General features: G+C 34.1%; 8 protein-coding genes, 4 long non-coding RNA genes, 1 other non-coding gene and 4 pseudogenes across 29 annotated transcripts; 9 read left to right on the forward strand and 8 right to left on the reverse strand.

Moving 5' to 3' along the window:
• Window positions 7,749-9,015, forward strand: LOC104724139. Of its 2 annotated transcripts, none has more exons than XR_002034110.1 (5): window positions 7,749-7,854; window positions 7,959-8,011; window positions 8,094-8,171; window positions 8,243-8,325; window positions 8,731-9,015. It is a non-coding gene; the product is annotated as an uncharacterized LOC104724139 (long non-coding RNA). The 2 variants fall into 2 exon arrangements; XR_757529.2 differs by having other exon boundaries at window positions 8,094-8,162.
• On the reverse strand, window positions 28,490-31,007 carry LOC104724140 (serine/threonine-protein kinase CDL1-like). Its single transcript, XM_010442587.1, has 6 exons — window positions 30,223-31,007; window positions 29,759-30,016; window positions 29,481-29,659; window positions 29,308-29,387; window positions 29,065-29,212; window positions 28,490-28,929 (listed from the first exon to the last, which is right to left on the reverse strand). Exons 1-6 carry the CDS (start codon window positions 30,845-30,847, stop codon window positions 28,576-28,578), a joined length of 1,644 nt encoding a protein of 547 aa, XP_010440889.1. The 5' UTR covers window positions 30,848-31,007; the 3' UTR covers window positions 28,490-28,575.
• Window positions 32,175-33,819, forward strand: LOC104724141. Of its 5 annotated transcripts, none has more exons than XR_757531.2 (7): window positions 32,175-32,306; window positions 32,386-32,669; window positions 32,791-32,851; window positions 32,959-33,124; window positions 33,234-33,258; window positions 33,379-33,453; window positions 33,627-33,819. It is a non-coding gene; the product is annotated as an uncharacterized LOC104724141 (long non-coding RNA). The 5 variants fall into 5 exon arrangements; XR_757533.2 differs by having other exon boundaries at window positions 32,179-32,306; window positions 32,650-32,669; window positions 33,627-33,818; XR_757530.2 differs by having other exon boundaries at window positions 32,386-32,851.
• Window positions 36,204-36,945, reverse strand: LOC104724142. Its single transcript, XR_757535.2, has 2 exons — window positions 36,651-36,945; window positions 36,204-36,474 (listed from the first exon to the last, which is right to left on the reverse strand). It is a non-coding gene; the product is annotated as an uncharacterized LOC104724142 (long non-coding RNA).
• On the reverse strand, window positions 49,041-49,114 carry TRNAN-GUU. Its single transcript has one exon. It is a non-coding gene; the product is annotated as a tRNA-Asn (tRNA).
• On the forward strand, window positions 58,149-60,267 carry LOC104724143 (putative aquaporin NIP4-1). Its single transcript, XM_010442588.1, has 5 exons — window positions 58,149-58,290; window positions 58,395-58,591; window positions 59,004-59,201; window positions 59,768-59,829; window positions 60,033-60,267. Exons 1-5 carry the CDS (start codon window positions 58,254-58,256, stop codon window positions 60,265-60,267), a joined length of 729 nt encoding a protein of 242 aa, XP_010440890.1. The 5' UTR covers window positions 58,149-58,253.
• On the forward strand, window positions 60,996-62,333 carry LOC104728267 (annotated as a pseudogene).
• LOC104724144 (5-oxoprolinase) lies at window positions 65,780-70,445 on the reverse strand. 2 transcript variants are annotated; one of them, XM_010442590.2, is made up of 3 exons: window positions 70,333-70,445; window positions 66,657-70,154; window positions 65,780-66,394 (listed from the first exon to the last, which is right to left on the reverse strand). In XM_010442590.2, exons 2-3 carry the CDS (start codon window positions 70,145-70,147, stop codon window positions 66,082-66,084), a joined length of 3,804 nt encoding a protein of 1,267 aa, XP_010440892.1. In that variant the 5' UTR covers window positions 70,148-70,154; window positions 70,333-70,445; the 3' UTR covers window positions 65,780-66,081. The 2 variants fall into 2 exon arrangements, with proteins under 2 accessions (XP_010440892.1, XP_010440891.1); XM_010442589.2 differs by having other exon boundaries at window positions 66,657-70,158.
• On the reverse strand, window positions 71,380-72,498 carry LOC104724145 (uncharacterized protein At1g66480-like). Its single transcript, XM_010442592.1, has 2 exons — window positions 71,914-72,498; window positions 71,380-71,433 (listed from the first exon to the last, which is right to left on the reverse strand). Exons 1-2 carry the CDS (start codon window positions 72,496-72,498, stop codon window positions 71,380-71,382), a joined length of 639 nt encoding a protein of 212 aa, XP_010440894.1.
• On the reverse strand, window positions 84,576-88,837 carry LOC104724146. Of its 11 annotated transcripts, none has more exons than XR_757540.2 (12): window positions 88,585-88,837; window positions 88,149-88,516; window positions 87,852-87,996; window positions 87,634-87,756; window positions 87,345-87,538; window positions 87,146-87,247; window positions 86,924-87,055; window positions 86,732-86,829; window positions 86,524-86,621; window positions 86,236-86,436; window positions 85,177-86,133; window positions 84,576-84,774 (listed from the first exon to the last, which is right to left on the reverse strand). It is a non-coding gene; the product is annotated as an uncharacterized LOC104724146 (long non-coding RNA). The 11 variants fall into 11 exon arrangements; XR_757537.2 differs by having other exon boundaries at window positions 85,177-85,284; window positions 85,391-86,133; window positions 86,524-86,829; window positions 88,585-88,836; XR_757539.2 differs by having other exon boundaries at window positions 86,524-86,829; window positions 88,149-88,507.
• LOC104724147 (pyridoxal kinase) lies at window positions 92,500-95,929 on the forward strand. The gene is made up of 13 exons (XM_010442593.2): window positions 92,500-92,630; window positions 92,744-92,840; window positions 93,258-93,351; window positions 93,479-93,583; window positions 93,755-93,838; window positions 94,036-94,109; window positions 94,297-94,361; window positions 94,652-94,715; window positions 94,867-94,932; window positions 95,026-95,082; window positions 95,332-95,376; window positions 95,474-95,527; window positions 95,609-95,929. Exons 1-13 carry the CDS (start codon window positions 92,548-92,550, stop codon window positions 95,747-95,749), a joined length of 1,029 nt encoding a protein of 342 aa, XP_010440895.1. The 5' UTR covers window positions 92,500-92,547; the 3' UTR covers window positions 95,750-95,929.
• Window positions 96,925-97,932, reverse strand: LOC104724148. The gene is made up of 4 exons (XM_010442594.1): window positions 97,903-97,932; window positions 97,730-97,805; window positions 97,028-97,637; window positions 96,925-96,949 (listed from the first exon to the last, which is right to left on the reverse strand). Exons 1-4 carry the CDS (start codon window positions 97,930-97,932, stop codon window positions 96,925-96,927), a joined length of 741 nt encoding a protein of 246 aa, XP_010440896.1.
• On the reverse strand, window positions 108,337-109,431 carry LOC104728268 (E3 ubiquitin-protein ligase SINA-like 7). Its single transcript, XM_010447273.2, has 2 exons — window positions 109,188-109,431; window positions 108,337-109,036 (listed from the first exon to the last, which is right to left on the reverse strand). Exons 1-2 carry the CDS (start codon window positions 109,386-109,388, stop codon window positions 108,371-108,373), a joined length of 867 nt encoding a protein of 288 aa, XP_010445575.1. The 5' UTR covers window positions 109,389-109,431; the 3' UTR covers window positions 108,337-108,370.
• On the forward strand, window positions 110,673-111,572 carry LOC104728269 (annotated as a pseudogene).
• On the forward strand, window positions 112,251-114,856 carry LOC104724149 (annotated as a pseudogene).
• Window positions 115,644-118,691, forward strand: LOC104724150. Its single transcript, XM_010442596.2, has 7 exons — window positions 115,644-115,841; window positions 115,932-116,198; window positions 116,894-117,109; window positions 117,209-117,338; window positions 117,569-117,672; window positions 117,879-118,174; window positions 118,286-118,691. The coding sequence occupies exons 1-6, from the start codon at window positions 115,644-115,646 to the stop codon at window positions 118,038-118,040; spliced, it is 1,077 nt and encodes a 358-aa protein (XP_010440898.2). The 3' UTR covers window positions 118,041-118,174; window positions 118,286-118,691.
• Window positions 131,705-141,845, forward strand: LOC109127330 (annotated as a pseudogene).

Genomic DNA, 144,179 nt, shown 5'->3' on the forward strand with positions numbered 1-144,179 from the left:
TATTGAATATCCTTTAACAAAAATATATATATATATATATCCGTTATTTAATATTTCGGAAGTACCTGACTTTTTTGTATACTATATAATAGATATATATATGATTTTTTGGTTATAGACTTATGACATTCATGATTTAGGTGTATCATAATATACATGTTAATTTGATTTTTGGTAATTAGGGATAATCTGCATTTGGTTAATTATAGTAACATATAAAATCAATTATAGGTAACATTTAAAAGATAAGGAAATCTTTCAACCTAATTAAAACAAACATATGTGATTTTTCTTTCACTTTTATTTGATTTTATATTTAAATTATTATATAATATATTTAGTTAATAAAATTTATGATTTTTTTCTGCATATGATGTTATTTAAACTTTTTTAAACAGACATATATTGCTCAACTAATGAATAAAAAAATGTATAAAATGTCTCAACCACAATATATTCAATTACTCATAATATAATAACTCGCTTTTTAAAAACCAAATTACAAAATTATGTCTTATAATGACATTCAAGTCATGAGGTAGAATATACATTGTTGAAATAACTTCATGTACATAAAGTCATAAACTAATACAACATATTAAAATTTTATTGTAAAATAGAAAATATACAAAATTTTGTATAAAATAAAATTTAACCAGTGATATAATAAAGGTACTTATCTAGAATCATTAACAATATAAAACTTACAAAATAAGTATTTTTTTTCAAGTCATCATATTTAGCATATCATTTTATTGCATAATATTTTATCCAAAAAAGCTTTTAAAAAACAATCACATAAATTTTATTTTGTATAAAAATTACAATATAAATAAAATGAATTTCAACTCATGCTATAGCACGGGTCTTAATCTAGTATATATAGTATGGAAATAAATAATCAGATTTAGACTAATCTGTCAATATGAAAAATACTTAGGTTCACTCCTAGGGTGAACCTTCTAATTCACTTCTTCATTATCAACCAATCAGAATCTTCTATACATTATCTTGTTTAGAAAAAATCAAAATTAAATTAAAAAGCAATACATATTAAGGAAACAAATTCTGTATAATTTTTTTTAAAGAAAGTTAAATATTGGGTTGGTTTAGATTTTACAATTAGAATGAAATGATGTATCGGTTTGGATTGACAAATAAGATGATTAGGGTTTAGATTTTACAATTCAAACAAAATTATATGTCGGTTTGGGTTTACAAATGAAGTGGTTAGGGTTTAGATTTTACAATTAAAACGAAATTATATGTCGGTTTGGGTTTACAGATGAAGTGGTTAGGGTTTAGATTTTATAATTAAAACAAAATTATATATCGGTTTGGGTTTACAAATGAGATGGTTAAAGTTTAGATTTTACAATTAGAACGAAATTATATATCGGTTTGAGTTTATAAATAAGCGGTTTAAGTTTTTAATTTTATAATAATGTATACAGATTTTGTTATCTTATTTTATAAGGAAGTGAATAAATAGATTCTTAAATATATTATGACATGTTAGATTCTTATTGACTAAACTAAGGAGAAGTGAACAAAAGACCTTATGAGTGAACCCAAAAATTATCCGCCAGATAAATATTTCTAGATCGATGATGCCGCACTTGTTTATAGCTTAACTAATGGTATGATCACTGCACCTTGTTGATGACTTAATTAATATTATGCATATAACTAATTGTGCATATAACTACGTCTAGCTAGAATCTCCGAGTATTATATGTTTGACTTTTAATGTCACCAAAATCGACTCTTGACTCACGTGACTACACCGTCGATCTAGATAACCATTTTTACTCAATGCAACTTTATAGACAATACTCGATGCCACTTTACAGACTATAGACACTATTTAGAGTCGTTTTAAATGTTATAGTCATCATGATCAGTTATTAAAATTGCCTTTGTATTTTCCAGAAAATTGCGCTAGTAAATAGCTGGGAAATATATGAAGGAAAAGATACAAATGGAACAAAAATACCGAAGTGCCCGATCTGGTACATAAGGAAGAACTTAAAGATGAATATTCTGCGCAATAAATCCGACATATTGTATTAGCGTACGTATTTTCAGGATCGTTCGATGAGAATAATTCTTACATCGTCAAAGGATCGTACAAATGTAAATCATGTAAAATTGTGCACATCTCATTGAACAAGACAGTGGTGGAGATCAAAAGGAAAGAGGTCAGAAACCAAAGGAATTCGGTTCGGTTCAGATGTTTTTGATCTTTTTGTTAATCCTGGTTTTGACACCGGTTTGGCAATGGCTTTGGTTTTGTTATTAGACCAAATGTTCTCTTGATTTAAAGTTATAATTAAACCAGTTTTTTTTTCCTTTCTTTTTGAAGTCAAATTGTATAGCACTATTTACAGTATCACTATAATATCAAACTTTTAAGTTACATGATATTTCCACACCTTAGCAAAACTATGTTGTTTTTAGATTAATCTCTTTGAAAAAATACAATTTTTTATCTTTTATTTTAATTTTTATTTATTTTTAAAATATGATATGACATCACATATTGTTGTAATTTGATTGGTTGATCAAGCATTGAATTAAAGAATTTTTCTTAAAATACCTCAGCACCAATTTATCACTTGCACCAAAAAGACTAATCTTGATATTCTCCTTGAGATTTAGAAGATCTGAAGCTCATTGAAGGTTGAGAAGCCACCGACGTAAACCTCAATTTTTTTTTTTGCTGCACGATTTTTCTTTGTCACCTAATTTCGAAACAAAGACAATGAATTATATTTAAGTATGATCACACATTTGCGTAGTCAATATGAAAGTTGTAAAGTGCAACAAAGCATCATAAAGTTTTTTTTTCTTTTTTCTTTCTGCAACTACTTCAAAAGATTATTTTTCTTTATAAACTATTATTATATATATCAGAAACATAGAGACTAAAATGAGGCCTAAAGCGAAATACAACTGAGGCCCTATTTTGTTTTGTAAAATTATTTTCATAAAGCCATAATTTAGTTTCAACTTGAAAAGTTATTGTTTAATAATCTAAGTTTAGTACTAATTAGTAACGTCTACAGTAGCGGAGCTAGGAATTCAATTCATCAGGGTCAAAATATAATTTAAGAGGTCAATTGTGTTATTAATTTTTTTATAGGGGTCAATTCTGCTATTTTATCAGAGTCAATTTGATTTTTTTCCTAAAAATTCAACTAAATTTAAAATTTCACTAGGGTCAATTGACCCACATGCTTCTACCCTAGCTCCGCCCATGAATGTCTATGTACCTTTTATGCTAAAAGTCTCTAAAATAGGCAAATGGTAATAATGTCTATGTCCTAAGTTTAAGATAATGATGTCTATGTTTAGTACTAATTAGTAATGTCTATGTGCCTGTATGTAAAGATAATTAATACTCTCTCCGTTTCAAAATATAGGATGTTTTTGTGAAACACGCATATTAAGAAATAATTACTTTTAAAAATTTAAACTAATCATAAACAAGTCTGCATAATATAAAATATAAATTTAATATAAATGTTATATAGAAAGTTGGAAACATCCTATATTATAAAACAAAAATAATTCTCTAAACATCCTATATTATGAAACGGAGGGAGTAATGTCTATGTCCTGCCATAAGTCTCTAATGGATCCTATGGGGCCTTCTTTATATAATTATAATATATCTAACCTATCGAGATAACCACAAACCCGTTTTTTTTTTTTTTTTTTTGGCTCAACATCAACTTTTCATTATCCAAAATGATACAACCAAATCAAAGGCACATTACATTCACCTCTATAGACTTGGACCAAAACAAATGCAATGATTGATCAAGTACAACCCTGGAACACTAGGCGGATCCAACACTACCTAACCGAGAATCATTGCATTTTTTAACCACAACGAGATAAATAACACACCACGACTCGGTGTGAAATCATCTCTTAAACCACCCACTACAAGAAAACATGGATTTGCCGACTACAAAAACAATCACTAAACAGTCGCAAACTACTTAGTTACGACTGATTGGCGACTGACATACGTAGTCACTAAACAGTGCGTCGCTAAAATAATCAGTTCTCAAACAGTCGACACGGAGCTACTAATTGGCGACTGATAATTGTGGTCGTTCTTCCCTCGCCAAACAGTCGCTAAAGTTGCGACTGAATTTGCAACGCTTTAGCGACTGATCTGGTTACTCATTTGCGATTGTTTTGGTAACTGTTTTGTGTACGTTTCGGTGACTGTTTTACGACTGTTTAATTATCATGTTTTTAAAAAAATTCTAGTAAAAACAAATTATGTGATTTTGTAATACCAAAACTGATTATGAAAACTATAACTAAAACATAACAAACATGAAATTAAACAAACACATAAGTTTCATTTTACATCCAACATCGTAGTTGTAGAAAACATCCAAACATAACAAGATTACAAGTCACAAATATTACAAAAGTTTTCATAATCATAAAGGAAGGAGAGATAGTGAAGGAACCTAACTTTGAACATCAAAAAGGTTTAGGTCATTGGTTTGAGACTCGAGGAAGGCGACATAGTTTGGGTTAGTCTTGAGGAAGCTCACCAAGCGTGAGATCTCAGCTTGTTGCTCAGATGCAACCCATAAAGCCTCAGCTGCAACCCGTGAAGCCTCTGCGTCACGCTCTGCTTGTAGAGCTGCTTGTTGCTCTATTTTGCGGTTTGCTTCTTCAAGCTGTTGTTGCAGGCTTGTGATAGCAGAAGAGCTTCCGGAAAACTTCCACTTCCTGTTGATGTAACTTCCTAGGCTTCCAACCCCAAAGTATGTTCCTCTATCGTTTATGAAAGTAGACTGCATAACAAAACAGAGAAAAAGTTAACATCATTACTTACCAATGAAAAACTTAAGTAATGATGCATATTAGAAAGAAGCAACATTACCTGAAGAAAGAGCTCATCATCCTCCTCGTGAGATAGCTCCGATCGACGTGATGTACCATCAGCTTGGTCGTCATTGTCCAGAGCAGCCAACTTAGCTTCCCTTTTTTGCTTATATGCCTCATGAACTGCTTCCACTTTCTTATCCACAAAAGTCCCATCTTTTTTGGTATGAGTCCTGATGAAAACTTCAGGAATAGTTGGTGGTCTTCCCAATTCCACTTCCTGAAAAGTTAGACAATGAAAAGGTTAGATAATGAACCATCTTATGTAACTTATTAAACAATGAAAAGGATAACTCACCATCTCGTGTTCGATTTGTAAGAAAGACTTTGGCCCTGATACATGCTTATGAGGGCCAAGACCATTACGGTCAAACATTCGAGCTGCTGAAGTGGTTGCACTCTTTGCCATGGCTTCTTCTGTGTTCCAATAGTCACACATTTCTTTCCAAATAGTTTTCTCAATCCAACTCGGTTTTGCTTGATCTCGCTGAGCTGCTGCCTTGGAAACCATGTCTTTCATACGGGTTTGACAAATGGTATAGAACCTTTGTTGAACCACACCGGTTAGTGAAGGATCCCAGGTGTGTGTTTTTTACAAAAGAAGACTAGTGTTAGTGATAAAAAAACCAAAAATAAAGCTATAAATACAGAAATCAAATTGAAAGGAGTAGAAGTTTACCGCGAATTCCAAGAAGTAGTTTTCTCTTCTTGCAGTAGGAACACAACCCCAACTGTAAAATGGACCATCAAACTTGTTTGTAAACAATTTTGTAATCTTCCGGGTAAGTGATGACTTGTCTTTACCAAACCTTCAAACACAAACACACAAACAAATCAAAAGTAAAATTCTAATCGAAACCTTCAAACATAAACAAACCTAAGAATTCTAATCAATCTAAAATAAACCTCCAAACACAAACAAACCTAAAAATTCTAATCAATCCAAGTATAATTCTAATTAATCTAATCAACTAAAAATCCTAATCTTACCAAGTGGTTCCAGGCTCTAATGAGGGAGAGAGGACAGTGGTATACAACTCACGGCCCGGTTGGACAAGCATGTCATGCAAATAAGCGAGTACATCAGCTGGGAGATTTGATTGCCTTACACTATCATCCTCAGAATCAGCTTCTTCCTCATGTGAGTTTTGCGCTTGAGAACTGTGATGCAATGCAGAAGCTGCTCGAGGTTGACCAGGTTGAGAAGAGGGTGGTCGATGATTTGAGACGTGAGGAGACTGTCGAGGTAGATTCGAGACTTGAGGAGACTGTCGATGATGATTTGTGACTGACGGTTGAGGAGACTATTGATGATGATTCGTGACTGACGGTTGAGGAGACTCTCGAAGTTGACTCGAGAATTCTGGTGGATTCGTCGCGGAGGCGAGAGGTTGAGGAAAAGGACGCCTGATTGGAGCTTCGCTGGCAGGAAATGTTTCAGGAAAGCTCCTCGAGTTCTGGAACAGATTCGTCGGAGGTGGATAGTCTCAGTAAGAAGATGTAGGTCTCGCTGGAGGCTGGAGGATTGGGACAGGAATTCCCTGAGAATCAGTGTCTGGATCTCCCTCTTTCGCCAGCGTGAAGGCATATTGGCTGGGAAGAGTAGCGGGTCTTCGACTCGCCGTTTGTGAGGTTCCAGAGGTTCGATTCGAGGGGTTTCTTCTTCCTCCTCCTCTTTTTTTTACTCCAGCCATCAAGGGTTTACGGTTTCGTTGAGTGAGAGGAATTTAGATCTAGGGTTTTGAGGTTTCGCCGTTTCGTCTCGAAGAAGAAGAAAGAATTGAGAAAAGAAATGTTGGATTAGGGTTTGTTCGGGGAAGAAAGGGAATAAGAAATGGGTTTTCGTGTTTTGTTACGGCCCAAATTTTGTTAAGGCCCAAATTAATTAAAGCAGTCGTTAAATAGTAGCTCTATAGTCGCAATTTTTTAGCGACTGTCAAACTGGTCTCCAAATTAGTCGCAGATTGGCGACGACACTGCGACATTATGCATCAGTCTCCAATTAGCGTCTACTAGGTGACTGTTTTATTATAGTAGCCATTTAGTAGCAAAACAATCGCAATTCAGTCGCTAAATTTAGTGCATGTGTTTTTAGTCGCAAGTTGCAGTCGGCAATTCCATGTCTTCTTGTAGTGACCTAAATAAACCCTATGATACGAAAACAACTACCAACACAGAAAAAGTCCAAATCCTATACTGAAGAACAGATAAAATCCAAGCTATTAGAACCTATGATATGCAAGTAGAGCTTGTCCCAATAGCATAAACACCCAGATGCGCAATATCAGAAGAACTTGGTTTCTCCGGCTTTCATTGTTTCGGTCCTAAGCCAAAAACGAACATAACGTCTGATTGACCCGACCAAGAGATGCGAAGCAAAACTAGCAAGAATAGAGGCTCCTCCGAACTAACCCCAACACAACCAGAATGCTAAACACCAAAAACTAAGAATTGGAGCACATATTAGCATAGCTTCACCTCACAGTGCATTTTCGGATTGACCACATCGCTCTTCCTTGTTGCCTCACTTCTTGGCCGGACTGAAACCAGAAGGTTGACGAAGCTCTCGAGAAACGCCGGCTTTGAGGAAGACCTCAAATCTCAGATGAATGCTTTTGCTTTTGTGTTTGCTGTTTATATTGCCAGCTATTAAAAAGAAATACTATATTATTTTTAATCGTGAAAAATGCAGAATCGTTAGATTAAAATATATGATGAATCAACGGTCGATCCATATACAAAAGTAACCGTTAAAGAAACGCGTTATGTCGGCGATATGCCGATATACATACTTACATATCGATACCGGGGTTAAAGAAACGCTTAAATTTTTCTTTTCTCCCAATTTTTTTTCTCGCTTCTGGGGTTTTCGCATGAAGAATGCTTCGATTCGACGACTGCTGAGGAGATTCACGTTGAGTAATCTTATGATTAGTATGTATTTCAATCTGTATCGCTAATTTGTTTTCAGGATTTGTATAAATTTTTGTGTAATTGTTCTTATATTGATTTAGGGTTTTGATTTTGATATGATTCAGGCACGAAATCATGACAATCGACTGGGCTTCTTCTTCTTCCTCGTGGTGATTTGGTAAGGTTTCTTCCTCCGATCCTCTGTGTGTGTGTGTTTTTTTAGGGTTTCTGAATTTTCTAATCGTTCTTGTGTTCTACAGATCTGTTCGGTTAATTCAAGCACAAGACTATTTCAATCGGCTAGGATTCTTCTCCGTCGTGATTATTTGGTAATTAAGGTTCATTCCTCTGATCCTCTCTTGGTGTTTTTAGGGTTTTCAAATTGACTAATTGTTCTTATGTTGTACAGATCTAGGGTTTGTTTGTTCTGTTTGGTTTGATTCGGCACGAAACTATTTTAATCGGCGGCTTGGTTTCTTCTTCCTCCTCATGGTTAGATTTCTTCCTCTGAACCTCGCTTCGTGTGTAATTTGTTTTTGTGCCAATTGATTTGATTCTGTACTACTACGGAGCTTATTGAACTGTTTTTTATTCAAATGTTTTATTCACTTAGTGAGAACTCTATTCTTTAGCAGGGATTATTATATGGCTTTGATTGCGTTGTATCATCACTAAGAGAGTTAATGTTTTACAGAGACGAACTTGTCCATTGTGTATGGTCATGTAATTCTGATTATAGAGATGACACTAAATCAGGTTCTTTGAACTATGATACAATGATTTGTAAAGCACGTAATGGGGCTAACAAGCTTAGCTCTCTGTTTGAAGAAAAGGCATTTTTCAGTCACTAGGATTTGTCTCGTTTTCATTTTTGATTTATCTATCATGTTCTTGCAGGTTTTGAGACCGCAAGTGGAGGAGTCAAGATGAGAGATGAGCACTAAGGTACCAGTTGTTCCTACTCCTTTTCTTAGTTTGTGAGTTTGAAACTGTTCAACTCCAGTTTCACGTGTACAAGGTAAATTCCTTTCTTTTTTTATTTTCTTTTGTTATTTTTTTTGTGTTTTCAAGTTTTTGAGGACTGAAATCAAATGGGGTACAATTGATCAGTCCACTTCTGTTCGGATTTATTGTTTTTATTTTATTTAAGCAATTGACTTTTGTATCATTCTGATTTTAGAATCAAGATTTTTGTTTTTTGTTTTTGTGTTCTTGGTTACTTGGTCTGCGGATTCTTGGTTTTTGTTTTTGTGTTCTTGGTTACTCCTTTGGTTTTTCACTTTAATAAACTCATATCCGTTTTTGGTTTTAGTTACTTGGTCTGCGGATTCTTAGTTTTGGGGCTTTTAAGTTTTGATGTTTGTTTTTGTTTTCTTTTTAAACCCAAAATAGATCATTGACAGACATTAATCTAATAGTGTTCTGTCAGATTCTATTTTGGGAACATTGTCCCGAGCAAAATCGTGGATCGTGGACTGTTGGCTTGGTAGTGCATGCATGTTGGGAATTGGAAAAGAGGTTGCATTTTGTTGGATTATCCAACGGCTAAATAAGTCTTGAGAAAAAAGACATAAACCAAAGAGTTCTCAAAGTTTGGTACCCTCGGCTGGTAAAAACCATAAGACATGAAGAAAGAACCAAAGAGTTCTCAAAGTTTGGTACCCTCGGCAGGTAAAAACCATAAGACATGAATGACATAATAGAACCAAAGAGTTCTCAAAGTTTGGTACCCACGGCTGGTAAAAACCATAAGACATGAAGAAAGAACCAAAGAGTTCTCAAAGTTTGGTACCCTCGGCTGATAAAAACCATAAGACATGAATGACTGACCTTGCGGCTTAATGATTCCTAAGACAAAGACATAAAAGAACCAAAGAGTTCTGAAAACCATAAGACAAAGGAGTCAAAAGACATTGGAAGGGTAGTGCATGCATGTAAGGAAATGAGTTGCGATATGCTGGATTGAGCGGACTGAAGAAATCTTAAGACAAGATTGTGACTTGTTCGATGGTAAAAATGACCAGAACTTGGACCAACGTACGACTTAAAGAAGTTTAGCCCTACGAGGTAAGTATATACATTCAAATAAAATGAAGACTAACAAATTCTTTTTTCTTTTCCTTTCAGGTATGTGCTTCTCAAGTTACGGTGTTCAGATTGTCAAGACTTTTGATAGGTATATATTCTTTCAAACCTTTTTATTTTTGTTTAACTGCTTTCCAAACTTGTTTGTAATTAGTATATGAAAATCACAAGTGAAAGACACATACATCATCCTGAACTCCAAAGTGGTAGTTTCTGGTGCTTTTATCAACTCTTAATGATGACGCAGTTGGGAACATATTCCAATTCGAGAGACTAGGTATTATTTTCAGTTTGAAAATCATAAAAATTGCTTGCGTTTCTAGATGAGCACATTGTGTATTTTAATTTTACTATTCTTTATGTCTCAGTGCTTGTGTATCATAAGCTCTCTTATTCTATATAGTGGATGTAGAGTCTCTCGTAGATTAACTTATGTAGATTGTGTTTGTGTTCCTTGAACCTTGAAAGTATTTTTTTGCCTTATGCTCTAAAACTTTGGTGATTGTTTTAAACATGTGAATGACATCCTAGGATTTTTCATCATCCACTGAGTAAAGGTTGATTTTACTTTGGCTTTTAAAACATTATATTGTGTGTTGAAAATACTTAATATCTCTGTTTTGGTGTTTGTATGTATAAATAACTTTTTTCATTTAATGAAATAGATGCATCTTGGGATCTCCTGTAGTTACTTATTTTTAAATGTCTGTGATAGTACTGCACATTATGGTAATAATATTATTGAATCTCGAATGTCTTTGTTTTGCGTTATGCTCTAAACCCTTGGTGATTGTTCTAAGCATGTGAAACTGGAATTCTGCATTTACTATATCTATACACTAACTGAATTATGGTAATAATATTAATCTTGAATGTCTTTGTTTTGCGTTATGCTCTAAACCCTTGGTGATTGTTGTAAGCATGTGAAATCACATTATGGAATTCTGCATTATACTCTAATGAATACTGTGTTAGATTCTATAATTTATACCCCTTGGCTTGAGTGTTTACTATATCTATACACTAACTGAAAATGTCAGAAATTCTCTTGTTTTACGAAATAGATGAACATAGTTGAGACTCGTGCAGATTATGATAGTATTTTTGTTAAATCATGAATGGATTTGTTTCGTGTTATGTTCTCAATCCTTGTTGATCGGTACAAACATGTGAACTGACATTCTCAAAATTTTCATCATACACTTGTATGATTATTATGTTAGTTTTTACCACTTGTTGTACTCTCTGCCTTAATCTTTTTACAACACAAGTGCCTATCTTTTGGTCTCTTAGTCTTTGCGTTTGGAAATCTATCGAATTATATGGTGTATTTAGTTAGAATGCAATGTGTATTTCTTTATTCTGTTATGTGCCTTTTGTTTTAATCACACTTTTCTTTATGATTGATGTCAAAATTCAGTTGTAGCCTTTCGTATACATCTATTCCATTTTTACCATTCAATTTATTTTTGTTGTTGTTGTTGTTGTTGTTTGTTTGTGTTAAACGCACAACTTGAATTTCAATGTTAGTTTTGTTGAAAATCATAGTTTCTGGATGGTCATGAACATACATAAAATATAATTTTTTAGCTTTGTTGTGTTAGATTATAAAATAACTATACGGTCATGAACACGGTCATGAATACGGTCATGAACACCGTTCTTGCATTTTTGGTTGGAAAAAGGATGATATATTATTTTGCGTTTCGAAATAGTTAGTGTGGTAAATTATACCAAATTAAAGATATACTATCAATTTTTATGATTGGTTATGAGGATGTACTTCAAATTTTAATCGTTTGTTTAATGCTTGGTATTTTATATGATTAAGCGTATAACTTGAGGTTGAACACTACTGATACCACCAGATATAAGTTAGATATTTAAAGAAACTTGTATTCATACTAGGAGTGGGTATTTTGTTTTGGAAGTTATCGTATTCCATTAGAAGATGGAACCGAAAACATAATGAGTTTTTTACAAAAATAAATTAAAGAGAAAATAGTCTACTTTTTCCACACGAACTTATAAAATTGTATAAATTTATATCTGTAGATTAAACATAAAATCAGGATGATACTATAAATTCCAAAATCTATATGTTGAACTCTCTACTTGAAAACTCAAACATAAGGTACCCCAAAACACTTAGAACACTATATAGTTTTTTTTTTCGAATTATATATTACATATTACTATTATATATTGGACAGGTGACTTGTGCTTTATAGGATAAAAGATTCTGAATATTTAATTTAAAGGATTATTCTGGATATTTAATTTAATAGAAATTCTCATAAATAATTAACTACCACTAAAATAGTTTTTTTCTAAAATTACCATTGTTAATTTAATTTTTCAAAAATAATATTATATTTTTCCAAAAAATACCTTAAAACTGAAACTTAACTTTTAACATTCAAAACTAAATCCTTAATCCTACGTATTGAACCCAAACCCTGAAAACTATACCATAAATCCATAATAGTCAACCCAAACCCAAAAAATCAAGTTTTGTGTTTGTGATATTTGTAGAAAAATAATACTTTCATGGTAATTTTTTTTAAATAACTAATAATAGTTTTTTTTTTGGGAAAATAACCTGAAATTGTGGTACTTTAAAGATTCCTCATAATGGGCTTCAAATTCTTTATTAAATTAAATATTTTAACTAATTAATCATTTACTACCTCTGTTTCACATAAAGAGTCATTCTAGAGTTTTTTTGTTTCATAAAGACTGTCAATTTATATTTCCAATGTGGTTTTTTACATCAATTTTCTAATTTACCATTAATCTAAAGCTCTTTTTATTAAATTTAAATGATAAACTAGTCACTAGATAAGGGTATATGTATAATTCAATTTTTTTTTTAATTTGTGTGCATTGTGTCAAAATGACACTTTTTATGAAACAGAATAGTATTTTGGTTATAAAGTTTAAATTCTTGTTTTTTGTATGAATATTAAATTTTATTCATCAAATTGACTCCCTTTTTTATACAACTGAAATTCGTAATTAATTTTTAAATTACTTATTGTATTAAAATTAATCATTATCTTATCTTCTTCTTGAGTAAATCAAAACAAATCTAGAAAAATATTATCGATCCATTGCTAGGCCTATTTATTGTTAAACAAACTTATTAGGTTTGGGTAGTTCGATCCAAACCAATAAGATCCTACACTTGTATGTCTAAAAACCTAAAAAATAAACCTACCACAACTTAAAATCACATTCCAAAATTCAGAAGAGAACCAAATAAACTAGAAATAATAAAAAAAACAAGGAATAGATTAATAAACTTATTAAAGGAAAATCCCAACCATACACGAACACCGGCTGACCGAGGTTGTGGAAATTTTCTATTTCCGATAAGTAGATTCCATCTTCCCTAGCTTCCCATACATTTCCATTGTCAACTTTAAACACTTGGTGATGCTTGAAGTTAGGTCCTTGCCATAGATGACACCAGAAGAACTCCTCATAATCACAATCAACCAGCAAATTGTAGGATCCTGTTGGATGCACCCTATGGTATCACATATCTTGGTCCGTGGATTTGCAATGGACTATGAGATCGTTTTTCTTGTGAAGTAAGTTTCTGATCCATGTTGATTGTGGGTATGAGTATGATAATGCTGTGTTACTCATCGTGGTAAGGCCAAATGCGAAAACAAAAAGGAGAAACGATAGACGATTCTCTGTTTGTTTAACTAGTGATATAGAATGTTGGAAGGTTTAGTTTTATTCTCACTATTTATTTATAATATTAAACTAGTCGTCATAGTCCCAAAGGTAATAAACAATAACTAACTTTAGGGTTATGACTTATCTGAGAACTGAGTTGCAATTTTTTTTAGTCTAGTCCTTGAGCCTTAATAGCAAATTTATTTTATTGTTAGTTTATTTTTTTCTCGACCATAGTAAATTGTTGAGGCAAAAATCAGTTAGTGTAATTTTCTTCTCGATAAAATAATTCCTTATATTTATTTTTACATGCATATATATACAAATATTTGAGTTGGTTAACTCGGATATATATTAGAATCCTATTTGATTTAAGATCCGCAACGAGCACAAAGTCATTATATGGTTTTTGTTTAGCTTTTTTCTTTTATAAAACTAAAATTTGTTTTATTAAGATTTACTATTTTTTCTTCTTTTCATACTCACCCGATCTAAACGAACCTTTATTCTAGGTTAGGTTAGTTCGATCCAAAACCAACAAAATCCAATACTTGTATGTTGGAAAAACTAACGCAAACTCTCCAAGTTCACGTGGGAGAAGACAACTTAAAATCAAATTCCAAACTTCATAAGAGAATCAAAACTAGCTAGATAAAATAAAACAAAAATAATAAGGAGACTAATAAGCATAAAGAGATACAAGTGCTAGATCCGAACGAGGAAGCTCTTGACAAGGTCAAAGGAACATCCCAACCATACAAGAACACAGGTTGACCGAGATTTCCGTAATCTTCTATCTGCGATAAGTAGATTCCGTCTTCCCTAGCTTCCCACATGTTCCTATTGTCAACTGCAAACACTTGGTGATGTTTGAACTTAGGTCCTTGCCATAGATGACACCAAAAAAACTCGTCTTCATCAGCATCAACAAGCATATGGTAGGATCCTGTTGGATGTGTAGAGAATGTATCACATAGTATTAAGGGTATTCATGTAATTTAGTAATCCCTAGTTAGTCTTTGTGTATCTCATTATATATATATATATATATGTGTAATCACTCAATCAATAGTAATTAACATTCTCATCATACATGGTATCGGAGCATCGATACTAAGACCTAAACAAATTTTTCTTTTTCTTCCGCTGCTATGTCTGCTCCTAACGATAATTCCCCTGCTCCCCAAATGACCGACGTGATTCCAATAGGGATGTCAAAATGGGTTAAAACCTATGGGTTTACCCTGTTTGTCTATTATTTTAACGGGTATGAGTTAAGTTTTTATACCCATATAAATAAATGGGTTTTGATGGGTTCGTCCAACGGGTTCGTGGGTTTATCGGGGTAAACCCATTAGGATTATGGGTAACCAATGGGTTAATCGAGAAAAAACAAAAATAATATGTATAATATATATATGTATATATTAATATGTGAAATATCTTTTTCTTACAAGTAATTTATGTAAAATATCTAAAATAAATGTTAAGTTTTCTTCTTTGGTAAAAACAAAAAAAAGTAAATAATAATTTATATGTAAATGATCTAAAGTAAATGTGAAGTTTTTCTTTTTTTGCTGAAAATTAAAATGGAAAAATATATATATATATATATGTAAATGATCTAAAAATAAATGTTAAGCGTTTATTCTTTCGTTCATGTATTACTAATTTTTTTTCCGGCAAAGGTTCATGTATTACTATTATAAATAGGAGCTGTCATTCTCTCTTTCCTTCATAAGTTGCTTCTTGTATCTCATTCTTCTTGCTTTTTTACTTTCTTATTCATTCTTGTCATCTGATTCCGAATTCGAAAGCATGTCAACGTCTTCGTTTAAGGGTATGTAATTGCAATATTACTAGATTATAATTAATAATATTTGTGCCTATACATGCATGTTAATCTGTTATGATGTATGTAAAAACAAAATAGACTGGCTAATGGCTTCCTGTGTTCATCCTTGTATTGGAACCGATAGATTATATTATAACTTCATATTTAATCCCATGCATGTTTTTTTATCTGAACTAAACCCATGCCGTGCTAATAACTTTGACTAATATATATATATATATTTTTTAGACAGATAATATGGATGATTGGGAGTCAAACGTGGCTGACGAAGAAGAGATGATGATGGATGAGAATGATGATATTGATCTAACCAACGAGCCATCATTAGGTGATGAAGCTGGAGGTGAGCCGCAAGAAAAATCTCGTAAACCAAGGAAAAAAACTTCAAAAATGTGGAAACACTTTACACATATTGGAAAAGGTGCCGATGACAAGAATCGAGTTCAGTGTAACTATTGTGGTGATAAACTTGTGTTTGAATCTACCACAGGAGCATCTCCTATGAAGCGTCATCATCTGAGATGCATTAAGAAGGCAAAATATCGGAATATAGCTGATGTACTAACTGATGCAGATGGAAAGACTAGGAAATTGAAGATTGATCAAAGTGTTGTTCGGGAGAAGTTCAGTAGGGTTATAATTCGACATGATCTTCCTTTTGCTGTTGTTGAGTATGAAGAGCTGAGAGGGTTTTTTCAGTATCTAAATCCAGATTACAACTACTACACTAGAAACACAGCAGCGATGGACGTTGTTAAAACTTGGGGGAGTGAGAAGAATAAGCTGAAGATAGAGTTGGAAAGGATTCAGAGTAGGATATGTTTAACTTCAGATTGTTGGACAGCAATTTCTGGTGAAGGTTATATATCTTTGACAGCCCATTACGTTGATGAAAACTGGACTTTGAATAACAAGATCTTGTCATTTTGTGACATACCTCCTCCACACATCGGCGATGCTTTGGCTACTAAAATCCATGATTGTCTCAAAGAGTGGGAAATTGAAGAAAAGATATTCACTCTTACTCTAGATAATGCTTCAGCGAATGACACAATGCAAGAGATACTAAAAGAGCGGCTTAATTTGGATGACAACTTGTTATGTGGAGGTGAATTCTTCCATGTTCGATGTTGTGCGCACATTCTAAATCTTATTGTGCAAGATGGACTAAAGATTATTAGTAGTGTTTTAACCAAGATCAGAGATAGTGTCAAGTATGTCAAAGCTTCAAAATCAAGAGGGATTATGTTCGAGCAATGCGTAGAAGGTGGCAACGGGGTAGTTTTGTCTCTGGATGTTCAGACTAGATGGAACTCAACTTTTTTGATGCTCGAGAAAGCTTTAAAATATCAACGAGCTTTTAATAGATTTCGGGTGGTTGATAAAAGCTACAAGAGTTGTCCATCGAATGAAGAATGGGCAAGAGCATCAAAAATATGTGACATTTTGAAGCCATTCTACAAGATTACCACACTAATGTCAGGTACAAGCTACTCTACATCTAATCTCTATTTTGGGCATGTGTGGAAGATTGAGCGTTTGCTGAAAGAGAATGAAACAAACGGTGATGAGCTTATCAAAGCGATGGCTTGTAGAATGCGGATTAAGTTCGATAAGTATTGGGAACAATACAGTGTTATACTTGCAATGGGTGCTGTTCTTGATCCTAGAATGAAGTTTAAGCTCTTGACCCGTCTTTACGATGAGCTCGATCCAAGTACTTGTCAAGCAAAGGTAAATTATTTGAGAGATAAAATGACTACGTTGTTTGGCGAATACATGTGCAAGTTTCCGATGCCCACGAACTCTGCAACGACATCTTCTTCTCATCATCATTCCACTGAACGTGGTAGAGAACAATTTGATGACATAAGTTTTAATATTCATAGTTTTTTTATTAATAATTTATTAGTCATATGATAACATGTTTGACGTTGGCATAATGTAGGACTTGTTTGATTTGGATGATGCTCCTAATGTTTCGGATGAGGGAAAGTCACTCTTGGATATTTACTTGGATGAACCAAAATTAGAGATGAAGAATTTTCCTGACATGTGTGTTTTGGATTACTGGAAAGATAATAGTAATCGATTTGGTGCTTTATCACGTATGGCATTGGATGTGCTCAGTATTCCTATTACTACAGTAGCTTCAGAATCATCTTTCAGTATTGGTTCTCGTGTTCTTAACAAATACCGGAGTCGACTTCTTCCTAAGCATGTTCAAGCCTTACTTTGCACTAGATCTTGGTTATTTGGTTTTACAGGTGATGAAAAAGGTAAATTTTTCATATACAGAGAGAAAAATTATTGTTATAATTTTATTATTATAGCCAAGTTTCTAATATTTGATTATTTGTCCCAAATAATTTGTAGAAAATGAAGCGGAAGATGAAGAATGAAGACTATGAAGTTAAAGAATCGGACTGGATCATCTAAAGAAGATTCAAGTGTTTTTTTTTTAATTAAGAATGGTTTTTATTTAAATTAAAGAATGGTTTTTTTATTTTGGTTTTATGGATTTTTGGCTTTAGAATTTTATGATGTTTTTTCTATTTTAATATCTAGATATTATTATTTTAAGATTGAAAATTTTGGTTGGTTTTATAATTCTATTTTATATAATATGTTATGTATTGAATATTAATTATTTAATTTTATTTTATTTATATATGGGTAACCCATATAATCCATTTAGCCATTGGGTTTTCTATTATTGGGCTTGGGTATATAAATTCAACCCATTACAATAAATGGATCAGATTGAACCCGCCAACGAAAGTCTCATACCCACGTGGGTATGGGTCGGGTCGGGTCGGGTTACCCATTTTGACACCCTAGATTCCAATCACCAGCTCTCATCTCCTCAATGTCAACATGACTAATGTCACCAAACTGACGGACACCAACTTTTTAATGTGGAAGTTGCAGGTCAAAACTCTTGTCGCTGGTTATGGTCTTATTGGCCATCTTGATGGTTCCACTGCCAAACCTCCTTTGATGATCACCACCAATGGTGTTGATGCTCCAAATCCAGCCTTTGGACTGTGGCAACAACACGATCAGTTACTCTACAGTGTCTTACTTGGCTTGGTCTCTCTTTGCGTTCAAACCACTCTCTCTCAGACCACCACCGCTGCTGAAATCTGGACCACTCTTGCCGAGATCTATGCCAAACCAAGCCTGGTCACATTCGTCAGTTGAAGGATCAACTTAAGGTCTCAACCAAAGGTAACAATACCATTGATGAATATATTCGCAGCCTTACCACCAAGTTTGATACGCTTGCAAGCTTGGAAGCCCATGTCCTCCATGATGACAAGATTGAACAGATTCTTGATGGTTTGCCAGAAGAATACCGTTCCATTGTTGATCAGGTTACCAGCCGAGATGTCTCGCCCTCCATTGCGTATGTCCATGAGCGTCTCCTCAATCATGAAGCCAAACTTCTCGCTAAAGCTGCTTCTCTTGTCCTTCCAATCACCGCCAATGTTGCTACTCATCGCGACAATCAATCTCCTCGCTTCAACAACACTGCACGAAACAATAACAAGGTCAGCAACAATAACACTTCTCCTTCGATGTGGCAGCCTAATCACAACAATACACACAGACGTAACTTTCGTCCCTACCTTGGCAAGTGTCAATTCTGTAATGTTCAAGGTCATTCAGCAAGGAGGTGTCCTCAACTCCAACATCGCAACAATGGTTATATGTCGTCGTCTACCAGTCCGTTCACGCCGTGGCAGCCTCGCGCCAATCTCGCTATTGGAGGTTCGTATGGTCGTGATCCATGGGTCATGGACAGTGGGGCGACACACTACATGACCCACGATCTTGGCAATCTCTCTATTCATCAACCTTACACTGGTGGTGACGATGTGATCATCGGCGATGGTTCTCCTCTTACAATTCAGCAAACTGGTTCCACTTTATTACCCTCTCTCTCCCGAGATATAAGATTGCATAAAGTTCTTTATGTCCCTGATCTTCATAAGAACCTCATCTCAGTTTACCGTCTTTGTAACGCTAATCAAGTGTCGGTTGCATTTTTCCCTGCTCATTTTCAGGTGAAGGATCTTCGTTCGGGGGCACTTCTTCTTCAAGGCAAAACCAGGAATGAATTGTATGAATGGCCAGTCATGTCACCACCGCCTACGGCTCTCATTGCTTCTTCGAGTTCTAAGACAACGTTAGCTTCGTGGCATTCAAGACTTGGTCATCCCTCTCCACCCATTTTAAATTCCCTTATCTCAGCTTTCAAACTTCCTGTTGCTACTTCTGCTTCGACATCTTTATTTTGTTCTGATTGCCACATTAATAAGAGTCACAAACTATCTTTTGCTCAAACCTCTATTGTCTCTACAAAACCACTTCAGTATTTGTTTTCTGATGTGTGGACTTCCCCTGTTCAGGCCCGGCCCTTCACCCATTCTGATGAAACATTCGTATTGGACCTCAACATTTCGAAGCCTATTTTACAGGAATTTTTTTTCAAAAAAAATAATAATAAGGCCTCAAAACCCCCCCAAAACTAGTAAAAAGGCCTCATCATTTTTTAAAATGTCCAATAATAAGCTCCAAAAAAATCCAAAAATTAGTTAAAAGGCTACATAATTTAAAAAATATTACATAATTAATAAAATAGATTTTAAAATTAGAAAAAAATATCAAAATTAGCAAAAAAAAGTTTCCATAATTAGCAAAAAGTCTCAAAATCAAAAAAGTTAATAAATAAAAATTTGTGAAGGTCCCATATAGTTAGCAAAACAAATATCAGCTAATATTATTTTTTAAAAAGAAAAAAACCTTAAACTTTTTTCTTTTTTCGTATTGGGCCTCGGATTTCACCGGACCGGCACTGCCCCTGTTACAGCTGTTGAAAATTCCAAATACTATCTTATATTCGTAGATCATTTCACTAGATACACCTGGTTTTATCCTCTTAAACACAAATCTCAGGTCAAAGAAATTTTTATTACCTTCAAAGCTTTGGTTGAAAACCACTTTAACACTCGGATAATCACCCTATATTCTGACAACGGTGGTGAATATCTCGCCTTGCGGTCCTATCTTCAAAGTTGTGGTATTTCTCATTTTACGTCGCCTGTGCACACACCTGAACACAATGGCATTTCCGAGAGAAAGCGTCGACACATTGTGGAAACTGGCTTGTCCCTTCTCTCCCAAGCGTCTCTTCCAAGACTTATTGGCCATATGCTCTTGCGACTGCAGTCCTTGCTCAACAAACGCCGTACTATAAACTCTTTGGTGTGGCTCCGAATTATCAGAAGCTTCAAATTTTTGGTTGTGAGTGTTATCCATGGTTGCGTCCGTACAACAAACATAAGCTTGAAGATCGATCCAAAGCTTGTGTCTTTGTAGGTTATTCTCTTACACAGAGTGCCTACTTATGTCTTCATGTCTCCACTGGCCGGCTCTTTGTTTCACGCCATGTTCAATTTAATGAATCTCGGTTTCCGTTTCACGATCGGGTTTCACCGTCGTCGCCGTCACTTGTGTCCTCAGCTAACCCTTCAATGGCCACTTGGATTCCGGTTTCTCCTGCAACTGTGCCCGCCCCCAGCGAGGTTCTTCACCAGCCACGTCTCACCGTTGCTCCGCCGGAATCTTCAGTTCAGGTATTACGTTCTATCCCTAATCCGACATTACTCTCTTCTTTCCCTATCACTCAAAGGCCCACTGGCGAAGCCCAATTACAATCCACAACCTCGACCCCTTTACCTACCAATGAAAGGCCCACTGGCTCAGCCCATCAAACTACATCAGCTTCAGCCACCATCCAAAGGCCCATTGGCTCGACACACTTACGTGATTGCCTTCATCTGTTGCCCTCTCCTGCATCATCCTCGTCGGTCTCTGTTACGCCGACGTCTTTGTCTTCTGCATCCGGTAGTCCTCACCCACTGAGTCCTACCTCCTCACCTCGCTCTACACCGTTACCTGACCCCCCATCACCACCTATTCCGGTCCCCCTTCCAAATCCTCCTTTAAATCAAAATCCACAAAAAAATCAAAATCTGCCTCCTGTTACGCATCCTATGATGACAAGAAGCAAGAATCACATCCACAAAACCAACACAAAGTATAGTCTCGCCATTACTCACCGCAAAGCGTTTGCTCCAGAACCGCGTAACTATAACCATGCCATAAGTGATGCTCGTTGGCGCAATGCAATGTCAACTGAATATGATGGTCAACTGGTTAACCGAACGTGGGATTTAGTTCCCCGGTTACCTACACAGAACGTTGTTGGGTGTCGGTGGGTTTACAAAACAAAAATTTTACCGTCCGGTGAACTCGACAAATACAAGGCACGTCTCGTAGCTAAAGGCTTTCACCAAGAGTATGGACTGGATTATAAAGAAACGTTTAGTCCGGTTGTCAAAGCAGTCACGATTCGTACGGTGCTTGGTCACGCAGAGAGTAATCACTGCCCTATTCGACAACTTGATGTTAATCAAGCTTTTCTGCAAGGTACACTCGAGGAAGAAGTTTATATGGATCAACCCACGGGATTTGTTGACAAAGACAGGCATGATCATGTGTGTAGGCTCCGCAAGGCCATCTATGGCCTCAAACAAGCCCCTCGCTCTTGGTATATGGAACTTCGTAGCTTTCTTCTTCAATCAGGTTTTCAAAAAAGTTATGCGGATGCTTCACTATTTGTATACAGCCATGGTTCCATTCTTCTTTATATGTTGGTCTATGTTGATGACATCATTATCACTGGCAACAATACTGCAGCCGTTACAAGTATGATTGACTTCCTCGCTGCTCGTTTTTCTTTGAAAGATCAAGGTGACATCAACTACTTTCTTGGCATTGAGGTCACTCGCACTAAATGTGGCCTTCACCTAATGCAACGAAAGTATATTACCGATTTGCTTCATAAGACAATATGATGGAATCGAAGAGTGTCTCTACACCGATGGCTGCCTCACCAAAGTTGCTTCTCCATTCTGGTACTCCTTTAAGTGATCCTTCTCAATTCCGAATGGTAGTAGGCAGTCTTCAGTATCTAGCTTTCACAAGGCCAGACATCTCCTACGCTGTTAACAGACTATCACAGTTCATGCACCGCCCAACCAGTGATCACTGGCAAGCGGCCAAAAGATTCCTCCGTTATCTCGCTGGAACCATAACCCATGGTGTTCTCCTACCCTCCAACAATGCTCCTGTCCTCCGTGCCTTCTCTGACGCAGATTGGGCTGGTGTACAGATGATTAATTATGTTTCCACCAATGCGTATGTCATCTATCTTGGAGATCAAGCAGTCTCCTGGTCCTCAAAGAAACAACATGGTGTTGCTCGTTCCTCCACTGAAGCCGAATATAGAGCTATTACCAATGCTTCTACAGAGATTAGGTGGATTTGTAACCTACTCAGTGAACTGCGCATCCACATTCCCACCGCACCTGTTGTATATTGTGACAATGTTGGTGCCACCTATTTGAGTGCCAACCCAGTTTTTCATTCCCGGATGAAGCATATTGCTTTAGACTATCATTTTGTTCGTGGTCAGGTACAGTCTGGTGCTCTGAAAGTCTCCCATGTTTCGACTAAGGATCAACTTGCTGATGCCTTAACCAAACCACTACCGCGAAAGTCGTTTCTTCATGCTTGTTCCAAGATTGGAGTCACCAAGGTCCCTCCATCTTGAGAGGGTGTGTAAAGAATGTATCACATAGTATTAAGGGTATTCATGTAATTTAGTAATCCCTAGTTAGTCTCTGTGTATCTCACTATATATATCTGTAATCACTCAATCAATAGTAATTAACATTCTCATCATACAGGATGCACCCTATGGTATCCCATATCTCGGTTCGTGGATTTGCAATGGACAATGAGATCGTTCTTTTCATGAAGTTGGTTTCTGATCCACACGGAATTTGAGTCTGATAAGGCTGTGTTACTCATCATTGTAAGGCCAAAAGCGAAAACAAAAAGGAGAAACGATAGACGATTCATCGATATCATCTCCTTGTGTTGAACGATTTAATTTGATAAAAGGTTCACCTCTGTCTATTTATAATATAAGTACGTACTATAGTCATAGTCTCAAAGGTAATATATAAAAGACAACCATTTAGGGTTAATTATGAGACTGAGAAATTGCAATTTTTTAGAACTTATTAATATTTCAATTACGTGGTCACAAAAATTCAAAAGGTAGAGGATAATTACAGTCAGCCATAACAAGTTATCAAATTTCTCAAGAAAAAAAAGCCTAAAAAATATTGAAAACGGAAATTACATCGGAGAATCGGTTTTCTATCTATAACCAAACCAAAAATTAAATAATAAACCGGTTTTCTCCATAGTGTCAACGGGAAACCAAAAAAGAAAAAAAAACGAAACCAGCGTACACACATATCGGTAATCCAGAAACTATGAATTAAAATGATCCATTTTAATATTATCCTACAGGTACTATAATATTAAAAAACGTTTAAGACATCTCTCTTGAATATTGCCAATAAAGATGCTCTAAGTATCGATCATACCCCCCAAAATATTGTGTTTTTCTTGCTTGAGTGTGTTCTTGGCTCTAGTCCTTCATTGCCTTTCAAGATTGAGTCAAACTCCTCAATATCTGATCTTTAGGCTCCTCATTGATCACTGTGAAGAAAGATGCCACATTGAAAAGATGGGAAGAGACTTTTAGTAATATGTAAATGGGCTTTTACGATTAATATAGGCTCTCACGCCTTCGGCTCACACCATTTTTGCCTAACCTCTTTTTCCTCACAAAATATGCTTCACAGATTTCACTTGTGGCGATCCAACCACAGTTGAGCTTCAAGAGAAAATTTTCCGTACATCATTTGTGAAGGATGCCAATGGGGAAAAAAAAACCGTATGGAAAATATTCTCCAGCAACAATCTTTTCAATCCACGAGTATGTTTTGCTGAATCGTTTGTTAATATGATAGATCGACGTTTGAAACACCATCCCAATAGGCCAATATACGTGACCACATTATTAAGACAATAGAACTTGTGGCTGACAAGGTAATATCGAGAATATCACACACCAATCTAAGGTAAACGCTGCGCACTGATAAGCCACATAGAGTGTATATACGAAGGAAGAAAAAAGCTTGAGGCACACGTGCAAGAAGGAGGTTTGCACGTGTTAGTCAATTTCCATATAAAAGATTGTGAATTTACTGTTAGACGGTTATGTTAGTTGTGTAAAACAGAGTTGTATGAGACTTTGAGGGAGATGGTAATGTCTAGCTGCGTCTAGAGACCTCTCTGGTTACAATTGTATTGTTACGTTTACAGATAATAAAGAAGAAGTGTTCCTTTTCTTATCACGCACCCATAAAACAACTACTAAAATCTGCCTATACTTTCCTTAGTTAATACAACACGTCCGTAAATTTTAAAATTTTATTTCTATATAGACACACATTTTTCATTTGTTGAATTTGGAAATATTACTAATCTAAGAAAGAAAAAAAAAATCATCATTTAGGGCGCAAATTAAGAAAATAAAGTCTCCAAGTTCACTTGGTAAAATTTTCCAACACAACTAAAAGTATCAAATTCCCAAAATTCATAAAAGAAAATAAATTTTGTAAACAAAACTAGATAAAATAAAACAAAAACAGGGAAGTGACTAATAAGCTTAAAGAGATACAACTCAATCCCAATGAGAAAACACAAAAGTACAAACAATAATTATTAGGACTAGGATAGTATCCGCGCTACCCCGAAATTGTTTTATATTTTGTTTTAATTTTTATTATTTTTGGATAATTTTATATGTGTTTGTAACTAAAATTAACAATCACCAGACGATTGATTACGGCGGTTGGGTCTGTTCTATGCGGTACATAATAAGAAGAATTGTCCCTTGCCATTGATGAATCCACCTTATGATCGAAAAATAATTTTGTTTACGAATCTACAAGTTTTATATCTCTCTTGATGATTTGATTCTATTTGATTTATATCTTTACTATATTCTTCAGTTCGAAAAATTGTGAGAAAAGATTTACGTTTTATGAATATTATAAGGTTTTTTTTCTCATTCTACTGCAATAATTCGAGTTCAACCGAATCAGTCTACATAGAAGAAATCACAGACCTGACATCTCGTTTTCTCTCATTTTTATATTGACGAGATCAAAGCCTCACTCATGACATCCCTACATGATACCTCACTTCTCCTATTCCAGTCAAGGAGATTTTGTGTCCTAGGCTCCTAGCCGTTTCTCTCTTTTGATAAGACGGAGTCAACAAAACACCAATGACGATGGCTTCAACTAAAACGACGGTAAACGACAACAAAAAAACTTTGGCTCGATCTCTTTACTCTCATGAACGAGAGATGACAATGTGTTTGCTTTTTGGGTGCCTGCGATTTCTGCTAAGGTTGTTGTGTGCTCGTGATGCTCAGTTTGCTTTTTTTTTTTGTTAACATGGTGAAAGAACGAAACAGAGAAATTAGTGGAACTGATATATTTTCAATTCTATTAAAACTCTCTTTTATTCTATTAAAGGGTTGCAAAATGTAATTGTTAGAATTTACAAAAAAGATTTGAAAGTCTTGAGAATGCTTTTAAATCTATCGTATATGGCTTTGATTGGAACAATTGTTAGTAGAGCATAAACATTATGCAGCATGAGCAGTATGTTGCATAACCTGTATGCTATTATTTCATTGTTGCTAATGAAATAATTTAAAATATTTATTTTGAAAAACAAATTAAAACATCTTATAAGCATAATATCAAATGAAATAATAACTTATATATATTAAAATAAATGAAAAAATAATACAAAAAATAGTTTGTAAGCATAAAAAAATATAAAACCTAATCTCAAAGCTATTAATAACTAATGTCGAGCAGCCCAAATACTTTCTACAATATTGTTTCGGATCCTATTCATATATGCATCTCCTGTAGGTTCATAACGTGTGTTTTCGTTTTCGGGTACGTCATCTGAATCAAAAGGATTCAATGTTTGTTCTTCCATCCTTTCGTACTATTCAAAATCATCATCAATAATGCTTGATGAACGTATAAAATTATGAAGAGCCATGGTTGCTACAACAATTTTGCACTGTGTTTGAAGACTATACCGCGCCTCATTTTTAAGTATTCGCCACTTTGCCTTCCACACACCAAAAATACGTTCAATCACTGAATGCAAAGATGAATGTCGTTTGTTAAACAGCTCGCTTGCAGAATTGATGAATGTCATTTATAGTAAACTCTCCGTGATTGATGAGGGTAAAATTGTATTTTAATAACTTTAAAACCATTATGCTTGGGAAATGCTTCGTTTATGAGTATTGAGCTATGGAGCATTTAAAAGCCTTTTATGCTTCTTTATGCTTTCTAAACAAAACGTGATTGGCCTTATAAAATATATATGCTCACTTATGATATATACTACCAATCAAGGCCATGTATTCAAATATATTCAATCAGATTCTATTAAATTCTTTCATCCAATTATTTTAAACCCATTTATTTTAAAAACTAAGCCCAACAAAATAAGATCAAGTTTAAGAGAAAAAATGACATAGAAAAAAAGAGACTTATTATAGGTTGAGACATGTTGAGTTGTATTATTTAAAATATTTTTATTGGCTAATGATTTTACTGAGATGTCAAGTTGAAAAGAGCCTAAAATGCTGAATTGTGAGATAAGGAGAGCAACAGATTCTAGTATTATTGTATTGATTAATACACGATTATTGTTAGTCAGCCGATACACCAAATGGAGTTTTATGTGAAGAAAAACAAAAATTGAAAACAAGACTAAATGCTATAAAACGAGTAATATTGATTTTAGCCATACCACGAGCTTAAAACTAATGATGAAATGAGACCTTTAAACTTGTGTCATCCATTGTTGGACGAACTTTATTTTAAGTTCGGATAATTCGATCGGAAATTAACAAAGCCCGAACTTGCATGTTGAATCGTAATAAATTAATCTAAGAAAACAAAATCCAAGTTCACTTGGGAGATATCGAGGGTAAAAAAATTCCAGCAGAACTAAAAATCAAATTTCAAAACATTCATAAAAGAATATGAATTTTATAAACTAAAACTAGATAAAACAAAACAAAAACAAGTAGGTGATTAATAAGCTTATAGAGAGACAACTCGATCCCAACGAGGAAGCTCTTGATGAGGTCAAAGGAACATCCCAACCAAACAAGAACACAGGCTGACCGAGATTTCCATATTCTCTAGCTTCCCATACGTAGATTCCGTCTTCTCTAGCTTCCCATACGTTTTTATAGTCAACTGTAAACACTTGGTGATGCTTGAAATTAGGTCCTTGCCATAGATGACACCAAAACAACCCATCATCCATATTGTAACGCAAATTGTAGGATCCTGTTGGAAGCACCCTGTGGTATCCCATATCTTGTTTGGTGGATTTGCAATGGACTATGAGATCGTTCTTTTCATGAAGTTTGTTCCTGATCCACACGGAATTTGAGTATGATAAGGCTATGTTACTCATCATGGTAAGGTCAAAGGCGAAAACAAAAAGGAGAAACGATAAACGATTCATCTTTGTATATATGAAAAACACTAATGGTCGATCGATTTTGCAGAATATATGTTACAATACAAGGCTTAGTTTCTTCTTCTATTTATAATAAAAATACTAGTCATAGTCGCTAACGTCGTACTAGGTTTAGGAATTAGGATCCACAAAGTTAAAGTGAACTGAAAACAATAATTATTAGGATTAAATTAACTACTAGTAAATTTATAAGATACACGATAACAAAAAACGCACTTATCCTTCAGTTATCAAATAAATAACAATTATCTTTGTTTTTATGGATTTCTCAAAAAAAAAAAAAGCTCAAAAATATTGAAAACGGAAAACGAAAACCGGAGAATCGGTTTTGTCACCATAACCAAACCGGAAAAATAAAAACCTAAACCGGTTTTCTCCACAGTTGGAAACAAACAAAAAAAAAACGAAACCAAATGTACACACAGCAAAACAAATCACTGATTCAGAAACTAACAACTCTGTTTCAAACTTTTCATAAATACCCTATTTACACACTTTTAATCCATCTCTTTGATATCTTTTCATCGGCCGTACACATGATCATCATCTTCAAGCTCTGTTACTCCGAGCATCGCAAGATCAAGATGACATTTCATCTCGGATTTGGTCTGTTGCAGCTGTGTATAAGTGTCAATCATACCCGCAATATTTGTATTTTTCCCGCTTGAATGTGTTTTTGGTTCTAATCCTTCTTCACCTTTCAAGATTGAGACAATCTCTTCCATACCAGGTCTTCGGGACTCTTCATTGATCACACAAGCCGCTGCAGCACGGATCATCCGCTCCATCTCAACCGAGTTTTTTCTTGTACATTTTAGTCTTGGATCAAGCAGCTCCTCTATGGATTCTATCCCTCTTTGCAACAACGGTTTTGCCTATAAAGGATTTCAAAAAAGAGCTAAGTAAGTCTTTTTCCAAAACAATCCTAAATTTACTTGACGCAAACCCGATAAGATCACAAATTCAATACTAGTAGTAGTAGTAGTTAACAAGGGAATGATGTGACATACCCAAACAACCAAGTTTTCTTGACCAGATGTTCTTCTGGCTTCGATTGGTTTCCGACCAGTTATAAGCTCAAGCAACACAACCCCAAAGGCGTAAACATCGGTCTTGTCAGATATCTTACCATGCTGGAAATACTCAGGAGCCAGATAGCTGCAAGAAATACTTTTGTTAGCTGATTAGATCATTAAGAATTAGGCCTTAAAGGAGGAAAAAAAACAACTCATGGCAAAGGTTTCGATCTATACCCGAATGTGCCTTTCACGGTTTTGCAGAGAAAAGGAACAGAAGGTGCAGCTGTCCAAGTAGCTAACCCGAAATCACACAACTGAACAAACAAAAAACATCAAAACCATTATTGGTTTGCTCACCAATCATCAAGTATATCATTTCATTTTGTGGAAAAAACTTTTATCTTTACCTTTGGTATCTTCTTTGAGGAAAGAAGAATATTGGAAGGTTTGATATCTCTGTGAACAACACATTGCTCTGTTCCATTATGCAAATAAGCAATGGCATCAGCGATACCTAACGCGACCTTGTACCTTGCTGACCAAGGTAAACTAAAAGCGGCTTTAATCCCTTTCATCTTTTTCTTATCTATAAGAAACAGAACATCAAAATCTGTCAGTCTTTAAAGAAGAGGTTAAAACATTCTCTGAACTATAAACACAAAGGAAGATAAAAGGTTTCTCTTACCGTGTAAATAGTGTTCGAGGCTACCACCAGAGACATACTTGTAAACCAAGAATAGACCTTCTTCAGGATCTATACAGAATCCAAGAAGAGGCACAATGTTGGAGCTATGAAGAGAACTTGCAATCATCAACTCTCTGCAAAAAGATTTAGGAGACTCTTTGTCTTCCTTATCAAGTCTCTTGATTGCTAAAGCCGTTCCCCAAATTCCGATTTTGCCTCTAAACACATAGCTACAAGCTCCTCTTCCCAACACTCTCCCTATAAAACAAACCATTGAATCAAAAATGTTAAACTATTTTCCATTTTGGGACGGTTGACCCGATCCGACCCAAACCCGGTATTTACCAAACAAATAGCTAAAACCTACCAAAAATTTCTCAAATTTGTACCCAAATTACATGTACCAAACAAAGAGGTTTGAAAATTTAACCTTTAATTACTAATTTTAGGGTCTTTTTTTTTACCTTTAGAGAAATTACGAGTAGCTGCAACGATTTCACCGTAGCTAAACCGAACCAAAGTATTAGCGACCGGAGAGATACTCTTCTCAAGCGACCTAGCTCTCGTCCACCTCAAATCATCAGTAGCATTACCAGTAGTCTCCGTAACACCATTCTCCAAATTCACCATCAGAACCGTCGTGGAACCACCGGAAACAGACAGATTCCGACAAGAAGACGAAGCAGACAGAGACGGCGCTTCACCTTTCAGCTTCTCTAGCTCAATCTGTGAACAAAGACTGAACCTAAACGACGAGTGAACTGAGTGTGGATCAGGATTCATATTCTCCGGGGCTGTTTCCGCTAAAAGCCAAGCCTTGTTGTTCTCTCCTCCTCCTCCTCCTCCGCCTCCATTTTTGTTGTTGCTGCCGGAGTTTTCGGTTGAGGTTGATCCAGTTACAGGAGGAAGGAAACAAGCTAAACCCAGATCAAAGATCATATTTTTCAAACGGGTTTTGATTCCTTTCTTGTCATTGTTGTCTCCATCAAGATCTGATGATGATGAAGAAGAAGTGAGAATTGGTATGTTCACTGAGCTTGTAGTTTCTGGGGTTTTCGGATGAACTGAGGCTCCCTCATAAAAACCCATTTTTATCTCTCTCTCTCTCTCAGTGAACAGATCTAGAGAAAGAAAAAAAAAACACAATTACCAAGAAAAAAGCAAAATTTTGATTCTCTCTTTTGAAAAAAATGATTCTTTTTGAAGAGCTTTGCTTGATGGAAGAGAAAGAGAGAATATATATTTTATTTTTAGGTATATAAATGGGAAAATGAAGAAGAAGAAGATTAATTAAGTTAATTAATATATGATTAGTGGTGGAAGGTGGAAGCAAATTTTAATTTTGTATTACCGTTAAGTTGTTGTTGCGATCTTGAGCAAGAAAAAACAGGAGAGAGAGGGGGAAAATAATTAGGTATGATTAATGATTTTTTTAAAATAGTAATAATTGAGAGTTTTAAAATAATTGAGAGCGTTACAAAAAAAATGTAAAAATAATTGAGAGCGTTACAAAACCAATCAAACAAGTGTTTTTACGTAGAAAAATATAAATGATTTAAAATATGTTTTTTTTAGGGTCATATGGGTAAAGGCTGTTTAGCTCATCTTCAAAGGGGACAAGAACAGAGCCCACGAGGTTATGGTTCTCGGAAATAATGGAGGAGTGAGAGAGAAAGAGAGAATATTTAAAAATTTCACAAGTGTTACTATCGAAATAAAATTTTTTAAAAATTCACAAATGTTACTACATTTAGTTTTTATTCTCTTGTGTTTTAATTCGTACATGTGGCGAAATGTAGACATATGTAGGTAAAAACTTTTACATGGTGTTCGGTGGCCCGGGATATATGTTTTTACATGGTGTTCATGATTATGTTTTTTTTTGGGGTCATTTAAATACACTAAAATAAAATATGAACCTTCTTGTTCAACAACTATGAAACTATATATATTAAGAAAGAATTTATACATGGTGAGGAAAAAAATCATTTTTTGGTATATATAACACTAAACTATGCTAATTGAATTTACTAGATATGTAAGAAATTCAAAGAGAATGAAGAAGACAAAAAAAAAAGTTATGGTAAGTGATATTTCATGCTGTGAAGAAGAGTGAGATTTACAACTTTTTTTTTGTTTTTTGCTCGTTTATATCACTAGTAAAAATCTGTCATATAGTTACGAGAAATTGATACAAAGCCATTTATAACAAATATTGGCTACACGTAGTTACAAATTAGTCACAAATTAGTAGATAATTTATTTTGTGGTAAATTTGTGAGTTTCTGTCCGAAAATAATTACAAACAGATACAGCTTAGATTTTAAGCTAATTTACTACAAACTAGGAGACAAAATATTTTGTAGCACTTGACTAATCATAAACAATTGTAGTTTAATATTCTTTAAAAAATTGAAATTGTAATGGACTGTCTTATCGTTTAATAGAGCCATCACCATTCATTTCCAACTCGCCCCGGAACTATCCCCGACTGGATCTGTTCCTCTCTTCGCCCTTCCAGTGTCCTCTCTCTCGCCGAACTATCACTGTAAGTTCTCTTCTTCGTTCTCATTCTCAGATTCAATTTGAATGTCTCACTTATCAATGTTGTTTGGTTTCCTAATTAGGTTGAATTTGTGTTGGTTTCGGTGAGTTGGGTATATATTCCAGTTTGATGAAGCTTAAATCATCAGAAATAGGAAAATCTTTATGGTTACACTTTCGATTGTTGTTTGATGGCTAGCTAATTTTCTCACTAATCAATGTCTTGTGGAAAGTTTTATGAAAGAATCAGATTATTTTCTTTGCCGTTAAAGTCCATGTGCTTCTCTCTATGTAGTTAGTTCATATATCAATGGATAATTGGTTGTTTTTCTTGTTTCTGGATCCAGATATGAGATTACTCTTAGAGGTAAGTGTGTCATTCTACTTTTTTTCTCGGCTTTGAGAGTTCATCAGATGTATGTGTCTGTCTTACAATGTTAATCCCTTGCCTTCTTATTGTGCTATTTTATTTCTTTTTAATTGCCTAGTGCTGTTCACGGCATTGCTTCTCCTCCAGTATGAGTGTCTCCGGTGCTGCAGTTGGTTCAGGTTATTAGCTGCATCTCCACAGTGTCTCCGGTGTTCTTTACTCAGGATTTTCATTTTTTTAGTGGTTTCCTTTTTCTTTGATTGTCTTAACAGTTGTTGTATTGTAGGAATCATTGAATAGACCGCGCTGTAAAGCCATCCACTTAATTGAGATTGATACAAGTGTTGATTGTGATACATTTATTCCCCTTGTTGACACTTCTGCATATCAACCTTGGTGTCTTAAAAAACGATAGGACAGGGACTGGCACATTATCTAAATTCGGCTCTGAGGTGACTTACTACCTCTTAATATGTATCTAAATGTCTTATCCTGGTTTGCTTCTTAAGGGTAATTAATCTCCATATCTTTGGATCCACATATGAAATTCAACTTACGCAGGAATTTTCCACTTCTGACGACTAAGGTATGCTCACCTGTACAATGACTTAAAACATTTTCTTTGTCTTCTCTACCTTACAATGGCGGTTTAGCTTGATGGACTCTCTATTTAAGTTTAATGTTTTTGGGCTGTAAATGGTTTCAGGTGCTTCTATATGGAGGACAAGTGGTTTCTTGGAGAAATTAAAGGAGAGAGCAGTTGCTTTATATGAGCACCAAGGTAAATCCATTTTGTATGATTGAAGATTGATGATGATGACTCCATTTTTCCTCTTACTCTGTTTCTTTTTTTTCCAGCATGTATCATATCATTTGTAAATTGTGCTTTTAGAGTAGAAAAATGAACAAGTGTCAACTTCCATTAATGTTTTGTGTTCACTATGTTTCATATAGGCGCAACTAAAACCACCCAAGGCCATCAGGAGAGGTTTACCTGTCTGCTTTCCACAACTATGTTTCAAAAGCACAAATCTAGCTGAGATTCAAGACTGCTGCAGGGAAGGATAGCGTGTTCATCTACTTTTTTTTATTATTATGTTTTTTTAGGAGTATCACTACAGTTTTTAAGAGTATTCTTATTTTTTCAATTATGTTTTTAATTTTATTTTGTAATACAGTTTTTAAAAATGATGGTTTCATAATAATAAATATAGTAGTTTTATTTTAATATCATTTCATTTCAAAAGTAAAACATTATTCATAATTTATAAATAATTAATAAAAATAAAAATATTTATATAAATACAATTCAACAATAGTCATGAATTTGTTAGAGAGAGCTAGTAGCATGCATGTTATATCTATTTGTTACATCTTTGTTTGTTATTTTTTTGTAGCTAATTGTTACGAATTTTTCTAACTCAATGTGTAGCAAATTGCGATAGATTTTTGTCACAACCAGTCGCGATTTGCTACTAATTATCTTGTATCAAATTGGTAGCAAATTACTACAATTAGTGAGAGATAGAAAATATGCTACAGACCAAATAATTACTAAATTATTTTGTGGTAAATTAGTAACAAATATTTTTTTGCTACCGAAAAATGGGTTATACCTACAAATAAAATTGTAACTATACACAACTATTCTTCTAGTGTATGGACAATTTTATATAATTATCTGTAACATAGTGACAATTGGTTCTACCATAAACTGTTCATTATATAACAAAGCTTAATCTTGCAACACTCATCATTGGAGATCTAGCCACACTGATATTTTTTTTTTTTTCCAATGTACGTACCATTTTGTTGTTTAGTTAACCAAAACATACTAAGAGTTATATTGTGCTAATGACGTGTTATATAATATACTAATGCAATAATAACTAAGAGTACTTGCAAAACATTCCTTGGCTGGGATATTTAAATGTTTTAAGAAATGTGAATTACAATACAATGTTTTCATTCTTATTCATAGGTGAAACTTATAAAGATTTTAGAATTTGTCACTATGTTGAATAGTGGCAGGTACGTACGTAGGTCCACCACAACGTATTCAATGAAAATGTCACATCTCATATCGCTATCACATTGTGTCCATTTTTCTTTGATAAAAGAAATAGCGTTCAAGAGATAGTCATCATTATCGCAGTTTTGAAGCATATGTCAAATATATATATATATATATATATATTCTTTTTGTATAAAACGTAAAATTTATTCTGAAAAAATAAGATTTAAACTTTTTTACATCAATATTTTATGTTTTAAAAAAGATTAAAGAGATTAAATAGACTAAGAGACCGAAGCATATGTTATATACAAAGCTGCATGAAATCGGGAGCGGATATGTAGAAGCAGGAGCGGGAGAGTTTGGAAGTGTGGGAGCGAGTTTTTTTTTTTAAATTTAGGAAGCAGATACGAGTTGGAAACATATACATGTCAAATATATATATATATATATATATATATATATATATATATCATAAAATACCAAACATAACATCATTACTATAAAAGATTATATTACAATCATGAAAAAAATAAATATTAAAATCTACTATTTAGACTTTATAGAACATAGTAGTCGAATAATATAGAAAAGATTATTATAGTATAGTGGCAAGTAACAATTTGAAGTAGTGTGAGGTCCGCGGTTCAAATCCTACAAGACATGAAACTAACTTTTTCTTAAATACAAGAGGTAAATTTGTAATTTCATCGAAGAGTCTTCTTCCTCCCCTAGCCCTAAGCGCCGTTCTCTGCATTTTTTCCAAGTTTTTTCCCGATCATTAGTTCATTACTAAGTCCAACAACGCTTCCTAACTACTCTCTGCACGCTTCCACTCGGAATCTTACGATTCCAAAACGATTCTAAAAAGCTTTTGTTAGGAATCGCGATTCCGGACGATTCCACTCCCGTTTCTGATTTTGGAGCGGGAATCAACACATCTCTGACGATTCCATGTAGCGTAAGTTATATACTATATAGCACAATCAGATATTCCAGGGACACACCAAAGGTACATCTTGAGAGAACGATATATTTTGTGCATAATATGTTTAACGTAAGTCTTTGTGTTTGTGGCGAGTGTGTTTACAAATTATCATGTGATAATGATGTGTTTCACTACAAGAAATCATGTCATTTGTGACTCCAAATATCGTCCCAGAATAGCTGCAAATATGTTATATATGACTACTTTGCGACTATTTGAGATGATCGTTAAAAATTGGTCGTAACTTTTCTTGGTCCCAAAATAGTCGCAAAATATCGACTACTATGTGACCTCATTTTAGAGTCCTAAATTTGCGACTATGTTAAGACTCTAAAATGTAGTCATATATTAGAGACTAATTAGTGATGTTTATCACTAATTAGTGACGTATATCTGTAGTGAGTTTTTTGTGATTCAAAATAGAGACTAAGTTTTGACGGTATTTAAAGTTGCATATTAGTGACGTTTTTGCGACGAACCACAGAAGAAAAAACAAAAAAAAATGATTTTTATATATAAAAGAAAAGAAAATCAAAAATAATTTTATTTGTAATTATCATTACAAACCGAAAATACAATGCATATATTTATCTGACTATATCTATATATTAGCATCAACGACCGGAGCGATGGAGAACAAAACGGTGGTAGTGGCTGGTAGTGGCCGGAGACGTAGATACGACGACTAGAGTGTCGGTGATGCGACGCTGGAGAATTTGAGATGTAACGGTTGTCCTCCATTTCCAGTATCACCTATGTCGTCGTTCTTGATACTGATTCTTCAGATCTACCGATGAAATCTAAAATACAAACCAAAGAGATAATTAAAACACATAGGAATTCCCTAGATGTATCTCAGTAAAAATGTATTGGGAAACTAGATCTGAATAGCAAAACCATTACAAGCTCTAATCTCAAGCAAATACACATACATATAAGTAGATTGAAAAGGATATTGGGAGAGAAAGAGACAAACTTGTTTCTGTTTTCACCATCTTCACCGACGCAGTTGCCGTACTTTATATGGTAATCGGCTAGAGGCAGCGTTTGGCTCTGCCCATGAAGACTTTAGTATCATCTGAGTTTTTTGTAACGATTTGATTTTTCGAGTTTCTCGATTTCACTTGACGAAGAGGAGAAGGGGGATAAACCTAGAGAAAAGAAAGGAGGAGAGAAAGAAGAAAGGAAACAAACAAAATTGATTTACTAGATATGATGAAGAGAAGAGAAGGAAAAACAAAGATGATTTTTGCCCATTGTATTATATCTATCAACGGTAGATGGCACACCAAAAGACAATTCTTGCCATTTAAGATCAGCCAATGAGATGTTTTAATATAGAGGAGTTTCTAAAAAGAGGCAAAGTAGTTTAAGACTCTTTAAAACTCTTTTGTGACTATAGATAAAATTCGGCAAAACATAATTAGTTTTTCTTTTAGGTTGCATAATAGTCGGTAAAGAGTCACTTATTTATGACTATTTGCTGACTAAGTATATCTGTTGTAAATGTACGACTCTTTTGCATCTGTTGTCATGATAGTCGTTAAATAGTCTCAAAATAGTAATAAAAGCGTCATAAATATTTGCAACCACAAAAAAAGTCACAAAAGATAGTATCAAAATGCATGTATTCTTGTAGTGTTTGTTTCTATAGAAAGTGGTATATATGTTTTTATATGGTGGCACCTAAACTTTTTTACAATGCGGCTTATAACAAAAGTAAAATTTGATGTTATTTGCAAAATAAATGGCTTATAACAGCACAAAAAGTTCGTATAGTATATATAGAAGAAAAAAAATCATGGAGTTTAGATAGATGAGAACATGTACACACCCCTTCAACTTTTCATAATAAATGAACGAAGAATTTAGGAGATAGATTTAGATAAAAGCTAAGTCCAAGGTATGGATTAATGTAACTGATTACCTAATAAATCAATTGGTGATGGTACGTGGTCAAAGATTCTTGATACCATAGTCTAGAAATTAATTCTTCAATTTTTATCAAACCACATGTGTCCACATAGAACTAGCAAACATATATAATATTTGAAGTAAGTAGTTTTCAGAGACCATAAGATATTACATTAAAATTTAATATTAATATGACCATCCTAATTAACTTATAAAACTAAAATATGAACACCAACATTTATCTTGACACCCACATCCTAACTTAATTTTTTTTTCTGAGGTTTATTGGCAGGTTGATTTGTAAATATCTAAAAGCTAGTGTTGTCTATATGGTTTGTTTAATTATGCATATATATGATATTATACAATTCAAATGGATGTGTTCTTTTTTTTTTGGGTGAATTTCTAATGGATGTGATTGTAACAAAAAGGTTTAAACAGAATTTAGATAATTCCATATTTCTACAATATAAAATAAAAGAAAAAGATAGTCCATGAGAACGTTTAAAATATTCAACAGATTTAGTAAAATAAAAACATTCGAAAGTAAATAATTTTTAACCAACCAACACTCTTTAATTCAAATTCACTAATAATCTATTAAGAGTAAATATTCCATTTTTTTTTGCTGTTCAATTCAGATTTGATTGTAGATACTAATTAGTGCAATAAATATTGTCACAAGAAAAGAATGGTCCTAACATGAGCTCATTTAAAGGATAATATTTACTTATTAGAGAGGAATGTTCTCTGGAACCGACGAGTCATATGACTACAACGTCTCTTACTCAGTCTACTCGTTCAACCAAGTAAACGATATATAATATAAGACGAGTCATATAAATATTTGAGTTAGAAATACTTTTCATTAAAACAATTATAAACTTTTGATAAATTGCAAGAAAAATTATGAAACTTCGCAAACGCGAAAACTAAACGAAACGGAGAATTGTGAGATGGATAAAGTCTGGGAGAGCATATAAAGACCAAAACATAAACTCAAGTCAAAACTATAATCTACCACACAATGGCCCATTGAAGAACCTTTTATTTTTTTAATTATTATTGTTATTATTGATAGTTCGTAGGTTTTGATCATTATTGTTATTAACGGTGGCCTAACTAGTAAACTAGCCATACCATGAGTCGTGTAGGTAAACTAACGAGAGGATGTGGTGTGTAGATAGATCGATTCCAAGATGTGATGATGTGATAATGAGAGAGGTCCAAAAGTAGGTGGACCGGTACGGTGTTGGTTCGTTCAACTTACCACCGGTGTCGGTTTGGTCATATTTTCCCTTTTGAGATAGCATCATTGACACCAATGATGATAATCATCATGATCAACTTCAACTTGGATTAGTTTTTATTTGCATGTATACAACACATCCCGTGCGTACGTGTAAGTCCGTACCATTTTGTAATTATATTTCGGAAGAAGAGTTACGTCATTCCTATATAAATAAAAAAGAAAGAAGAAAACATGATGTTTATATATATAGAGGGTTAGTTTAGTGTTGACCCATGCGGTTAACTAACTACCATTTTGCTAGTATTTAATGAATCGTCTAACAAATATTGTAATATCCACATTGTTAAAAAGACTTAGCTAAATTGAAAGGCCAAACATAAAAATAGTTTGTGTTTAGGACATGTAGTGTTTTCGATGATTTTTTTTTTGGTAGGTCGCAGGGGACTAAGATCCCCTACAATTTATTAAAAAAAGTAATGTCTACAAACAAATTTGCCATGAGATCGCAGTCCCATTACAATCCTCTAACAACATCAAACTTAAATCAAGCGGACAATCATCCAAATAATGTAAACCAAATGGTAATAAAAACGCATAGTTGCCTAATTCATCTACAAGACGATTAGTCTCTCTATACACGTGTGAGATTCGAACTGTCCAGTTCTTTGCAAGGAAGCCATAGCATAAGCGCACTAGGAACGACAATGGATGAGAATCACTTATCCCTGTCTGAAAAAAACCAACAACTACTTTAGAGTCCACCTCTAACTCCACAAAACTCATCTGACACTCCCATGCCAAAACCAGGCCATAATAAACCCTCCATAATTCTGCTAATGGTGCCGAACATATACCAATATGCAAAGCAAAACCACGACACCATTCACCAGTACTATTCCGCAAAACTCCTCCTACAGTAGCCAAACCTGGATTACCTCTAGATGCCCCATCCGTGTAGATCTTACCCCATCGTTCCCTTGGTCGAACCCAGGAGATCAACCTCTCCAACCTGCCAGACTCCTTCCCAACTTCCCTTATCTTTTGATTTGCCTGGTAGACCTCCTTAGTAAGGTCTCGTAAAAACCTCACTCTATCACAACACTTACCCACAACACCAAAGACATTCCCACATCTCCACTTCCAACCCCACCAAACCGCCACTACAAATATTATAGACCATGGGGTACCTCCGACAACAGATTGATTCCCCAAATTTTCATAAATCCACTCAAGTAAAGTTTGTGCAAAGAAAACATCTCTTTGCTGTCTCAACACTAACATGCTCCAAACTCCAGACATGGCAGGACAATCACGCAATATGTGGAGAATCATCTCATCACCGCTTTTACACACTTGACACAGGCCATTATCAGATAAATGACGCCGATTGCGCTCCATATTTGTCATTAGGATCTGATGAACACCCTGCCAAAGAAACAATCTCACTCTCTCTGGAACTGTAACCCGCCATATACGAGCAAAAAACGCACTCAAGTCTGGTCGTTGTGTACTATCTCTGCTTAAGGCAAAATATGCAGATTGAACCATGAATCTCCCATCCGAGCTCTCCCCCCAAGAAAACCTATCAAAAGCACCTGTAATAGTATCAACCACAACTGCTGCAAGGCGAAGGCCAATATCTGCATAAACATAGGCAAGATATTTTCCAGACGCCAACCCATTGCACTTCTCCAACCAATTTTAGATAAGAGTGCTTTATTCATGTCACGAGCAGACCAAATACGCAAACCTCCATCCCTCTTTGGTTTACAAACCCTGTCCCAAGCAAGTAAATGTTGCTTCTTCTTCTCAGTAGTACTCCCCCACAAGAAGGATCTAGATATCTTATCCAATGCATCCAGAGATGCTTTCGGTAAAGCGATGGTACTCATAGTATGAACAGGGATGGAGGATAAGACAACCTTAGAAAAAGTCATCCTGCGTGCCAGAATTAACACACGACCCCTCCAACCAGATAAGCGAGAAGCCACTCTGTCTAGAACTTTACCAAAAGTTGCTTTATTTATTCTCTTCTGTAAAACAGGCATGCCAAAATATTTCCCAAAGTCACGTGTGGAGCTTATTCCACTCGCCTCACTAATCAGCATTGTCGTATCACGGTGTACATTGTCAGAGAAAAATATCTTCGATTTCTCTAAACTGACCTTTTGTCCCGAAGCATAGCATAACCTCTCCAAAACCCTCTGTATGACACGAACCTGAGTCACCGATGCTTCAGCAAAGAGAATCAAGTAATATGCAAACAACATATGAGAGATTTTAGGCTTCCCATGTGAAATACTAATAGGTTTCCACTCTCCAGATCTAACTGCTATCTCAATTTGGTTGCACAACCGCTCCATAAAAAGCACAAAGAGATAAGGAGACAAGGGATCTCCTTGTCTCAACCCTCTTGATGGTGTGAAAGCCTATGACTTCTCCCCATTCCACTAAACAATAGATGTACTTTTGACACATTGCATAATCCATTTTATCCAAACATCCGGGAAACGAGCTGCATGAAGCGTTTCGTCCACAAAAACCCATCGGATACGGTTATAGGCTTTCTCTAAGTCGAGTTTTAACAACATCCACCATTTCCTACCCTTCTTTCGTCTAATAGAGTGGACTGTTTCCTGCACAACTACAATGTTATCAGCACTAAATTTCCCAGGGATAAAATTTAATTGTGCTGGTTTGATAAGTTGTGGCATCACCTCCTTTAACCGCATAACCACAGCCTTTGTGATCGTTTTAAATAAAACGTTACATAAGCTAATAGGTCTAAACTGGAAAATCTTCTCCGGTTTGTCCACTTTAGCAATTAACGCTACCAACACATCATTCATGCCACCGGGAAGTAAACCAGTCTCAAAAAACTGCAAGACAAACCTGGACACTGAGTCACCCACCGTCTCCCAACAGTCCTGATAAAAGACAAGTTGGAAACCATCTGGTCTAGAAGCCTTAAAAAGACCCATACTGCTTATTAATTTCTCTACATCAGCCCTGACAAACAGTTTCTTCAGACTCTACAGCTCTGTCCGGGATAATACAGTGAAACCAGCCGAAGGTAACACCTCCACAACCTCTTCCACATCTTGCATTGAGTAGAGTCGCTTATAATAATTCACTGCTAGAACCTCTAACTCCTTGGAATCCAAAATCCAGGTCCCTGTGTCATCCCTCAACATTTCAACCTGATTCCTTCTCCTTTGAATGATTGTCGAGGTGTGAAAGTAACTAGTATTACGATCACCCAACATGAACCACTTCTCTCTAGATTTTTGGAACCAAAGTAGCTCTTTTTTTTCCAGGACTACCTCAAACTCTTTCAACAAACTCTCCTCTTGATCCAAGAGGACATCTGTTTGATGCACATCTAACAAATCCTGGACAGTCTGAATCTATGCCACTAGTTTATCTTTCCGCTGTTGTACATTCCCAAAGACCTCTTTATTCCATCGTTTGAGTTGTACTCGCAAGCCATTGAGCGCCTCTGCAGTAGACAAATCATTATTCCAGGAGTTTTGTAATAACTCCTTGAAACCTGGATGGCTTAGCCAGACTGCCTCAAAGCGAAAAGGTCGCCTAATCGGGTCACTTTTCACCTCCGGACGCAACTGAATGTAAAGAGGTGCATGGTCTGATGATAAGAAAGGTAAGTGAGTAACCGAGGCCTCCTGCCATTTCAATCTAGAATGAGGACAGCAAAGAACCTATCCAACCGTTTGGCAACAAAAGTGCTCTCTACACGTCCTATTTTCCAGGTAAATCGATTCCCTTTAAACCCTATATCAATGAGAGCTAACTCATTGATCCATTCACCAAAAGACAAAGAATCCTAAGATAGTTGTTCGTTACCTCCGGTACGTTCATCAGCTCTGACAATGGTGTTAAAATCACCACCAACAATGACTGGTTCTGTATTCCCCTGAATAATATCCTTCAGCTGACCCCAAAGACCACTCCGCCGAGTGACAGTTGGGGCCGCGTAAACTGCAATCAAATACACCACCTCTAACCCATCCACAATCCTAACATGAATGTACTGATCCGATGAATTAACAACCATCACAACTCATATTCCCGATCGCCAAAGCAGCCACAAACCACCACTTTGTCCCACTGCATCAACCCGAAACACATTCTTAAATCCCAAATTCTTACATATCCGTTGTGCTCTATCTCCCCCCTCCCCCCACGTGAGTCTCGACCACCACAACCATATCCGACTTCCACTTCTTCAAAAGATAACGCAAGGATCTCCAAAAAGTGGGTTTGTTAGCCCCCCGGCAATTCCACATTAAGCAATTCATTATCCTTCTGTTCCAAACTATCCACATCTGAATTGTCGGGGCAACTTGTTAAGCATCCCTAACCACCGCCTCCTCCGCCGGAGGAACAATCTGCATACCATCTTCCCTATCCCCCGAAACCACTGCCATGTCCGAATTGAAAATTACCACTTCATCACCCCAGATGTGACAACCTTCTCCGATACCAGACCCATCGTCTGTTCCGTGACAAAAGCTCCTCCATATCGACCAACTTGCCATGATTACGTTCTCATTCGTGTACCCGTTCCGAAAAAGTAAGCAAATCTTGATGCGGGCCAAAAATCAAGCCTCGTGAAGGTTTAGTGGGCTTAAACCGAGACTTAGGCCCAATAAGTTTTGGCCAATTATTCTCACCAGTTTTAACAGGCTCAGCCCGTTTCTCCTGGAAAACCCCTTTAAAACCATCTTTTTTATTCTCCAAATTCCCTCCAAACATCTTCTTCGTTCCTTGCGCAAACTTCTTACCTTTTCTCGATGATTCTTGAATCATCGCATTTTCCATATCCTCCTCTCTACCTTGACCAACCTCCTTTTCTCCCACAGATACCGTATATATCCCTAACCCACCAAATCTGTTAGAAATAGCAATATTCTCGAAAACCTTATTAATCGGGATCTCCCGAGATTGACAATCATGATTACCACCCGTGTTCACCTTAGGTAAGTTTTCCTTATTTGCCACCAGCCCAGATTTTCGTCCCCCCCCCTGACCAATAACCGTGAAACCGTCATCCACCGAGGTCTTACCACTCGACGCAGGGATCACCGGTGGTGACACATCGACCAATTCCCAATCTCTAATCGCGTGGGGACAATTATGTACCAAATGACCATAAATCCCACACCTTGAGAAAATAGGGGACAATCCTTCATATGAAACAAAGTATTGTTCACCATTGACCATCACCGTCCCCTTCAAAAGTTTTTTCAAATTCACCTATACACAACCTCTCGCAAATCGAGCCCTCTCAAAATTCAAAGTAGTCAGATCCACCTTAACTGGATTACCAGGGCCTTCAGCAACTGCCATTAAAATAGATCTATGGTAAAAGTGCACCAGTAAGTTAGACAAGCGAATCCACACCGGAGTAATAGTTATTTCATCCCGCAACGGATCAAAAGTAGGAGACCAGGCTTGCGTTAAGAGGTAGCTACCACACATTCTCCAAGGACCTCCCGTCAATGCTGCCATGTACTCAGCCTCCACATCAAAGCGGATCATAAAGTATTTACGAGGAAGATCCAACACTGACATCGCACCCATTGGCTTCCATATTTCCCTAAGCCGCTTAGTCAACACTGAAACCGAAACATGAAGCCCTAACACCTTCACAATCATACAGTTTTTCCACAAACTATACATTGCCTCTAAAACCTCATTGCCAATCGTAATCACCGGCTCACCATCCTCTCCATTCGGAAAAGCCAGACTCACCCTCTCCTTCACCAAAGCATCATCCAGAACATCTTCTGGATGGGGCATCCCACCAGAATTGCTCCCTGTCAAAGTTCTTACCCACGCCTTATGACCATCCGGTGGATCACCTGGAGGTCGATCTATAATTCCCGCATCGAACATAGTCTCATCAAGATCACCCGTGGTCAAAACCCTAGCCACACCCTCTCGAGTCGCCATCCTTATCAAATCTAATGATGGTTTTATTTAATTATAGACACTCAACGAATATTTTTTAAATGAAATTCTAAATCAAGATCCGTAGGCAGGAACGAAGCAAACGAAAACTTACCACGACCGCCGTACAATGATATGACTCCCACAAATGGTGAAATGATCCAAAATTAATTATAATAGATGAATATCCATGCTATGCGCGGGCTTATTGCTTACTTTTTTAAAATGACTTTTTTATTAATTTTTTTTTTAATGTAGAGTTTATCTTTGTTTTTTTTTAATTGTGGAAATCTTGAAAAATATAATTTGATGTTAATGCTTTAAATTTCACATACGTTTTCTCATTTTGTAATCGAATTATTAGATGCATACATGAACAACTTTATTTTAAACATTCTACAATTCTTGTCTAAAACTTTTTAAAAATATATTTTAAATGAAAATTTGATCTAAGGATGCATATTTTGTAACAAATAGTTTTTTTGGTTGAATGAAGTTTACATTCATTCAAAAAAAAACCTTAAGTATTTAGATATATTCATATTTAAGCTTCTCAACTGAATAATATGAAACAGTAACATTTTTTTTTATCAAGAATTGCAGTTTGACTACCTCTTTATTAGATATAGTTAAGATAGACATTTTCCCTTTTATGTTAGCTTGTCAATTTCTTGAATATAATTCTCGAATTTGAACTTTAATAAAAATTTCATTCAGTTTTCTTTTTGACAACTTCTAAATATTAGAATATGAACAGTCATGAATTTAATAAACTATCTTCCTCTTTGTCTCTATATTTTTCTAAACCAATATTCTATAATTTTATTCAACTATCTTTCATTTGATAGTTCAAAACCCTAGTCTTCTTTATATATAAAATTTTACTTCTTTAGGGACAAACTTTCATGAATTTCTTTACAATATTAACCAATATCTCTATCGCTGATGCAACCCTTCAAACTATTGACAAAATGGTAACGCCTAAACCATATGCCCATACATTTATAGTTTACGCCAAGAGGAAGAAGTGACTCTTTGATTCACTTCCGATGCCCTTTATCTTTTGGTGATGCATTTATTTTTTTGGAAATATTGAAAATGTTTGTTACATTAAAAAAAAAAAAGACATGAAAGATGTTTCATATTCTTTTGAAATTAGATATTTTTACTCTTAATGAATATTAATAGGTGGTTATCTCTTCATTGCTGACATGTCACTCAAATGGAGAGAATTAGTTATTTTTCGTAGTATAGATTAAGAAAAACATTTATGCCGATTTTTTGTTGACAGTATAAAGTATAAACTATGTATGGAGAGTTTACTATCTTTATTATATAAAGAAAGATTAAATATCAAAATTACGAAACCTTTCAAGATTGTTAGATTATCTTCCAAAAGTATGCTAACCTAATCTTTTATATTTTAAGGTAGAGATAAGAATATACACACATAAATTTCTATATTGTATGTGAATAAAAAAAAAAATATATATATATATATATATATATATATATATATATATTCTAAAATGTGAAATTATTAGATTGTAGATTGTAATAATTCGACGCAGGCATGCATGAACGTGAGACAGAGAGGGAGAAACATATCAAAGTCCATTTATAATTTTATATACATGTTTCTGTTTGGTGCTAACAGTACATCTTCATTATTTCATATAAATATTTTATAATGTGTTGAGATGTCCTTTTCTCTTTCCTTTTATAAATATAGCACAGTTGTTCTTTGTTAAAACTTAAAAGAGTACTTTGTTAATTATCGTTTCCATATGACTAAAAATATTATTTTAGTATTTTGATATGTTGTCGTGTTTCTTGCTATTTCTCTAATACCTTTTTATTTTTTTTTGGTTTTACCTTTTTGCTTTGAAACAGACCAAGATTATGTAGTTTTTCCACACACAAAAAAAGAGTAAGGTTATATAGCTAAGCCCTTTCATTAACAAGTTTAGATCGAGTTTATTATAACTTCTTATATTTTTTTATTATATAAACTATTATGGACTATGGTTATATAGTTATTTCTATTATGGCGAAGGTTAATGAAATCATGGGGTAAATATATGTTTTATTCACTTGGACTACGACCCAACAATATACACAACCGAGATCAATTAAAAACTACCATATTCAATAATGATCGAAATCTTCCTTACTAATAAAATAGGATAAAATTGTGAAAGAGTAAATGCTTTTTTTTACTACCATATCTTCAAAGAGTAAATACTTATTCATTTACTAACAAAATTGTGAAAGCAAATTGTTTCGTCTAGTTCCCCTATTATTTATGTCTTGTTTATACGTAAAGAAGGCCAAACTCAGTAATTACTTCTAAACTATATGAAAAAGTTTTAAATAGTCGTCGCCTTACTTCTACAAAATATTATTGTAAATAGTATGGTATCAAGGTAATAATATTAAAATGTAACAAGATTATTGGAACTATATATATCTCCTACTATCTCAGCAAATCGGAATATTCGAGACCGGCAGCACCGTGCACGGAGGAGCATGTGACAGATTTTATGTACAAGTAATCAGTTCAATTTTGTTTCATATGATGTCCCCAAAGGGAAAAGGGACCATATCATTTAAACCTAACTACAAAATTTGTATGAGTAAAGGAAGAGTGTCTTTTTTCTTTTTCTTTTTTTCTTTTGTGCAAGACTTAAATGACATGAGTTAAGACGTATAACAACAAGTAACAACTGATCCACCCGTTAATTAAACTAGATATCTAGACATAAACTTATTAGATTTGCGAAAAACAATGTCTCTTGTAACAGATGAATGAATAATGTAAACGATTCAAAATAAACTACTACATCCTTAACGTACATATATGTATACACAATTTTTTTTGTTTGTAATCATAAATTCATAATATATTTGTTATCATCATAATATAGAAAGTTTAATACAGAGGCCAACTAGTCGATAAGGATATTTTTCAATAAAATTTATTTGTTTATTCATTAGGGTAGTTATATTATTCGATTAACAGAACATGAGAGGAGACCAACATCACATGGTGCATTAATTGTCTAACTATTATTTTTCAATCAAGATTCGGCTAAAGCATACTCCTCGACCAAATGGATTTTTAGAAATCAAATTTTCAGTACATATAATCATGGCACTAGCTATATAAACAATATCAAATGCTTTTTGGCCAATGGCCAGGTAACAACATTAATGTTCGTTCACATGGTAAAATGATTTGAACAGATCACAGCGCCCATGTAATTCTTATAATCACCACTTAGGATTAATAATGTACATGACTTTGAATTATCTTGCATGTGCATTGGATTACATATATCTTATATATGATAAAAGGGTAATTTTCTAAATTTTTTATCTGTAAAAAATAAAACGAAATTGTATCTTTCGATGATAGCTAGAAAAGTCAAACTTACTGAATCTAAAGGGAAAATTTATAATATAGAAACAAAAAGCAAAGGATGCCAAAAACAACATGAAAGAAAACAAAAAGCTACATTTATTTTTGTTATGCCAAAATGGATTCATTAGTACGTTTGATAAAATAAAATAAAAAACACTATATACTCGAAATAAAAAATAATACTGTATAGAAGTAGACTATTGTTTCGTCTTTTTCAATTTAAAGGCTTATGATGATCACCTATACTTATGTTACTACAATCTAATTAATGTATGTTATCGTGAGTTGGTGACTATGCTTTGATTGTGATGCTAAGAGCCACAAGTTAGTGACCTTCAAATCTGTTCACATTAATTTATGATAACTACTACTTAACCAACCTAAACATAATTTCCCCACATTTTAATTATTTCTAACGATGATTAGACGTAGCATTGTTGTTTCAATACTAGCATTGAATCATATTTTGGTTTTAAACAGAAAACTTTATCACTTAAATATTATGTTTCTGTGCCCAACGGAAATTTTTAAAAAAAAAAAATCCATTGTTCCGTTAGAGAATGGACCAACGTTGTCATTCGCGCAGTATACATCAATAAATTATAAAAAGGCAGAATTATCTATATATTCATTTGACTAGTAAAATGGTGTCACATTTTACAAANAAAAAAAAAAAAAAGGAACATATGCAATACTGATACACATTTTCGGTACACCTCGCGGGCCTATAATATGCTGTGTATAACATGAATCAGAGTATGGGCTCCTTAAGGCCCAATATCGTTGAAAGAGCAAAAATAAAACGCTAGAAGGAGGGGTCGAACCTCCGACCTTGTGGTTAACAGCCACACGCTCTAACCAACTGAGCTATTCCAGCTTATTGTTGTAATATCAAACATATATAATATATTTAACAATATTCCTGTGATTAAGGCAGGGTTATTAAATCCCAGAAGCTGCAACACAAGAACAAACTCTGTCAAAGTGTCAAGTACGTAATGTGGTTAAAGGAAATATTTTTGGCTCTATAATTTGAGCAAAAATTAGAAACTGTTGTGTGTCGGCCTAGTTGTGTGATTATGTGGTTCTGAATATCAACACAACACTGTATGATGGTAAGAGTTGGGCCTAACTAAACCTACAAATGTTTATAGATTTTATGGTGAATTTTATTCCAAAGTTTTTATATGCGTAGTTTGAATCAAATTTTTAACGATGCATGGGTCTAACCTATGGAAAGAATATATATCGATACCTATAACACTAAATGATGCACTGGGGAAAATTGAGAGATGGAAGATTCAGTTAGGATAACACCCAATGTGAGAAGGTTAAGAAAGTACAAACTATGCTTAATTATGGATAATGGATATAGTTGTCTAGATGAAGCGGTAATGAAAAGAACGTAAGAGCATCCAAGAGGAGGAGAACAAATCAAAACCTAATTCTATTAAGATGCATCCAAGAGAAGGAGAACAAATCAAAACCTAATTCTATTAAGATGCATCCAAACTCTAACATTAGTTTTTGTGGTGAGTCATACTTAAAAGTTTGTAGACTTTGGTTTGAACTCAAAGCTTATTTGAATGGTAGTGTAATTAAAATACCGTTAATGAAACGATGTTGTTTTAGTTGGTTAGACAGTTAGACTCGTTTGTGTAAAAATTAGTCGTTTTACCATTACAAGAAAACAGTCCATTTCAGAGGAAAGATACCGTCGATGTTTCATCGGAAAAGGGCGTTTCTAACGGGTTTCCAAGTAAAAATAGACCTCAGAAATGACTGGTCGGAAATTTAATATTTGTCGAAAATCCGTCAAAAATTTCAGATGGATTTTAGACGACAACATATTTTCCAAGGGTGTTCCGAGAAACGAGTATTTCCGAGGCACTTCCAAGAGTTTCAAACTTTCCCAGGATTTACCAAGTGATCAAATTTTCGACCGGATTTCTGAGGACTCTAATTCCAAGGGATTTCCAAGAGTATTAAAAGTTTGATGGATTTCCGAGGACTCTATTTCAAAGGGAATTCCAGACGTATCAAGTTCGATGGATGCTTGAGAGAAAAAAATTGTGAGGACTTGCGAGAGTTTTTCTGAGGACTTTCAGAGGACGACGTTAGTTCTAATATATATATATAATACGAAAATATAATTTTGAAATTAAAAATTCTTAAATTATTACGAAATAGTTTATATGAAATTTAACCAAATCATCCAAAAACTAATATATCAAATTTATCCAAAAATATACAATAATTTTATATATACAAAAATAAAATGAAATATATAGTAAAACATAAAAACAAATCAAAGAGCGGAAGGCGGTGGGAACTGTACGGGATATTGAGATGCTATGAAAGCTTAAAGTTGGGAGAGTGTAGCATGGGTCTCGGCATTCTGTTCCTTAATGGTGATATTTTCTTGCTTCAACTCCTCCACCGTCGCATCTTTGTCTTTTATGATGCGGTTAAGATCTTCAGCTTGTTGAACATGTTCATTGTCTTGGGGAAATACAGAAGAGACACTCTCGGCTTTTGATGGAAGATTTCCTAAACCGGCTCTCCGTTCCTTGACTAAAGGAATTTCCTATGTAATAATTACTGAAGATTAGTATTTAACAGTTTTAAATAAATAAAAAATGTAAATAAATAATATTCATAAATACATACGTCAATACACATTCGGTTTATCTCCTCACAAGGTATATCAATTATAGACGATGCGTCATCTTGTGAGAGTTGGGTGAGCCGTTCTATTTTTCAAATCTTAATCTTCTCGATCCGCTCTTCAATAACCACATCTTGGATTTGTCCCGTTTTTTTGCTTGTGTGGGTGGATTCCATCACCGTTAACCAATCCGGCACAACTCCTCCGGCCTCAATTGCCTACACTTCAACAAAGATATAAATCTAAATAACATATAAAATGTTTTTCAAAAGTAACTGTGATAAAAGTTTACCATTTTCCTTTCATGTCTTTTAAAGGACATGGAGCCAGCATTGCGGGTCGCCATTCCCTTTCCACCATGTTCGCTCCTATGGTTTTTAGAGTGTTGAACTGAACTAGCTTCTGCCTCCTCGCTACTCCAATAACGGATAAAGCAAGCCCAAACATCAGGATTTAGACCACTCGGCTTATCTTTCCCTTTTTCCACTTTTGCTTACAGAAATACATGTGATTATTGTAAGATGAGGTTGCTTGGAAGTCAAAGGCTCTTCGGTCATAGGATCACTGGGATATTTTGCTCTAGGCGATGTATCCCTTATGCCGTAAGTGTTCTTGTGCATAAATCACCAAAGAACACACTTAAAGCTGCACAGTATATGATAAAATATTAAGATATACAAACATATAATTAAAATTAAAAGTAATATTATATTCGGTAATATAATTTGTGTACCTGCAATTGCTTTGTGTACGTCATGGGGCAAAAGATGCTCAAAGGTAAATGGAATGAGACGTTGCATAATGACATGACAATCATGACTTCTCATTCCTTGAAACATCCCCTCTCCCATATTCACGCAGTTACGAAGATTAGATGCATATCCATCTGAAAATTTGACATGCATTATAATCCATTCTACAAACGCTTCTTTGGATGGTGCATCTAATCGGAATCGAGGGGTTGATGCTTTCCCATTTGAAATGACATGAAGTTTTCTTCGAGAACATATGTCAGGAAAGTCAAGTCTAGACTTCAAATTGTCTTTTGTCTTTCCTTGAACATTAAGTAATGTGTGCATGAGGTTATCAAAGACATTTTTTTCAGTGTGCATGATATCAAGATTGTGCTTCAACAAAAGATCCTTCCAATATGGAAATTCCCAAAAAATACTAAAGTTGTGCCAGTTGTGAAGATCACCATATCCATCAACGGTATCATGCCCATTGCCACCGGAACCGCTGTCTTCTCAGCACCAAAATCTCTTAATTGAGTCAAAATTTCCTCCCCAGAACACTCAGGAGGTGGACTATCACACTTTTCTGTTCTTTCTAAATAATGTGGTGTTCTAACGATAAGGATGGTCTTCAGGGAGCCATCGTCTGTGATAATCAAACCAACACGTCTTACGCCCATGTTTTAGTTGAAATGCATCGGTGCTATCTTGAAAATGCGGACAACATAATTGTCCATGTGTTGTCCATCCTGATAAGATACCATAGGCTAGAAAATCGCTTATAGTCCACATAAACACCGCCTGCATGTTGAAATTTTGGTTCACTGAAACATCGATCGCTTCTACACCATGTTCCCATAACATTTTTAACTCGTAAATTAATGGCTGCAAAAAGACAAGTGCTTTCTTTGGATGATCTGGACCTGGAACAAGAATAGTGAGGAAGATAAACTCGCGTTTCATACACAAAGACGGTGGTACATTATAAGGTGTCACGATAACTGGCCACAATGAGTATTGCCTCCCATGTTTCCCAAAAGGATTAAAACCATCTGTAGACAAACCAAGATAAATGTTTTTTGCTCATATGCAAAACTTGGATATACTGACTGAAAATGTTTACATGCTTTTGCATCCGACGGGTGTGAAATAACACCGTCTGAGGTATGTTCCGCATGCCATCTCATTGACCCCGCTGTACGTTCTGATTGATACAACCTTTTCAACCTCTCTGCTAACGGGAAATAACACATCCATTTATATGGTATGGGAACTCTTCCACTTGTTTCCTGATATCGAGGTTTACGACAAAATCGACATGAAGTATGGCCTGCGTCTTCTCTCCAATAAATCATACAATTATCACTACACACATCTATCACCTGATATGGCAAACTGAGACCAGATACAAGTTTTTGTACCTCATAGTATGAAGCTGGTGAAATATTATCTTCCGGCAAAATTTATTTCACAATATCTATAATCGCATCAACACAACCCTTTGATAAATTCCAATCCGTCTTTATGCCCATCAACCTAGCTGCAGCTGATAATGGTGAATGACCCTTATTACAACCATCATACAACGCCATATTCGCCGCATCTAACATATCAAAAAATCTACGGGCTTCTAAGTTCGGCTGCTCTAATCTATCTCCATCCTGAGTGAATGAGGGTGCATTTGCCCTAAATGCATCGTTAACCATCTGAAATGTACCTACGTCTACTTCAGTCGATGGTTCCTCTACACTATGATGTTGTCTACTACTACCATAATCTAGCATTGATTCACTCTCTCCATGTGCATACCATATCTTATAAGCCGGCATAAATCCATTCTTAAACAAGTGCTTCCTAAAGTTACTTCAAGATTTCTATAATTCCAACAATTTGGACAAGGACATAACATAGTACCTGTTTCTCGGATAATGTCCTGGTTTGATGCGAATGACATGAATTGCCTAAGACCTTCTTTGAACTCTTCCGTAAGTTTGCTTGTTTCTCACTATATCTTGGTTTATCCATCCATGCACGGAAATAATCATATGGATTTAAAGAAGACATTATTGTTGGTGTTGTATCTATTTTTGTTATCCAAACAAGTGAATCGAAGGTATATATATAGTAAAAAGATTATGAGAGATTTCAGAGGGATTTCCCAGGACCTTTTAAATTGCAATGGGCAAATCCAACGGATACATTTGGTGCAGCTTTATTCACCTACAATCTCTCGGAAGTTCCTCGAAAATCTCTGGGAGTTGAACAACGGTCATCAGTCCTCGGAATTTCGTCAGAAAAGATTCAAAAATTCTGAGGTTTTTTTCAACGGACTTGTTTTTCTCATAAATTTGTGAGAGATTTCCGGTGGAAGCTAAGATTTCAGAGGGATTTTCGACGAATGTATTTTTGTTATCCAAACAAGTGAATCGAAGGTATATGTATAGTAAATAGATTCAGAGAGATTTCATAGGGATTTCTCTGGACCTTTTAAATTGCAATGGGCAAATCCAACGAATACATTTGGCACAGCTTTATTGACCGACATTTTCTCAGAAGTTCCTCAAAATCTCTGGGAGTTGAACAACGGTCATTAGTCATCGGAATTTCGTCTGAAATATCCAAAAATTCTGAGACCTTTTTCGACGGACTTGTTTTTCTCAAAAATTTGTGAGAGATTTCCGAAGAAAGCTAAGATTTCTGAAGAATTTTCGATAGATAAGTGATCCTTAGAATTCGACAGATAAGTGATCCTTAGAATTCGTCGGAAAATCCTCTGAAAGTCGTCGAAAAACCGTTGGAAATTTCCGAGAGATAAATTCTGTCGAAAATGTCTTGGAAATTTGATCTGCTTTCTTATAGTGTACTATCCATGTGGCATCCCAGTCAGCGACACTAACAATTTAAACTAACGACATCTATAAATTTGTAGGTTTTAATGTACTTATTTATAGTAAAATTCTCCCTCTCTTTCATATTATATATAGTTTGAGGAATATTATTTTGTTGTAAAATAAGTTTCAACTTTATGTAAAATAGTTTTTAACCAATTATATTTAACTTGATGTTTTCTTATTGGTTTGTAATTAATCATGTTATGTAAAAGAGGTAAAGCAAAGGAGACTTTTGTGATTTCTTAATCTGCATGCAAAAACTATATAAATTACATCTAATATGAAAGAGAGAGAGTCGTAAGTAAAAAGTAAAAACTATCGAAATCTGAGCAAAGATAAAATATAAAATTCTAGATGTCTTTTAAGTTTATACCAAACTATACTTATATTAAAACAAAAGTAATTTACAAAAACACCCTACAGTGTAGTGCATGTTTTTATCTAATTTTGATTTAAACTTTAGGCTATTTACTTAACTCATCTTAACTATATCATTTCCGATGAGGCATTCTTTTTCTACTCCCCCTCTATTTTATTTTAAGTGATGATGTTGAACGTTTGTTTACACAATTAACTTATTTAAATATATATTTATGTTAAAATAACAATATTTATTTTAGAGATAGGAATAGAAGTGGGTTGGATTAAAACTTACCTTTATTATAGAGTTTTTTATTATAAAAAAAAATAGAAAAAACCATTGGAGATAGTCTTAATTGAAATTGGAGATGATCTTAATTGAACTATGTCATCTCTTCGGAAAAATGACCAAAATCAACTTCAACTATTTCCCGAACGCTTTTTCATACATAAACTTTAGTACTCTGCAAATAACAATCTAAACGGTGTTAAAATTCAAATTTTCTACCTGAACTATATGAAATGTTGTCAATTTCAACATTTGTTCGAATAATTTTAAATCGGAGTTTAACAGAACTGTGTTAGACGACATATGACGTCCATGTGGCACTAGAACTAACTAAAATGATGTTGTTTTGGTCATTTCGTAGCAACCACAACATATCAAAAATGACCAAAACGACGTTGTTTTAATCAATCTCAGTGCTAGATGGACGCTACAAGTCGTCTGACTCAGTACCGTTAACCTCTAATTTAACACCGCTCTAATATATATTGAAATTGACAACATTTCATATAGTTCAGGTAGAAAATTTAAATTTTAACACAATTTAGGTTGTTATTTGTAGGGTATGGAAATTTAGATATGAAAAAGCGTTTGACAAATAGTTGTGGTTGATTTTGGCCGGTTACTCCCGTCATCTCGTCTTTGAAGAATAAATACTAGTTAGCTAGAGTAGATAAAATATTGGATAAAACTCAACCCTACTTATTTTTCTCTAAACTTCACTTATTTCGTTATTTATAAATATTTGATACAAGAATAGAAACTTTTGATTATTAGCCAACATTATATAAAGTATTAATAAGCCAAAAAAGCAATAAACAACAACTTTGGTTAACTCATTGGAAGACATACTTAGGATCTCGATGATCATCCCAAGGTCAAATCGTTAGGGATAAGAGCTCGATATATTATGATTTATGAAGATTTTCATTCTTTAACATATACTACTAAAAGTTGCGCAAAACAATTTTTAAAAAAAAAATTGTTTGTATGTCTCCATGTAAGGCCATATGGGACACTTTTCAAAAAAATAAAAGAAAAATAATAATAATGGACATGTGATATTCTATACATATGCCAGATCACTTCATGCATAAACTATTTGTAAATTACATATATAATTTTCCTAACAATATCTTTCTGTAGCGTTTTACGTACCAATGATTAAGTAATCAAGATATGAATTCTTGAATTGGTTTTGGCAAGTATGACAAAGCCATGTCGTTTTGACAGTTGTCTCGCGCATTATATTGCTAGGAAGATCGATAAGGTGTGCCGTAAAGTTGACTTAGAGAAAAGTCTTATGTTGTTTGTATCGAAAAGTTAATCTATATGAAAAAATATGATGACACCAATCTCATAAAAACTGCAATTTTGATACTCATTCACATAACATGATTTCTCAAAATTAACCTTGTTGGAAGAAAAGAGGGTTCACTGTTTTTATCTTCTTTATAGCTCTTTGAATTTCAATGGATTAATATTGAACTAAGAAGTGGAAGTCTTTTTTTGTGCAAACCAAAATTTTCAATAGAAAGCCGGCTAAAATGGGATGGGTAGAGAGTTAGATAACACACGCTTTGCCAAAGCATCTGCATCACGATTACAGTTTCTAAAGACAAGAAAATCTGATAAACTGAAAAGAGGCTGATAGATCGAGGATATCAAAGATGATCCCATGGAATTCCATAGGTGGATTCTCCGAGTTTATGGCTTCAATTAATTGCTTACAATCTGAAGTGACTGAGAGTTGGGGGAACCCTAGATTACTGGCATCTTGGAGAGTGTGGCGGGTGGAGATCGCCTCCACTAAGAGTGGTGATCGTACGAAGTTTCTTAGGGTCGTCCTTGTGCAGTGTTGACCAATGGACCTATTACTGAACACTCATCCGCAACCCGCTTGCTTAGTCTCCTTATTCAGGCCGCGTCTACCTGACACACAACGACCTCCCTGACCACCGGTTGGAGGGTTTCTCTAATCATCTTAGGTGTGGGTGCTTCCGGTTTTTCTTGAGCTTCACACCATTCTCTGCCAGCCTTGATTGCGTGGCTCAGGGTTTCCTTCGGAGAGTATGATAAGTTCCAGAAAATTTTATGGTTCCGAGAGGTCCAGATCGACCATAATATCCATGGATACAGAGGTCCTGTGCTCAAGCCACAGGGGTAGGCAAATCCAGGATCTTGCCGTTTCGATTAGGGATCTCAGACACTGCAAAATGCTATTCTCCGGTGGGAGGTGGAAAGGTGCCATACTCCATATCTGCTGAGCAAACCGGCACTTGATGAACAGATGGTCACTGGATTCGCTACTGATATTTCTTTTCCTTAAATTCTCGCCCGTAGGAAGAGCCCCTTTCATAGCTTTCCATAATAGAATCTTGTTTTTTGGAGAAGTGGAAGTCTTGGCTTTGTTTTATACATTGAATCGAATGATAATTGTCAACGAAGAAAAATGTCACATATATCCAATACCAAATAATAGATTTGTTTTTTATGTTTCGGATACGTACTCTTTAACATTTATAACATCCTGCTGACACTCATGTTTACTATAATTTTGCACTCATGTTTAAAGTGGTTTTGTTTCTTCTACTTTTGTTGATAAATTTCTATTATCAGGTCTACGTAGCTAGGAGAATAATAACTCCTATAAATCTGCAACTCAAAGCTAAACTCCTTAATTAGCCTTTTTGCCTCTTTCACCCATCTCCACATAACGCTAAGTCTGATCCTACTTTTCATCTGTTACATCCAATCACAGCTCTCATTATTCCAACTCATTAGATTTAATTCATTCCTTTTGTGATTGGTTCAAATAATATTTCACATAAATAAATAAATAAAATTACTCTCCAAATTTTCTAACCACTAATTTTTTTTTCATTTTCGTTTTTATCTCAAATAATAATCTCTCTACTCAACTTTTTTTCTTTCAAAAAAAATTTGTCTCTAAAAATATTCCATCAGAAATTATCCATAAAAATTTCTTCCCATAGTGATGAAATCGAAGAAGAACAAATATCAAGGATTGAGAAAGGCTAAGGCAAAGATTGCCATGCAGGAATCGAGACAGTCATATGTACTTCTCCCAGCATTGTCTGCCTTACCCAAAAGGTTAAAAAAAACCTAAACTTATTTGTTTTATCGCATTGTTATAATGATAATAAGTTTTTTTCCCCAAATTGGTTTATGTTTTTTTCTTTTGAATTTGATTACAGTTGATAGCGGAGATGATTGTGGAGTGGTGGTAGTGAATGTGTTGTATGGTGGAACAGTAACGTTTCCAGGAATCTGTGTAACTTGGGGTCTCATTGTTATGGTCATGATTTACTCTACCGGTCACATCTCCGGTGCACATTTTAATCCTGCCGTTACCGTCACTTTCGCCATTTTCCGGCGGTTCCCTTGGTATCAGGTCATTACACTCTCTAATTCTCTATCTCGACTTTGAATAAAATCTACGATTTTATTCAGAAACAAGAATTACTTCGTGGTGTTTATCCGAATTTGAAGAAAATGAGTTATCAAAAATAAAAAAGTGAATTGACATAAAAGAAAACGAAAAAAACATTTGCATTCTTTTATATAATATAAACGCAAACTTGTAGCTATTCCAAAAACAAAGAGCAAAATGGTAGCAGATCTGCATGTAGAGATCGGATCATCGACATATGCTAAAGACATTGCATGTCTTGATCGTAGCAATTTCGTAGTTACTTTTTGCAATATTTTCGAACAATGTGTGATGTAGTTTTTTAATTAATATGAGTTTATAACGTGCCAAAAAAAAAAAAACAATGAATCTAATTGTATAATGTTTTGAGCAGGTACCATTGTATATAGGTGCACAATTTGCGGGATCGTTACTAGCGAGTTTGACACTAAGACTAATGTTCAAAGTCACACCCGAAGCTTTCTTTGGAACCACTCCGGCTGATTCACCTGCACGAGCACTCGTCGCAGAAATTATTATCTTATTCCTCCTCATGTTTGTTATCTCCGGCGTAGCCACTGATAATCGCGCCGTAAGTAAATTATTCATATTGGTACATCATTATAACCAAAAATAGACACAATATTTATTTATGACATGATTTTTTAAGAAAAAATTCAACGGTTGGAAATTGGAATCGCTTGCTACTCAGTATTGATATTCTCTAATAACCTCTGATCAGTATATTATTTTGGGGCAAGGTAATTACATTAGGTTATAATTTTAGTCATATTTTGTTTTGAAATATTTTTAAGATCGTGGTATATATAATACTTATGGCGAAAAAAGGAAATACTAATAAGGCAAGAAATATTTTATTTTGTACAAAACTACTAGAACGATGAACTTCCTTCTAAAGAAAAAAGAATTTATCTTGCGGAGTCGAAAAAAAAGTATAAACACATAAATCAAAATTTCACAAAACTTATGACTTGTAAAAAAATTTAGGTAATTTTATCATTTAGCGAATTAATGAGACCTTATTCATAATGGATAGTCTGAGTACTTCTTTTGAGAACACTTTGTTTCATTTGAACTCGCTGGTGCATATTCTAAATTTCTTATTTTGTTGGATTGTTCATAATATGCTTTTAACAGGTCGGAGAATTAGCTGGAATTGCAGTTGGGATGACTATAATGTTGAACGTCTTTGTGGCCGGGTAAAAAATACTCATTTTCTATATTTAGACAACCAACGTAATTCATAAAATTCGTGGTTTCCAAATTTTCATTTTATACATAATATTACTAAAAATAAAACTTCAAATAGTATAACATGAATGATTTTATATGCTTTCGGTTTTGGTTTTTATTTCTGATTAAAATTTTGGTTTATTTTATATCATATGTTAAAAAATGACAGACCAGTGTCGGGAGCATCAATGAATCCAGCGCGAAGTCTAGGACCAGCATTAGTGATGGGAGTATATAAACACATATGGGTTTACATTGTTGGTCCTGTCCTCGGAGTCATGTCCGGAGGTTTTGTTTATAACCTTATCAGATTTACCGATAAGCCACTCCGAGAACTCACTAAGAGCGGTTCTTTCCTCCGTAGCATTTCCCCAAGCCACAAAGCTTCTAGTTCTAAGAGCTAATCTTTATTCTCTCAGTGTTATCTTATTGGGTTACTCTTTTTCTCTTGAATATTTGTATTCTTCTGTTAACTTAAATTTAGTTTAATCTAACACAAACTCAGTTATTCAAACAAAACACGTAAATGAAAAATAAGCCTAAAAACAAATATAACTTATTTAATTAAATAATAGTAATTTGTTTTTAAATAATAGTAAATTATTAACTAGTAAAACCGAAAATGGAATTTTTTCGGATTGAATCGGTTGGGTTTGGTTGTTTCAGTTTAAAACCAAACAACTAAGATAATAAGATTGGTTCGGTTCGGCCAAAATTAGGCTATCCAACGCATTAATAAATTTTCTTTAACAGGTGAACGTAGTAAATTTTCTTTTTTGGGCAGATAGGTCAACATAGTAATTGAGGGAAAATAATAACGCGCATACAAACAAACATCGAAGTCCCTATTTGACTCCTTAACTGTTACAAATCGTTGCCACTCTTTTTGACCCATTATAACATAACATTCAAAGCCTGATCCTATTTTTTCATATATTACATCTAATTACAGCTCTAGTACTGTTCCAACTCGCATCCAATCATTAATTTCAACTAATTTCTGTTTCACATGTATAAAAACTCTTTAATCTCCAAGTTCTCTAACAACAAAAACAAATATTTTCAATTTTTCCCCTGAAAGAAAAATCTCCACCTTTATCTCTTATCAAAATATAAATTTATCCAGAAAAAAATGACTTCACATTGTCAAGAAATCGAAGAAGAACAAATGTCAAGGATTGAGAAAGGCGACGGCAAAGGTTGCCATGGAGGTATCGAGACGGTTATATGTACTTCTCCCGGCATTGTTTGCCTTGCCCAAAAGGTAACAGAACTATATAACTATATGTTCTATTATTTGTTTTAATGCATATCTAAACAATGATAATAAATTTGTTTATGCTTTTTTTTTCTTATTATTAAAAAATTGATTACAGTTGATAGCAGAGATAATTGGGACGTATTTCATAATATTCTCTGGATGTGGAGTGGTGGTAGTGAATGTTTTGTACAATGGGATAGTAACGTTTCCGGGGTATCTGTGTGACATGGGGTCTCATTGTTATGGTCATGATTTACTCTACCGGTCACATTTCCGGTGCACATTTTAACCCGGCCGTCACTGTCACTTTTGCCGTTTTCCGGCGGTTTCCTTGGTATCAGGTCAATACTCTTCTCTATCCCCTTTTTTCAGTATGATCTAAAATCTAAATTGTTTCAAACGTAACGTTCAGTTCCACGTTAAACTCTAAATGTATATATGATTTGATATTTGATAATTGAATAACGTATATATGATTGTATAATGTTTTGGGCAGGTACCATTGTATATAGGTGCACAACTTACGGGATCGTTACTAGCGAGTTTGACACTGAAACTAATGTTCACATTGACACCCAAAGCTTTCTTCGGAACAACTCCGAGTGATTCATCGGGACAAGCCCTTGTTGCAGAGATCATTATCTCATTCCTCCTCATGTTTGTCATTTCCGGAGTTGCCACCGATAGTCGTGCGGTTAGTGTTTTCTATAACATCCTTTTTTTTTGTTTCAACTAGTGCATATATTTTAGAATATTCATAAGTGGAAGTGTATGCGTTATTGAACTGTTCTTAAATTTTTTTGACAGACCGGAGAACTAGCTGGGATTGCCGTGGGGATGACTATAATTTTGAACGTCTTTGTTGCCGGGTAAATACCAAATTACTATTTAACAGATTCTTCATTTAACAATTATTTCATATACTATAGGAAATATTAATTAATTTGGGTTTTGTTTATTATTATTATTAGACCTATATCGGGAGCATCTATGAATCCAGCAAGAAGTCTAGGACCAGCAATTGTGCTGGGAAGGTATAAAGGAATTTGGGTTTACATTGTTGGTCCCTTCGTCGGAATTTTAGCTGGAGGTTTTGTTTATAACTTTATGAGATTCACGAATAAGCCACTCCGGGAACTCACTAAGAGTGCTTCTTTTCTTCGTAGTGTCGCTCCAAAAGACAATGATTCTAACTCTACTAAGAGCTAATTTTTGGTCTCTTTATCTTATTGTTACTTTTCTCTCCTCTTGATAATTTTGTATGGATTCTTAAATTCTTTAATTAAGTTGATTTTTAGTTGAGTCAAATCTTTGCACCAAAAAAAAAAAAGTTGAGTCAAATCTTAAAAAAAATCACGTCGTACTGTCACAACAAACATGTCAAGAGTTAAAAAAAAAGAATACGTTTGGGGATGGTGTTTTACGACGGCTTTGTGATGCTCAAGTCGAAAACATAAAATAATGGAAAAAGGGACCACGAATTAAGACGAATAGAGAAATAAAGGAAGGTCTCGAAAAGCGGGTGAAGATAATGGTTAAGTTCACACCAGACATAAAAGGATGGTTCGGGGCAGAGCCGTCAGAGAATTATAGCCCAAAATGGCCTAAATTTGTTGTTTTAATGAAAACACAAATAAGTCAGTGTTTTGAGGCTCAAACTCACTCTCTTCCACTGCTTATACCACTAGGCCAAACGAACTTTCTATAAAATAGGACCGAATATAAACCTATATAATTTGCGGTCGCAAGCTGATGTTTCATCAACTTGTGTCTTGGGCCGGCTTTGGATAGGGGCGTATTTGATAATATGGGAGATACTTTGAGGTTAAATGAATGAAAAGGAACATGTTTAGGTAACATGCATGGATGACCTAGAAACGGTTTTTGGGTGTGACAACTGACAAGAATATGATTGTAAGTATGAACGAAAAATAGATGAGCAATCTCTAATTAAAGAGTAGAGGAAGAGTGTTTGCTCTCTCTAGGGTGAGTGGCTAATGCTAGAAGTAAAAATAAGTAACAGTTCTGATCCCTCCCTCGTTGAAAGAATGTAATATCCCTACTATATCGGATAAAAAGTGGGGGTTTGGAACGGATCCGGGTCTATGTATAGGTTTGAACCGATACAATGCGCTCGAGTGTTTTTCACTTACCACTTTTGTTTTCTTGTGTCTGTAAACAAACGTAATCATATACATAAAAGTAAGGTTTTGGTCTCTCCTTAGTGGTTGATTTTTATTTAATGCTTTCTATTTTTTTTATTAACTTTTTAATTTTTGATTATTTTAAACAATATTTAAGACCAATTAATACAATACATTTACCTCACACATTAAAATAAAATTATAACTGAAAATAAAATCTCCTCCTCTCCCACCAATATCAAATGTTGTTATATCTCATATGTGTTGTAAGAGTTTGATTATATATTTTAATTTAGAAAGTATTATATATATTTAACATGGTTTACAATTTTTATTTTATTTATATAAAAAATAAAATGTTTCTTTTATATTTCTTGCTTTTCTAATCTATTCGTATTTATTTTTTAAATTTCCATAGTTAAATTTAAATGCACATATGTTGGTTTTAACAAATACAAGTCAAGTTTATTTGAGAATTAGATATTCCTATTCATTTTATTAGTCCATTTGACATTTAATTTTAAAAATTTAATATTTATTTTTAATTAAACAACACATTTTATTATATACATTAATGCATACTTTAAATTCATTTTTTACTACTAAATTATAACTGAAATTACATAAATTGTGAATTGACTTTTTCTCCTCCATTCATTTTCATTTAAACACTCTATTAATTATAATTGTAACTTCTCTAATTTAATTATTTTAGAAATGTAACTTCCATCACTTTTTATCCTATAAATAACTATTCTCACATCCTCCTCCACCATATCCCAAATCCTAAATATTTTCTTTGTTTTTTAGAATGTTCTTGCATACCCAAATAAGAGTTTGATTATATTTTTTGTTTACTATATATTTTACATTGTTTTGAATTTTATTGTTTCTTTGTTTTATATACTTCTCATTTTCTTCTTTGTTTTCTTATATTATTTTGATTTAGAATACATATGTATTCTTATATGTATAATAAATTTTTGATGACCACAGTAATATTTTGGTTATAACCATCTCATAATAAGGGATTCAAACTAAATAAAACATCTTAAGTATTTATTTTAGATGTTTGATTAGTTCTTACAAATTCATGTATATTTATTTTATTCTTAAAATTTGAAATGTTCTCATGAACGAAATTTTTGTAATATAATTCTCAAATCAATTTTTTTTTACCTCTCTCTTACCTCCAACAAAATTGTAATATATATATATATTAGAATACTCATCATTATATTTCGTATGTGATTCAACATATAATTATATAAAATTCATAATTTTGAAATTTAATTCAAATATGCACTTTGAAGATTTTGCTATATAAAAAAGCAATTTGATATTTATTTTCTTTCTAGCTTTTACTACAAGGATGAAAAATTGAAACTAAGCCTAGCAATATAACTTAAATTAAGGGGAATACAAAAAAATTGTAATATAATTATCAAATCAAGTTTTCTTAACTCTCACTTACATCCAACAAAATTGTAATACATTTATTTTAGAATAATAATCATTATATTCAGTTTGTGATTCTACATATAATGATATAAAAATCACTATGTTTTTATTTAATTCAAATATAAATATTTTTCTATATAAAAAACAAATTGATTTTTTATTTTCTATCTAGCTTTTAATTACAACAATTAAAAATTATAACTAAACCTAGCAATATATCTTAATTTAAGATTCTTAAGGGGAATATAAAAAAGATTTTTTTTTTATCTTATTTTAAAACTTTGAATGCACTTCATATGATTTTATAGGAAAATATGTATTTTTTACTTTCAAAATAGTTTAGCTTTTAATTATTAAATACTTTAGGTTATGTGTTAGTTTATATGAAAATCTTAAATTATATATTTAAGTCACATAGTAAAATTTCGTTTTTATTATTAATAATATTTTATTACCTCAAATGCTTAAAAATACTAATGAAAATTATTATCTAAGTTGAACAATAAAAAATAAATAACTTTAAGAGATATGTATAATGTATGTATGATTATATTTAAATAAGTTATATATTTTGATATTGTATGATTTGAATAAATAAAAGTGTCAAAAAATGTTAATAACATTTAAATTAATTTGTTAAGTTTTTTATATGATTATTAAATAAATTTAAATTAATTAATACATTCTATTATACAATAATCCGCGCATTTGCGCGGGATATTATCTAGTTTTCATACTATTTGTAGCCTAAGATGTGTCGGACTAGACGTCTGAGTTGTTTCCTCAATATAAGCTCTTGTAGTTGTAGCTTTAATCCCTAAGTAAATCAGAGATATGAGTCGTTTCACCTATTATATTTGTAGAGTTAATAATTTTCACTATTTTGACTCGGAAAGATGTTGAATAAGTTTGAACTTTTGAATATGCCGCGTAAAATCTAAAATTAAAAAAATTACAAAGAGTTATCAAAAACATTCATATAAAACATTTTCTAGATTGTTATTATTATATAACTTTTATAAAAAGACAGACCAATTTTGCTTCGTTTGCTAAACGAATAAAACAAAGCTGTACTTAAAACGAAGTGTTTGTACAAATGTCTGAATCCTTAAAGAACAACATAAAAACATAACATCAGCTACTAAACTTATTCACTACAACAATATCATTACCTTGTTCTTTTTGAATCAAGAATCTGATCCTTATTTACCCAAAGTGGCCAAACCTCCAACGAATGTCCGGCCAAGGGACATCGAAAGATTAAAAAGACACATAAACCACTAAGAGGATTATGTGAGCACTGAAGAAGTAATGAAGTTCTACAAGAGACTTACGAGGAAAAGATGAATTGTTTAAACATCGGCGCCAAATCCACCACCGCCCGGGGTAAGAATCTGTAGGATGTCACCGGCTTCCACGTGTACGGTATTCTTACCACCAAGGTAGATTCTCCGTTTGTCTCTAGTGATGAGATAGTTTGCTCCACGAACTCCGTTTTGGCCACCGTTCAATCCACGTGGCGAGTGAACTCGTCTCTCTGAGAGGATACTAACCACCACAGGCTTTCTAAACTCTATCTCTCTCACTAATCCATCCCCTCCTTTATGCAACCCATTGCCTCCACTATTCTCTCTCAATCCAAATCTATGCAACAGAACAGGGTACCTGGTAAAACCCATGTCTTAGTAAAGTAAAAGTAGTTCTGACCATTCGGCTTTTCGCAGTCTTTTGTTTTGGATTTCGGAAAAACAAGTCTGGGCTAGAATTGAAGGCTAGAATTGAATCTTATTAAATCTATTTTTGTTTGCTTCTTATGTCCACTAGAATTGAATTGTAATTATCCTAATTGAGTTTGAAGTGGATTGTAGCTTTCTTAATAGCTTAGCATGTAGCTAGAAATCTAACAAGTTAATTGAGAGTTCAGTACCTTTGCTCGAAGATCTCGGGATCAGTCATCCGAGTGTTAGTCATATGGCATTGGACTCCGCTTGTCCCGTCCCATGTCGGTCCAGCTCCGCATCCTCCACCAATGGTCTCATAGTACCCAAATGTGTCGTCTCCAAATGTGAGATTATTCATGCATCCTTGGGAACAAGCACAAGCCTGGAAAGCTGTTAGAACAACATCTGTAACTCTCTGGGATGTTAGAACGTTGCCTCCAACAACAGCTGCTTTCTCGCTTGGAGACAGGAAAGAACCAGCGGGTATGCGAATTTCAACCGGAGCTAAGCAGCCTTGGTTTAGTGGAATGTCAACATTAACCAGACAGCGGAGGCAGTAAATAACTGCTGCAGATGTAACTGCTTCTGGGGCATTCCAGTTACCGTAGACTTCCGGGCTTGTGCCTGTAAAATCAAAGAAGGCTTCTCCTTTTTCAGCATCGATTGTGAGTTTTAAGTGAATCACGGATCCGTCATCCATGTAATCCTCTTCTTCTATGGTCACGGAATTACCAACCCTTGATTTAGGCGTTTCCGATGAGACTCTAATAGCAACAGACTTAAGCATTTCTCTCACTGCTTCTTCTGCGTTAAGCTGCACGTATTTCATGTAAGCCTGAACAGTTCCAAGTCCATATTGCTCAATCAGCTCTTTAATTAGAGCAATTCCTCTTTGGTTTGCAGCTATCTGAGCTTGAAGATCCGATAGATTGTCCTGAATCCTTCTGGTTCCCGGAATCTTAATTGTTGTCTCATCAGAAGAAGGGAATTGAAGAAGTTTAACGATTCCTTCTTCCTGGAAAACACCTTTTTCAACAACTTTAAATGATTTTATAGCAGCACCTTCTTCCCAAATAGCCTTTGAGAACGGGGGCATGCTTCCTGGAGTTATGCCTCCAACTTCTGCATGGTGACCTCTACTAGCCACGAAGAACACAAGCTTCCCGTTGTCAAAAACAGGCGTGATAACGGTTATATCAGGCAAATGGCTACCACCGGCGCAAGGATGATTAGTTACTAAAACATCTCCTTCGTTCAGATTTTCACCCCAATGTTTGAGCTGCCAGCGAACTGTACTCGACATGGCACCCAGATGAACTGGAACATGTGGCGCATTAGCAACTAAGCCGCCATCAGGACTAAACAAGGCGCAAGAAAAATCCAACCTTTCCTTGATATTTGTTGATATGGAAGTACGTTGCAAGGTTCTTCCCATTTGCTCAGCTATACCCATGAATCTGTGATTGAAGATGGACAGCTGAACAACATCTGCAACATTCTCTGCAAGCTTTACACTGCTAGTTGCAGACTCTATCTCGATTTTAATGTTCCCATATTTTGTGATGATGGCTTTGCACTGAGGTTCTACAATAACTGTACTATTCCCGTTCATGATGATCGCAGGGCCAGGAATCTCATGGCCAAAACCTAAGTTCTCCAACTTGAACAACGGTGTGTCATGCCATCCACCTTCAAAGTAAACCTTGTAGTGCCTCTCAACCTTAGGAGTACCAGGGGCAGCTTCAACTGCCCGTGGTTTTAATATACTAGTCACTCCAATTCCCCTAACCCGAACATCACATATGAGGAGATCTCTGTTTTGAAGTTTAAATCCATACTCTTGCTCGAAAAGCTTGAGAAACTCTGCAGCATAATCAAATGCCGAGCCATCTCCAGTTTTTTTACCCTTTACCATGATCGCTGTATCTGTGCCGTCATATCTTATATTCAAATACGTCTCAGTGGAGATATTTTCATCCTCAAAACCCTGCTCCTGGAGCTTCTTTCTCACTTCTCCTAGTAATAGATTTTCCCTTCTATAGGCCTCTGAAAGAGTTTCAGGGCCATAAACAGCTGAATATGGCTCCTGAGCATCTTCAATAACATCTGCCAAACCCATTCCATAAGCACTCAAAATTCCGCAGTATCTGTGAACAAGAACTTCTTTCATGCCCAAAGACCTAGCAATTGCACAAGCATGTTGCGGTCCAGCACCTCCAAAGCATGCAAGTGCATGATTCTTTGTTTCATGACCCTTCATCTCTGTCAGTTGCCGTATGGGACGACACATCGTCTCATTAGCAACACTAATAAATCCCATTGCTGTTTCCTCCACTGTCATGTCCTTAGCAGATGGATCCTGGCTCTTTCTATATGAATTAATCTGTCCTGCAAGCTTTTCAAATGCTACTCGTGTTGCTGCTACATCTAAGGGTTGATCTTCGTTAGGCCCAAAGATGGATGGAAAATAATCAGGAATAACAAACCCCAAAACGAGGTTTGCATCAGTAACTGCTAAGTCCCCTCCTTTCCGGTAGCAAACTGGACCTGGGTGCGCACCCACAGAATCAGGTCCTACCCGGAAAGCACCAAACTGAAACTTTAGTTTCGACCCACCACCAGCAGCAACAGTGTTTATGTCAAGTTGTGGCGCTTGTATGATTGTCCCAGCAATCTGAGTTTCTATGACTTGCTCATAACTTCCATCATAACGGCTAACATCTGTTGATGTACCACCCATATCAAATCCAATCAGCGGTTTCTCAGTTTCAAGACCAAAAAGTGTCTGTGAGTAACCAACAACTCCTCCTGCTGGACCTGATAACACAGCTTTGTGCCCTGAAAACCTACTTTCCGGTGCCAAGCCTCCATCAGATTGCATAAATAGAACATTCACTTTCCCAAGATCATCATCAAACTTGGAAATGAAACCGGATAAATACTCTTTAATCACCGGTGTCAGGTAAGCATCCACAGTGGCTGTTAGACCCCGAGGAACAGCCCGAACCATGGGTGTCAACGCAGAAGACAAGGACACATGTCTAAAACCCAACTCTAAAGCCAACTTCTCAACAGCCATCTCATGCTTTGGAAAAGTATACGAGTGCATCAAAACAACAGCCAAACAACTTATCCCTTTATCAAGCAAACCCTTCAACAACGGTTTCAAACCTTCTTCATCAAACGGCTTCACAACTCTAAGAAGCTCACCAGAAACTCCTTTAATCAAAGACCCTGAATCATCATCATCATCACCATCAAGCGCAAGCTCAACTCTTTCATCAACCTCAATCACCTCTTCATAAAGATTCGACGGTTTCGCCACAGTAAGATCAAAGATATCAGGCCGAGCTTGATTACCAATCTGCAACAAATCTTTAAACCCTTTAGTAACACATAAAGCTATCCTTTCCCCTTTCCTCTCCAACAACGCATTAGTTGCCACAGTTGTACCCATCCTGATCCACTGAATCTTATCAGTAGGTATCTTAGACGTTCTTGGTATCTTCTTCCCTGTGTACTCCTCAAGTATCCTCCTGATTCCTTCAACTGGAGCATCATCGTAGTTCGATGGATCCACTGATAAAAGCTTCAACACACGTCCATCAGAATGCCCTGGAATCTCAGCATACACATCAGTGAATGTACCTCCCCTGTCTATACAAAACCTCAGCTTCCCTTCAATTACAGTCCCCATCTCACACCTATCTGCATCAATCACAACTCAAACCACATATATAAAGCTTAATCAAATCAACCCAACAACTAAACTTCGCTAATCACCATGACACAACACAACAACAACGATGTTAAGAGATCAATTCAAATGAAACGAGGAGAGTCAAAGCATATGTATCAAAATCAAGATAGCCATGGAAATACCTTGAAGATCGCTGAAGGGTCGAGTTTTTAGAAGAGAGCGTCAACACTGAAGTGGGAGGATGATGATGAAGATGGATCAGGTGATGATGATTGATGATGAGATTGAGATATGAAGGATCTCCCCATTAACGCCAGCTTCTTTTGGTTTTCAGGTTTGACTAACTAAACCATTTCGGTTTTTCGTTGGTTAAATGTTAACCGGATAATTTTATGTAGATTTTGTAAAATCGTTTAGTTGAGCATGTTTTTAATTACACTACTGATTTGCCGACAATAAAATAATGAGCCTAATAATAATAAAATCATACAGGTTTGGACCATTTTGTGTAAGGATCTTTTGCTTTTCCGGTTTGATTACCAATTGGTTAGAAGTTCAACTTAGAACTTAATCAAGTATGTTTTATCAAAGGTTTTAATTACGCTAACAAATCATACTTGATCTATGTTCTTTATTAATCCTTTTTTTTTTTTTTTGAATTTTCACACAGATTAAGAAATGTTTTAAAATGACATTTTAAATTTTGTTTTTAATGAATGTTATACAAGTTTTTTTTTAAAGTAAGAAATAGCATGAATATGAAATGAGAATAAAGAACAAGTAATCTTTTGAAACCTTTTCTTTCAAAACATGGATCAATTAGGAACAAAGGAATACATTTGGGATTAGATAGCTTTGCATATCTTTTTAAAGATAATTATTGGTGGACCGTGGATGCATGTTAAACATGGAGTTATATATATATATATTTTTTTTGTCGGCCACATAGAGTTATATATCACTCTTCATAAACTTTTGAGAGTTTTTCACACGTGTGTTAGTGGTGTTACAGAAAAAATATATATAATAATAACAACCCAACATTGAAAACAAAAATAATGAGTGCTACCAATGTACAAAATACGTTTAATAAGGAAAAAAAGTTTACGGAGAATAATTGATGGCTCATCTTTTTTCTTTTTTTTTTTGCAACTTCGGAGTTTTGAGCCGAAACTCATAAATCTTTGTAACCAAGATACACTATGGAAAACACTGAATCGTGCGATGTATTATAAAACAACGATCTCTGCTCTCCCTCCTTTCTCTGCGAAACTTACGTGCTTCTGCATATTATTTGACACAGCAAAATTTAATTTAGTTTCCGTTTTTGTTAATCAATGTTATTAATTACGCACAACTAAATGCAATTTGTTTGTTGACCCCAAGTATAGTAATTTGACAAGAGGTCATTTTGATGAGATATACAGTACGTCTTGGAGAAATATAACCTTTACATAGATAAAGAAGCACACATTATAAGGAATATTAATATTACTACTTTAAGATGTGAATCAATCATGTGATCAAGATTTAAACCAAGTTAACGTAATTGTTTCAAAGTATGAAGTTGGATCCGATTTAGTCATTTAGAGTTTAAAGCCAACGTCTGAATTCCGTACTTGTTTGCGTTTACATGTACATATACTGTTAATCTTATACATGCTATGTTAGTGCATGTGTGTTATAAATTTAAAATGCATGGTTTCTAAATTTGATATTAAGATATATTTAACATATTGTGATAACTTCTCGTCGTTATTTACCTCTTGTGCTTTGTAATGGTTCTTTTTCTCAAAGATTCCAATTTTCCGACGTAAGCCATCGTTATCTCCGGCTTGTATCTCACCGGAGCTCTCCAAATGAACTCTTGCAATCCTGGCCGCGACTTCGGAAGCATCTTGGCAGTCTCCCATTAACTTCGTGATGTGAGACCTAGGTAGCCTTAGTGTCACCCTCGTCCGCCCAGGTCCAGGCCCATCTCCACATTCTAAACTACCGACACCGATGTCGGAAACCGTTCTCCTAGAAAGCATTAACATCTCTAGACGCTCCTTGGCGCCAACATGTATATTACCAGACATAACTCTCCGGTAGGGAAGCTTATTCCTCTTATCTACCAACAGAAGGTCCACCAGAAAATACGTTTTATTCGGCCTTAAGATCTTATTTGGCTCTAGCGGTTTGGCGCGAACTCCTAACCATTTCACGGTCTCCGGGTCTAGCAGCACATGTCCGGGATACTCCTTCGTGGCGTCACTCGCTGTTACCGGAGTTTTGAGCCGGAAAATATCACCGTCGATCTTCATAACTTTCACCTTGTTTCTTCTCACCATTATAGTGTTTCCCATTTTTTGTTTCCTTTATTGTTTTAAATGTATAGATCTCACAAAGCATGAGCTATCTTTTTATATGTTGAGGAGGTTTGGTTGAAGTTTTTGATTGGTGTGTGAAGCTTTGAAATTCTCTGGAGATTCCTATTTTTTTTTTAAATAAAGTCTTAACGTTGAAATTTAATTAACTAATTATGTGAAAAAGTCGGTCCATCTCGATACATTTGCTCATAGCTTTTTTACTTGCTAATTTAAAAAGCAAGCAATCAGTAGTCGCCAAGATGATCTTAATATTAATGACTAGGTACGTATGTTATATATTAATTTCTGTTAGGCGGTTATCCAAATTATACTCGGCCGCCATATCCACAAGAAATTTTATTCTAGCTTTCGTCCTATCCCAAATTTCCATCGTATATGCATTAATACAACTTTTTATAAAAACCTAGATTAGGACCCGTCCATCCCATGCGCGGATTTAGAGTTTTTAAAATAAAATTAAATTTAATAAAGAATATAAAATAAATATTATTAATAAATAAAAACTATCTACAAAAATAAATTGATACACGGAGTTATCCAATATGATATTTAGTATAAAAGATGAGATTCTACGATTGAGACTATTAATTATGTTTTCTTTGAATGCCCTCGCTCGTGTGAAGTTTGGGATATATCTCCGACTTTGGTCTTGTCAGATGGTTATCCAATGTGAACCTGATCAACTTATTCAATTACCATGGATTTTATGGGCAATCTGGAAGGCCATAAATAAAAAATGTTTTCAAGGTTTAGAGATCGAGGCGAATGATATAATTGCTCAGACTTTGGGCGATAAGTTAGCCTGGGAAGAGGCACTCTCTTTTACGGCGGTCATGTCAATTCCATCTCCGTATTTGGATGTCCAGGTTTCTTTACCTGGTTATCAGATTGATGGTTCTTGGAAAGTAACCAATGTGCATTAAATATTGGGCTGGTGGTGTTGCGTTGGTGAGGAGCGAACCTTGTTGTTGGGGGCTAAGTGTCTAAGACGGAGCCCCTCCCCCTACATTCAGAGTTAGAAGCATTGTTGTGGGCCATGGAGCGGATACGTGCTGCAGGGATTGCTTGTCAACATTTCGAGACTGATTGTGCTGAGTTACTCACTATTGTGCAGTGCCTAAAGATTGGTCGTCCTTCTCCAACCTGCTCGATGAGTTTAACTCACTAGAGTCCTTCCCACTATTCTATATCTCTTGGATCCTGCGTGCGTCAAATACGAAGGCAGATTGTCTTGCTCGTTCTTCGCGTTCTCTTATCTCTGAAGTTTCTTTTGTAAACCCCTTCTCTCCAGCTTGGACAACTAATCGAAGAATTTCCTATTAATTGATTGTTTGGTTGAAAAAAAAAGTAAATAGATACACTTTTAGTTAAAGAAAATAGTTGTAGATGAGTTCAAAATTATTAAAATAAAATTAAATTTAATAAAAAATATATATTTAATTCTTTTCATAAGTAAAAATAGTGTATAAAAGTAAAGAGATAAACTTTTAGTTATAAAATATATACATTACCACTAAAAGTATATTTGTACACAAAAATATATTTTACTGTTTAAATATACTCTTTAGTCTTTACTACTACTACCAATAAATTGTCTTTATGAACACATTAAATAACCTATTATATGTTTCTTCACTTTAATATTTTTATAGTTAAAAAAACACATACGTTAATATTACATACTCCTATCTTATATATTACAACAACAATCTTTTTGAATAAATTATTTGATTGGTGAAAAAAATATGAGACGATCTTTTTTTTTTTTTACTTCAACCATCTTTTTCTTTATGTAAAGGTGAGTATTTACATTTTTTTAGAAACAGTAATTAATTGTATATTTTCAAAATCATTTTTTATTTTATATAAAAAGTAATCATTTTTCTTGTAAAATTAGAAACTTAAAATTAAAATAAATAAAATATATTATAATTTCAAATTTTATGATATATATATATAATTTCCTTATAATGATCTTTTTAAAATTTTAAAGCTGTTTAAATTTAATAATTTTCTTATAATTGCCTTTTAATATTTTTAAATCTGTTAATAGTTTTGTTTTATATTTGGAAGTTTACAAAGGTTTTTTTTTCTTTAAAATATTTTAAATAAAATTAAGTTTTCTTTTCTCTACTTTACTTTTATATAAAGCCTTTTAATTGTAGGTTTTGAATTTTTACATTTTTATTTTTTAAAATTTTAATAAATTTAGAATTAACATTTTTAATATATACAACGATAAGAACGCTTTCTGCTTAGTTGATGTAGTGTTATATAATCTCTACTGTTATCTTGAATTTGTGTATTCATTTTTTTTATGCTACTTGTCCTGTAAATTAATTGAAATAACAATAACACAGCGAGAAATTTGTTAATCGCAAAAACCTTAGTTATTATGCATAAGAAACTTTGTTAACACTTCAAAGTCAAAGATTGTGTAGTATTCATTATGAAATTGAGAAACGAAACAACATTCAAAGAAACGACTATGAAAACATGTGGTAATATCTAGGAATCTTTTTATATAGTTGCTTTGATTAGACAACCAAAAAATTGCTTTAAAGACTTATTCAAGAACAATGATGTGTCAAAAAAAAGGTTAATAAAAAACAAAGAAGAAAATTTTACCAAGAAAAACAAAGCTAGTAGAAATTACTTTTTTTTTATGTAAAATATGTCATTATCTATTTGCTTATATAGAGGGCTGTATTTACAATCCTTTTCCTTTTAGGATTAACAAAAAAATTTTAATATAATAAAATTACAATTATCTTATGCTTCGTTTTACCAAACTTGAAAATTGTGATTTCTGATCGTTAAAATTGACATGTGTCACGATATGATGAGTTACTAACTTGGATATTTAATCGTTAAAACTGACACGTGTCACGATTTGGTGAGTTTTTAACTTTGATCTCTCATCGTTAAAACTAACATGTGTCACGATCTGGTGAGTTACTAACTTTGAGAATCAAGCTTTATATAATAAGATATGCATTCATGGTTCTTACAAAAAGAAAACAAAACAATATGCATTTGTGGCTTTGATTGGTAACTAAAGATGTATTGGTTTGTCTAAAGTAGTGTCTGTGTAAGAAAAAACGTGATACATGATTGCTGATGTTTTATGTGCTTGAGAAGTTTTTAGAAGGGTTGAGAAGGCAATATTGAAGGTTGGTTTAAGGATGTATTGAAGAGGAAAATTAATATTTTCTTGGTTGATTAAATTGGAGTTTTACATGGAATAGTAAAATAGCAAAAAGAAAAAATAAAAATTCATATGACATTTGGAAATCTTTTCCTATGGTGATTAGGAAGTCTTGATGGATAATATATAAAGAGGTGTTGGAATAAAGAGGTGTTGGGCAGGTCTTAGAGAGGCAAGAGAGCTGAGGCATAACGGATAAAAATCGTAGAGAGCTTTCTCATTGTGTGCGGCTTAGTTTCGCGGTTTTTAGTGCTTGTGTGATCAAGCTTCTTTGTTCGTCTGTGTGATGTGTGCGTGAAGGTTGCTTTAGAGAATTGCAGATTTGAAGACTAGACTTGTAAGAATATGTGCATTGGGGGTTTCTCAACCTGATTCTCAACAATATAAAAAATAAAAATAATAAAAAGTTAGAGAGTAAAGAAAAACGATTCTCATATGAGAAACTATAAGAAACTTGGTGAGAGACTTCTCTCATACATGTCACCATTCTATTAGTTTTGTTTTATTTTTTATTTTTTTAAATTTAAATTAAAAATTAAATTTTATAAAATCTATTAAAATAATAAAATAATGTATCTGAGAAACTTACACTTGTTGTACGAATGCATATACTCTAACATCCCGATTTTAATAGTTGGGCCAGTTTATTCTGTTACTAAGATCAGTCCATTAAAAGGCCCAAATGGAGCAGAATGGTTAAAACGACAAAAGGAATGTCGTGTGTTGTATATGTATATCCTTCTCCATTTTGCCGTCAAAGAGAAACGCAAACCTAACCCTAAAAACACACTAGCAGCTTAATCTTGATTCTTGGAGATCTGAAGTCGTGATCTTGTTGTTGGTGATGTTATTACTAAGAAGAAAGTTATCGAGAGGCCTTGTTGTTGTCGTGAGTCTCGTGAAGAAGAAGCGTTGCTAAGAAGAACGTGAGCCTTCACCACCGTCGGTCACCACCGCTGGTTATTCCGCCACCGTGTGTCACCGGAGATATCACCCGGTGACACTGGAGCAGCCGTAGCCCATCGTCCAGGCCATTATAGGTAAGGAAACCTAGATTTGTTTTATAGCTTGGGCTGGAAGTTACTGATTGTTGTAGACCCCTAATCCTTGATTTGTTTCTTGCTTGTGATGTATGTTGCTGATTTGTTTCTTGCTTGTGATGTATGTTGCTGATTTGTTTCTTGCTTGTGATGTATGTTGTTGATTTGTTTCAAAATGCCAGAAAAGTTTGTTTTTCCAAAAATACCACAAACTCCAAAAAATATTAATTTTTGATAATGTAAATTTTTGTTTTTTAGGTTTGGGTTGACAATTTTAGATTTAGGGTATTGTTTTTAGAAGAAGAGTTTAGTGTTTAGAATTCAAGGTTTAGGTTTGAATATTAAAGTTTGAGTTTAATTTTTTTGTGGTATTTTGAAAAAGGACTCATTTTAGTGGTATTTTTGAAAAATGAAATTAAAAGTGGTATTTTTAGAAAAAAAATAATTTAGTGGTTTTTTTTTTGGTAAAAAAAATTTTAGTGGTATTTATGAGAATTGCTTGTATAATATATCAATATTTGTATTTCCTTATTATCATATCCCTCCTATAAAACGAAAAGACACTTTTCAAACAAACATCAATTTTGTTAAAAACTAGATTTTAACCCGCGGTACACCGCATGATTATATTATTTTTTAAAAATATTTAATATAACTTACACCAAAATATTATGTTGGATCAAATATATATTTTTAAAAGTTGATAAAATATATATATATATATATATAGATATATTTAAAAAAAAATTATAATAATATTGAGATGTTTGTAATTTATTTGCTTTATCTATCTACCTATATTATTTTCGTTTGGAATTTAATTAATTTCAATTCATTTATTTTGGAATTTAATCAATCAAAATTAGTTGTTGTGAAAATAAAAATATATAAGTGTATTTTGCTTGTATTTTTTTAACCAACCTGCAAAAATATATAAGTGTACTAATATTAACCCTAATTCCCATCACATACTTATGATTATTTTTAGTCTAGGTTTGGACCCGTGGATAAATAAAAATTTCCATAAAATGTTGTTGCTTTTTTAGTATTGTGCATATTTTAAATTGCTAAAATCTGTATTTACACAAATTTAATTTTATTATCACAAAGTTAGTAACATTGTTGATATTACTCATATAGGACTAAATTTGATTTACTCGATAATATTTATATTGTGTAACAGGATATATTTGTATTTGATACCGAGTTAACCAAAGTAGATGAGCATCTCTTTCAATTGACTTACCGACTCTCCCGCTGCTGCTACTGCTCAGAAGAGAAGGACAAAGGACAGAAGAAAGAGACAGAGGAGTACGCGAAAGTAAAGAGGGAGAAGAGAGTTATTCGTTCTCTTTTTAGTCAAAAAAACATTTTTTTTTGTCAGTAAAAAAACATTTATAATTCTGAGATTAACTCTATAAATGACACATCTAGCAGGATTTGTAAGTTATATGATATATTTATAATTCATATAAAGTTTAAATATTTATAAATCTTATAAAGTTTAAATATTTATAATTTGTAAAAATTATTATTATATTTTAACCCACGGTGTAAAACATTTCTTTTTTGGAATTCACATTTTTTGGAATTTACAGATTTTGTTGGAGTTTATTAATAATTATTAAGATTACATAATACCAATTTTTATTAAATTAGTTTAATTGTGCATGCCCTATATTGGTGTTGTTAAAATAATAGTAATATGATGATTTTATCCATGTTGAAATATGAGATTAATGATATTTTAATTTTTTTAGTAATATTGTTTCAAACTCGTATTGTATTACACTCTCTCGGGTTGTTGACTTTGTTTTCTCCAATAGATCTTATGGTTTATAAGGTAACTGTTTTTTGTATGTTCTAAGGTAAAATATGAAGGAAAAAAAAGTTAAACAGACTTGTTAAATCTGCTTGAGGAATTGTTTTTCAAATAGACTTGTGTAATTTGTTATGAGTTGTATTTACAAATTGCTTAAAGTTTTCGTCTTCTTTTTATATATTTCATCACTTAATCCCCTATATTCAAATCAGACACTAATCACGTTGATGATCCACACACAAGAATATGTATATATTGCCAAAATTAATTAGTTACATCATCACAATCCACTGAAAAAAAGGATAATGACATTTAGAAGCGAAACATATATATTGCTCTAACAAAAAAATATACTTATAAGGAACAAAAAAGTGAAATATTTAGCAGTATGAATACTTTTGCATCATCACAAATTGACAATCGATCTTATCATATAAAATGGTTTGAATCTGTTCAGATTCAGAGGTTCTCTACGACACTTCTCTGAGATTTCTTTTTCACAAAAAAAAGCTCTTATCGGAAAATAACGAAGCAGACTGAGGATCACCAGATTTGTTTCGTACTCACGTTGGTATTGGAAGGAAGAGACTGATGATTGATGTTGTTGGTGGTGCTAACTTGGGATTAAGGACCAATTATTTATAGGCAATTAATTAGGTTTATTTTTTCACCACTTAACACACAACATATTTAATTGATTACCACGTAATTAGGGATTAAATATTGCATAATATTTATTTTTAGGGAATATGCCAAGTTTATGTGATTTGATATTTTTCCTAGCCATTAATTTGTTTCTGTATTCGAATTTGTTTATATATTAAAATTAAATGTGGTGAGTAATTAAGGACATACAAAATCGAATATAGCTGATTTATAGGCTTTCCATAACTTTATATCTTGAAATCGATTATTGCATAGATATGGTAGAGATTCTTGGGATGATTTTGGGATGATTGACTCGATTTTTTGTTGCTAAATAAGTGAAAAAATAATAAATGCCAATGACATAGGATTGTAAATAATTCTCAACTTCAAGTCGTATTTACTAAAGTTGCTGTGAAAATGTTAATATAGATTACATTAGAGTGCCATAAGAAGCCAGCCAAAATAAAGAATATGTGATAGGGATAAAACTGTCTTTTAATCATTTTTCTAATCGGATAAACGTGCAGATCTTTTTTTACCCGCTTATGTTATTTTTGGATCTTCTTATTTAATCTTATTGCCTTAGTGATTGTAAAAATTTTGTTCGTAAAATTACTTTGTTTAACTTAAAAAGAAGATATGAAAGTTTTGTTTCTGATGTTTAGGAACTGGAAGAGTTAGGTCGAAAACTTTATCCCAAACGAAAAGCGGGTCTTCTACTAATGTTTTTGATGAAGTTTGGAATCAATGGCGAGATTCGGATCTGTTGATGATGAAACTCAATTAGTGATGTGAATTTCTTTATGTTAATCAAATCAATAGTTATTATCATAATCACTTAAGATATTCCCCCACATTCTCACTATATTTGATGTTTTGCTCGTTTGAGTAGGAAAAGCATGTGTTTTAAGAACTCAGTTTCGGATATGTTCATTTGGAGGTGATAGCTATACAACAGGTCAAGAGTACAATTAAAGAGAAGTGTTGACATTGTTGTTAGAATCCTTGGTCGTATAAAGGTACGTCCCTCTCTCTTTCTCTTCTTATGCAAACATAAAAAATTGTAATTTAAATTTTTAAAATTTTGGTTGCCCATGGATTTGAACTCTTTATTATATTCTCCACCGAACGTCTTATAAGTTATATATGCATTGTTATCATACAATGTAATCTCAAAATTAATCACATAAAAGATTGGAAAGTGTGCTCCTTTACAACCACTTACGAAACATACACATATAAGACGTCGTTTCATGGGCAAAATACAGAGATGAAATTGAGTTTAGATTTATTAACTTCTGACGGTCTTAATGGTAACAATGGATTTGGTTGTGCGGGACAAATCATTTGATAATACAGTACGGTTGAACTATGGTACGTGTGGGTCAAATGTATTTGCGGAACAAGTGCGGTTAATACAAAATAAGCGGTACAAAACAATGTTTGATTGGTGAAAAACTATTTGCAGTGCAGATTTCATATTATTTTATTAATAACTAGTGTATTTATATATATTAGTTTGTTTTGTCTTAATAAATGAAATATTTTTATATTTTTATATATTTAACATAAATTATAAGTGTCATATATTTTCATAGATTTTGTAAATACATTTTTTGTAGAAAATTTATTTAACATAATTATGAATAAATTAGTAAAAATAATTGTATAAATGAATTAGTAAAAAATATAAATAATTAATATAATTGTAAATTATTATCTGCGTTGTGTTGATAAAAATTATTTTGAAACTTAAATATCCAAATTATTTAAATAAAAAATTTAACTTCTTATGTAATTATTTTATCCACAACTAAATTATTATTTATAAATTATTAAATTTTTGTAGTTATTTCCTACATATGTTAATTATGTATTATTTATTTTGTTATACATAATTTATTAGAGAAAAGACAAAGGTATTTGAAGTAATGTATGTTTTTGTTTTTGCATGTATTAAAAAATATTAAAATAATACTATAGTACTTTTTACATCAAAACCGCTGGATAATAACCATAGTCAGATAGAAAAACGCTCCAAGGCATAAACCTTTGGACAAAACCGCAAATCATTATTATTATTATTTTTTTAAAATAACGCAGATGAACAACTTTTTGTGTGATTGGTAACTTTAGTGTGGTTTTGACAAAAATGTATTGCAAAACGCCTTTTGAATGATTCCATTCACAACCTGATTCTACTATTTTTGCTTTGAGTGGTTCTCTTTCTAACAACTAATTGTTGAAACATGGATGTACCTCGAAGTTTGAGGTCAATTAATAATCCAATTCTAAGGTAGATAAAATACTATTACTAAGTCAAGGTTCTCTTTTTTACTTGCTGATGGCTGTAGTTGATGCTTCAAATTCATGGGGCAACCAGTTACATGAGATCCATTGGACATGATAAATACAAAGATGCAATGAAGAAGGATGTAAAACAGCTGGTGTCAATGTAAGTTGATTCTCTGGTGTTTTTTTTTATATTATTTGAGTCTATGTACAGCAGGTTGGTGGTTGGTTTCTCTATGAGGATAGTATAAATTTATTGGTTATAGTAAAAATTTGTAATAATGATAAATTAAGATGACATGTGGTTTTGTATCATGTTCACCATCGTGAAGATGAGTTGTCAATTTGTCATCAACCGGAACTTGCGGTATTTATGTTGTTAATAGAAAAAAATATTTTTAATGGTCTTGGAAAACCATCAGCAAAATTGAAATGATGTACTACGCCAAGTGAGTTTATTTTTGGCATTTTTAAGAGTTATTGTAAGTTTAAAGCAAGAATAGGTTGTTTGGTCTTAACGCTAAGCTTAGATAGTAGCTATATTGTAGTAGGTGAAAACGTGGGTGCTGCTTCTGGACACGTTGTGTAGTAGGGTCAATATGAAGATGGAACTGATGTACAAAGTACATATAGGGTCTCTGCTATGAGAATGCTAAGCTAATAAAAGTGTTCCTGAGGTAGTGAGGTCTTTGTATGAATTTGATGTGAACACACTATTCGCAACTGGTATCGCAATGGAACCAATCCGAAGGGCAGGTACCATGTTTTTTTCTTTGCAAAAAAAAAAAGGAACAATTCTTGGGTTCACTCATCATTCATCCCCTCTTAATTAATGAAACAAATTATTATTTAAAGAAACAAAATCTTTTTATAATTTAATTTTAATTATAAACATTATATAATAGTTTTTAATTATAACATCTAAATCCAAATTACATTTTTATAAACCCAAATCGAGATATAATTTTGTTTAATTGTGTAATTTAAATTCTAACCACTCTTTTATAAAAACCCAAATTAAAATACAATATTGTTTAATTGTAAAATCTAAACCCTAACCATTCTTTTATAAACCCAAACCGACATATAATTTTCTTTAATTGTAAAATCTAAACCCTAACAACTATTATATAAACCCAAACCGACATATAAATTTCTTTGATTGTAAAATCTAAACCCTAAACCCCAATCACTCTTTTGTAAACCCAAACTGACATATAATTTCGTTTAATTATAAAATATAAACCCTAAATCTTAACTACTATTTTGTAAACCCAAACCGACATATAATTTCGTTTAATTATAAATCTAAACCCTAAACACTAACCACTCTTTTGTAAACTCAAACCAGCATATAATTTCGTTTAATTATAAAATCTAAACCCTAACCACTATTTTGTAAACCCAAACCGACATATAATTTCGTTTAATTGTAAATTCTAAACCTAATCACTATTTTATAAACCGAAACCGACATATAATTTTGTTTAATTGTAAAAACTATACTCTAATCATTCTTTTATAAACCAAAACGACATAATTTCCTTATTAAAAATTTACATAATTTGTTTCCTTAATTTGTTTTGTATTTTTTATTTTAATTTTGATTTATTTTATAAATATGATATGCCATGGCGTTTTGTTGTATTTTGATTGGTTAATTAATAGGGGGTGAATAAAATAGGGCGTGAATAAAAGGGATGAATCCAAAAATTTTTCAAAAAAGGATAGTAATAGGATTTTTCGTAATATCATATGTAACTAGGTTAGTACTCGCGTTACGCCGCGGGATTGTTTCTCATTTAAAAAAAAAAAAATTATTTTGTGTTTTTTGAAAGACTATTTTTGTATGTTGTTTGTAATCTAAAATCATTATTAATATAGTTTATGACAATGATCATTGCTAATATTGTTGTTTTCAGTTTTTTTGTTATTATTTGTTACTGCATATTTTTGTTTATTATCATCACTTTCAAAACTATTAAATATGTCTTACCGAGTTAAACATTTCATTATGTAAACATCGACTATGTAAAATTTCGATTACTATGATCACTTTGCTATCAAAATAAAATTAACGCATCCTAATATAGAATTATTTATATCTCATTTTATACCCCACCGGATCAATTCCATTTAACTTAATCTATAATTTTTAAATTGTAGTTTACATTAATTTCATTTAATCATATATATGAAAAGAAGCCAACTCTCTCCTGAAAATGGACACATCAGCAAAAGAGAGTGTGCCAGATGTTAAATATTCAATTAGATTATGTAAGAGACCGTGTTTAATGATTTCGGTTTCAGTTTTGTAACCCCCCTCTTCATCTTCCTTTCTATGGTTTAATGACAAGTTTTGTCTCTTGTGTATGTTAAAGATGAAAATCAATGTACAAGTGAATTTCAAGGGTCAACCGATTGCAAAGGTCTTTATTCTCACTTACAATCTCCTCTCAACATATCTGATATATCTCATATTCGATTTCTTTTTGAAAGTGTTGTGTCGTTCAGTCAACTGTCGCAAAATGATTTACAGCCGCTCCATACAATTTTGATGATACGAGATTTGACAAATCTTCTTTATCACTTCCAAGTTCCAACTCTCTTTTTCCCTATTTCTCTCCTTATGCCCAAATCCAACAATGGAGACGGTCGCAAAAATAGTCTTTAGATAAAAATCATTTATAAGAATGTTGGGGCTATAAGTACTTTTCTTTTGTTGCATGGAATACTAAAGGTATTGCGGACTTTTATTGTCTGTGTAAAAAGTGATACTTTCCCCAAATGTATGCAAAGCATTTGAAGAATATGCTTGTGGTCTAGGTTTTGATTGGTGGCTGGTGAGGTTTTTTTTTTGGTTAAAAGTTTCATACATTATTGTTCTAATTAAACATCTGCACTTGTCAGTCAAATTTGAGATAGTGGTAATATATTTGCATCTTAGATCACTCTAGGCTAGAGTCTCTAGCCAAGTGGTGTGAAAGAAGGTTTATCTAACACATATATAAATTGTCACTTCAAGATAAGTACAGAGAACTAATTAAATAATAAAGCACATATTCCAAATAAGTAACTCGTAAGTTATTTAACAAAATTCTTACATTTATCTAGGTACGAGTACGACAATGTCAGTGCCATGGTTACCTTGAATGGAATGGGAAGAGATCCATGGACCATGGTACAGATGTAACTCCTTACAAAAAAGCGCATGCGTCTCGTGTTTTTGTTTTCTCTTTCCCCTAAAAAATGAACCGAGAACTTAAAAACAAGAATAGCCGAGAGGGGATCTATCATCTATGCATGAAGAACAGGTAGCCTCTGATGACTTTGATGAACATGATTTCTAAATTGTTTTCATTACCCTTTAATAGTAGAATATGTCTAATCGAAATGGGAATGAGGAAGAAAGGTTGAGGGCGTAGACAATGAAGCAAAATTTGAAATCTAAATCTCTCTCTACTACAGCGTGAAAGATTAGGTACATATGCCATTCGTTTTGTCTTTAATCTAATGTTCTTTATTACGTGAAGTTTAGTTTATTTGTACGTTTTGATTAATCTGTTGGTAAGATCTTCGTATATTATTCCTTTTAAAGATACATTGAAGGTAATTAAAAAATAAAAATAAAGTTGACATCTTACCTCTACTGCTTTGTGTTGTTCAGCTCTCCTCTTCTTTTTACAATCGAAGGATTAAGAAGAAACAGATTAATAGGCTTCGTTGCATATATACAATGAATCTATAAAGTTCTGAAAATGACATGCAGTGTTAGAAAATCAGTGTTGCAAAATGATCGGTGCAGTGTTGAAGGTAAAGTTCTAAAGACTTTTAAGTTCTCTTTTCTCCATGGTTTACCTTTTTAAGATGTGGAAGACTAGAATGTCAACAATGGAGAAAGAAGAACTTAAAAACAAGCATAATCAAAATATATTCTTTGAAGAAACCACTAACGACACCTGAGCTTGACAATGTAGAAGAGCAAATTAGAGAGAGCAGAGCTATGGAATTACTAGAGAAAAAAAAATTGACTTGATTCCAACTGATAGAAAAAAACATAAGAACTGTTAAGAAATAGTCTAAAAAGGAGCTGACTTATATGTTTATAGCTGATGGGTATAAATTGTGGCTTTTTAGGCTTCTCATGACTCTTTAACCACACATGAATCAATTATGATGGCTATAACTAGTTTGTATAAAACATAGACTTTGTATCTACAATATATTTTATGAAAACTACTCTATGTTTTTTTCTCTTTTTCTAAATTAACTCTTTTTAAAAAAAAAAAAATACAGTCCTATCTTTGCTATTAAATTGATATACATATTTACTCTTTTAAAAAAATGGTATACCCCTAAGCAAGAATTGGTCACATGTCCTATGAAACAACATAAGTGAGCTATATAAACGTGATCCTAGGTTCTAGAAATTGAAAACATCTCTCAAACCACCAAACAATACTAATGACTCTTTTATCTACGGATTAACCAAACTCTAGATGACTTTTAGATTAAATCAGAGCTCGACGTGCTTGAAGTGATACTCATCGATTGTCGAGTACTATATTAGACCATCTCCTTCCAGTGATTAGATAACGCCCCTATACATACACCAGAAACAAAACAAAGCAAACTCATGAACTCAACAACTTTGACAGTAAAGAGAGATAGAGGTTATAAGGAGAAAGGAGAAAAGAACATACTTTAGCTTGTTCTTTGGGATCTTCAATTGCTAGGCAATTTCATCAATGTGTATCCCCGGTTGTTGAAAGTTACTTCTTTGCCACCAGGTTCTTCAGGTGGAAACGAAGGAAGCTTTCCGTTAATATCAAAACACAAACAAGCGTACAACTCGCAGAACGTCGAGTGCAGTATAGCATTCTCAAAAATCAGTTGTATCACTCCTTGCAATCAAAGGTAAAGAGCAAATCAATACCATGAAGAGAGAGAGAATCACAATAGCAGAGATCAGGAAATTAAAAAAAAATAACCTTTAGGATATCAGCAGAAGTGATGCCAAAATCAATCAATTGACCTTTAAGAAGCTCGTACTTCTCCGTTTAAGAAGCTCATACTTCTCCGGGGTAAGCTTGTTCAGAATACAGCAGAGAAATCATAACAATCAGAAGATATACATCACAATCAACTTCAAGCACAAAAGCTGAAAAGAAAAGACTAATATTAGTTTGTTGACAAAACCCTTTCACAGTTTTGAGGACTCGGTCTTTATCTGAAAGAGCTCCTCTTTTAGCTGACCATGGGACTTCTGCTTTCACCAGCACGGGGGCAGGACCAGACTGTTTCACAAGATCATCATCATGTTAGCAAGAAGAGGAAATTAGTAAAAACAGCATGCCAACAACAAGTAACAAGTGACACGGAAAAACTTACCCATTGAGATGTATTTTTAGGTTCATGAGAGTCGTCTCTTAACCATTTTTTACCAGAGGTTGGAACCGGAGGACGACTATGCCAGTCACGGGTATTAGGCTGGGAATAACTAATCTAAGGCTGGTTTGTTGGCTGATAAGACCAAAAACAAGAATGTGGTTTAGAGAAAACAAGATTCGTCTGAAAAAACACAAAACAAAGAAAGATCACACAAAAACTCACTTTACTCTCGGCTGCACGATTCCTCCAACTCTGATCTTCGGCAAAAAGCTCAACTGCGATTTCCTTACAGCGCCTCAGGATATCATCAGAGAGTTGAACCGACTGCTATTGAGAAAAACATAACGATGAGTGAGTTGTTTCATAAGCAATAGAAAACAAAGCCAAGTTCAACATAAGAAATATAGTTAAAATTCAATACCTGTTTGACCTGAAGCAACTGGTCTCGGCTAAACTGCACACGTTCACCAGAGAATTTTCTCTCTACGAAAAACAAAACAAAAAGGGGATTGCTTTTCGTATTAGCTATGAATACTTCAAAGGGTTAAGAGGATTGCGCCAAGGGGATCCACTATCGCCCTATCTCTTTGTATTAGCTATGAACTGTCTTTCTGTCTGTTTGGATAAAGCAGCCGAAGAAAGGAAAATACACTATCATCAACGATGTAAAGAGATAAAATTGACTCACTTGTGTTTTGCGGATGACTTACTGATATTCATTGATGGATCGGCCTCTTCACTGCAGAAAGTCCTCCAAGTCCTCAAAGATGTTGTTTCAGGACTAGCGATAAGTCTTCCTAAGACTAGCTTCTTCACATCAGGACTATCTCAGCCTGAAATTGATCACATTGTCACTACTACAGGAATTAACCATGAGTCAGCTTCCAATAAGATACCTAGGGCTACCTTTATGCACTAAGAAGCTCACCCTTCTCGATTGTGCTCCAGTGTTACAGAAGGTTAAAAGTCACTTCAATGCCTGGTCTACGAAATCTCTCTCATTTGCTGGAAGACTCCAAATGTTACACTCAGTTATTGCTGGCATATCCAATTTTTGGAGCTCAGGTTTGGTCCTGCCAAAGAAGTGCATCAAAGAGTTAAACTCTTTGTCTAGTGCATTTTTATGGAAAGGGTAGATAGAGGGTCATCATTCAGCTCATGTGGCATGGGAAACAGTCATCCGTGATAAGAAAGAAGGAGGTTTGGGAATAAGAGATTTGTTTACTTGGAATAAAGTGTGTATGGTCAAGCTCATCTGGTTGCTCTTCTTTAGATCTGGTTCGGTATGTGTGGCCTGGTATCGAAGGGTAGTGCTATCAAATGACATGAGCTCCTTCTGGACCTGTAAGCCAAGCAACAGATTCTCCTGGTTTACAAATAAGTTGCTAAAGATTAGAGATGCTGCTTACCCTTGGATTAAAGTTAAACTAGGTAATGGTAAATCTACACAATTCTGGACAGAAAACTGGAGTAAGCTGGGTAAAATGATGACTTATCTTCAAGGTGACAGGCTCTACCAGATTGGCATTCGAAGGGGTACTCGTCTAGCTGACCTTTGGAGGCGAGAGAATTGGAATCTTCCTCCTGCATGATCTGAGGCACAGGTTAATTTCCACATTGAACTCTCAACACTCACTTTAAATGAAGAAGTTGATTCTTACCAGTGGTGGATTGATGACCATCGCAAGAATCGCCATAACACAGGTAGTATCTATTATGCGCTTAGAGAGACTTTCACTATCGTTCCCTGGAATAGTATTGTTTGGTTCCCTGAAAACAACCCTGATCTCTCCTTATCTCTACTTCATCTCTGGTTCTTTGGAGCATCTACTGTGGCGACACTAGGGTAACGATAACTAATCTCAAATGCGATCTCTTTCACTTCGATTTATCTCTCGATGACGTTTCATATGCAATTATTGAAGCTGGATGAAGATGGGTAAAGGCGGTTAAATGCTCAACCGTAATTTTGGTTCATTTCTAACTATTGGTTCAATCCTAAGTACTTGGTTCGTTTCTGTTTCTTAAACTTTATGGGTTTTATTTGGGCTATGTTTGGGCTTATAGCCTTGGAAACATTTTATTTCTTTCCTAACTTTAATTGAATGCATTTTAACAAAAAAAAAACAAAAAAAAAAATTTCAACTTACACAACATAAAGTATCAATCTTTGTCCCACATTAAAATTTCAACAATCGTAAGAAAAAAAAACCCCAAAAAGATCAAATTTTTTTTCATAATTTGATTCATAATCACATAAACAAATCCATGAAATCAAAATTGAAGAGAAATAAGGAGAAAAAACATAGGATTTTGATTTGGTGAAGAAGCTGAAATCACGCCGAAGAAGAAGATTGGTATCACAACGAGCATTCAAGCTTGGTATCACGACGAAAAAGAAAATAAATCTAGCAATTGATTAAATGCAGTGTTTAACAAAGCGTTTTCCATTTGCTTTGTCCATCTAAGTAAAAAAAAGCTTACCTGTATTAATTATTTTAATTTGATAGGCTTTTGATTTTTTCTGAGGTGTCAACACCAATTTCATTGTTGAAGGCTGATAGTGGTGTGTGTTGGGTTTGCATTGCAGACAAACGTTAGCGAAGGGACTAGAGCCATTTGTGAGTTTTCTAGAACAGGCCGGCTACCGAAGAGGAGTGAGTGAACGCCTTGCTAATAAAACTACCACAATATTTGCTTTTCTAACGGCAAATTCAGATGACTTAAATGGAGTATATTTTTTGTACTTCATTATTGTTTACTTATTAACTCTATTTAAATAGTATATTTTTGTTTGTTTTTAACATTTCTTTCAAATCTAAATTATATATCTGTTTCACAACATTGATAAATTGGTATTGAATGGTGTGAAAGATATTCGGTCTTTCTTTTATTTTTTAAAAACTTCAAAGTTAGCAAAACTCTTTGTTTGTATTCGAAAATCTCTCATATACTATTCAAGTTTTGTTAATAAACATAACCGATTTTTCATTTCAAAATATTTAGTTTTGGATTTTATATAATTCAGTTGAACTTGATATAACTTAAACAATTAAAGTTTTACGACCTAAAAGGATTTATTATTTGACTGGATATACATTTTACAAGTGTTTTTGAAGTAATTTAATTTACTGATTAAGTACATATACTTAAAGAAACAATAATTGAATTTTGAGATAAATTCCAGCCATTTATGGTATTAAGACAAGAAAATAGTAACGGGTAATTTGAGTAATAAAAAAAATATATTGAACAATTTTTTTTAGAAAGGGACATAAATTTTAGATAAAAGTACGAAATCAAAAAATATAGGTAGAAAAATTCTTTGCTAAACGCTTTGTTTCTTACCACATCACATCCAAAAATAACCAAAACAACGTGTTTTGGGTAAATCCATGTGCCATATGAATGCCACATGTCGTCTAACTCAATATCATTAGACCCTGACTTAACATCATTCGAGCAGATGTTGAAATTGACAATATTTCATATAATTCAGGTAGTAAATTTGAATTTTAATACGGTTCAGGTTGTTATTTGCAGGGTATTGAAGTCTAGGTATGAAAAAGCGTTTAACAAATAGTTGGGGTTGATTTTAGCCATTTTCCCTAAAGATTGACTATGCGACATGTAAGCAAAAATGGTCAAAATCAACCTCAACTATTTGCCGAACGCTTTTTCATACATAAACTTCAATACCCTTCAAATAACAACCTAAACTGTGTTAAAATTCAAATTTACTATCTGAACTATATCAAATTTTGTTAATTTCAACATCCATTTGAACAATGTTAAGTCGGAGTTTGACGGAACTGACTTAGACGACCTGTAACGTCAACGTCGCACTGAAACTAACTAAAACAACATCATTTTGATCATTTCGTAGCAACCACAACACACCAAAAATGACCAAAACGACGTCGTTTTAATCAATCTCATTGCAACGTGGACGCCACGAGTCGTCTGACTCAGCACCGTTAAAATCCGACTTAACACTGTTTGAACATATGTTGTAATTGACAACATTTCATATAGTTCAGGTAGCAAATTTGAATTTTTATACGGTTGAGGTTGTTATTTGCATGGTAGTAAAGTTTAGGTATGAAAAAGCGTTTGATAAATAGTTGGGGTTGATTTCAGCCGTTTACCCGCGACATGTAATTAACCACTTTGGAACGGGCATTTTGCAAATTTTAGTAATTTTGAAAACAATTATATAGCTTTTTAAAATTAATTTTTTGGATAATTTCAAATAACTAATAAAAATATTCAACAGAGAACTCTGGTATCCCGTCTAAATTTCTTATCCAATCTCTTTTAATAAGCATTGGCTCATACTGGTAACCATTAGAAAAACAAAAAGAAAAAGAATAAAAAGAACAATGCGGAATGGAATAAACAGTTTTTGAGGAATGAAAAGAAAATCTGTAGAGAAGGAACACAATAGTAAATGGTAACCAAACATTAAAAATATTTTTAAAATATATTAAATATTAAATAATTTAAATTTCAATGATGATACTAATATTATTTTTAACGTATTTATAATTAATTTTACGTTTGATTTTAAAATAAAATTTATAAATAAAATTTTATATATATCATATTAAATATTAATAATTAATATTAACATACAATAAAATTTTTAAGAGTTATTTAAATTTATTTTACTATTTATACCGTTTTCTAATAGAGCCTTAAGATTATTTTAATATAAAATTTCTATCAAAAATATTTTTCTGTCAATACATTGTGAAAATATGAAAGTTTTTATATTACAAAATTGAAATTTTATTAATAATCACATTTTTTATTTATTTTAAAATAAAAAACGAATTTTAATATTTGTTCCTTTTTTTTGTTCCATTTGTTCCTCATCAATTTTGGGGAGGAACATTTTTGTTCTATTGTTTCTTATTTTTGAAGAATATAGAGGAATGTAGGGGAAAAAATTACTTTTAAATGGTAAAAAATTGTAGAATAGAAAGCAATGTGATATTTCTGCTCATTTTTTTCCTAACTTTTAGTCACCAGTTGAAGCCATTGTCTAACGAATAATTATTTAAAAGAGAATGGACATAAGACAAAAAAATCCGGACAGATACAGGACAAGACGAGATGAGATGATATATGACAAGAGGAGAAGATTGGAACGTGAGGGGTTGGGACGTGATGGGACGTGTTTCCCATTTCAAAGTAAATACGTTTAGGTTTAAATTTTATTAATTTACATGAAAATAACGTACATGTGCTATAACACCCAATTAATATAATTTTTAGTTATTTTACAAATTTAAAATTTATTTGAAAATATTTTGTTTTGTGTGGTATATATATATTAAAACTAAAAAAACAAATAGAGATATTGACTATTTAACGAAAAAAAAACCTATCCCTATTGATATCCAGAACCAGAAGTCATCAACTTCGTTAATTAATTTATTCTCTCGCCGCCGCTTTTATTAGAACCTTATTCTCAGGTCCGGTTTACTGTGAGAAACCGAACCGAACCGTCCTCAATCTCACCGTCGAACTGGTTTCGGTCCGGTTATTAAAACAGTGGAGTTGCACACTTAAAAAAGTCTTATGGGTCAAACAAAGGCTAATCTAAAGGTCAGCTCCTGATGCCATTCTCCCTCCCGACAACAACAACCACTTCTCTTCGTCGATCTCTGAATCATCACTTCAACCTTAATCGAAATCTCCGGTTTTGCTCAAATCTTGAATCAAATTATAAATTTAATCCTGGTTGTGTTTATTTAAATTCGATATATTTATATTTGTGTTTTTTTTTTTGATTGATGATTTGGTAAAAAAAAGATCGAGAAATTGCAGAATGACGACACCTCCTGTTCTATCTCTCGCTCTTCCTTCAGATACTGGTCGTGTTCTTAGTATCCAATCCCAAACTGTTCAGGTTCTTCAATATCTGACTCTTTAAGATTACTTTATCTTATCATTAGAAACTTTGTTTAAAAATTTTAATCTTTGATTTGTTGGTTTCAACAAGAAAGAATAGAGCTTTATGCAATTGAATCTGAATTTTGGTATAAATATGTAAGCTTTTGAATATATTAGTGATAAAAAGATTCTGCTTTATCACTTTTGCTGAATTTTTTACATAAAGGTTTAGACTTTATTGAATTGAAGGATAATTATACTCGGTTCCTTAATTTACCAATTTTTGAGGATAGTCTTGTGTGGTATTGGTTCTATTCTATGAGAGTACAATGATTGTGTTGAGAATGAAACACCTGTTCCTGTACTTGAGAGTTGTACTATTTTTTTTGTTAACTTTGTGTTGGCCAATATTGTGATGCCGTTTACATTTTAGGGATATGTTGGTAACAAATCAGCTGTCTTTCCTCTTCAATTGTTGGGGTATGATGTGGATCCAATTAACTCTGTTCAATTCTCGAATCATACGGGTAAGATTCATTCACAGTAATGTAGAGTAGAGCCTAATGTTCTTGAAACAAGTGTTTATAGTGTTTTCAGGATTGGAGTATGCAATACTACTGATGTGGCTTCTGTACTAAATTATTTATTTTCCAGGGTATCCTACATTCAAAGGACAGGTTTTGAATGGTGAACAATTGTGGGATTTGATTGAAGGTCTTGAAGCAAACGATTTGTTGTTCTACACTCATGTATTAACAGGTTCTCACTTTGAACACTAAATGCCTCTCTTATTGGTTAATTGATATGTCCTTGAGGAAATTTCTATGAGAAGACTACAAAGGATGTGGCTTTCCTTTCACTTTCCCACTAAGTTTAAGTGGTTGAGACCTTGGAACTTTATATTTAGCTTTTTATGTTTTCAAAATACAGGATACATTGGATCAGTGTCGTTCCTGGATACAATCTTGAAGGTTATCAATAAGCTTCGATCTATAAACCCAAATCTTACATATGGTGAGTGCACTGCTACGCCCACAAGAACTTTTTGATTTTCTCTATTTAGTCTCTGAATTTTTCTGTGTTTTTGATACCTTGGAAGTATTGAAAAAAAGATGTAGTTAGGCATCTCTGTAGTGAAGGCATGATCTGATATGTGACAAGTTTTGGATCTCAATGGTTACATTATGCTAATTTAAGTCTATTCTTATTAGTATGTGATCCGGTGATGGGTGATGAAGGAAAGCTGTATGTGCCTGAAGAAATGGTACATGTTTATCGTGAAAAGGTAAAAGAGAATAAAAGAAATATGTGATTGTATACTTTCAGTTGGATCAGTTTATAATATACTTTTCTCAGCTTAAAATATTCATTCACTGAGTTCAAAGATTTGTTTTTCCTAATCTGGCAATCATTGCCTATATTTGTAACAATTGTTGATGTGAAACCTCCTGATGATATTATTTTGTGGTTAGGTTGTTCCCCTGGCTTCTATGTTGACTCCTAACCAGTTTGAGGCAGAGAAATTAACAGGATTAAGGTACTTGATTATTAGCGAAACTTGCATTCTATTAGTCTATGAGGTGTCATGAATGGAATTGTGTTTGAAGTGGTTTTCCTAGATCCCTAGTTAGCCCCCTTCATCAGTTCATATCTTTTGCTCCTATGAACTTCATGCTCACATGAGAGTGAGATTTAGCTCTTTGTATGAGTTGGCTGATAGTTATATTATTAGTGAAAAATATGAACGCAAAACATCGGGAATTCCCAACATTTGATACATTCTCCTGTTATGGCTCCAAACATCACAGTCCTACATAAATATTACAGGATAAATTCTGAGGAAGATGGCAGGGAAGCTTGTGCTATTCTTCATGCAGCTGGTCCTTCAAAGGTTTGTTTCATTGAGCTTAACCCTAATTAGTTTGCTTATTATCTCCACCTTTAGATGGTTGAGGTTGAGAAGCCACATTGCATAGCATGCAGCCATGTAAGATTAGCTTTACTATTTCTAGAAAAAGCTCAATGATTTTAATGTTTGGCAGGTGGTGATCACTAGCATTATTATAGGAGGCATTCTGTTGCTTATTGGAAGCCATCAAAAAGAAAAGGTAAGTTTTTGACAGCCTGAGTATGTTAAGTGGCTTACAATTGCTTTTCTAGTTCTTCTCCGAGTAAACTGATCTTAGTCTTTTCAACGTCAGGGTCTGAAGCCTGAGCAATTCAAGATTGAGATACACAAAATCCCTGCTTATTTTACGGTACACACTTCAGAACTTCCAGGCATTTAAATATTAGCATAAATGTAGCTTAAGTTTATGCAGATGAAGTACAGAGTGGGTTGCTAGTGCTTGGCAAGTAGGACATGTTAAGGCCAAGATGAAAGTTTCCTTGATGCAGGAATTTGGAACATGCTAATAAAATACCAAACATATGGTTTTCACTTCTGTTTCTACATTGTTTTTGTTAAATGTTGAAGTTTTAAGCTCTTTCGGATACACCACTTGCAGGGAACAGGAGATCTCATGACTGCTCTTCTACTTGGTTGGAGTAATGTAATGCTTCTTGATTTCCTTATGAAAGCAAAATATTCTCTATCTGATCGTCCATATACGCTTTGACGTTTTTTGTTTAAATAATTGTTACATGTAGAAATACCCTGACAACCTTGACAAGGCAGCTGAGCTTGCAGTTTCAACGTTGCAGGTAAGTCTTTTACCTGTGTGTGCTAATTGTATTTGGAAGCCATGGAAACTAATGATTGAATAACTCTGTAATGGTATGCAGGCGCTTCTGCGAAGAACACTTGATGATTACAAAAGGGCGGGGTATGATCCCACCTCGAGCAGTTTGGAGATTAGATTAATACAAAGCCAGGATGAGATTCGTAACCCAAATGTTGAACTGAAAGCTGAGAGATACAGCTGAAGCAGGTGAAAATGTAACATATTTATCTCAAATAAGAAAACATATATGATTATGGGGCTACAATAATTATGTTGCACGATTATTTTATGCATATAAAACCGTTCAGACTTTAGAGTAAGAGGATGTGCAAGAGCTCTTATAAAGCATTTAAACAGTGGTTAGACAGATGGTTTTTGGCTGTTTTGTTTGGATACTTATAGTTCCTCATTTTGTTAGTGTTAATACGTTAACAACAAAAGATGGAGTGAAGGTATGCATTCATCTCTTGCAAATCTTTAACAGCGCCTCTTCTTTATGGGCGTGCAACTAGAGGACCTAATGAAGATCTAATCATGTTTCATATTTGTTGGTATTTGCTCATATGCATGTTTCATATCAGGTCCCCTCTCTCTTTTCTTTTGGTTTCCTTTGTCTGCTTTGCTTGGTGCATCACCACCTATAAACAGTGCTCCAGCAGCTCCATTCGTGAGTCATTCCTTAGAATTCTTCTCTTTCGGTTTGTCTGTCTATCACGGAGTAGTCTTGTTTGCATATTCTTGCAACTCTTGTTTAGCGAATCCACTCTGTTCTTGTGCTTTTCCTGGCCTTTGAATCTGAATTCGAAAACATGCGTGTCTCAACATTTCCTCTAGACATCAGAGCACATAGGTTTAGGTGCATATCATCCTTCTCTCCAAGCTTCTCCTTTGTTCCGACAAATCATTGCTTGATTGGGGCATTACTTGTCACAACTTGTGGCAGCAAAAGAACTTGTTTTCAAGATTCACAGAAAATGAATCTAGTAAAACTGGCAAATCAGATATGCGATGCCAGAGAAGCTACGTTTGTACTAATTGATACCATAGCAACCCATCTAGTAGAGTTCTTGGTGTTCTAACTCAGCCACCGAACTGAATGAAACTCGAAGGCTATAACCATGGGATTGCAATACTGGTTTTACGAAGGAAATATGATGATATGTGGTACATACTACATCGCTTTATGCTGATCATTTAGCTTTAATATTGTTACCATTAAAGTATAGTTTGTAGTCTATGTAGAAACAGAGCTGTTCTTCCACGTTCTTGACAAACACTGAACCAAACATTAAAAGACTACTAATATGCTTGAAATGAACCCAAGGAGTGAAAACACACATATCTAGTTAAGCAAACTTCAAGCACTAACTTCTCCAATCAGTAGTAAAAGCCATGAAGTGGCCTTGAGCTGAGCTGTTCATGATACATAGACTGAAGTGGCCTTGAGCTGAACTGCTCATGATTCATAGACTGAAGTGGCCTTGAGCTGAACTGCTCATGATTCATAGACTGAAGTGGTCTTGAGCTGAACTGTTGTTCATGAGTCATTGACTGAGGAACAAGAGATGGACCGTTCATCATCTGCCCACGGAAAGCTCTCTCATTCATCATCATATTATTCACTCTTCCTCCACTCTGCATATTCATTGCTTCTGCTGCAGGGTATGCATTAGAATATCCAAGATCCATGTCCATCATCAGATTTGGTTTCACCTCTTCATAGCTGTTGTGTCTTTGTGGTATTTCTCCGAATAGCTCTTGGAAATCTTCAGGTGAATTGCTCAGATCAAAGTAATCAGCATCGTTCATCATCACAGGTTTCATGTTCATCATCATCATCTCTTCATCACTCTGATTATGACTCTGCCTTTCATAACTTGGGACATTGTTGAGATTTCTTCCGAAGTTGTATTGTGTGTTCCCCAATCTTCTGTTCTCTTCGTTAAGACCAGCATGATGGTAAGGGGTCAAGAACATGGGCTGAGCATGTTTCCCTATTCTGCTCAACTTCTTGACCAAAATCTCTGGATCTAAGTTACCTCTAACAATCACTACTTGCTGATCTGTGTCTATATCAACAGAGTAAACACCTGAAACCAAGAACCATGGGAAAAAAACTCATAAAAAACATTACTTGGACCAACCTATAAGATTAAAGATCCTATGTTCTGTTTTTTCGCACCTTCAACTTTTCTCAGTGTTTTCTTCACTTTCCTCTTACATCCTTGGCAGTTGATGTTAACCTGGAGAAAATATGTCTGTCACAAAACCAAAAACGATGTTACAATGTTGGAAAGTAAAAAAAGAAGAATGTTTGTGTCTAAACCAAAGAGAGAAGTGATGTTTTTACAGTACCTTCATAGGTTCATAGATGTTTCTTGGCATTCTTGATTTCTGGACTTCACTTGTGTTTTTGGGACTCTAAACAAGACAATGTGGTTGTATATAAGTAGAGAAGTAATAATGAGAGATATAGATACATAGAATATATGGAGAGAGAGACAAAGATTCTGGTGGCCATTGAAATCTCGATCTTGTCAGCTTTTTGAGCAGGTAAGTCTCAGAGGACAACACACCAGTTTCTTGTGATGAAGATGGTTTGTGTTGGTCAACTATCACTGGCTCCTCTAAGTGTTAAATTTCATGTGAGAATTGTAAAAGATAATAAGAAAAAGTAAAAATAAATATGGGGAATAACCGAATAAGTATGGAGGAGGACCACTTGTAAGAAACTGGCACTGCAAAGTTGAAAATTTCAGAGCTTTTGAGTATTTATGTTGTTTTAGGTTATAACTTCTTTATCAAGCATAGGTCTGCGTTGTGGCTACACACTCTAGTCTCTGTCGACTCTCTTCAGAGCTTCTTCAGTTTTTAAATTTATTGAGAACGACTTTATTAATTCGAACTTTCTTATTCTTTTTCTTATTACAAAGAAAATTAACTAGTTATATATTCCGTAAGATAATTTTCAAAATTTATAGTATAGATTCCTTTAAATAATTTTATCAGCGCATGAACTAATTAAGCCTGAATATATATTAAAAAAAATCAGACAGAGTTGACAATTAGGTTTTAGTTTGGATTCATTTTTCAAAACCCCAATAAATTGAAATATCTGCTGAACTTAACCATAGCAAATAGAAGAGAAAGTGCCAAAGGCTAAACCAAGCCAAAAATTTATGTCAATTTTGGTCCATATATTTCGCACTAAATAACCTGACAACCATTTTTTTTACAGCAATAATTTGACAACCAATAAACCTAAAATGTTAGTGTTTATATTTTATTAAAAAGCTATACAGTACCGTAATCATAAATAAGGGCTGTATATTTGGGTATCTCAACAATACAATATTAATTTTTTTAATTTTATTGAGTATGTATAGTTTTATTTTTGTAAACCAAACTGATAAATAGAAATATGACATGTGTGCTCATAGTTTCTAATGGGGTTCTCGCAATATGTAGTTTGAGAAACGTTGTTTCACGTTTTTCTTCCTCACTCCTACTTTCTGATATTTTTATTATTTTATTGGTTTATATACGCTGTGAACAAACTCCGGATGAAGTTTGTCTTACTCTTATGTGTGATTTAAACGAGTACTGTACTAATATCATTTAAACTTTTAAAAAAAAAATCTTAGAAGATAGATTGAATGACTATAAAATGAAGTGTAACAACACAAAGACGCAACATCACTAAATTAATAACAATGACATTAAAGGATGTATGTGTGTTATGATGATACACGACCTATAGGGGCAATCTGAAGAAAGTTGCAGGAGAGATGAAATTTCTTGGGTGGTAAGGGAGATATGTGAGCTCAAAAGTTATGCTTTAGAGGTAAAACGTATCTGCCCATTTACACTATATGCTGCTTTTGAATTTTTGAATCAGTCACCTGATTATTGTATTACTCGTCCTTATTAATTACAAGGGATTTCATAAGTCTTCATTACAAAATTTTGCCCACAAAAACCTACGCAACTACACATTAGGAATATATATTCATTACAATCTATTATCCGACTATAGTTCAAGACTACAAATATTACAATTTTACACTGGTGTTTGTTCAATTTTATAATAATTAATTTCGTTACATTAACTGTCCAAATAAAAAGTGTACAACTGTTGACAGAACCATCAAAACCGTAAAATTTAGAGAACCTTTTAACACTTGCTAGTGTTGAGTCCACAAACGAATATTTGATAAGAAAACGAAGAAAAATCAAAGTCAGAAAATTGTGCCTAATTAATCTAATTACACTGCAAGCATGTTGATTCTTTTGTATGAGTTAATGGTATATTATTTTATTAAAATATTTTACATGTATTTACAATATCTTTTCATGTATTGTTTTGTTTAATTTCTAACTTCCTCTTTTATTTTTTTGTTATGCTTTTTGTTTTTAATATCGTATTTCACTTTAGATATATATCCATTATTGTGATCCTTACAATGTCACATCTCTTCTACACAAAAAAAAACGACTGAAAATAAGGTTAGATGAACAAAATTTAAAATTTTGAAACAAATGTTTATATACACTTTAGGTGACTAAAAGTTGTTTATACAATTTAATTGTAAAGAAAAAGTGCTCATATATTATATCTCTTAAGTCTTAAGGTTCAGAAGTATATCTCTCTTATAAATTCATTCCTCACATTTTATTGCATGACGAAGAATTGGAGATGAAGATTTCGTCTAGAAATTGACCAAAAATAGAAGGGAGAAGTGTATAGAAGGTCATTTTAATATGTTTTTACATTTCTGTTGAGAACGTCTAACTGGTGTCATAAAAAAAAAAAAAAAAATTATGTCTTAAAAATAAGAGAGAAGCTCTTTAAGATGAGTGTCTTAAAAATAAGAGAGAAGCTCTTTAAGAGTCTTCACTAAGACTTCCTATAAAAAACAATATCTATAATAATAATTAACATAAATTTTTTTTATGGAACACTCTTTTATGGATGTTAGTGAACATATCTATCACCATCTTTGTTTTTTTAACCCTTTTGTCGTTATTACTATATATAAGCTTTGACCTGATAAAATAACTTCCCCTAAGATATATCTAGTTTATAAACTCAAAGTTATATGTATATATAAACTCAAAATTTTAGAAATATTAAATAAATATAATAAATAGTGTTATGATTCATCAAAATATTTTCTATAAGATGCTGTTAGAATTTATTTTATCATCTATTTCCTCGCAACCAATTTTTTTTATAATCAAAATTTCTAATGTTATATAACAAAAAAAATATTTCTTACGTTCTTGTATAGTATGAGATTAAGGCCCCAATTGGTAACGACTGTTATTTGTGTCTGTAGAGACTTTGACTGCAAAAATTTGGTTGTAAAGAATTTGGCTGCAGAAACTTTAGCTGTAAATACTTTGACTGTTAAAATCTGATTGTTAAAAAAAAATTTTTTAAGCTATGACTATAATTTTTTATAATTATATATCATTTTTTATATATATATATATATATATATATATATATCATGATAAATATTAATCTGTATGTCACATAGTGACAAAATAATAATTTTATTAATAACAAAATTTTATAGAAATACAATGGTGATGTTATAAATAATAAATTTGTGAAGAGAACTGTATGTCAAAAGAAAGGAAAAAATGCTGATAATTAATCTACAAAAAAAAAGAGATTTGTGCATAAGTATATGTAAATTTATAAAGAGTTTTTAATTCTGATAGGGAAAGAAAAAAATAGTTTTTTAAATTTTATTGGTTTTACAATGTCATTTTAAGGCTTAAAAAAAAGAAGAGAAGTAAAGAAAGAATATATTAAAGCGACTGTCAAAACTTAAAAATAAAACTAAAAAGTCATAAAAGTCTGATTGGCAAATAATTTTTTTTTTAAAGATTTTTAAATGTTTTTAAAGCTTGAAAAGCCTTCGGACCTAAATACTGATGATTTGACATTTGGACGAGATATTTTTACGTTTCATTTTCATTATAATTATTCAATAGTTATAGTAATGATACTAATATTCATGAGCTAGGCCGAAGAAGGGGCAGGTTGTGGCACCCCATAAGTGTTGATGTCACAATCGTGTATTATTGTCGATTTGGTGCCCCTCAAGACCCCTTCTATGCTCACGCTGGTAGACAATTGTACCATGATTGTTTTAGTATTGGCTAATCGAGACACGCAAGCTGGATGAAGGACAAACCAATATACTGACGGCTCAATTTCAGCGAGAAATAGAGCTCCTAGACTCGAAGTTTCTAGGGATGCAATGTAACTGCAAGTTCGGACCTTGTCTCGAGTAAAGAAAGCTAACAATTTTGCTATGAGAAAACTTCTATTAGGAGATTTGTGGCTTAACACCACTGGAGTACCTTACCAATCAGTACTTTGACTATATTACCGTCATGTGATGTTAATGAACATAAATATAATTTTTAATACCAAACCTAAACTACTATAATTTTTTCGTAATTATTTAATAGATGTTTCTTGGTTCAAAAAGTTAAGGTTGAAAAACGTAAGGGACCATTCCTATTATAACTGAAATAAAAACGTTTAAAACATCACATATAACTGATTAAATAAAGTACTAAACTCTCCTTTGATCAACACATCATCATTAGAGGGCATCAATTTTTTACAAATGTTCAGATTATAAAATCATATTTAAATAGGTTAAGTTAAAACTAAAATAATTTAAAAATCATAAAGACATAAAAATCAATAAAAATTGTATTGAACTATACTTTTAAACACATATAAGTCTAAGAAGAAAATAAAAGGGACTCTAAACCTATAATCACTTTAAACAAAATTATTTTGAGTTTACGTAACATATTGTTAGAAAAGTAAACTGACAAAAATGAGCAAAACATATGTAAATTATAAGAAAAACATATGCAGAGTATAAGCAGAAAAGTAAGGTTTATTCTTAAGTGTATTTTTAGTGGCATGACATAGCTCTTCCATTTCCATGTAACCAATTTGTTAGTTTATGAAAGTATTAGTATTTTAGAAAAAAAAATTGGTAAAAATTTACAATTCTTTTTTGAAAAAATTTCATTTGGGTTTTCATCTTCCCTTATGGGTTTTTTTTTTGTTAGTAAAATTCATTAGTTATTGTAAGTGTAGTTTTAGAAACCCAAAACTGAAATACATCTTAAGAAATTATACTAGTCATGGAACAAGAAATAGTTTTTAATTCTTTTATGTTCATTAGAATTTTGGAATAATCTTTATGTGTTATAAAGTATACACAAATATAAAAAGTAAAGTATTATATTGATAATACAAAACACGTTTACACATATAAATAACCATGTCTAAGTAAATTATAAATCAAGCTTAATGAAACGGTCTAAACTAAATTTCCAAATAATTCCCTCATATGGTGAAAATTTGATGGAATTTCTGATCGCTCAAAGTTTTTTATAGTATCTTGATTTCTCCTAAAGTAAAATCCGTTTATATGTGTGTTCATTCTCTAATGGACTGTGGTTTCTCTGATTCTTACGAGGCATCATGGATCCAGACCAATAGTATTAGTCTAAACAGAAACGAAAATACGAAACTTTTATGAGATATCATGACTTAAAGAATAGAATGCGTGTCTAGCGGCTATTGCACCCACTAGGCATTTAGAGGCTCTTATTAGGATAAAGAGAGTTTTAGATAATGATTTAGACTTCTCTATTTAGGACGAAAATATGCCTAGGTATAGGTTACAAAAGAGGTTTCGTCGTATTAAAGAACTTCAGGCATTGATAAACATTCTTTTGAAAAAACATAACTGCCTTAGAGAGTGCGAATCCATTGACGTTTGGATTGGCAAAGGAAAATAAAGAAGTTGCAACTGGTGCTGAAAAGTACAAATATAACCTAACCATTGCGTTTCAATATTTCTTTATCATGTATGGCAGTCCGCCTGTGAAAGATGCATGGTACAATTATTTTCAAACATAGTATAAGTGTATTCATGAAAATATTATTCGAATCTACAAAGAGAAGTATGTACATGAAAAGTCTTCTACAAGTATTTAGGTATATAGATTTATATGATTGCAGAGTTGATGAGAACAAAAACAAAAATTGAAGAGGAATTCAACAAATATGGCGTGGACACATATACATGTAAACACATAAGTACTTATATTATTTTAATCAAAGTGAAACGTCATTACAATTTTTCTACTAATTCATCAAATCTTAGAAGAATTCAAAAGAATATCCGGAAAAATGTCAAAAAAATCCCGAACTTTTAAATTGTGGCCAAAAAATTATCAACTTCTGAAATGTCATTTGAATCACCAAGTTTTTGTTGATTTTTCTTAAAAATAGCTAACTTTTATTGACTAGGCCATTTAAGGCACGACGTTAAATTTTCAGTTACACAACAATGACGGAGTTAAATTCCGTCAAAAATAATTTGAGTCCAACAAGGATCGAAGTACCTACCTTTAAAACACAAAACAAGCTCTCTACCATTAAGCCACAATTACATTTCTATATATCTTTACAAACAAAAATATATTTATACGTAAACAATCGGTTATATGTAATGTATCCATAATATATATGTAATCATATCATAAATTTTTATATATATATATATATTTATATATTAACGTTTTAGAATATAATAGATATAAAATATAAAGAGCAAAAACTAATATAAAAATTTTCTTTGCTATATATATATATATTTTTTATTAAATAGTAAATAAAATTTATAATTCATAGTGTGCATATATTTAAATTAATATCTTATTCATCAGGATAAAGAGTGTAAATTTTAAATATGGCCTTTTGCATATATATACCAAAGAAGACGTATTGATCATACATTTTATTTGGTATTTGTAAAATATTTATTTTTTACTCTTTATATTATATATAGATTATACACTAAAATTTAATATATATATATATAAAGAGTAATGATATAATAACATATATTTTATAAATATATTACATACATATTACATTATTTTTGGTTTTGCTATTTTTAATTGATTGTCTACATATATATATATATATACATCTCTGATTGGTGTAATATTAGAATGTTATTGTGGCTAGAGAGCTTGTTATGAGTCTTAAAGGTATGCAGTTCAATTCTTGTTGGGCTCATTTTTTTTTGTCTTATTCTTCTAATGAAAACGACGTCGTTTTGGTTTCTGACGGAGTTAACTTCTGTCATCGTTTTAACGTCGTGTCTTAAATGGCCTAATCAACGAAAGTTAGCTATTTAAAAAAAAAAACCAACAAAAACTTGGTGATTTAAATGACATTTGAGAAGTTGATGATTTTTTTGGCCACAATTTGAAAGTTGTGGATTTTTTTGACATTTTTCCCGTATCAGTCCGTTTCTTATATGGTTAAATGGAGGGCCTAGATGCTCTTGTCTCGGAGGTCTTCTTTTTAAGAATGGTAAATCTATACTGCTTTTTCTTTTCCTAAGCACTATTATTATCAATGACTTGTTGTATAAAGTGGCTAAAAAAAAATAGGGAGTTTGAGGTTCGATGTTTACAATGGAAGTGTTCCTTCTTTGGTCTCTATTACTTATTCATGGAAAAAGGTAGCCGAAAGCATGTTCCTATATAGGTCTATCACAAAACCAATGATATATTCTTCTTTATTATTTTCCAGATTTTGTATCAACTTCTCAGATGGCAAACATAATATTTCTTGGATCAGCCTACTGGATCTGGCTTCTCCTACTCAAGAACTCCAATTGATAAAACTAGTGATACAAGTGAACTTAATTAAGAGGAGCCCAGAGTTTCTATTAGTTAAAATAACTTGTGTTTTTTATAATCATTTTTCTTTGTGCCGGTAATGCTCTTGGTCTAAAGTTATTGACTAATACTATACTTCCGATACCCATTCCAGCATTACGTAGTAATAACCATATTTGTTAGCTACACTCCTTCAAACCCTCCCATCTAATTTACTTTCCAAGTGATATAATCTTTACACGTACTAATTTTTTATTCGAACCAAGTATAAATGAAACGGTTTAGGTTTTTATTGGGCCCAAATCCTGAGAGGGGGAGGAGTGTTTTAGCACATTCCTAAGTCTCACACATTTGGTTATAATAAGTTGAGAATGATTTTGCTACAGAAAGAGAAACCATTTTCAAGGGGTATAGTACCACTTAAGTCAACATGGAAAGAAAAAGGGGTAACTGTTGTTTCAGATGGTTGGGGTGATCTTACTAGAAAACCTATCATTAATTTCATTAGTATTTTTAGAAATGATTCTTTGTTTGTCAGGGCTATAGAATTTTTTAGCAAAGTAAAAGATAAATTCTTTATTTATAATTTGATGAAAGAAATTATAAATGAAGTTGATCGTCAAAATTGTATGCAAATCATCGATGGCAGAGCAACAATTTGTAAGGCGACTAACGAGATTATTAAGTGCTTATTCTCACATCTATCGAACATCTTGTGTTGTTCACATTGTTTTGAACAATATATATGTAGCAATGAATAAGGAAGCAAATGAAGAGTGCAATTGGATAACAATAGTTCATGACATGCTCTCGCAATCAAAAATTTTACAGTGGTTGATATTCGTTTTGCTTCCATTATTGTGATGCTTAAAGACTGAAACTTATCAAAACCAGCCTCCAATCAATTACTTATAGAGATGATGGCGTAGGGAAAGCAAACTTTGTTAAGGAGAAGATTTTGTATGATGATCGGTGGAATAATGTGTTTTATATTATTGATTTCACAAGACCTATATATATGATATGATTAGAATGTGTTACACTTATAAGCAATGCCTTAACTTGGTATAAGAGATGTGGGATTCCATGATTGAGATGATCAATTGCCTAAATTTAGCATTTGCTATGATGTTGTTTATGATATTATAGTGGCTAGTTGAGCAAAAAATAACACTCCCCTACATTCTTTGTTACCTTTGGGAATTTTTATTCTTTATCCAACAAGCCGGTAGGATACCATAAACAACGTCATAAAAGACGTTAAATTCAGACACTTAACGTTTCTATTTTTTTGTATATCACTTCACCCTTTCAATCATGGGATCATCTCATATACCAAGTGAAAGACATGGCTTATCAGTGCTATAATATCTAATCATATCCTATATAGGTCTTGTGAAATTAATATAAGATATGTTATCTCACCAATCATCATCCTAGATCTTCTCCTTAACAAAGCTTTCTTTCCCTACATCATCATCTCTATATGTATACCACTTCTAACTTATTACGAAGGATTGGAGGATGGTTTTGATAAGTTTCGTTTTGATAAGTTCCCTCTTTTAATCATCACAATAATAAAAGCAAAACGACTATCAACCATTGAAAGCAATTTAAGAGGAGAAACTTACTAAAGATTCCTAGTCTAATGTTGTGGTGCATTAAAAAAATTTTGGATTGCAAGAACATCCCCATGAACTGTTGTTTCCAACTGTCGTTCAACGTTTTCATTCACTCGTACTTTCTTTGGTCCCCTCCCAAGCAAAGAGAGAGGTGTATATTACCTTTTATTCCAAGCAAAGTGAGCTTTAACAGTAGAATACGAACTTCATCGACACTACACTAAAAAAATTACACTTGAATTTCCAAGTTTCTCATGTTATTCCTAGTTTCTCTACTTGAGTCACATAATTCCACAGTCGAACTTCATAACTTTAATTTGAAGAATTAGTAGATTCATTACTAGCGGTACTACCAAAATTCTCTTTCCTTGAGAATTCATCAGATCAAACAACATAACATTAACTTAAAATTGAGCAAAAACGAAAAAGAACGATAAGTAAACAAACGATCACATGACCATCGACAACGATGAGTATCTATGGACTATGGGGTTGTTATATATTAATTTATTAATCTTAATCTACGCTACACTAAAACAATAATCAAAAGTCAAAAGAGAAAAGAGAAAAGAGAAAAAGAGCGATTAGAATTTATAGGCACGTACTTGTTCTGGTTAGTGGTGAGTCACGTCTAAGAAGAGATGAAATCGTGAACGAAAGTGGAGGCGTCAATGACACACACGTGAAGAGAAGAGGTCGGTGAAGAATAGAAGGCAATGAGTTGAGTATATATAAAAACCCTAGAACATGCCTTTAATTCCTTTTTCGTTTGAGTTTTTTAATAGAAATATATAGTCAAATTGCATATATTCTAAAACTGATCAGACACTTTTATTTATCTTCAAAACGTCTCAGAAACGTCCCCGTATCTCGTTTCCTCTGTTTCCATTTTTTGCTTTTTCTGAAACGTCTGGGAAACGTTTCTGAGACGAATCCAGGACATGAGACGGCTGCCAAAAGACGTAACCTCGTGCTTCATAGCTCTCCATTGCTCTGCAACCAATGCCTAATACATAGAGCCATAATAAATGTCTAACTTTTGACCTTTACAAACCTCACGCCTCGACTTAGTTTTAGGTTTGGTTCCATACAATACAATCTCTGGTCACTTGGTTTTAGAATGTTTTGCACTCTATCGGCTAGTAACTGAATTTCACCGTATACTTCCTAGGTATCGAGATCTTTTTGAAAAACTTAAAGTTAGTGTTTTGTTGGTCAATTCCAAATGCAAAACCAAACGAGTTACAATTAAAACTGTAATGAAGTTACAATCGTCATCAAGACCCAACAAAAATCTAGTCTAAAATTAACTAAAAACTGATCTTAGTTCATCAGGTCAAAACTTATATGTTAAATAAAACTGACCAACATGATAGAGTTTCCATAGGAATATAAAAAACAAAAAAAATAAAAGGTCTCCATCTATGTCACCACCCCCAACCTTATTACTCTTGCTACCACTCCTTGATAAAAAGCTTCATCTCCAACATTTCACCACGCAATAAACTGTTAGGGATCAACATGGAATTATCTAGAGAGGTTTCAAAATTCACTTCATGAACCCTCTTCACCTCAGGTGATTTGTAAATCACAGCGTGTCCATCCACAGTGTAAGAGAGATGATACGAGAACCGTCCTATTTCTGGAACAGATGGCGCAATGCAGCTTAGAGTCACATACACACCGTATGGCTCCTTAAAACACTGCAACGCAAACATAAGACTCTTCGCGTACTCTGTCCTAATCAACATTTTTTCGCTGATGTTCATCCGAACAATAAAGGAAACGTTACAGCTGAACTTACTACTCTGGTATATTTCCATATCCATGTGGGTGATAATATAATGAAGGTATAGATCCTTGTATGAGCTAGTGTAATCGCAATCCAATGCAGGGCATGAGCATCGAGAGAAGACGCATTTCTTCTCATGATTTGATTCTTTCCCGTGAAATACATTCTTGGTGCAACCCAACTTAGCGTTCTGACATGGGATCAAGATCGATTCAAGAACCGTCTCCATTGCTCTGCAGCGGTTGTGACCAACAGGCAAAGCACATACAGGACATTTATTTCTCAGTTTGGGACAGCAAGAAGCACAAGCCAAATGTCCATTATCACACTGAAAATGCAATACCAACACATTACACGTATATAAACATTTTTTCAAGAACTATAAAAGTCAGTTTCTTTAACAAAATTTCACAAAAATACTCAAATCATCACTAAAAAGGAATCTTTTTAAAGTTATAATTCAGATATAGAGACAACACCTGGAAGATAGGAGTTGTGAAGGCTTCGCAGCAAATGGGACAATCGAGAATCTCAAGATCCATTAGCATCGTCAAGCGTTTCTTACCCTCTCTGTCCGTTCTGTCACTGGGAGATAAAGAAGAAAGCTGTCTCTTTTGCGGGAGAATGGTGTGAGATCCATTTCCTTGGCCGGAAGCTTTTGAAATCGAGGCTCCAACCATGTCAGAGAGATGCCTAAAACCCTGATTTCCTAAAGATTTTTTAGTTCATTGTTGTTAATTCATGATCACATAGCAAGCGTAATTGACAAATACAATGACACAAACTGTAAAATAGGCGATATAGATGATATGGGCTTAATTGTTCATTGTTCTTCGATTCCCATTAAAGGCCCAAGGTACAAGTACCTAGAGAAACAATAATCTAATTGTTATCTTAAAATTTGTTATAAGTAGCAATTTTTTTTTTGACCATTGGGTCACAACTGGCCGGTCCATTAACCAAATTCTTACATTTGTAGGAACCGGGATCAAATCCCGGATGTGATGGTGCTTTCTACAAATGGACTTACCTCCTGCCACTGCACTAAGGTCACTTCACATAAGTAGTAATTTTTATCAACTAAAAATATATAATTGTCTATTAAATTTTATTTTAGTTAATTAATATTTAGTGTTAATAGTTTTTTTTTTAACACATTAGTTTATTAACTTGAATCAAAGATTACACATAGTTATCAAGTAACATACAAAAATACAAGAGCTAACGATCTATTTTCCCTCGGAACTATCGAATCAAGCCAACTGGAGTCCAAACTATGACTTTAATTTATATATCCCTGAAAATAAAATTTGAAACATATTTCCCTCCAAATCAAAAGTTGGAAACCTATATAATGAAAATTTTTAAGAAGTAAACTAGATAATATTTTTTTAATGTAAAGGAGTCTTTCACCGATATAGGTGCTTTAAGATTTAAGTCATTCATCATGCATGTTATTAAAAGTTAAAACCTAAAGAAAGCTTATTTTTTATGGTCTTTCAGCTAAATGTTGAAAAATAACATTTCTTTATTACCTAAAAATAGCTAGGCTTTCTTTAGGTTTTAACTAAAAAGAGGGAAAAGTTGTTTTTCCTTTTTTGACTGAACAAAACCAAACCAAATCAGTGCATGCAAAGTTCTATAGATCCAAAGGATTCGATGGTCCCTCTGGAATATTACTCTATCTCTAGATTTGAGAATGTATGTTTCTAATAAAAAGATGCGTCAAACTTTCATTTTTTGTCTTAAGATAACTTTTTGTCGACTTGTCTGCCCCAGTTGCTTTCATAGCTTATAAGGCGGCTCTTTTTTTCTATCAACCTTATCTCTATGAATCAATGGTTTTGCTTGTAGCATAAGTGGACTTATCATTGACTTTGAGCTGAGAAAAAAGTTCCATTCCTTTTTTCTTGTGGGTTGTATGAGATTTGTATCATATTGTTAGTTCTGTTTTCTACTAAACAAAAACGATTGAGGTTGCTTCATTCGACCGTGCCAGTGAGCTTAAGGCTTTCGATGAAACAAATACGGGTGTGAAAGGACTCGTAGACGCAAGAATCACACATATTCCACGCATCTTCCATCACTCATCTGCCAACCTAGCAAGCCCTAAATCCCTTCCCTTAGACTTGCTACATCTCAAGACGATCCCAACGATCAATCTCGGAGGACGGATCTTTGAAACCTTGATCGAACGCAAGAACGCGATTGAAGGGATTAAAGAAGCAGCAAAGAAGTGGGGTTTCTTCCAGGTGATCAACCATGGAGTTTCACTCGATCTTCTTGAGAAGATGAAAGATGGAGTTCGTGGGTTTCGAGAGCAATCTCCACAAGTGAGGAAAGAGCACTACTGTCGCGATTTGACAAGAAAGTTTCACTATTCAAGTAATTTTGATCTCTACACTTCTCAAGCAGCAAATTGGAGAGACACAGTTACTTGTAACATGGCTCCAGATCCGCCGAATCCACAAGACCTTCCAGAAATTTTAAGGTATATTTATATGACTCCATATCTTTAACTTAATGTGTAAGTCAGTAAGTGTAATCCCTCTATTTATGTATATATGGTGAATTGTTTTAGGGATGTCATGATAGAATATTCGGAGGAAGTGATGAATTTGGGTGAATTTCTCTTTATGCTACTATCAGAAGCTTTAGGGTTGAACCCTAATCACCTCAATGACATGGAATGCTCTAAGGGTTTGGTGATGGTTGGCCATAACTACCCACCTTGTCCATAACCTGACCTAACTTTAGGCATAAGTCAGTGAAGATATATTGGTGTTGTTACTGGTTATAAGACTCAAGAGATATGATCAAGAAGCAATGGGTAAACCTGATACAACCGAAAGTACAGACACAGATGCAGTNATCCCTGAAAATAAAATTTGAAACATATTTCCCTCCAAATCAAAAGTTGGAAACCTATATAATGAAAATTTTTAAGAAGTAAACTAGATAATATTTTTTTAATGTAAAGGAGTCTTTCACCGATATAGGTGCTTTAAGATTTAAGTCATTCATCATGCATGTTATTAAAAGTTAAAACCTAAAGAAAGCTTATTTTTTATGGTCTTTCAGCTAAATGTTGAAAAATAACATTTCTTTATTACCTAAAAATAGCTAGGCTTTCTTTAGGTTTTAACTAAAAAGAGGGAAAAGTTGTTTTTCCTTTTTTGACTGAACAAAACCAAACCAAATCAGTGCATGCAAAGTTCTATAGATCCAAAGGATTCGATGGTCCCTCTGGAATATTACTCTATCTCTAGATTTGAGAATGTATGTTTCTAATAAAAAGATGCGTCAAACTTTCATTTTTTGTCTTAAGATAACTTTTTGTCGACTTGTCTGCCCCAGTTGCTTTCATAGCTTATAAGGCGGCTCTTTTTTTCTATCAACCTTATCTCTATGAATCAATGGTTTTGCTTGTAGCATAAGTGGACTTATCATTGACTTTGAGCTGAGAAAAAAGTTCCATTCCTTTTTTCTTGTGGGTTGTATGAGATTTGTATCATATTGTTAGTTCTGTTTTCTACTAAACAAAAACGATTGAGGTTGCTTCATTCGACCGTGCCAGTGAGCTTAAGGCTTTCGATGAAACAAATACGGGTGTGAAAGGACTCGTAGACGCAAGAATCACACATATTCCACGCATCTTCCATCACTCATCTGCCAACCTAGCAAGCCCTAAATCCCTTCCCTTAGACTTGCTACATCTCAAGACGATCCCAACGATCAATCTCGGAGGACGGATCTTTGAAACCTTGATCGAACGCAAGAACGCGATTGAAGGGATTAAAGAAGCAGCAAAGAAGTGGGGTTTCTTCCAGGTGATCAACCATGGAGTTTCACTCGATCTTCTTGAGAAGATGAAAGATGGAGTTCGTGGGTTTCGAGAGCAATCTCCACAAGTGAGGAAAGAGCACTACTGTCGCGATTTGACAAGAAAGTTTCACTATTCAAGTAATTTTGATCTCTACACTTCTCAAGCAGCAAATTGGAGAGACACAGTTACTTGTAACATGGCTCCAGATCCGCCGAATCCACAAGACCTTCCAGAAATTTTAAGGTATATTTATATGACTCCATATCTTTAACTTAATGTGTAAGTCAGTAAGTGTAATCCCTCTATTTATGTATATATGGTGAATTGTTTTAGGGATGTCATGATAGAATATTCGGAGGAAGTGATGAATTTGGGTGAATTTCTCTTTATGCTACTATCAGAAGCTTTAGGGTTGAACCCTAATCACCTCAATGACATGGAATGCTCTAAGGGTTTGGTGATGGTTGGCCATAACTACCCACCTTGTCCATAACCTGACCTAACTTTAGGCATAAGTCAGTGAAGATATATTGGTGTTGTTACTGGTTATAAGACTCAAGAGATATGATCAAGAAGCAATGGGTAAACCTGATACAACCGAAAGTACAGACACAGATGCAGTGAACGTTGTAGTGAACAAGTCTGACACAAACATATGTTTAGACACATAAGCAGTGATCAAGCTGGAGCATGTGTAACCAACTACAGACACAGACGCAATGGTTCCTCAGATAGAGAATCAGAGAATCCACCACATCCAAGACCGCTCAATGTAAAGTCACATGGAATGAAGTGACGTGTTGAACCTTGGAGTCTTATTGAGAAGATCCAAAAAGTAAGAGCTCAACCAATCTTGTTTATGCTCATAAGAATAAGTCATCCATTCGCAGCTGAGCAAATCTCAAAGCACAACATAGCAGAAAGGAGGTAGCAGCTTCATAATACAATATAGCAGAAACATGTTTTAGCATCTGAGTTAACTTGAAGCGCAACGCAGAAGAAAACATAACAGACAACATGGAGTGACTGTGTAGTGCAACAGAGCAGACATTGTGTAGTGACTGTGTAGTGCAACAGGGCGGAAAAGCTTCAAGTTGCAGCAAACAGTGGAGCGGCTGTGTCAGAGGAAAGACATGCATATGTTAGGTGCAACAATACAAAGACATGGATCAAGTTGACAAAAAGAGAACAAGCTTTTACCCAGAAGACAAGAGGAAGAAGCTTGTGGAACCTAAGGTTTGTGGAGAATTCTAAGAGGTATAAAAGGAAGAGGTGGTAACAAGAAGCAACTTAAGCACCCTAGACCTAAAATTGAGAGAAGCACACATGTTGTGTGTGGTGTTGTCCCACCAGTAAGATAGAGAATCTGCTGGTGTTTTTTGTAGAGGTTCACAATCGTCGGAAAAGACAAAGAGTGGTGGTTCCTTTACTTCATGTAGATTAGAGTGGTAGGCACAAGTGTGTGCTAGATACCATTGGCAAATGTGACTTTTGCGTTCTAATTCTAGTGAATGATTCTGGACTTGGTCCCGGGGATGTAGGTTCTCCGAACCCCGTTAACAAATCTCTTGTGTCGTCTCTTCACTATCCTTTCGTCTCTCTGTTAAGCATCGCACATAGAGATCTGTCATACAAGTCTGTAGATCTAGCATACAAGTCAGTCTGCACGCCGACAACTCTTTTTTTACCGTCCTTCTTCCAGATCAGATCGAAGGCCTTCAAGTACTTCGTGAAGGGTACTGGTTCGATGTTCCTCATGTTCCCGGAGCTCTAATCATCAACGTCGGAGATCTCCTACAGGCAAGTTTGCTCAACCAAAAAATTGTTCCTCAATCATGCACAAGTATCCATATAATGCTAGAGTTGCTTAAGTGATCGTCCTCTTGGTTCAAAGGTTTTTTAATTTTTCGGGTTTTAATGCAGCTTATAACAAACGACAACTTCATTAGTTTAGAGCATAGAGTACTGGCGAACAGAGCAACTAGAGCTCGGGTCTCTGTAGCATGTTTCTTCACCACCGCCTTGAAACCGAATCCTACAGTATACGGACCCATTAGAGAGCTTGTGTCTGAAGAAAACCCTACCAAGTACAGAGAGACCACCATTACATACTACACTGCTTACTTCATTTCCAAAGGACTTGACGGAACCTCTGCTTTACTCCACTTTAAAATATGAAACATTGTGAGCTACTACTTTCATACATATACGAATCATGATATTTTAAGATGTTGGAACTTGGAGTGTGAACCACATGTAGAAATAATAAATTAATATTGTTTTTTCGGTTTGGTTTAAATAAAGGTGTAAAGTTTTAAACGATATGTTTCATTATAGTCTATAGAAATGATATATTAAACCATTACATTTACACTGTGTGCAAAGGATTAAAATTTCAATGGTATCTCAAGATCTTGAGAATATCATTCAGTTTGTCTAATAAAGAAGAAAGTTGTCTATTATGCGGAAGAATGGTGTGAGATCCATTTCCTTGGCCGGAAGCTTCTGGAATGGAGGCTCCAACCATGTTGGAGCGATGCATAAACCCTAATTTCCTAAGATTTTTAGTTCATTGTTCATTCATGATCACAGAGTAAGCACAATTACACAAACTGTAAATAGACGATATAGATGATATGGGCTTAAAAAATTATTCGATTCCCAATAAAGGCCGAAGGTATAAGTACCTGAATAAACAGTAATCTAATTGTTATGATGTTATCTTAAAATTTGTTATTACTAGCAATTTTTATGAACAAAAATTATATAACTGCGGAGATTTTGATATAAAAAAAATGGCAAACTTTGTTTCTTTATTTGATGAATTGAATTGAATTGAAGGTGGCAAGTCTTATTCGGGTGCATACCGGTTTCGGCAAATCTGAAGAGGTGGGCATTGCTTGTGATTCAGTTTGTGTTAGATGTGGTGCTGACGAGGAAACAGTTAATCATGCTATCTTTCGATGTCCGCCAGCTCGACAGGCTTGGGCTTTAACTCAGGTGCCGGTGGACCCAGTCTCCTGTCCTACGGACTCCCTATATGCTAACATGGATCATTTCCTGGGTTTTGTCTAATTCGGGTTCTCAAGTTGTGTTTTTCCCTTGGATCATGTGGTATATATGGAAGGCGAGGAATGCTCGTGTATTTGAGAATGTTATAGACAAGCCAGAGGATGTTGTTAGGTTAGCGGTGGGGGAGGCGTCCACATGGTTACAAGCTCAGGCAGATGATGGGGATGAGGTTTTCTCCCAACTTCCCAGTGCCTCTGGTGCTTGGGAACTGGGATGCGGGGGTTACATGTCTACGGTCTTCTCAGGTTATCGGTGTTTTGTCGATGGCTCGTGGAAAGAGGGTGATGTTTTTGCGGGTGCATGATGGGTTTGTTCCTTTTTTCAGGATGTTTCGCCGACGAGGGGTGCCGCCAATTTCCGCCGTAGTCTTTTCCCATTGCATGCTGAAGTAGAAGCTTTTGTTTGGTTTTTGCGGTGCATGATTGGTCATGACTATCGAGATGTAGCTTTTTATACAGATTGCTCAGACTTGGTGAAAATGGTGTCTTCTCCTCAAGACTGGCCGGCTTTCAAGACATACCTTGACGATATGAAGATGGATAGGAAGGAGTTTTCGTCTTTATCTTTATCTCTAATCTCAAGAAATACTAATGTCAGTGTGGATTCTTTGGCACGCCAAGCGCGTACATCTCCGCATTCTGTTTTGTTTGTAAACGATTTTCCTTCTCATTGGCTCTTATGAGCTGATCTTTTTGTTGTAAAAAAAAAATTGAATGAATAATTTCAGATAAAAGTGTGAGATTTTGAAGAAAAAGGAAAAGACTTTGGTTTGGTTGGTCCCATAGAGAGAGAGTGAGAGACTAGTTGAAGCAAAGTGTGAAAATACATATACAGTAGAGTGATTCGATAGAGTGATTCGAGTGTATGATTTGTGTAAAAATTAATGTAAAAAATTAAAAAATAGAGTATATGATTTGTATAAAAATTAATGTTGAGTGACTCTGAGTCTTTAAAATAAAATAAAATTAAATTGATAATGTAGTTTTTGTATGTATTTTACCAAGGATCTTAAGACCATCTCCACTGAGAGTTATTCTCAGTGGTTCTCTTCAAATTGGGCTCCAATATTTTTTTTTTAAAAATCCATATTTCCGTCTGACAATATGAGAATCGAATCTTCGGGAAGCACTTTGAGCAACCCATGAGAAATGCTACGTCGTGTTTTGCGATTGGATGATGAGTAAATATAAAGCCAATTTTTTTTTATTTCCCCATTTTTTTTTTCCTTTCTTCCCTGACTCTCTCTCTCTTCTCTCTTGACCTAAACGGCGACTCGAGGGCGATTAAGATCGAAACCGGAAAATCAGTGGGTTCACCTCGAATCCTTTGATTTTTCCGGCTAAAACTGGTGGGTTTTTGGTTGAGGTAGGCGATGGCCACTGCGATCGGCTTGACACTAGTGGATTTGAGACAAGTATGCCTGTGATTGGCTTTGGATCAAACAATGAGATGTTTGATGGGGTTTCGTCTGTACCTTCGTTTGATCTTCCTCGAACAACTGATGTGAGTTTTAGTTTTCGAAATTCAATTTTTGTTACTATGATTTTGGTTTTTATTCTGATTGTGGGATTTTGCTTTGTTTGTGTTGGTTTCTTTTTTTAGTTCGATGGGTTTCAGAAGAAATCTGTAGAGATGGTGAAGCCCGCAAAGGGTACAACTACACTTGCGTTTATCTTTAAAGAAGGTGTTATGGTAGCTGCTGATTCTCGAGCTAGCATGGGAGGATACATCTGTATGTTTCTCTTTGAATATGCTTTTATGTTTATTTCAGATTTCTATATGTGTTTTAGTTGTGACTTGTGACCTCTCTAAAGATTGAATTAGATTCTTGCTGGCTTTCTTTCTCTAAAGATTGAAGTTCTAATCTTTATTATGTTAGCCAGTGATATTGTACCTAGAAGAAACTATGCATTTGTGTCATTGCTGATGTTTTGCGTGTGTGTTTTACTTTTTCCAATCCAGCGTCCCCGTCTATGAAGATTATTGAAATTAATCCTTATATGCTTGGTACAATGGCTGGTGGAGCTGCTGATTGCCAATTCTGGCATAGAAACTTGGGAATTAAGGTACCTAAAGAGTATTTTTTTGTTAGCTTTCTGAATTGATGACTGCGTCTATCAGTTGTCTTCATTGCAAGGGCATACATATGGTTTCTTTGATTTCTTGTATCTAAAAGCTTGTCCCAGTTTATGCTAATGTAGTTTGTTAACTTGTCTACCAAATCTGGAATCTATATCTCTAATAGAGAGTGTGGTTTGTTTCTTTGTCCTAGTGTCGTCTACATGAGCTGGCAAACAAAAGGAGAATCTCTGTTTCGGGAGCTTCAAAGCTTCTTGCTAACATGCTCTACTCATACCGTGGAATGAGACTTTCTGTTGGCACAATGATTGCTGGATGGGATGAAACAGTCAGTACCTCAATCTTTATATCCTAACCGTTATTTCCTTTCCGGTCTATAGTTTCACACAGCAAAGCGAAATGTTGAGATGCTTATGGTGGAAGACTTAAGGAAGACAGATTCTCTGTTGGTTCCGGTTCACCATACGCTTACAGTGTTCTCGATAGCGGGTATTTCTCTGTTTCTAACCTACTTCTCTTTTAGTCACAATCCCAAACCAAAATCTGATTTTTATTTAGTATTATTGTAACCACTCAATCTTATGATCGTTTTGTCAACAGATACAAATTCAATATGTCGATTGAAGAAGCCTCAGAGTTAGCAAGGAGATCAATCTACCATGCTACAGTTCCCTTTGGAGAACCTGTCACAGATCTTGGTCTTGTAGTTGCTCCAAGGATGTGGTTTCCCTTCAGAAACACCAATCTCTGTTGCAAACACTTGGTCAAACTTTCTGACACTTTAGCTAGCTCCAATCTGCTTAGAATGCACTATAGGTCACTTGGTCGGGACTATTGTTGAGCATTGAAAATTTGGTCTCAACGCCTTGAGTTGACATACGTGTTTATATTAATCATACCGCCAATCAAGCAATTCCAGTATGTTGACTGGTCACAAAGGCTATTGGCTTATGTTTAAATGGTGGATTGGCCAGTTATATTAGTAGAATTCATCAAGATTTTTGGACAGAGTAATTCTCCCTCTAGGAGCCGGGTTATACAACGCTCAACACAAAAGCACTAAAGCAGTATATCGGAGAGGCTGAAAAAATTAGAAGTAATGTCTACTAAATTTTCATTTAATCCTACCATATCAATTGAGAAATACAAATATGAAACTAACCTTAAAAGTGTAAAAATTTACATTCAAATACCATTAAAAATACTTAATAAAGATTAATTTAATAATTTAATAAAGATAATTAATTAAAGATTATTAATTAATTATTGTTTTGAATAAAATCTAATGGAATAAAATACTTTGACCAAATAAACATTATATCAGAATTTTCTAATAAAATCTTTTAAATAATTTTTAATGTTCAAAAAAAAATATTTTCTCTCTAATTAATTATATACGAAAATTATTATTATTTTTTAAAATATGTAACCAATTATAATTTTAAAAATTAAGATTTTATATCCAAGTAGACAATATGATTATTTTTAATAATTAGATTTGGAAGATTTTATTAAGATTTTAAATTATGATTCTACTATCATTTTTCTTTTATTTTATTTACAAATTGTTTAGAATTATCATATAATACTTATGATTAATAAATATGCAGAATTTTTCTATGAAGTGTTTTGTATTGTTTTGAATTTTTAAAATCAAAGATACATTACTTAATCTATGAAGAAAAAAAAATGTGTGTTTTAATTTTTTACATTGGCGGATTGGTAAAAATAAATTATCCTTTAAGTTTATGTGGTTGATAAATAAATAAATTTCATTTGCTCAATATCATAATTACTACTTCAAATATTTTACAAAATAATGATGCAAATATAACAAACATGCAATATAAATCAAACAAATTAAAATACTATAATATTTTAAAATAATTAGTATTCAATAAGATATATATAGATATACCGAACAATTATAATATTAAAAATACATACTATCTCAGACAAAATATTTTTTTTTTTAAATAATAACAATAACTGTATTATTATTATATTATAATTTTTAGAAAAATATTGACCGTGCTATACGATACGGGATATCTCCTAGTAGACTATTATTTGGTGTTAATAGTTTTTAACACCTTAATCTATTAACTTAAATCAAAGATTACATTATCAAGTAACATACATATACAACCAATATTTAAATATAATTAAAAATAAAAAAGTAAAATTACATGATGCATTATGTCTGACGTAAGATTTACACACTAATCATTACTATAAAAATCCATTCGAGTAAGCAATTTTTCCGATTATTATTTTATTTTCCTATTATTATTTAATAATTTAAGTTTTATTTACGATTACTTACCTAAAAATAAGAAAAAAATTATCTTGAAAACATTTGTAAATAAAAAATAGTCTTGATTTCGTATCTCATATAATCATATTTTTCTTAAAATAAACCATAAATTCAATTAATATATTCATTATAACTAATAAAATATAAATTATACAAAAATGTAAGTATTCTAAAAACATATTATTTAATTGTTATACTTATTAGTTTTAAAATTTCATTGTTTCAATTTGTATAGATACTTTTATAAAATTAAGAAAAGTGAATTTAAATTAGTTTATAAATATGTACAATTAACAAGTTATATATTGGTTTGTATATGCAATGGTGAGTTAATGCATGCTTAAATATTTAACTTATCCAAAAAATGTGGTACGCTGATGTGTAATCACCTAGAGAGCTACTTTTCAGTTTTACATGTATAGGATGTTTTGGTTGGAAAAAAAAAACACATATAAGCCTTTTAATGCCTTTTCACATGTTCTTTTATACAGCTAATTTACGGTTTTTACATATAAAAGAATATAAAAACTGTTATATTTTGGTTTAGTGTATCGTAAGGTGGAAAAGTTTATATAGAAGGGAAGAGAAGAAAGGAAAAAATAGTGACTTCGCTTCGCTTTTATTTGGTCTAAGGCTCTAAGCCTAATATAATGACACTTTCCCCCATAAGATATACTTCAATTTTCTCGACACTTATCAGTTGGTAAGAAAAAAACTCGAATATGCAAAGTCAGCAGACCATAAACCATTCACTAATCATCTTCTTGTAAGATGACTTTAATAACTAAGTCGTATCGTACGTGATACGTTTAATAATGGTTGGGTGAAGATTTAACTAAAAAAAAAATCATTTTGTTCCTCATTTTTCTCTCTCTTTCATAAATCTCTCCGCAGAGGAAGGGATTTGTTTCAAAATTGGAACACGTATCGGAGGAGAACGAATTGATATTGAGACCGAGACCATCATGATGAAACCCTAACAATTCGATGGTCACCATCTCTGAATTTAGTGAATCAAATTTAGAATAATTTTCAGGTTTGTCTCCATTCATTCTTTTCTTAATTGTTGAATTGAGTTTTATACTTTGTAGGTGTTTGATATGCTCAAATTTACCTTAGAGATATTTTTTCAAATTAAGAATTGTAGTACTTAGGGATCGAATCCACAAAGACTCTAGATTCACACAATAGATTTAATAATTTTTTAATTATGCTAAACAGAAATATTGTAATTAAATTGCAAGATTAAAAAGAAAATAAAAGAGTTGTAAAATTTAGAAGGATTAAACGCTAGGCCTAGGAAAATTCTAAGGAAATCATGAAAAATCAGATAAATTAATTAAGCAAGTAGGATTTAACAATTAAGCTCCGTTCTTGAACTAAACACAATTGTAAAATAAATCAGTTCTCACTGCAAATATTATCTAAGTTTTAAAACCCAAAAATCTAAATCTCTTTGCTAAATTCAAGTTAAAAACTAGCAATAAAATCAAGTTTAGATAAGTTCATAAAATCATTAATTCAAATCTCTTTGCAAAAAGTAATTTTGTTCACCAAAGGTTTTTGTCAGGAAAATCAATTATATTCTCATATCAATTAGTAATCCTAAGATCTAAATCCAGATGACTAATCAAAGATCTAGCATTAAGAACAACCTATGGTGAAAAACAAGAAAGATAATAAATCCAAACAATTAATCAATCTAACAATCCATGAAATCCCTAATGAGAAACCCTAAACCTAACAAGCAGATCTACTCAGACATAATTGTAAGAACACAAATCATGAATAAAATAGATAGCATTAAGAGATTAAAGTAGAAAAAAGGAGTTATGAATCTTCTCTGAAGGAGTCTTGATTCTTCTTTCAAACAACTCTCTAAAATCTCTCAGGGTTTTTCTCTCAAAAGTTGCAGGAAAAGATAAAACTTAGGTCTAAACAATGACCATAAAAATCCTATATATACTAATTTACATGAATGGGGCCTTAATTGCAAATAAGGAAAGTTTGGGCAATTTTTGTAAATCTTCTAAAACTCGTGGGAAAAACTTTCGATTCGGCTTGTGGGAACTGCATCGACCGATGCAGTCGATGCTTGACTGCATCGGTCGATGCATACTCTTGAACTCGTCTCCCAACTTCGTAGCTCAGCCTCAATGCTTGATTATGCTTCAAATCTTCCTATTTAGCTCCATTATTTCCATCCGTGTCAATGAATACCTAATCCTATAAAGACTCAAAAACAACCTAGAAGACAATTAAGAAGACTCAAAAAGTACACTTATATCATGGTTAAAAACTATAAAAACCATGATATATCAACTCCCCCAGACTTAGCATTTGCTTGCCCTCAAGCAAAACAGCAGCATCACATGTGAAAGAGGTTTGAAAACGCAGAAACTCATTTTCTTCTTAAAGTAATGCCATGATCATCCAAACCATAATCCATATACTTAGCAGATAAATCCAAATCGAACCACCATGTACTTCTCCGTTGACATTCATAGCATTCCAAATTCAAACCAAATTCCACTACTTCCACCATTAAGCCTTCATCGATGGGTCTCATCAATTTGATCAATATCAAGAACCTTCTAGACTCATTCCCATACTATACCATAACAAGCAAGATATAACTTTTACCACATGTGGTACTCTTTCTCTCTCCCAGACTTATTCTATTTTTATTTTCCTTTGAGCTTTGCTTTGTTGTTTTTTTTTTACTATCTTCTTCTTTTTTTAATCAAAGTTGTAGGCGAATAACGGGGTCATCGGTAATTTACCTACCCCTCGCTTCCAAGCTTTGTGTGATCATTTGACTCAAGAGTAGAATAATGAGATCACATGTAATTTACGTACCCCTCTAAACTGATCAAAAGCATCTCATCATTATTCTTTTTTTTTTTAAACCAATTTCTCAGGAATAATCTTTTAAACTTAAGGGAGAGGAGTACCAATTTCTTTTGAAATCTTACTTGTTATGTAAGAACAAGGAGTCAAGCTCTATGAACATCAATCTCCTTGATGAGGTAAAAAGAAAAGCGCATAAATTATCTCAGGCTTTTGTGGATTCTGTTGGAAATTTGGATGTTTTTGGTTCACTCGTCAGCCTTTGGATTTTTCATTAGTCGGATTTTGGACTCAATTNTTGATTCTTCTTTCAAACAACTCTCTAAAATCTCTCAGGGTTTTTCTCTCAAAAGTTGCAGGAAAAGATAAAACTTAGGTCTAAACAATGACCATAAAAATCCTATATATACTAATTTACATGAATGGGGCCTTAATTGCAAATAAGGAAAGTTTGGGCAATTTTTGTAAATCTTCTAAAACTCGTGGGAAAAACTTTCGATTCGGCTTGTGGGAACTGCATCGACCGATGCAGTCGATGCTTGACTGCATCGGTCGATGCATACTCTTGAACTCGTCTCCCAACTTCGTAGCTCAGCCTCAATGCTTGATTATGCTTCAAATCTTCCTATTTAGCTCCATTATTTCCATCCGTGTCAATGAATACCTAATCCTATAAAGACTCAAAAACAACCTAGAAGACAATTAAGAAGACTCAAAAAGTACACTTATATCATGGTTAAAAACTATAAAAACCATGATATATCAACTCCCCCAGACTTAGCATTTGCTTGCCCTCAAGCAAAACAGCAGCATCACATGTGAAAGAGGTTTGAAAACGCAGAAACTCATTTTCTTCTTAAAGTAATGCCATGATCATCCAAACCATAATCCATATACTTAGCAGATAAATCCAAATCGAACCACCATGTACTTCTCCGTTGACATTCATAGCATTCCAAATTCAAACCAAATTCCACTACTTCCACCATTAAGCCTTCATCGATGGGTCTCATCAATTTGATCAATATCAAGAACCTTCTAGACTCATTCCCATACTATACCATAACAAGCAAGATATAACTTTTACCACATGTGGTACTCTTTCTCTCTCCCAGACTTATTCTATTTTTATTTTCCTTTGAGCTTTGCTTTGTTGTTTTTTTTTTACTATCTTCTTCTTTTTTTAATCAAAGTTGTAGGCGAATAACGGGGTCATCGGTAATTTACCTACCCCTCGCTTCCAAGCTTTGTGTGATCATTTGACTCAAGAGTAGAATAATGAGATCACATGTAATTTACGTACCCCTCTAAACTGATCAAAAGCATCTCATCATTATTCTTTTTTTTTTTAAACCAATTTCTCAGGAATAATCTTTTAAACTTAAGGGAGAGGAGTACCAATTTCTTTTGAAATCTTACTTGTTATGTAAGAACAAGGAGTCAAGCTCTATGAACATCAATCTCCTTGATGAGGTAAAAAGAAAAGCGCATAAATTATCTCAGGCTTTTGTGGATTCTGTTGGAAATTTGGATGTTTTTGGTTCACTCGTCAGCCTTTGGATTTTTCATTAGTCGGATTTTGGACTCAATTTGCAACATTAATCAACCAAGGCAGTACACTAAAAAGAAAAATCATAGTTCCCAACAAAAATTTTGACTCAATAAAACTTTTTTTTTTCGACTGACTCTCAAAAACAAAAACACAATTAGTAACTGCCTTCCCCAGACTTAAACAACACTGTCCCCAGTGTTATCAAGTAAGATATTGGCCAATAAAATAAAATAAAAATAAAAATAATTCAAAAAAAAAGAAAAAGAAAAATCTACCAGTGGGTTGCCTCGCATTAATCGCTTGTTTTCAGTCATTAGCTTGATTGTGTCGGATTTCAGGCATCCGGTGTATCGGAACATGGCAGTGAATGCTTCCGAGAGAATGGCCTTTTCATCCAAGGTAGTGTGTAGGCAGTAGGTACATGAGATCTACCAAGGATGTGAGGATCATGACTAGGGCGGGACTGAGGTATGGGTGCCTTTCTTTTATGTCCTGCAAAATCATCAATAGAAGAAACAAGCGCTCTACGATAATCTCGTGGCTTGGTTAACTGCAAAACCGTGTTTGTACCTTTGAAATTCTTATTGATAAATGGAGAAGGTTTGGGTGAAGAAGATGCATACCTTAGCCTTACCTGTGTGTTTTTGACTATGGAATGGTGAGATTTCAGCTTTACAACTGGTCTAGGACTTGCAACTAAGGAATCAACTTGAGAATCATCAGTTTTAGACAAGTCTGGACGTTCTCGTGTAGGTGTGTCGATTGATGCAACAGCTGCATCGATCGATGTTGAGCCTGCAACTCGGGTTTCTTCAACGATTCTGCAACTAACCTCATCAATTCCTGTTTCCAATACAAAAACGTCATCTACCAGCGAATTTTCATGGATCAAAACCTCATCATGGTCTCTAGTACTGATTAGATGATCTCCACTCCAATCTTCGATCTTCTCTGCAATCCTACTTTGAATCACTGCACTCACTTTCTCAGATACAACCAATTTCTCTCTCCTCTCCTTCTTCCTTTGTGGGGGCTGATTCAACAGGATTGAGCTGACATCCTTGGTTAGCAAAGCTCCTTCCTCAGGGCTCAAACCATTAGTGACCATCCTCTTCGCATACCGCTTGATCCCAGGAGAAAACTTGACTGCATCAATCAAAGGTATCTCAATCATTACCTTGTCCATCATAGCCTTGCATCTAGCTACCTCAAGCTCCTGCTTAGACCTCCTAGGCTTAGGAAAAGAAACCTTAGGCTTGTAGGCTTTTTCTGAATCAGATAGTGGAACTTGAGGAGAAATCGAAGCTGTTTGTGGGGGGTGTCGATCGACACTGGTGGTGCATCGATCGACGCTAGATGGTGGTTGCATCGATCGATGCATCTGTGAATCGGTTGATGCAACATCCACTACCGTATCATCGTCTCCTTCCTTCACCAAAATCGCATTACAAGCATGTTTGGGGTTCGACTCAGTTCTTCTAGAAAGAAGTTCTTCTTGTCTTTTAACAGACCCAGCAGTCTGAATAACTTGATTCTCTAGCTTCTTGACATGAGTATTTAATGCATCGAACTTCCCAGTCAGCTCAGTGTATACAGAATCAATCTTCCCATTGACGTCCACTGTCAACTGCTCTTGACCTTGAAGAATCTGCTCAAGCATGGCCTCCATCCTACTCTCAATTGTTTGTGGAGGCGGAGACTGGTAAGAGGAGTTGCCATAGGTCCTTGTAAAACCACTATTCTACTGCTGCTTCTGGTAATCCGGCTTGGGAGTGTTGCCTGAAGAGTTCCCCCTGTAAGGCCTGTTGCCTTGCTGATTGCCAAATTTTTGTGCCTGATACCCAGCTCCATACACATAGTTGACATCTTCTTCTATAGTCTCTGGCTTTGGCTCAAAAAGCTCAACATCTTCAGCAAAATGGACTGATTTCTTTCCAACAAGAAGGTTATGCACTGTATCCAACTTAGCATTCACCGTAGCAAACTGATTTGAATCATGGGCTTCATGTGCTCTTTTCCGCTGTAGGTCAGCATTCTTAGTGCATTTTCTTGATGCTAACCTTTCAATCAACTGTTCAGCTTCATCTGGATATCTTGTCTTGAAGTTCTCATCACTAGCAGCATCCAAAGCCATCTGATACCTCTAGTCAATACCACTGAAGAAGATACTAATCAACTGCACCTCTTAGAACCCATGATGCGAACAGTCTCTCTGGAATGCTTTGAACCTCACCCAAGCAGCTTTGTAAGATTCAGTTGGGCCTTGTCTAAAGGTGGAAAGCTTAATCCTCAGCTCATCGAACATCGCATCATCATAGAAGTAGTTGAGGAAAGCCACCTTGATGTCATGCCAGGTCTTCAGAGATCCTGGTTTCAGTTGCCTTAGCCAATGAGATGCTTCCCCATCTAGAGAATAGGGGAAGAGCTTGTAGTAGAGATAGTCCTCAATGACTCCATTCGCCTTGATGCTTGTGACTATATTCTCAAAGTGCTCAATGTGGTCTAGAGGCTTCTCATGAGGCAAGTTCTGGAATGGTCTTTGTCCAACAAGAGCAAAGTAGGCAGGCTTCAACTCAAAATCATTCCTTGGAATTGGATGAGGGACAATTGTGGATCGGTTCTCATAGAACAATCTGGTATGTTGAAGTCCACAAGAGTCTTGACAAGCTCTACATTGTTGTCCCATCTGCCCTGAAGGTTCTGCTGGTCGTTACCATCCAAATCCGCACCATTTGCACCTACTCTAGCATTGCGTCGATCGATGCCAATGTTGCGTCGGTTGATGCATTCTTGGTTGCGTCGATCGATGCCATCGTTGCGTCGGTCGACGCAACGTGCATTCTCATCGACCATGACGAGTTCTTCCTGAATAACCCATCCTTCAGCATCAAGTTTTTGGCCTTGTTCGTTGCGCACATGACCCTCTTGATCCCTCAATACTCCAGCCTCATCTGGTCTCAATATGATTAGGTTGACCATCTTTGCTGATTTGGCTGCTTTCTTGTTGTCACGCTCTAGATTTCCTAACTCTTGGTTTGTGAGATTCAAGGTAGGACCTGTTTGATTTTTCATGGTGTTGGGCTTAGGCATATACCTGAAACACACAAGAGAAAAGAAACAAAAACTTGTGAGTAAAATAAGAAAAGAAAAATTTAGACAAAATCAAAGACTTTAATCTAATGGTGGATAAAATTGACTAATTAAAAATGTAGAGTTCGCCCTAGCAATATCCTCTCTGGCACGACCACCGAGGAAGCTACCTCCGGCGGCGCCGAGACCGATTGGCGTCGCTGGAATCTGGTTCAGTAAGATCCGCCTCCTCCTCTGCTCTCTAAGCTTTGTTACGGTTCTTGTTCTCTTCACCGGAGTCCCCCTGAGATTTCAGATCTCAACTCCGACGATGCGTAAGCTTCAATTCCTTCTCCGCCTTCCTCCACCTCCGGCTACTTCCCTCGGTTACTCTGTTTCCCTGACCCTTCAACCGCCCCCACAAACCCTTGACCGCTCCGGTAATTTTGAGGTCGATTACTCGATCTGGCTCGTCCCGCATCCACCTGAAACAACTCTCCGCTCCTCGGTTCTTTATCCACTCTCCAAGTATTTTACTTGGATGCAGATGGACGGGAGCTCTGTTTGGATACCGAAGCCATGGAAGATCTTGACATCGAATACAAAGCTCCGACGCTCTCTGTTTCCCCGTTTGTTACCTCTTGTTCCCAGGTTTGCTATCCATTCATATCTCATTATCCTGGTAGATAGTTTACATAGGTTAAACTATGGCACATCCCTGAACTGGTACCTAATCCGACCCCATTTCGATATCGTTGTATCACAATCAGACCTGTGAGTATCAATGTTTTCTGCTTGGTCAAGACGAGGTAACCTCGATAGCAGAATACTTGATCTCTCTAGTATGGTTGAGAACGCTTTGTGTCGGACCAGTGTGTATCCGGGTTCGATCTGAATTCTACTCTTCCCCACCCTTTGCAATACTTGTTTAGTTTACTGGTTTCCTTAGTACGAAGACTACTCTTGAACCTTAAACCACCTGTGTTGCTAGAATGGCATAGGAGTCTTTTGAAAACCAGTTTAATCGGTTACCTTAGGGATGATCCCGCTTATGGAGTTTGCTTGGTGACGCTTGGCATTATGATCCCACCTCTTTGGAGTGGGGGTTGCCGATGTTTCACCAACTCCCTACCTACACTTTACCAAATTTCAATGATCCTCAAAACGAAAATCAAATACTTCTTGAAGTCCCTGCACCTAAGCTTGAAGACTAGTGGCATTATGACCCTCTCTCCAAGGAGGAAAGCTTACCACAACCTCTACAAGCCCTGTTTTATCAACCTTGGACCAACTACTACCGTTGTAGTTGCTGGTTATCAGAGCCTCAGCTCCCCTGCTCGAAACTTTGGCATCACAGCTATGCCATTCTCACCAACACCAAGTCTTCGAAGATTCAAGACAATGGCTCTATACTCCTTTGACTTGGTCATGGAGTCTGCATCGATTTGCCTTGACCTCACAGGTTCCATGCTGCTTCTTAGCATGTGGTTCATAGCTCTCAAGCTCTTCACATCGATTGCTCCTATCTATCCTTGCACTTTTATTGATCTATGCTTTGGTTTTTATTATCCTTTGATGTACATTAAACAATCCTTGTCTTGTATGTTACTTTCTATTTAATGGAATGGTAACACCTCTTTGATCAAAATAATAAAAAAAAAAATCTAATTGTGAATTAAAAGAGTTTCCGGCAATGGCGCTAAAATTTGATATGCTCAAATTTATCCTAAAACTACTCACTCAAATTAAGAGGGGGCTATTGAACTTGAGATTTTAAAAGATTTGGTATGATTTTAATGTTTTAGAATTTTGAATGATTTGAGTGAGTTTTTAGAAGATTTGATTATTTTTTAGAGTTTTTATATTTTTTAAAAGAAAATGCAATGGGATTGTGTGAGATTGTATTATTAAACTTTGAATGATTTTAGAATATTGTATCACACAAATTAAAAAAGGAAAATTTGAGAAGGAAGGGACCTTGGTTCAGCTACCTTCGTAACACTAGAACGAGCTACAAAAACAATGCTTTAACTTTCAATACTTAGCAATAACAATAACAATGCATTCAACAAATCGTTGTTCTCAACAATTCTTTATACTCAAAAGTCAAAACAGTCGAACTCAACCATTTCTTTAAATAGGAAAATATAGTAATACATGCAAGTACTGTATATAACAAACATAGACATTGAACATATAAAATAAGTCACTTCGTCAAATCAAACAACAACTCCGGATCCGAACCAGCAGTTATTATTATAGGTTCAAATCTTTCATGGTTAATTGTTAGCAGCCTAGGCCTAGGGACCGGAAAAGACCAGCTGCTTCTTGAATCCGAGAAAACTCAATGCAGAAAGCTTGAACTTTTATGAATAGATCCTTCACTGTTACACTTACCACCCAAAAAAAAAACACATATATGTTACCCAATTGTGTAAAGCATAATGATAGACTACCAATTCCTCTGTGGATATTTCTATCTGTTGATCTTTCTTTGTGTTATTAGCAAAGCAAAATCCCAAAATTTGATAACAATCAGTCAAAAACAGAGAATGCATATCGTTGATGATGTTGTTACGAATTAAGCTTTGTAAGAAGACGCAAACAAGCCGTACAAGCCTATTCTGCATGTATTTGTCTTGCTGCTACAGATCGAAAACAATATATCACTATACCATTTACAAAACATCTCTAGTAAATGGTGGAAGTGGAACCGATAACATGGATGAATTACTCAACAATCTCTCGGGAGTTAATCAACTTGGCCAGAAACTCAACAGCTATTTGAGGATTGTGCTATACTAATTGCTGAAAAGAAGAAACTAGATCACATAACAGGCGAGATGATAAGGACAAAAAAAATAAAGCACCTGCCAGAAAATGAAATCACATACCGGCAGCTTCCGTGCAGTTATTCCACAATGAATCAATGATAGACAAGCTTTGGGTCATTTGTCAATTCTGTATGGATTTTCTGGCGAGTAAAACTTGTTTAAGTAAGAACATTAAGTAGAATCGTTGATCCTATTGCTAATCCAGCAAGCTCTCCGATCTTAATACAGACCAAGACCGAATTCACCAGTGGTGAGACTGGAGCGAAGGAGCGGGGAAGTGCGAGAAGACGTGTCTAGGTGAGAGCAGAAATCGATTTTCAGTTTCAATTTTGATTTTCCAGTAAATACAGTTTTTTTCTTCTTTTGAAATCGCTTAAAAAACTACCTCAAAGGGTATGATTTTGCTAGACATATTTTTCAACTAAAAAACAAGAAATTTTTTTCTAGAATCATTCAAAGTAGCATTTTAAAAAAAAGTTGTGTATGTTGAATAACAATAGATTTCAAGTAAGTTTTGTAAATCATTGATTGAATAACAAGAGATTGTATATTATTTTAAATGACTTTACATAAATTCCAAGTTGAATAACATAAGATGTTAAAAGATTTTTTAATATCATCAATTGAATAACAAGTGATTTTTAAAAATACTCTAAAATCTTCTAAAATACAAGTTCAATACCCCCTCTAAGAGATCAATTGTAGTACTTAGGGATCGAATCCACAAAGACTCTAGATTCACACAATAGATTTAATAATCTTTTAATTATACTAAACAGAAATATTGTAATTAAATTACAAGATTAAACAGAAATATTCAGAAGGATTACACGCTAGACCTAGGAAAATTCTCAGGAAATCATGGAAAATTAGATCAATTAATTAAGCAAGCAGGATTTAACAATTAAGATCCGTTCTTGAAATCTAAACACAATTGTAAAATAAATCATTTCTCACTACAAATATTATCTAAATTTTAAAACCCAAAAATCCAAATCTCTTTGCTAAATTCAAGTTAAAAACCAGCAATCAAATCAAGTTTAGATAAGTTCACAAAAAATCACTAATTCAAATCTCTTTGCAAAAAGTAATTTTGCTCACCAAAGGTTTGTGTTAGGAAAATCAATTATATTCTCATATCAATCAGTAATCCTAAGATCTAAATACAGATGACTAATCAAAGATCTAGCATTAAGAACAACCTATGGTGAAGAACACGAAAGATAATAAATCCAAACAATTAATCAATCTAACAATCCATGAAATCCCTAATGAGAAACCCTAAACCTAACAAGCATTAAGAACACAAATCATGAATAAAATAGATAGCATTAAGAGATTAAAGAAAAAAAAAGGAGTTCTGAATCTTCTCTGAAGGAGTCTTGATTCTTCTCTCCAAAAACTCTCTAAAATCTCTCAGGATTTTTCTCTCAAAAGTTGCAGAAAAAGATAAAGCTTAGGTCTAAACAATGACCATAAAAATCCTATATATACTAATTTACACGAATGAATCCTTAATTGCAAATAAGGAAAGCTTGGGCAATTTTTGTAAATCTTCTAAAACTCGTGGGAAAAACTTCCGATTCGGCTTGTGGGAACTGCATCGGTCGATGCATACTCTTGAACTCATCTCCCAACTTCTTAGCTCAGCCTCAATGCTTGATTATGCTCCAAATCTTCCTATTTAGCTCCATTATGTTTCATTCGTGCCAATGAGTACTTAATCCTATAAAGACTCAAAAACAACCTAGAAGACAACTCAAAGATTCAAAAAGCACACTTATATCATGGTTAAAAACTATAAAAACCATGATATATCCGTGTTTCTGTATGTAATTGACTCTGTTTTTGTTTTGTTTTTTTTTTTAATTAGAATAGAGAGATTTCAAAAACTTTTTTGAGTATCTCATGAATCTGGATTTGCATTTGTTGCAGTATGTTGATTACTGAGTTGTTTGGTGTTTTGTTATTATTGATTTCAGATTTTTCAAGTATTCGAGTGTGGAAGAGCGAGAGCTTGCTTAGTTGTTGATGGAGTATCAGGTCTTTGATGAAGTCTATGTAATTGGTTGAAGTTTTTTTTTCTGCTTGTTCATTCTCTCAAACACAGAGCATGATCGATGAGGTGAACTTGCGAATGGAGGGTTTAATGAAGGCGTTTGCACAATCGGAGAAGATAATGAAGTCTCGATTCGTGTAGATGTTGACAGTGGTGAGACATAACCATGTATAACCTCCTTACTCTGAACCAAGCCGTAGTGATAGGGTTTACAGGTTATATCCATAATGATAGTCTTGTTACCGAGGCTGAGAGAGATGCTAGTGTGTGAAGGATTTTCATCCTTATGGTGGTAGGATTTATCGTGGGGAGAGGTATCTTTGTATGAGCTTTAATAATCACTTTTATGTAATTGGTTTCTCTTGTATGAGTTTTAATAATCACTTTGATGTAATCGGTTGACTGTTTAAATTTTCATGAGTTTTATGTAATCAGTTTCTCTTGTATGAGTTTGTGTAATGACTTTTATGTAATCGGTTGACTGTTTGAATTTTCATGAGTTTTATGTAATCAGTTTCTCTTATTGAGTTTGTGTTCTCTTGATTGAGTTTGAATGAGTGTATGTTTTTGTTTGATTGAGTTTCAATGTTTCTTCTTCCTGTTTAAGATGCCTCATGACAAGTAACAGCAAAAACTATGTTGGTACTTGTATGCTAATATCAGTTGGATTCCAGATTGTTAGAGATGAGAAGAAAGGTTGGTGCTTATACGCTGATCAGCTTATCAAACAAGGCCAGTTCATCTGCGAATATGCAGGTTACAATTACATTTTCGATTACAGAATAGTTTAGTGATTTTTTAAAACTTTTAAAGTTGATTGATTTTGGATGGTTTGTCTTTGGAAGTTGAATATTCTTCTTATCAATAGAACCTCACTTACAGTTTTACCATTAGATAGAGATAATTTTATTTAACCATAGAAAAGTTTTTATTTTTTAAAACTACAAAAATCAATATAATAAAACTTCACCAGGACATGACACCTCAACTTTTGTATTGAAGCAGAAATTGACACATCAATTAAAATGAATATCTAATCAAATTAAAACAATAAATACATATCAGATTTTTTTGTCCCAGGACAACCAAAAAGAGGAACATGGTCGATTTCTTCCTCTTAAATAATGTTTTCTTATACAAAAAAAAAGTAATTATGAAACAGGAATGTGTAGTCCGTCCAATGATTTTGGATGTTTTAATTAAATAAGTTTACTTATGTGTAAAGATTCTGAAAAGGAATAGAAATTATAGAATACACATTGACATTTCCACATAGTCCATAAGCTAATTAACTAATTGAATGATCAAATCGCATAAACAATAATGTTTTCTTTTGTTTAAGAATTTGGTTCAAAGAATAAAAATAATGTTTTCTTTTGTTTCATAATCAAAAGAAATTCCGAGCTCTACTTTGGTACGATTTGGTTACAGTAATATGTTCAAATTCAAAAAATGAAACCAAAATGAATTATTTCCAATTGTAGTCGTGATCAGTCTGTCCGGATTAGAGATTCTTCATAGTTCATATTACTTAATTACTCGAGACTAAATTTAGATTTAACATTGTAGGTTGAATTTCCGGTGGATGCTTTGGTCAAGGATGACGATTATTTCAAACGATGGACATATGAGACATACAATTTTACTATCGCCGTATTTTGGACATCGTACTTGGTAAAGTCCATAGAACCCGGCTAGATCCATCCCAAGATTACTGATATTTTTTACCTATACCTCGATGAGGCGGACGAGAGTTGGACAGCAGATCTAGGAGACTTTGACTATGTGATCATCTCCTCTGGCCATTGGCATTACCGTCCATCGGTCTACTACGAAAACCAGACAATCATCATTTGCCATTATTGTCAAATACCGAATATAACCGATTTCACAATGTTTTACAGGAATAGAAAAGCGTTTAGAACCGCATTTAAAGCGATCTTGGACTCGAAGACCTTCAAAGGTGTTATGTACTTACAGACTTTTGCACCATCATATTTTGAAGGCGGGTTATGGAACGAAGGAGGAGATTGTTTGAGGAAATAACCTTATAAGAGCAACGACCATGCTCAAGATGATACGACAAGGAAACTACCCAAGATTCAGCTGGAAGAGTTTTGGAGGGCTGAAGAAGAAGCGAAGAATAAAGGGAAGAGGTTAAGACTACTAGATATGACTCAAGCGATGTGGCTAAGACCTGATGGTCACCCAAGCTGCTACGACCATATGCGAGAGGCCAATGTCACGTTGTACAACGACTGTGTTTGATATATCATGGTTTTTAGGTGTTTTTAGCCATGATATGTCTTATTTATAGAATCTTTTTGATATTTTTAGAGTCTTTTGAGTCTTTATAGGATTTAGCATGGATGATAGCTAAATAGGAGGATTTGGAGCACATTCAAGCATTGAGGCTAAGCTGTGAAGTTGGGAGACAAATTCAGAATGCAAGTCTCGGTGTCGATCGATGCATCATCCAGCAGAATTGAAAGTTTTCTCACAAGTTTTGAAGATTTACAAAGTTGCCCCAAAGTCTTCCATATTTGCATCATTAGTTCCTGGACGTTTTTAGGAATATAAATAGGATTTTTGGGTCATTTTTTAGACCTAAGTTATTTTTTTCTGTCACCTTTTGAGAGAGAGACCCTGAGAGCTTTTTTTGGAGAGACAAGAACTCAACCCTGTTGAGAGAAACTTTTCTAAACTCCTTTGTTCTTCTCTTTTGAATTTAATGATACCTATTTTATCCATGGTTTATGTTTCATTAATCATGTCTGAGTAGATCTCTTGTTAGGTTCAGAGTTTTTCATAGGGTTTTTATGATTTATTAGATATTTTATTTTTAGGATTCTTTATCTTTCTAGATCTTCATCTTAGGTTTTTCTTCATATTAATTCCTGATTGATCACCTAGAATTAATACCTAGGAAAATAAATTGATATGAGAATATAATTGATTTTTCTGATACAACCTTTTGATGAGCAAACTTATTTCCTGCAAAGAGATTTGATTTAATAATTTTGTGAACAATCTAAACTTGTTTTTAAAGCTGATTTTTAACCTAGAATTTTGTAAAGAGATTTGAATTTTCTGGTTTTAAATTTAGATAATATTTGGAGTGAGAAATGATTTATTTTACAAAAGAATTTAGAGTTATAGATCTGATCTTAATTGCTTAAATCCTAATTTATTGATTGATTTAATATTTCATAAATTCCTGAGAATTTCCCTAGGCCTAGCTTTTTAATTCCTGAATTTACAACACTTTTTAATTATGTTTCTGTATTGTTTTTAAATTAATATTTTGATTTAGCATAATTAATAGATTAATAAGTCTATTGTGTGATCTAGAGTCCTTGTGGATATGATCCTTAAATACTACAGTGATCTCTTAATTTAAGAGAGTAGCTCTAGGGTAAATTTGAGCATATCAAATTTTGGCACCGTTGTCGGGGACTCTTTTGATTCACCATTAGATTAAAGTCTTTGATTTTGTCTAGATTTTTTATTTTTCTGTTTTACTCAAACGCTTTTGTTTCTTTTCTCTTGTGTGTTTCAGGTATATACCTAAGCCCAACACCAGGAAAAATCAAATAGGTCCTACCTTGAATCTTACAAACCAAGAGTTTGGAAGACTAGAGCGTGACAACAAGAAAGCAGCCAAATCAACAAAGATGGTCAAGCCAATCAAACTAAGACCAGATGAGGCTGGAGTTTTGAGGGATCAAGAGGGTCATGTGCGTAATGAGCAAGGCCAGAAACTTGATGCTGAAGGACGAGTTATTCAAGAAGAACTCGTCGTGGTTGAGGATGATGCACGTGGCGTCAAGCGACGCAACGACGACATCTATCGACGCAACCAGGAAGGCATCGACCGACGCAACCTTGGCATCGATCGATGCAATGCCAGAGCCGATGGGGAGAATTTTCAGAGGCGACAGGACGACAATGGAGAGCTTGTCAAGACTCTTGCGGACTTCAACAGACCAGACTTGTTCTATGAGAACCGCTCCGCAATTGTCCCTCCTCCATTCCCCAGGAATGATTTAGAGCTGAAGCCTGCCTACTTCGCCCTTGTTGGCCAAAGGCCATTCCAGAACTTGCCGCATGAGAAGCCTCTAGACCATATTGAGCACTTTGAGGATATAGTCACCAGCATCAAGGCTAATGGAGTCACAGAGGACTATCTTTATTGCAAGCTCTTCTCCTACTCTCTTACTGGGGAAGCTTCTCATTGGCTAAGACAACTCAAACCGGGATCTCAGACAACCTGGCATGACATCAAGGTGGTGTTCTTGAACTACTTCTATGATGATGCGATGTCTGATGAGCTGAGGATTAAGCTCTCCACCTTTAGACAAGGACCTGGTGAATCTTACAAAGCTGCTTGGGTGAGGTTCAAAGCATACCAGAGAGACTGTCCGCATCATGGGTTCTCAGAGGTGCAGTTGATTAGTATCTTCTTCAGCGGTATTGACTGGAGGTATCAGATGGCTTTGGATGCTGATAGTGATGGGAACTTCAAGACAAGGTACCCAGATGAGGCTGAAAAGTTGATAGAGAGGCTAGCATCAAGCAACAGTACCAAGAATGCAGACTTAGAGCGGAAAAGAGCACATGAAGGCCATGGTTCAAATCAGTTTGCTGTGGTGAATGCTAAGTTGGATACAGTCTACAATCTTCTTGTGGGAAAGAAGTCTGTCCATTTTTCTGAAGATGTTGAGACTTTTGAGCCAAAACCAGAGATTACAGAAGAAGATGTCAACTATGTGTATGGAGCTGGGTATCAAAATCAGAGATTTGGTCAGAAGAATTCATTCTCAGGAAATCCAAACAGCAACTTCACAAGGACCTATGGATCTCCTTCTTACCAACCCCTCACTCCACCCAATTCAGAGAGCAAGATGGAATCAATGATTGAGCAGATTCTTCAAGGTCAACAGAAGTTAACAGTAGACTTCAATGGGAAGATTGATTCTGTTTACACTGAGCTGACTGGAAAATTTGAAGCATTAAACACTCATGTTAAGAAGATGGAGAATCAAGTGATTCAAACTGTTGGGTCTGTTAAAAGACAAGAGGAACTTCTTTCTAGAAGAACAGAGACGAATCCAAGGCATGCTTGCAATGCAATTCTGGTCAATGAAGGAGAAAACCGTGATACGATAAAACTAGAACCAGCATCGATCGACGCCATCACAATGCATCGATCGATGCAGTCACCACCCATCGAGGCAAACTCACTCTAGAACGAGAGCATCGATCGATGCACCACCAGTGTCGATCGACACCCCATGCGAAGAGCTCCGGTTTCTCCTCAACATCATCTGATTCAGAGAAAGCTTATAAGCCTAAGGTTCCTTTTCCTAAGCCAAGAAGGTCCAAACAGGAGATTGAAGAAGCTAAATGCAAGGCTATGATGTACAAGGTAATGATAGAGATGCCTTTAATTGATGTTTTTAAATTTTCTCCTAGGATTAAGCGGTATGTCAAGAGGTCACCAATGGTTTGAGTCCTGAGGAAGGAGCTTTTCTAACCAAGGATGTCAGCTCAATTCTGTTGAATCAGCCTCCACAGAAGAAGAAGGAAAGGAAGCAGGAAGTTGTTGTATCTAAGAAAGTGAGTGCAGTGATTCAGAGTAGGATTGCAGAGAAGTTACCAGATCCTAGAAGTTTTGTGTTAGATTGCTCTATCTCTTCAGCACGGTTTGCTCACTCTCTTTGTGATCTCGGTTCTACTATAAACTTGATGCCACATTCTGTTGCTGTGAGACTTAGGATGACAGATTTCAAGCCAACTATGATCTCTCTTATCTTAGCTGATCGGTCCAGAAGGATTCCTGAAGGTTTCTTAGAAGATATTCCAATCAAGATTGGAGATTGCATGATTCCCACTGATTTTTTGGTGCTGAAATATGACCAAGAGCCTAATGATCCTCTCATCTTAGGACGCTCTTTCTTGGCTTCAGCCGGTGTCATCATTGATGTTAAGAAGGGACACATAGCCTTGAATATAGAAGATTTGGTTATGAACTTTGAGATGGACAAGCTGAGAAGTGTTCCCACTATTGATGGTCAGACATTTTCTGTGGAGGTTATTTCTGATGACAATCCGATCATAGAGCTTCATAGAGACATTACTGCTGGGTATGTCAAAGAGATGAAGGCTGTTGAGAAAGTGAGTAAGCAAGTTGTTAAGCTTGAAAATTGGAGTGGAGATCATCTAATCAATACTAGAGACCATGATGAGGTTCTGATCCATGACAAGTCGTTGGTAGATGACATTTTAGTAATGGAAACACGGATTGTTGAGGAAAGTTACAGAATTGTTGAAGAAACACGAGTTGCAGGCTCAGCATCGATCGATGCAGCTGTTGCATTGATCGACACACCTCCACGAGAACCTCCAGACTTGTCCAAAACCGAAGATTCTCGAGTTGATTCTTTAGCTGCAAGTCCTAGACCGGTTGTAAAGCTAAAATCTCACCATTCCACAGTCCAGAAGCCACAGGTAAGGCCAAGGTATGCATCTCCTTCACCCAAACCATATCCTATCATCCATAAGACTTTCAAAGGTAAAAAAACTGTTTTGCAGTTAACCAAGCCACGAGATTATCGTAGAACGCTTGTTTCTTCTGTTGATGATTTTGCAGGACATAAAAGAAAGCCACCCATACCTCATTCCCGTCCTGGTCCTGTTCCTCACATCCTTGGCAGATCTCATGCACCTAATGCCTACACACCACCTTGGATAAGGAGGACATTCTCTCAGAAGCATTCAATGTCACATTCTGATCCACCGGATGTTTGAGATCCGACACAGTCAAGCTAATGACTGAAAACAAGCGCTTAGTGGGAGGCAACCCACTCTTAGGTTTTTTTTTTCCAATTTGAGTCATTTTTATTCTTGCTTTGAGTCAGTTTGAATTTGTATTGAATTATAAACTTCTATCTATCATGTTGCGTTTAATCGTGTGTTTGAATGATTCTTAGCAGTGCTAACATCCAAGGAATGAGAAAAACACAAATTAATCGTATCTAACTCAGGAGTAATGTTTGAACTCTCTGCATCTGCAGAGTGCATCGACCGACATACCATCAGCATCGGTCGACACAGAACATCCGGTTTGGTAACACGATTTTGTTCATAATTTCAATACTTATTCGGTTTTGTTTATTTTTCTTCGCTAATCTCTTACTTGATAACACTGGTGACAATGTTGTTTAAGTCTGGGGGAGGCAGTTACTAACTACGTTTTTGTCAAAAATAAAAAAAATAAAAAAAAATTGTTTTCTTGAGTCAAAATTTTTGTTGGGAACTATGATTTTTCTTTTTAGTGTACTGCCTTGGTTGATTAATGCTGCAGATTGAATCCAGAATCCGACTAATGAAAAATCCAAAGGCTGACTAGTAATCCACAAAAGCCTGAGAAAATTTTTGCGCTTTTCTTTTTATCTCATCAAGGAGATTGATAGAGCTTGACTCCTTGTTCATACCTGACAAGTGAGATTTTTAAAAAATTGGTACTCCTCTCCCTTATCTAAAGTTTGAAATATTTGTCCTAAGAGCTTTGTTGGAAAAAAAAAGAGTAAATAAAAGATGAAATGATTTTGATCAGTTTAGAGGGGTAGGTAAATTACCTGTGACCTCATTATTCTACTCTTGAGTCAAATGATCACACAAAGCTTGGAAGCGAGGGGTAGGTAAATTACCGATGACCCCATTATTTGCCACAACTTTGAGAAAAAAAAGAAGATAAAAAAAAATAAAAAACAAAACAAAGCAAAACTCTAAGAAAGATAAAATAGAATAAGTCTGAGGGAGAGAAAGAGTACCACATGTGGTAAAAGATATGTTTTGCTTGTTATGCTATTGTACGGGAATGAGTCTAGAAGGTTCTTGACATTGATCAAATTGATGAGACTCACCAATAAAGGCTTAATGGAGAAAGTAATGGAATTTGGTTTGAATTTGGGATGCTATGAAAGTCAACGGAGAAGTGCATGGTGGTTCGATTTGGAATTATCTGCTAAGCATATGGATTATGGTTTGGATGATCATGGCAATACTCTTGAAAAAGAAGATGAGTTTCTGCGTTTTCAAACCTCTTTCACAGGTCTAAGTTTATGTTTTGCTTGAGGGCAAGCAAAGGCTAAGTCTGGGGGAGTTGATATATCATGGATTTTAGGTGTTTTTAGCCATGATATAAGTCTTATTTATAGTGTCTTTTTGGTATTTTTAGAGTCTTTTGAGTCTTTATAGGATTGAGCATGGATGGGAGCATAATGAAGCTAAATAGGAAGATTTGGAGCACATTCAAGCATTGAGGCTAAGCTGTGAAGCTGGGAGACAAGTTCAGAGACTTGCATCGGTCAATGCAAGTGATGGTGTCGATCGATGCATCATCCAGCAGAAGAATCGAAAGTTTTCTCACAAGTTTTGAAGATTTATAAAGTTGTCCCAACGTCTTCCATATTTGCATCATTAGTCCCTGGACGTTTTTAGGAATATAAATAGGATTTTTGGGTCATTGTTTAGACCTAAGTTATTTTCAAGTTTTATTTTTTTTCTGCCACCTTTTGAGAGAGAGACCCTGAGAGCTTTTCTTGGAGAGACAAGAACTCAGCCCTGTTGAGAGAAGCTTTTCTAAACTCCTTTGTTCTTCTCTTTTGAATTTAATGATATTTATTTTATCAATGGTTTCTGTTTCATTAATCATGTCTGAGTAGATCTCTAGGTTGAGGGTTTTTCATAGGTTTTTATGATTTATTAGATCTGTTATTTTTAGGATTCTTTATCTTTCTAGATCTTCATATTAGGTTGTTCTTCATATTAATTCTTGATTGATCCCCTAGAATTAATACATAGGAAAATAAATTGATATGAGAATATAATTGATTTTCCTGATAAAACCTTTTGATGAGCAAAATTATTTCCTTCAAAGAGATTTGATTTAATAATTTTGTGAACAATCTAAACTTGTTTTTAAAGCTGATTTGGATTTTCTGGTTTTAAATTTAGATAATATTTGCAGTGAGAACTGATTTATTTTACAGAAGAGTTTAGAGTTGTAGATCTGATCTTAATTGCTTGAATCCTAATTTATTGATTGATTTAATATTTCATAAATTCCTGAGAATTTCCCTAGGCCTAGCTTTTTAATTCCTGAATTTACAACACTTTTTAATTCTGTTTCTGCATTATTTTTAAATTAATATTTTGATTTAGCATAATTAAAAGATTAATAAGTCTATTGTGTGATCTAGAGTCCTTGTGGATATGATCACTAAATACTACAGTGATCTCTTAATTTAAGAGAGTAACTCTAGGGTAAATTTGAGCATATCAGTGTTCACTGGTGCTTGCCCGGTCCTATTGATAACCTCCATGACTTCTTGCTTGATATGCTAAAGAGGTTGATTAACTCGAATAATCTGAAAATTTTCTCAAGTATATTTGGTTCAGCAAGTTACGTTTGAGGTTATCACCTTAGAAATACTATGAAGTATGATCTATGTAATTTTTGTTTCCATCTTGTGTGTATATATACTTATATGGTTTCTTTTATGTGTCTCTGATTTGATTTGATGGTTTTAGAATTTTTGAAGAGTTGATGGAACTTGATATTTTCTTGATTAAGGGACATAGAGTTCTTTAAACATATTGATTATGTATTATTTGTAATCTAACATCATTTTAGCAGTTTATTTTATTCTAAATAACAATCACACTATGTGTAGAGTAAAATAATTATTAAATAATTTTACTATAATTTATATATACAAAATCTATAATATTTATCTCTAAAATTATTATTTGGGATCTAAATTTTATCCGTATAGTATATATTTTCAGTTTTATTTGAATGTATAAAATTCTTGTATAATAATTAAGATTTTACATATGGAAATTATTATAATTTCAATTTTATATTATCTCACCATATGAATCAAGAGTTCTTAAAGTATTATGAAAATGTAAGTAAGTAATACAATTAAGTTATAAAAAAAAGAAAAGAATTAAATTTTGGATGTCAGTTTAAAAAAAACACAATGATATGTAAATATAAATACTAATGAAAAATTGAGAACAAATAAAGAAATCATTTCTCGAGCTTTACACCTTACTATTTTTTTTTGTTTTTGTGAGAAAGCTTATAGATATAATGGATATGAACCAAACTAGAAGTTTAGAGTAATCTCTCAAACGTGATTGGAGGATAAACTCTCTTTGTGAAGCACTGAAGCATACATAAACTAGAGTAAATCAGTTACATATTATCAAAAAAGAATTCTCATATGTCTTTCTTATTGCTTATGCATTTACTATGTGATTCTTTTTAACAGTGATGATTGCAGTGTTTAAATTTTGGCGTGTGATAACAAAAGTTCCTTGTCTCTCAAGATTTACATATAAGAACACCAATAATAAATTAAACAATGTTCAAGATCGAAGACCAAATTTTTTAAATTCAAGAAAACTAAATCATCTTTAACTTTTAAAATAACTTTGACAATTAACATAATCCTTACAAACGTTGTATACAGTTTAACATAAGTATAGCATTTATATAATAACACAAAACCAAACTAAAGTAAAAGTATGTCTATTTACTTTGACATACGTGTGGACTTGTTATAAAAAAAGAAGGTAATTTACAAAAGGAAACAAACAAATAATAATGTAAGAACAACACAAACTATATAAACTTAGATGATTAAATTTGTAAACTACAAAAAATATACCACAAAATAAAACTACACTAATATATCTCCCATAACAAGTAATAAGAGAAAAAAACATAGCATAGAGTAGAGTTAAACCAATTATAAAATTAAATTTATCCTACTTAATTTTAAATGATTGTAATAACAAATACTACTGACTTACAAACCATTGTAGGTTTTTTTCAGTCCATTTCTATATCTTAGCATTGTGTAAACCATAATTTTCATGATTAATATCATTCCAAAAAATTAAAAATTAAAAATCATATTTTTAACATCAAATGTATTTCAAAATGTATAGAATAACATCCCGCGACATCTCGCAGGTTTAACCTAGTTATTGTTAAAAAATTATAACAAATGAAGATGGTCTATGAATCTTTAGAACAAATGAATTCTTAAGGTGTAAACTCCTAATAAGTGGTACCGGATTCTCCAACTAAACTATATATATATATATATATATATATATATTTATTTATTGATTTGGGCCTTTGTTGGACCAATTCTTTTAAATTATGGCTTATTGTCCAAACTCTCAAATATAAGTATTTTTGGTTTAGATAAAATTTCAGTTTTGCCCCTCTGTATCTTCTCCTTCCTTCTCTTCACGACACAACAACAACAATTTTTTTTTTCTGCCGCCGATCAACACCAATTATTTGGCCTCCAAAACACAAAACCTCTTTCAACCAAAACTATGGCTTCTGTGATCCAATAAATCCAAAACCATACCTTCTCTAATCCATTAAACATAAAACCTCTCTCAATCTCTATTTTGTTTTGCATGAAGAAATCTAAATCCTAAGGGGATACTATCTAGTGAACCCAAGGATTTCAAATCATAAACACTAGACCAATCAAAATTCCCTTCGATTTTCATGAACCAAATGAAAAAACTACCGAGAAGAGGAGATATTCGGATCTGACCATTCACGGCGGTTGGTAGGCAAGAGAGAAAGAGTCGTGAAATAGAGAGAATTGTTTACAAGAGAAATTTCTTCTTTTTATAAATATGAAAATGCTTAATTTCATGAGTCCGGACGATTAGTCATAAATCCATAAGAATTTAAGAAAAACCCCCGA

The sequence above is a fragment of the Camelina sativa genome, chromosome 11, assembly GCF_000633955.1.
Source record: "Camelina sativa cultivar DH55 chromosome 11, Cs, whole genome shotgun sequence".
NCBI lineage: Eukaryota > Viridiplantae > Streptophyta > Magnoliopsida > Brassicales > Brassicaceae > Camelina > Camelina sativa.

What these genes read in the sequence shown, in the direction of transcription:
- LOC104724143 (XM_010442588.1), top strand. Translation starts at nt 58,254, where the DNA reads ATGTACTTCTCCCAGCATTGTCTGCCTTACCCAAAAG. An exon ending in TTGTCTGCCTTACCCAAAAG is followed by an intron (nt 58,291 to 58,394) that starts GTTAAAAAAAAC and finishes ATTTGATTACAG; the next exon opens with TTGATAGCGGAGATGATTGT. An exon ending in TTGAACGTCTTTGTGGCCGG is followed by an intron (nt 59,830 to 60,032) that starts GTAAAAAATACT and finishes AAAAAATGACAG; the next exon opens with ACCAGTGTCGGGAGCATCAA.
- LOC104724144 (XM_010442590.2), bottom strand. Translation starts at nt 70,147, where the DNA reads ATGGGGACTGTAATTGAAGGGAAGCTGAGGTTTTGTATAGACAGGGGA. An exon ending in CCCGAGATCTTCGAGCAAAG is followed by an intron (nt 66,395 to 66,656) that starts GTACTGAACTCT and finishes GGGTTTTACCAG; the next exon opens with GTACCCTGTTCTGTTGCATA.
- LOC104724148 (XM_010442594.1), bottom strand. Translation starts at nt 97,932, where the DNA reads ATGCCAAGAAACATCTATGAACCTATGAAG. An exon ending in ACATCTATGAACCTATGAAG is followed by an intron (nt 97,806 to 97,902) that starts GTACTGTAAAAA and finishes GTTTTGTGACAG; the next exon opens with ACATATTTTCTCCAGGTTAA. An exon ending in AACACTGAGAAAAGTTGAAG is followed by an intron (nt 97,638 to 97,729) that starts GTGCGAAAAAAC and finishes TCTTGGTTTCAG; the next exon opens with GTGTTTACTCTGTTGATATA.
- LOC104724145 (XM_010442592.1), bottom strand. Translation starts at nt 72,498, where the DNA reads ATGGGAAACACTATAATGGTGAGAAGAAACAAGGTGAAAGTTATGAAG. An exon ending in ACCATTACAAAGCACAAGAG is followed by an intron (nt 71,434 to 71,913) that starts GTAAATAACGAC and finishes AATAATATGCAG; the next exon opens with AAGCACGTAAGTTTCGCAGA.
- LOC104728268 (XM_010447273.2), bottom strand. Translation starts at nt 109,388, where the DNA reads ATGGTTGGAGCCTCGATTTCAAAAGCTTCCGGCCAAGGAAATGGATCT. An exon ending in TCACAACTCCTATCTTCCAG is followed by an intron (nt 109,037 to 109,187) that starts GTGTTGTCTCTA and finishes TTGCATTTTCAG; the next exon opens with TGTGATAATGGACATTTGGC.
- LOC104724140 (XM_010442587.1), bottom strand. Translation starts at nt 30,847, where the DNA reads ATGGGTTTTTATGAGGGAGCCTCAGTTCATCCGAAAACCCCAGAAACT. An exon ending in CCTCGAACACTATTTACACG is followed by an intron (nt 29,660 to 29,758) that starts GTAAGAGAAACC and finishes TGTTTCTTATAG; the next exon opens with ATAAGAAAAAGATGAAAGGG. An exon ending in AAGAAAACTTGGTTGTTTGG is followed by an intron (nt 28,930 to 29,064) that starts GTATGTCACATC and finishes AATCCTTTATAG; the next exon opens with GCAAAACCGTTGTTGCAAAG.
- LOC104724147 (XM_010442593.2), top strand. Translation starts at nt 92,548, where the DNA reads ATGCCATTCTCCCTCCCGACAACAACAACCACTTCTCTTCGTCGATCT. An exon ending in AACCTTAATCGAAATCTCCG is followed by an intron (nt 92,631 to 92,743) that starts GTTTTGCTCAAA and finishes GGTAAAAAAAAG; the next exon opens with ATCGAGAAATTGCAGAATGA. An exon ending in TACATGTTTATCGTGAAAAG is followed by an intron (nt 94,110 to 94,296) that starts GTAAAAGAGAAT and finishes TTTTGTGGTTAG; the next exon opens with GTTGTTCCCCTGGCTTCTAT.
- LOC104724150 (XM_010442596.2), top strand. Translation starts at nt 115,644, where the DNA reads ATGTGGTATATATGGAAGGCGAGGAATGCTCGTGTATTTGAGAATGTT. An exon ending in TAATCTCAAGAAATACTAAT is followed by an intron (nt 116,199 to 116,893) that starts GTCAGTGTGGAT and finishes GAGGGCGATTAA; the next exon opens with GATCGAAACCGGAAAATCAG. An exon ending in ATCTTCCTCGAACAACTGAT is followed by an intron (nt 117,110 to 117,208) that starts GTGAGTTTTAGT and finishes TTCTTTTTTTAG; the next exon opens with TTCGATGGGTTTCAGAAGAA.